Source organism: Aristolochia californica, unplaced genomic scaffold, assembly GCF_029961685.1.
Source record: "Aristolochia californica isolate CCGP_79_NKW_82.1479 unplaced genomic scaffold, dmAriCali1.0.hap1 SCAF_1, whole genome shotgun sequence".
Taxonomy (NCBI): Eukaryota; Viridiplantae; Streptophyta; class Magnoliopsida; order Piperales; family Aristolochiaceae; genus Aristolochia; species Aristolochia californica.
The window spans coordinates 46,731,428-46,875,606 of NW_027181770.1; the positions used below are offsets into that span (position 1 = coordinate 46,731,428).

The 144,179-nt window shown below is 38.4% G+C and overlaps 1 protein-coding gene across 3 annotated transcripts; it reads right to left on the bottom strand.

Annotated features, from left to right (window-relative positions):
• Window positions 1-29,858: 29,858 nt before the first annotated feature.
• Window positions 29,859-104,077, bottom strand: LOC137946570 (rab escort protein 1). 3 transcript variants are annotated; one of them, XM_068792919.1, is made up of 10 exons: window positions 102,912-104,077; window positions 72,741-72,863; window positions 72,154-72,253; window positions 55,140-55,178; window positions 54,623-54,659; window positions 54,401-54,544; window positions 54,168-54,240; window positions 31,684-31,867; window positions 31,435-31,518; window positions 29,859-30,338 (listed from the first exon to the last, which is right to left on the bottom strand). In XM_068792919.1, the coding sequence occupies exons 1-10, from the start codon at window positions 103,622-103,624 to the stop codon at window positions 30,249-30,251; spliced, it is 1,587 nt and encodes a 528-aa protein (XP_068649020.1). In that variant the 5' UTR covers window positions 103,625-104,077; the 3' UTR covers window positions 29,859-30,248. The 3 variants fall into 3 exon arrangements, with proteins under 3 accessions (XP_068649020.1, XP_068649011.1, XP_068649018.1); XM_068792910.1 differs by having other exon boundaries at window positions 54,401-54,659; XM_068792917.1 differs by lacking the exon at window positions 55,140-55,178 and having other exon boundaries at window positions 54,401-54,662.
• Between the last annotated feature and the right edge of the window lie 40,102 nt (window positions 104,078-144,179).

Below are 144,179 nucleotides of genomic sequence, written 5' to 3' on the forward strand. Positions count from 1 at the left end.
ACTCGGGTAATTACCGCATCACTCTTTCACTTGAGAATTTAATGATCATTTGTTATTCTATTTAAAAAGGTTTGGATCCATAGGTCATTTGCATCTTTAACATGTTTCAAGCATGTATATCCATATTCCAACATGTTAGGATCAATTAATTAGAAATCTCTTTCTTATAAAATTCCTTGCTTATTTGGGATGTAGTTGTGGAATTTACCAAACTTGGATAACAAAACTTTTATATTCATTTGTGTTGTGTGAATAAATTTTCTTTACCTAAATTTTGTATTGTTTTAAATTTTTTCTTCACATGTAAACTCTAAAATTTTCATTTTGCAGTGATCTTTTTGCCTTATCTTTTTTCTTATGAGATAAAGGGAAAGTGAAAACTCAATTTTTGTTTCAGAAAAAAGTATACATCTAAAATGGAATGTACAAATTTAGAGAGAAATAATTCCAAAAAGTCTTTGTAATTTTATTTTAGGGATTGTAAACTCTTTTTAGTTTGTTTTTATATATTAGGCTTTGCAATCGCCGAGAAAAGGTGGAGGGCGAGGAATTTTTTACTAAGTGTTGACACCCAATCCATATGTCATTTTTTTCAAAAATATAGCCCATTACGCATGATAATTCACTTTACAATCATCTTATTTTGTTAGGTTAGCTTTTTGTACATGGGCAAAATAATAGCTTCGTTGACTTGGGTCAAAATTCTACCGTACATTCACTTGAGAATTCAATGAGCATTTGTTATTCTCATTAAAAAGGTTTGGATCCATTGGTCATTTGCATCTTTAACATGTTTCAAGCATGCGTATCCATATTCAAAACACGTTAGGATCAATTAATTAGAACTCTATTTCTTAAAAAATACCCAACTATTAGGATTGAAGTAGTGGAATTTCCCAAACTTGGATAACAAAACTTTTGTGTTCATTTGTGGCATGTGAATAAATTTTCCTTACATATATTTTTTTTGTTTTAAATTTTTTTCCATGGATAAACTCTAAAATTTTCATTTTGTTGTGATCTATTTGCCGTTTCTTTTTGTTTACGAATTAAAGGGAAAGTTAAAACTCAAGTTTTGATTTAAGAAAAAAGTATACATCTAAAATGTAAATGCACAAATGTCGAGAGAGATCATTGCAAAAGGTCACTGTAATTTTCTTTTAGGGATTGTCAACTCTTGTTTGTTTATTTTTAAATATTAGGTTTTGCAATCGTCGGGAAAAGGGGGTGGGTGGCTGATTTTTAACTGAGTGTTGACTCCCAATCCATATGTAATTTCTTACAAAAATATAGCTCATTATGCATGATAATTCACTTTACAATCATCTATGATTGTTAGGTCAGCTTTTTGTACATCGGCAAAATAATGGATTCTTTGACGCGTGTAAATATCCCACCGAACGTTTAGTTGAGACTTTATTGAGCATTTTTTATTCTTTTTAAAAAGGTTTGGATCCATAGGTCATTTGCATCTTTAACATGTTTCTAGCATGCATATCCATATTCAAAACTTGTTAGGATCAATTAATTAGAAATCTGTTTCTTATAAAATTTCTAGCTTATTAGGGTTGAACTTGTTGAATTTCCCAAACTTGGATAAGAAAACTTTTGTGTTCATTTGTGGTGTGTGAATAAATTTTCATTACTTAAATTTTTTATTTTTTAAATTTTTTCTCCATACATGAACTCTACAATTTTTGTTTCGTTGTGATCTATTTGCCTTATCTTTTTGCTTGCGAGAAAAAGGGAAATTGAAAACTCAAGTTTTGATTTAAGAAAAAAGTATACATCTAAAATGTAAGTTCACAAATGTATAGAGTTTTAACTCCAAAAAGTCTCTATAATTTTCTTTTAGGGATTGTAAACGTTTTTTAATTTTTTTGAAATAAAAGGTTTGCCATCGTCGAGAAAATTGAGATGGCGGCGGATTTTTAACTGAGTGTTGACTCCCAATCCATAAGTCATTTCTTACAAAAATATAGCCCATTACACATGATAAAGAACTTTATAATCATCTATGATTGTCAGGTCAATTTTTTGTACATCGGAAAAATAGTAGCTTCTTTGAATCGGGTAAATATCCCACCACACGTTCACTTGAGAATTTAATGAGCATTTGTTGTTCTATTTAAAAAGGTGTAGATACATAGGTCATTTGAATCTTTTACATGTTTCAATCATGCATATCCATATTAAAAATATATTAGGATTAATTAATTAGAAATCTCATTCTTATAAAATTCCAAGCTTCTTAGGGTTGATTTAGTAGAATTTCCAAAACTTAGATAACAAAACTTTTGTGTTAATTGTGGTATGTCAATAAATTTTCTTTACTTACATTTTTTATTGTTTTAAAATTTTTCTCCAAACATAAACTCTAAAATTTTCATTTTGTTGTGATCTATTTGCGTTATCTTTTTGCTTACGAGATAATGGGTAAGGCAAAACTCAAGTTTTGATTTTAGAAAAAAGTATACATCTAAAATTAAAATGCACCAATGTAGAGAGAGATAATTCCAAAAATAATCCGTAATTTTCTTTAAGAAATCGTAAACTCTTTTTAGTTTTTTTTATATATTTGGTTTTGCAATCATAGAGAAAAGGGGGAGGACAGTAGATTTTTAATTGAGTGTTGACTCCCACTCCATAAGTCATTTCTAACAAAGATATAGCCTGTTACTCATAATAAATCACTTTACAATCATCTATGATTGTTAGGTCTGCTTTTTGTACAAGGGCAAAATAGTGGTTTGTTTGAGTTGGGTAAATAGCCCACCACATGTTCAGTTGAGAATTTAATGAGCATTTGTCATTATATTTAAAAAGGTATGGATCTATAGGTAATTTGCATCTTTAACATGTTTCAAGCATGCATATACATATTCAAAACATGATAGGTTCAATTAATTAGAAATCACTTTCTTATAAAATTCCTTGCTTTTTAGGGTTGAACTAGTGGAATTTCCAAAATTGTGATAAAAAAACTTTTGTGTTCATTTGTGGTGTGTGAATATTTTATTTTTACTTACATTTGTTATTGTTTTAAATTTTTATCCATACTTAAACTCCAAAATTTTCATTTTTTTTGTTCTATTTCCCTTATCTTTTTGCCTACGAGATAAAGGGAAAGTGAAAACTCAAGTTTTGATTTAATAAAAAAGTATATATCTAAAATGGAAATGCGCAAATTTAGAGAGAGATAATTTCAAAAAGTCTCTGTAATTTTCTTTTAGGGATTGTAAACACATTTTATATTTTTTTTTATATATTAAGTTTTGCAATCGTTGGGAGAAGGGGGAGGGCGGGTGATTTTTGATTGAGTGTTGACTCCCAATCCATAAGATATTTCTTACAAAAATATAACCTGTTACACATGATAAATCACTTTACAATCATCTATTATTGTTAGGTCAGCTTTTATTACATCGGCAAAATAGTGACTTCTTTGACTCTGGTAAATATCCCACCGCACATTCAGTTGAGAATTTAATGAGCATTTGCTATTCTATTTAAAAAAGTTTGGATCTATTGGTCATTAGCATGTTTAATATGTTTCAAGCATGCATATGCATATTCCAAACATGTTAGGATAAATTCATTAGAAATATCATTCTTATAAAATTCCAAGCATATTACAGTTGAACTAGTGGAATTTCCAAAATTTGGATAACAAAAATTTTGTGTTCTTTTGTGGTGTGTGAATAAATTTTCTTTACTTACATTTTTCATTATTTTAAATTTGTCTCCATACATAAACTCTAAAATTTTCATTTTGTTGTGATCTGTTTGCCTTATCTTTTTTCTTATGAGAAAAGGGAAAGTGAAACTAAAGTTTTGATTTAAGGAAAAAGTATACATCTAAAATGCAAATGCACAATTGTAGAGAGTTAATTCAAAAAAGTCTCTGTAATTTTCTTATAGGGATTGTAAACACTTTTTACTTTTTTTTATAAATTTGGTTTTGCAATCGTTGGAAAAAGGGGGAGGGCGGGTGATATTTAACTGAGTGTTGACTCCCAATTCATAAGTTATTTCATACAAAAATATAACCCGTTACACATGATAAATCACTTTACAATCATCTATGATTGTTAGGTCAGCTTTTTGTACATGGGCAAAAGAATGGCTAGTTTGACTCGGGTAAATATCCCACCGTGCATTCACTTTTGAATTTAATGAGCATTTGTTATTCTCTATAAAAAGGTTTGGATCCATACGTTATTTGCATCTTTCAGATTTTTCAAGCTTGCATATCCATATTCAAAACATGTTAGGATAAATTAATTAGAAATCACTTTCTTATAAAATTCAAAGCTTATTAGGGTTGAACTAGTGGAATTTCCCAAACTTGGATAACAAAACTTTTGTGTTAATTTGTGGTGTGTGAATAAATTTTATTTACTTAAATTTATTATTGTTTTAAATATTTTCTCCATATATAAACTCTAAAATTTTCATTTTGTTGTTGTGATCTATTTTCCTTGTCCTTTTGCTAACGAGATAAAAGGAAAGTGAAAACTCAAGTTTTAATTTAAGAAAAAATTATACATCTAAAATGCAAATTCACAAATGTAGAGAGATCATTCCAAAACGTCTCTGTAATTTTCTTCTAGGGATTGTAAAATCTTTTAAGCTTTTTTTTATATACTAGCTTTTACAATCATCGGGGAAAGAGGGAGGGCAGGGGATTTTTAACTGAGTGTTGACTCCCAATCCATAAGTTATTTCTTAAAAAAATATATCCCATTACACATGATAAATGACTTTACAATCATTTATGATTATTAGGTCAGTTTTTTGTACATGGGCAAAATAATGGCTTGTTTGACTTGGGTAAAAATCCCACCACGCGTTCACTTTAGAATTTAATGAGAATTTGGTATTCTCCACAGAAAGGTTTGGATCCATATGTCATTTGCATCATGATCATGTTTCTGGCATGCATATCCATATTCAAAACATGTTAGGATCAATTAATTAGAAATCTCTTTCTTACAAAATTCATAGCTTATTAGGGTTGAACTAGTGGAATTTCCCAAACTTGGATAAAAAAAACTTTTGTTTTTTGTGGTGTGTGAATAAATTTTTTTAGTTATATTTTTTATTGTTTTAAATTTTTTCTCCATACATAAACTCTAAAATTTTGATTTTTTTGTGATCTATTTGCCTTGTCCTTTTGCTTACGAGATAAAGTGAAAGTCAAAACTCAAGTTTTGATTTCAGAAAAAAGTATACATCTAAAATGCAAATGCATAAATGTAGAGAGATAATTCCAAAAAGTTTATGTAATTTTCTTCAATGAAATTTTTTTTTTGTTTTTTTTATATATTAGTTTTTACAATCATCGGGGAAAGTGGGAGGGCGGGGGATTTTTAACTGAGTGTTGACTCCCAATCCATACGTCATTCCTTAAACAAATATATCCCATTACACATGATAAATCGCTTCACAATCATTTATGATTGTTAGGTCAACTTTTTGTACATGGGTAAAATAATAGCTTGTTTGACTCAAGTAAATATCCCACCACGCGTTCACTTTAGAATTTAATGACAATTTGGTTTCTCCATAAAAAGGTTAGGATCCATACGTCATTTGCATCTTGAACATGTTTCAGGTATGCATATCCAAATTCAAAAAGAGTTAGGATCAATTAATTAGAAATCTCTTTCTTATAAAATTCAGAGCTTATTAGGGTTGAACTAGTGGAATTTTCCAAACTTAGATAATAAAACTTTTGGGTTTTCTATGGTGTGTGAATAATTTTTTTTTAGTAACATTTGTTATTGTTTTAAATTCTTTTTCTCTATACATAAACTCTAAAATTTTCATTTTTTTGTGATCTATTTCCCTTGTTATTTTGCTTACGTGATAAAGGGAAAGTGAAAACTCAAGTTTTGATTTAATAAAAACGTATACATCTAAAATGAAAATGTACAAATGTAGAGAGATAATTCCAAAAATTCCCTGTAATTTTCTTTTAGGGATTGTAAACTCTTTTTTGATTTTTTTCTATATTAGTTTTTGCAATCATTGGGGAAAGTGGGAGGGCGAGGGATTTTTAACTGAGTGTTGACTCCCAACCCATAATTAATTTCTTAAACAAATATATCCCATTACGCATGATAAATCACTTTACAATCGTTTATGATTGTTAGGTTAGCTTTTTGTACATGGACAAAATAATGGCTTGTTTGACTCAGGTAAATTTCCCACCGCGCGTTCACTTTTGAATTCTCCATAAAAAGGTTTGGATCCATACGTCATTTGCATCTTGAACATGTTTCAGGCATGCATATTCATATTCAAAACATGTTAGGATCAATTAATAAAAAATCTCTTTCTTACAAAATTCAGAGCTTATTAGGGTTGAACTAGTGGAATTTCCCAAACTTGGATAACAAAACTTTTGTGTTATTTGTCGTGAGTGAATAAATTTTCTTTAGTTACATTTGTTATTGTTTAAATTTTTTCTCCAGACATAAAATCTAAATTTTCATTTTGTTGTGATCTATTTGCCTTGTCCTTTTGCTTACGAGATAAAAGGAAAGTGAAAACTCAAGTTTTGATTTAAGAAAAAAGAATACATCTAAAATGCAAATGCACAAATTTAGAGAGATAATTCCAAAAATTCTCTGTAATTTTCTTTTAGGGATTATAAACTCTTTTTAATTTTTTATATATATTAGGTTTTGCTATCATCGGGAATAGGGGCAGGGCAGGGGATTTTTAACTGAGTGTTGATTCCCAATCCATAAGTCATTTCTTTAAAAAATATATCACGTTACGCTTGATAAATCACTTTACACTCATCTATGATTGTTAGGTCAACTTTTTGTACATGGGCAAATTAATTGCTTGTTTGACTCAGGTAAAAATTCCACCACACGTTCACTTTAGAATTTAATGAGCATTTGTTATTCTCCATCAAAAGGTTTGGATCCATAGGTCATTTGCATTTTTAACAATTTTCAAGCTTGCATATCCATATTCAAAACATGTAGGATCAATTAGTTAGAAATCTCTTTCTTATAAAATTCCAAGCTTGTTAGGGTTGGACTAGTGGAATTTCCCAAACTTACATAACAAAACTTTTCCATTTTTTGTGGTGTGTAATTAAATTTTCTTTACTTACATTTGTTATTGTTTTAGATTTTTTCTCCATACATAAACTCTAAAATTTACATTTTGTTGTGATCTATTTGCCTTGTCCTTTTGCTTACGAGATAAAGGGAAAGTGAAAACTCAAGTTTAAATTTACAAAAAAGGTATACATTTAAAATGGAAATGAAAAAAATGTAGAGAGATATAATTCCAAAAAGTTTCTATAATTTTCTTTCAAGGAATGTAAACTCGTTTTAGATTTGTTTATATATTTGATTTTGTATTCGTACAAAAAAGGGGGAGGGCGAGGGATTTTGAACTTAGTGTTGACTCCCAGTCCATAAGTCATTTCTTATAAAAATATAGCCCATTACGCATGATAAACCACTTTACAATCATTTATGATTATTAGGTCAGCTGGATGTACATGGGCAAAATAATGGCTTGATTTACTCGGGTAAATATCCCTCTGCATGTTAACTATAGAATTTAATGAGCATTTGTTATTCTTTTTAAAAAGTTTGGATCCAAAGGTCATTTGCATCTTTAACATGTTTCAAGCATGCATATTCATATTGAAAAGATGTTAGCATCAATTATTAGAAATATCTTTCTTCAAAAATTCCAAGTTTATTAGGGTTGAACTAGTGGAATTTCCCAAACATGGATAACAAAACTTTTGTGTTCATTTGTGGTGTGTAAATAAATTTTCTTTACTTAAATTTTTTAGTGTTTTAAATTTTTTTCCACACATAAACTCTAAAAATTTCATTTTTCTATTGTCTATTTGCCTTATCTTTTTACTTACAAGATAAAGGGAAAGTGAAAACTCAAGTTTGGATTTAAGAACAAAGTACACATCTAAAATGGAAATGCACAAATGTAGAGAGTGATAATTTGAAAAAGTCTTGTTAATTTTATTTTAGGGATTGTAAACTCTTTTTAGTTTTTTTTTATATATTAGGTTTTGCAATCGTCAGGAAAAGGGGGAGGGCTAGGGATTTTTAACTTAGTGTTGACTCCCAATCCATAAATAATTTCTCAAAAAAATATATCCCGTTACGCATGATAAATCACTTTACAATCATCTATGATTGTTAGGTCAGCTTTTTGTACATGGGCAAAATAATGGTTTGTTTGACTCGGGTAAATATCTCACCACGCGCTCACTTTAGAATTTAATGAGCATTTGTTATTCTCCATAAAAAGGTTTGGATCCATAGGTCAATTGCATATTTAACATGTTTCAAGCTTGCATATCCATATTGAAAACAATTTAGGATCAATTCATTAGAAATCTCTTTATTTAAAATTCCAAGCTTATTAGGTCCAAACTGGTGGAATTTCCCAAACTGGGATAAAAAAAACTTGTGTTAATTTGTGGTGGGTGAATTTTTTTTCTCCAAACACAAACTCCAAAATTATCATTTTTTTGTGATCTTTTTGCCTTTTCTTTTTTCTTACGAGATAAAGGGTAAGTGAAAACTCATGTTTTGTTTTAGAAAAAATTATACATCTTAAATGGAAATGTACAAATGTAGAGAGAGATAATTCAAAAATGTCTCTGTAATTTTCTTTTATGGATTGTAAACTCTTTTTAGTTTTTTTTATATATTAGGTTTTACAATTGTCAAGAAAAGGTGTAGGTTGAGGGATTTTTAACTGAGAGTTAACACCCAATCCATATGTCATTTATTTAAAAAATATAGCCCATTACGCATGATAAATCAGTTTACAATCAACTATGATTGTTAGGTTAGCTTTTTCTACATGGGAAAAAGAATGGCTTCGTTGACTCGGATCAATATCCCACCGTACGTTCACTTGAGAATTTAATGAGCATTTGTTGTTCTCTTTAAAAAGGTTTGGATCCATTGGTCAAGCATGCGTTTCCATATTCAAAACATGTTAGGATCAATTAATTAGAACTCTATTTCTTAAAAAATGCTCCACTATTAGTGTTGAACTAGTGGAATTTCCCAAAATTGGATAACAAAACTTTTGTGTTCATTTGTGGCGTGTGAATAAATTTTCTTTACAAACATTTTTTTTGTTTTAAAATTTTTTCCATAGATAAACTCTAAAATTTTCTTTTTATTGTGATCTATTTGCCTTTTCTTTTTGCTTACGAGTTAAAGGGAAAGTGAAAAGTCAAGTTTTGATTGAAGAAAAAAATATACAAATGTAAGTAAATAAAATTTATTCACTCACCACAATGTAAGTAAATAAAATTTTTTTGTCCAAGATTGTGAAATTCCACTAGTTCAACCCTAATGGCATGGAATTTGATAATAAAAAAAATTTCTACTTGATCCTAAATTATTTTAAATATGGATATGCATGCATGAAACATGTTAAAGATGCAAATGCCCTATGGATCCAAACCTTTTAAAGTGAACAACAAATGCACATTAAATTCTCAAGTGAAAGTGCGGTGGGATATTAACTCGAGTCAAACAAGCTATTATTTTGCCCATTTACAAAAAGCTGACCTAAAAATAACAAATAATTTGTAAAGTTATTTATCAGTCAATCTTGGGTAACGGGCTATGTTTTTGTAAGAAATGACTTATGGGCTATTTTGCCCACTAGTGGAATTTTTTCGCCCTTTTCTCGATCATTACAAAACCAAGTATATAATAAAATTAAAAGAGTTTGCTATCCCTAAAAGTTACATAAGACTTTTTGGAATTATCTCTCCCTACATTTGTGCATTTATTTTCAATTTTAGATATAGGCTTCTTTCTTAAATCAAAACTTGAGTTTTCACTCTCCGATTCTCTCATAAAAGAGAAGATAAAGGCAAAATAGATCACGACAAAATGAAATTTTTACAGTTTATGTATGGAAAAAATTAAAAACAATAAAAAATGTATGTAAAGAAAATTTATTCACACACCACAAATGAACAAAAACAGTTTTCTTGTCACACTAATGGCTTGGAATTTGATAAGAAAGAGATTTCTAACTGATCCTAACAAGTTTTAAATATGGATATGCGTGCTTAAAACTTGTAAAAGATGCAAATGAACTATGGATCGAAACCTTTTAATGTGAACAATAAATGATCATTAAATTCTCAAGTGAACGTGCGGTGGGATATTTACCCGAGTCAAAAGAGACATTATTTTGCCCATTTACAAAAAGCTGACCAAAAAATCACAGATGATTTGTAAAGTCATTTATCGGTCAATGGCTATGTTTTTGTAAGAAATGACTTATGGATTAGGAGTCAACACTCAGGTAAAAATCGCCCACCTCCCCCTTTTCCTGATCATTGCAAAACCTAATATATAAAAAAACAAAAAGAGTTTGCAGTCCCTAAATGTTACAGAGTCTTTTTGGAAATATCTCTCTTTACAATTGTGCATTTACATTCCATTTTATATGTACACTATTTTCTTAAATCAAAACTTTGATTTTTCACTCTCCGAATCTCTCGTAAACAAGAAGATAAAGGCAAAATAGATCACAACAAAATGAAATTTTTAGAGTCTATGTATGGAAAAAATTAAAAACAATAACAAATGTCAGTAAAAAAGGTTATTCACACACCACAAACAAACACAAAAGTTTTGTTGTCCAAGTTTGGGAAATTCCACTAGTTCTACCCTAATGGCTTGGAATTTGATAAGAAAGAGATTTCTAACGGATCCTAACATGTTTTAAATATGCATATGCATTCTTGAAACATGTTAAATTTGCAACTGCCTTATGGATCCAAACCTTTTACAGCGAACAACAAATTCTCATTAAATTCTCAAGTGAACGTGTGATGGGATATTTACCCGTGTCAAACAAGAAATTAATTTTCCCATTTACAAAAAATTGACCTAACAATCACAAATGATTTGTAAAGTGATATATCGGTCAATCATGCATAATGGGTTATGTTTTTGTACGAAATCACTTATGGATTGGGAGTCAACACTTAGTTAAAAATCCCCCGCCTCCCCCTTTTCCCGATCATTGCCAAACCAAATATATAAGAAAACTAAAAGAGTTTGTAGTCCCAAAAAGTTAAAGAGTCTTTTTGAATTATCTCTCTCTCTTTTTTCCATTTCCATTCCATTTTAGATGTACACTTTTTTCTTCAATCAAAACTGTTGAGTTTTCACTTTTCATTTTAGAGTTTATCTATGGAAAAAATTAAAAATAATAACAAATATAAGTAAAGAAAATTTATTCACACACCACAAACAAGCACAAAAGTTTTTTTGTCCAATATTTGGAAATTTCACTAGTTCAACCCTAATGGCTTGGAATTTGATAAGAAAGAGATTTCTAGCTGATCCTAACATGTTTTAAATATGGATGTGCATGCTTGAAACATGTTAAAGATACAAATGCCCTATGGATCCAATCCTTTTAAAGTGAACAACAAATGCTCATCAAATTCTCATGTGAACATGCGGTGGGATATTTACCCAAGTCAAACAAGCCATTATTTTGCCTATTTTCAAAAAGCAGACCTAACAACCACAGATGATTTGTAAAGTGATTTATCGGTCAATCATGTGTAACGGGCTATGTTTTTCTTAGTAATGACTTTTGGATTGGGAGTCAACACTCAGTTAAAAATCCCCCGCCTCCCCCTTTTCCCGATCAATTCAAAACCTAATATATAAATTACTATAAGAGTTTGCAGTCCCTAAAACTTACAGAGACTTTTTTGAATTATCTCTCTCTACATATTTGCATTTCCATTCCATTTTAGATGTAGAATTTTTTCATAAATAAAAACATTGAGTTTTGCACTCTCCGATTCTCTCTTAAACAAGAAGATAAAGGCAAAATTGATCACAACAAAATGAAAGTTTTAGAATTTATGTATGGAAAGAATTAAAAACAATAAAAAATGTAAGTAAAGAAAATTTATTCACACACCACAAACAAACACAAAAGTTTTGTTGTCCAAGTTTGAGAAATTCCACTAGTTCAACACTAATGGCTTGGAATTTGATAAGAAAGAGATTTCTAACTAATCCTAACATGTTTTAAATAAGGATATGCATGCTTGAAACATGAGAAAGATGCAAATGCCCTATGGATCCAAACCTGTTAAAGCGAACAACAAATGCTCATTATATTCTCAAGTGAACATGCGATGGGATATTTACCCGAGTCACACAAGACATCATTTTGCCCATTTACAAAAAGTTGACCTAACAATCACAGATTATTTGTAAAGTGATTTATCAATCAATCATGCCTAACAAGCTATGTTTTCTCAAGAAATGACTTATGCATTGGGAGTCAACACACAGTAAAAAATCTCCCGCCTCCCCCTTTTCCCGATCATTGCAAAACCTAATATATAAAAATACTAAAAGAGTTAGCAGCTACTAAATGTTACAGAGTCTTTTTGTAATTATCCCTCTCTACATATGTGCGTTTCCATTCCATTTTTTAGGTACGTTTTTTTCTTAAATCAAAACTTTGAGTTTTCACCCTCCAATTCTCTCGTAAACAAGAAGATAAAGGCAAAATAGATCACAAAAAAATTAAAATTTTAGAGTTTATGTATGGAAGAAATAAAAAACCATAACAAATGTAAGTAATGAAAATTAATTCACACAACACAAACGAACACAGTTTTTTTGTCCAAGTTTGGGAAATTCCACTAGTTCAACACCCTAATGACTTGGAATTTGAAAAGAAAGAGATTTCTAGCAGATCCTAACATGTTTTAAATATGGATATGCATTCTTGAAACATGTTAAAGATGCAAATGCCCTATGGATCCAAACCTTTTAAAACGAACAAAAAGCGTTCATTAAATTCTCAAGTAAACGTACGGTGGGATATTTAGCCGAGTCAAACAAGGCATTATTTTGACCATTTACAAAAAGATGACCTAACAATCGCAGATGATTTGTAAAGTTATTTATTGGGCAATCATGCATAACGGGCTATGATTTTGTAAGAAATAACTTATGGATTGGGAGTCAACACTCAGTTAAAAATCTCCCGCTTCCCCCTTTTTCCGACCATTGCAAAACCTAATATATAAAAACTAAAAGAGTTTGCAATCCCTAAAAGTTACAGAGACCTTTTGGAATTATCTCTCTCTACATTTGTGCATTTCCATTCCATTTTGGCTCTACACTTTTTTCTTAAATCAAAACTTTGAGTTTTCACTCTCCGTCTCTCTCGTAAACAGAGGTAAAGACAAAACAGATCACAACAAAATGAAAATTTTAGAGTTTATGTATGGAAAAAATTAAAAACAAGAACAAAAGTAAGTAAGGAAATTTTTTTCCCACACCACAAACTAACACAAAAGTTTTATTGGCCAGGTTAGGGAAATTCCTCTAGTTCAACCCTAATGGCTTGGAATTTGGAAAGAAAAAGATTTCTAACTGATCCTAACATGTTTTAAATATGGATCTGCATGCCTGAATCAGTTTAAATTAGCAAATATCCTATGGATTCAAACCTTTTAAAGTGAACAACAATTGCTCATTAAATTCTCAAGTGAACGTGTGATGGGCTATTTACCCGAGTCAAACAAAACATTACTTTTCCCATTTACAAAAGTTGACCTAACAATCACAAATGATTCGTAAAGTGATTTATCGATCAATCATGCGTAACGGGCTATTTTTTTTTAAGAAATGACTTATGGATTGGGAGTCAACACTCAGTTAAAAATCCCCCGCCTCCCCCTTTTCATGATCATTGCAAAACCATATATATAAATAAACTAAAAGAATTTGCAGTCCCCAAAAGTTAAAGAGTCTTTCTGGACATATCGCTCACCGTATTTGTCCATTTCCATTCTATTTTAGATATACACTTTTTTTCAAGTCAAAACTTTGCGTTTTCATTCTCTGATTTTCTCGTAAACAAGAAGATAAAGGCAAAATAGATCACAACAAAACGAAAATTTTAGAGTTTATGAATGGAAAAAATTAAAGTGAATAAAAAATGTTAGTAAAGAAAATTTATTCACACAACACAAACGAACACAAAAGTTTTTTTGTCGAAGTTTGGGAAATTCCACTAGTTCAACCCTAATGGCTTGGAATTTGCTTAGAAACAGATTTCTAGCTGATCCTAACATGTTTTAAATATGGATATTCATGCTTGAAAAATGTTAAAGAAGCAAATTCCCTATGGATCCAAACCTTTTAAAGCCAACAACAAATGCTAATTAAATTCTCAAGTGATCTAGCGGTGGGATATTTACCCGAGTCAAACATGTCATTATTTTGCCCATTTTACAAAAAGTTTACCTTACAATCACAGATGATTTGTAAAGTGATTTATCGGTCAATGCGTAACGGATAAATTTTTTGTAAGAAATGACTTATGGATTGGGAGTCAACACTCTATTAAATATCCCCAACCTCCCCCTTTTCCTGATCATTGCAAAACCTAATATATAAAGAAACTAAAAGAGTTTGCAGTCCCTAAAAGTTACAGAGACTTTTGTGAATTATCTCTGTCTACATTCGTGCATTTCCATTCCATTTTAGATGTAGATTTTTTTCTTAAATCAAAACTTTGAGTTTTCACTCTCCGAATATCTCGTAAACAAGAATATAAAGGCAAAATAGATCACAACAAAATGAAAAATTTAGAGTCTATGTAAAGAATAAATTAAAAAAAATAACAAATGTAAGTAAAGAAAACTTATTCACACACCACCAACGAACACAAGTTTTGTTGTCCAAGTTTGGGAAATTCAACTAGTTCAACCCTAATGGCTAGGAATTTGATAAGAAAGAGATTTCTAACTGATCCTAACATGTTTTAAATATGGATATCCATGCTTGAAACATGTTAAAAATGCAAATGCCCTATGGATCCAAACCTTTAAAGCGAACATCAAATGCTCATTAAATTCTCAAATGAACGAGCGATGGGATATTTACCCGAGTCAAACAAGACATTACTTTTCCCGTTTACAAAAAGATGACCTAACAATCACAGAAGATTTGTGAAGTGATTTATCGGTCAATCATGGGTAACGGGCTATGTTTTGTTAAGAAATGACTTATGGATTGGGCGTCAACACTCAGTTAAAAATCCCCCGCCTCCCCCTTTTCCCGGTCATTGCAAAACCTAATATTTAAAAAAAATAAAAGAGCTTGTAGTCCCTAAAAGTTAAAAAGACTTTTTGGAATTATCTCTCTCTACATTTGTCCATTTCCATTCCATTTTAGATGTACACTTTTTTCATAAATCAAAACATTGAGTTTTCACACTCCAATTCTCTCGTAAACAAGAAGATAAAGGCAAAATAGATCACAACAAAATGAAAATTTTATATTTTATGTATGGAATAAATTAAAAACAACAAAAAATGTAAGTAAAGAAAAAATTTTCACTCTCCACAAACAAAAAAAAATGTTTTTTTGTCCAAGTTTGTGAAATTCCACTAGTTCAACCGTAATGGCTTGGAATTTGATAAAAAAGAGATTTTTGGCTGATCCTAACATGTTTTACATATGGATCTGCATACTTGAAACATTTTAAAGATACAAAAGCCCTATGGATCCAAATCTTTTAAAGTGAACGACAAATTTTCATTAAATTCTCAAGTGAACGTGTGGTGGGATATTTACCCGAGTCAAACAAGCCATTATTTTATCCATTTACAAAAGTTGACCTAACAATCACAGATGATTTGTAAAGTGATTTATTCAGTCAACCATGCGTAACAGGCTATGTTTGTGTAAGAAATGACTTATGGATTGGGAGTCAACACTTAGGTAAAAATCCCCTGCCTCCCCCTTTTACCGACCATTGCAAAACCTAATAAATAAAAAAACTAAAAGAGTTTGCAGTCCCTAAAAGTTACAGAGACTTTTTCGAATTCTCTCTCTCTACATTTGTGCATTTCCATTCTATTTTAGATGTAGACTTTTTTCTTAAATCAAAACTTTGAGTTTTCACAATCCGATTCTCTCGTTAACAAGAAGATAAAGGCTAAATAGATCACATCAAAAATGAAAGTTTCAGCGTTTTTTTATGGAAAAAAAAATAAAAACAATATCAAATGTAAGTAAAGAAAATTTATTCACACCCCACAAACGAACACAAAAGTTTTGTTGTCCAAGTTTGGGAAATTCCACTAGTTCAACACTAATGGCTTGGAATTTGAAAACAAAGAGATTTCTAGCTGATCCTAACATATTTTAAATATGGATATGCATGTCTGAAACATGTTAAAGATACAAATTCCTTATGGATCCAAACCTTTTAAATCGAACAAATAATGTTCATTAAATTCTCAAGTGAACGTCTGGCAGGATATTTACTCGAGTCAAACAAGTCATTATTTTTTCCATTTAAAAAATGGTGACCTAACAATCACTGATGATTTGTAAAGTGATTTCTCGATCAATCATGGGTAACGGGCTATTTTTTTTAAGAAAAAACTTATGGATTGGGAGTCAACACTCAGTTAAAAATCCCTCGCCTCCCCTTTTTCCCATTTATTGCAAAACCTAATATATAAAAAAACCAAAAGAATTTGCAGTCTCTAAATATTTGAGATTATTTTTGGAATTATATCTCACTAAATTTGTGCATTTACATTCCATTTTATTTGTACACTTTTTTCTTAAATCAAAACTTTGAGTTTTCCCTTTCTGATTATCTCCTAAAAAAGAAGCTAAAGGCAAAATATATCACAACAAAATGAAAATTTTAGAGTTTATGTATAGAAAAAATATAAACAATAAAAATGTAAGTAAATAAAATTTATTCACACAACACAAACAAACACAAAAGTTTTTTTGTCGAACTTTGGGAAAGTCCACATGTTCAACCCTAATGGCTTGGAATTTGATAAGAAAGAGATTTCTAGCTGATCCTAACATGTTTTAAATATGGAAATGCATGCTTGAAACAAGTTGAAGATGCAAATTCTCTATGGATCCTAACCTTTTAAAGCGAATAACAAATGCTCATTAAATTCTAAAGTGAACGTACGGTGGGATATTTACCCGAGTCCAACAAGCCATTATTTTGCCCATAAACAAAAAGCTTACCTAAAATTCACAGATGATTTGTAAAGTTATTTATCGGTCAATCATGCATAATGGGCTATGTTTTTGAAAGAAATGACTTATGGATTTAGAGTCAACAGTCGGTTAAAAATTCCCTATCTCTCTCTTTCCCAATCATTGCAAAACCTAATATATAAAAAAACTAAAAGAGTTTGCAGTCCCCAAAAGTTACCGAGACTTTTTGGAATTATCTCTCTCTGCATTTGTGTATTTCCATTCCCTTTTAGTAGTACATTTTTTTCTTAAATCAAAACTTTTAGTTTTCACTCTCCGATTCTCTCGTAAACATGTAGATGAAAGGAAAATAGATCACAACAAAATAAAAATTTTAGAGTCTATGTATGGAAAAAACTAAAAACAATAACAAATGTAAGTAAAGAAAATTTATTCACACACCACAACCGAACACAAAAGTTTTTTTGTCCAAGTTTGGGAAATTCCAATAGTACAACCGTAATGGCTTGGAATTTGATAAGAAAGAGATTTCTAAATGATCCTAACAAGTTTTAAATATGGATATGCATGCTTGAAATATATTAAATTTTCAAATGTCCTATGGATCAAAACCTTTTAAAGCGAACAAAAAATGCATATTAAATTCTCAAGTGAACGTGCGATGAGATATTTACCGTGTCAAACAAGGCATTATTTTTCCCATTTACAAAAAGTTAACCTAACAATCACAGATGAATTCTAAAGTGATTTATCAGTGAATCATGCGTAACGGGCTATGGTTTTTGTAAGAAATGACTTATAGATTGTGAGTCAACACTCAGTTAACAATCCCCCACCTCCCCCTTTTTCCATTTCTTGCAAAACCTAATATATAATTGCAGTCCCTAAAAGTCAAAGAGTCTTTTTGGAATTATCTCTCTCTACATTTATCCATTTCCATTCCATTTTAGATGAACACTTTTTTATTAAATCAAAAGTTTGAGTTTTCACACTCCGATTCTCTCGTAAACAAGAAGATAAAGGCAAAATAGATCACAACAAAAAAAAAATTTAGATTTTATATGTGTAAAAAATATAAAAAATAACAAATTTAAGAAAAGAAAATTTATTCACACACCACCCACCAACACAAAAAAAAAATTTCCAAGTTTTGGAAATTCCACTAGTTCAACCCTTATGGCTTGGAATTTGATAAGAAAGAGATTTCTAGTTGAACGTAACATGTTTTCAATATGGATATGCATGCCTCAAACATGTTAAAGATGCAAATTCCTTATGGATCGAAACCTTTTAAAGCGAACAACAAATGCTCATTAAATTCTCAAGTGAACATGCGGTGGGATATTTACCCGAGTCAAACAAGCCATTATTTTGCCCATTTACAAAAAGCTGACCTCACAATCACAGATGATTTTTAAAGTGATTTATCGATCAATCATGCATAACGGGCTATGTTTTTTTAAGAAATGACTTATAGATTGGGAGTCAACACTCAGTTAAAAATCCCCCTTTTCCCCCTTTTCCCGATCATTGCAAAACCTAATATATAAAAAAACTAAATGAGTTTGCACTCCCTAAAAGTTACAAAGACTTTTTGGAATTATCTCTCTCTACCTTTGTGGTTTTCCATTCCATTTTAGATATACATTTTTTTCTTAAATCAAAACTTTGAGTTTTCACTCTTCGATTCTCTCGAAAACAAGAAGATAAAGGCAAACTAGCTCACAACAAAATGAAAGTTTAAGAGTTTATGTATGGAAAAAATTAAAAATAATAAAAAATTAAAGTAAATTAAATTTATTCACACACCACAAAGAACACCAAAGTTTTGTTATCCCAATTTGGGAAATTCCACTAGTTTAACACTAATGGCTTGGAATTTGATACGGAAGAGAATTCTAACTGATCCTAACATGTTTTAAATATGGATATGCATGCTTGAAACATGTTAAAGAAGAAAATTCCCTATGGATCCAAACCTTTTAACGTGAACAACAAATGCTCATTAAATTCTCAAGTGAACGTGCAGTGGGATACTTACCAGAGTCAAACAAGACATTATTTTGCCCATTTACAAAATGCTGACCTAACAATCACAAATGATTTGTAAAGTGATTGATCAGTCAATCATGTGTAACGGGCTATGTTTTTTTAAGAAATGACTTATGGATTGGGAGTCAACACTCAGTTAAAATTCCCCGCCTCCGCCTTTACCCGATCATTGCAAACCTAATATATAAAAAACTAAAAGAGTTTGTAGTCCCTAAATCATATAGAGTCTTTTCGGAATTATCTCTCTATATATTTGTGCATTTACATTCCATTTTAGATTTACACTTTTTTCTTCAATTAAAATTTTGAGTTTTCACTCTCCGATTCTCTCGTAAGCAAGAAGATAAAGGCAAAATATATCACGAACAAATGAAATTTTTAGAGTCTATGTATGGAAAAAATTAAAAACAATAAAAATATAAGTAAATAAAATTTATTCACACACCACAACCGAACACAAAAGTTTTGTTGTCCAAGTTTGGGAAATTCCACTAGTTCAACACTAATGGCTTGGAATATGATAAGAAAAGAAGATTTCTAACTGATCCTACCATGTTTTAAATATGGATATGCATGCCTGAAACATATTAAATTTTCAAATGTCCTATGGATCAAAACCGTTTTAAGCGATCAACAAATACTCATTATATTCTCAATTGAACGTGCGATGGGATATTTACCGTGTCAAACAAGACATTATTTTTCCAATTTAAAAAAAGTTGACCTAATAATCACTAATAACTTGTTAAGTGATTTATTAGTCAATCATGCATAACGGGCTATGTTTTTGTAAGAAATGACTTATGGATTGGGAGTCAACACTCAGTTAAAAATACTTCGCCTCCCCATTTTCCTGATCATTGCAAAAAAAAATATATAAAAAAACTAAAAGAGTTTGTAGTCACTAAATGTTATAGTCTTTTTGGAATTATCCCTTTATACATTTGGGTATTTCTATTCCATTTTTTATGTACACTTTTTTCTTAAATCAAAACTTTGAGTTTTCACTCTTCGATGCTCTCGTAAACAAGAAGATAAAAGCAAAATAGATCACAACAAAATGAATTTTTTAGAGTTTATATAAGGTAAAAATTAAAAAAATAACAAATATATGTAAATAAAATTTATTCACACACCACAAACTAACATAAAAAGTTTTATTGACCAAGTCTGGGAAATTCATCTAGTTCAACACTAATGGCTTGGAATTTGATAAGAAAGAGATTTCTAACTGATCCTAACAAGTTTTAAATATGGATATGCATGCTTGAAACATGTTAAAGATGCAAATGACCTATGGATCCAAGCCTTTTTAATGTGAACAACAAATGCTCATTAAATTCTCAAGTGAATGTAAGGTGGGATATTTTCCCCAGTCAAACAAGACATTGTTTTGCCCATTTACAAAAAGCTTACCTAACAAACCAAATGATTTTTAAAGTGATTTATCGGTCAGCCATGTGTAACGGGCTATGTTTTTTTAAGAAATGACTTATGGATTAGGAGTCAACACTCAGTTAAAAATCCCCCGCCTCCCCTTTTTTCCCAATCATTGCAAAACCATATATATTAAAAACAAAAAGAGTTTGCTGTCCCTAAATGTTGTAGAGTCTTTTCGGAATTATATCTCTCTACATTTGGGCATTTACATTCCATTTTAGATGTACACTTTTTTCTTAAATCAAAACTTTGAGTTTTCACTCTTTGAATCTCTCGTAAACAAGAAGATAAAGGCAAAATAGATCACAACAAAATGAAAATTTTAGAGTCTATGTATGGAAAAAATTGAAAACAATAACAAATTTAAGTAAAGAAAATTTATTCACACACCACAAACAAACACAAAAGTTTTCTTGTCCAAGTTTGGGAAATTCCACTAGTTCAACCCTAATGGCTTGGAATTTGATAAGAAAGAGATTTCTAACAGATCCTAACATGTTTTAAATATGGATAAGCATTCTTGAAACATGTTAAATTTTAAACTATCCTATAGATCCAAACCTTTCAAAACGAACAACAAAATTTCATTAAATTCTCAAGTGAACGTGCGATTTACCCGAGTCAAACAAGAAATTTTTTCTCCCATTTACAAAAAGCTGACCTAAAAATCACATATGATTTCTAAAGTGATTTATCGGTCAAACATGCATAACGAGCTATGTTTCAGTAAGAAATGACATATAGATTGGGAGTCAAAAATCAATTAAAAATCCCTCGCCTTCCCCTTTTCCCGATCTTTGCAAAACCTAATAAATAAATAAACTAAAAGAGTTTGCAGTCCCTAAAAATTACAAAGACTTTTTGGAATTATCTCTCTATATTTTTGCATTTCCATTCCATTTTAGATGTAGACATTTTTTTAAATCAAAACTTTCAATTTTCACTCTCCGATTCTCTCGTAAACAGGAAGATAAAGGCAAAATTGATCACAACAAAAAGAAAGTTTTAGAATTTATGTATGAAAAAATTAAATACAATAACAAATTCAAGTAAAGAAATTTAATTACACACCACAAACAAACACAAAATTTTTGTTGTCCAAGTTTGAGAAATTCCACAAGTTCAACCCTAAAGGCTTGGAATTTGATAAGAAAGAGATTTCTAACTGATCCTAACATGTTTTAAATATGGATATGCATGGTTGAAACATGTTAAAGATGCAAATGCACTAGGGAACCAAACCTTTTAAAGTGAACAACAAATGGTCATTAAATTCTCAAGTGAACATGCGGTGGGATGTTTACCCGAGTCAAACAAGACATTATTTTTCCCATTTACAAAAAGCTAACCTAACAATCATAGATTTTTTGTAAAGTGATTTATCAGTCAATCATGCCTAACAGGCTATGTTTTTGTAAGAAATGACTTATGGATTGGGAGTTGACACTCAGTTAAAAATCCCCCGTCTCCCCCTTTTCCCGATCATTGCAAAACCTAATATATAAAAAAAACTAAAAGAGTTTGCAGTCACTAAATGTTACAGAGACTTTTTGTAAATATCCCTCACTACATTTTTGCATTTCCATTCCATTTTTTTATGTATGTTTTTTTCTTAAATCAAAACTTTGAGTTTTCACTCTCTAATCTCTCGTAAACAAGAAGGTAAAGGTAAAATCGATCACAAAAAAATGAAATTTTAAGAGTTTATCTATGGAATAAATAAAAAACAATAACAAATGTAAGTAATGAAAATTTATTCACACAACACAAACGAACACAAAAGTTTTTTTGTCCAAGTTAGGGAAATTCTACTAGTTCAACCCTGATGGCTTGGAATTTGATAAGAAAGAGATTTCTAGCTTATCCTAACATGTTTAAAATATGGATATGCATGCTTGAAACATGTTAAAGATGCAAATGCCCTATGGATCCAAACCTTTTAAAGCGAACAAAAAACGCTCATTAAATTCTCAAGTAAACATATTTACCCGACTCAAACAAGACATTATTTAGCCAATTTACAAAAAGCTTACCTAACAGTCACAGATGATTTTTAAAGTGATTTATCGGTCAATCATGTGTAACAGGCAATGGTTTTGTAAGAAATGACTTCTGGATTGGAAGTCAACACACAGTTAAAAATCCTCCGCCTCCCCCTTTTTCCTCATAATTGCAAAACGAAATATATTAATAAACTAAAAGAGTTTGCTGTCCCAAAAAGTTAAAGAGTATTTTTGGAATTATCTCTCTCCACATTTTTCCATTTCTATTCCATTTTAGATGTACACAATTTTCTTAAATCAAAACTTTGATTTTAGATGTACACAGTTTTCTTAAATCAAAACTTTGAGTTTTCACTCTCCGATTCTCTCATAAACAAGAAAATAAAGGCAAAATAGATCACAACAAAATGAAAATTTTAGAGTTTATGTATGGAAAAAATTTAAAAAAATTAAAAATTTAATTAAAGAAAATTTATTCACACAACACAAACGAACACAAAAGTTTTTTTGTCCAACTTTGGGAAATTCCACTTGTTCAACTGTAATATCTTGGAATTTGATAAGAAAGAGGTTTCTAGCTGATCTTAACATGTTTTAAATATGGATATGCATGCCTGAAACATGTTAAAGATGCAAATTCTTAATGGATCCAAACCTTTTAAAGCGAACAACAAATGCTCGTTAAATTCTCAAGTGAATGTGCAGTGGGATACTTACCCTAGTCAAACAAGCCATTATTTTGTCCATTTACAAAAAGCTGACCAAACAATCATAGATGATTTGTAAAGTGATTTATCGGTCAATCAGGCGTAACGGGCTATGTTTTTGTAACAAATGACTTATGGTTTGGGAGTCAACACTCAGTTAAAAATCCTTTGCCTCCCCCTTTTCCCCATCATTGCAAAACCTAATATATAAAAATACTAAAACAGTTTGCAGTCCCTAAGAGTTACAGAGACTTTTTGGAATTATTTCTCTCTACATTTGTGCATTTCCATTCCATTTTAGTTGTACACTCTTTGATTCCATCGTAAACAAGAAGATAAAGGCACAATTGATCCCAACAAAATGAAAATTTTAGAGTTTATGTATGGAAAAAATTAAAAACAATAACACATGTAAGTAATGAAAATTTATTCACACACCACAAACGAACACAAAAGTTTTGTTGTCAGAGTTTGGGAAATTCCACTAGTTCAACACTAATGGCTAGGAATTTGATAACAAAGAGATTTCTAACTGATCCTAACATGTTTTAAATATGGATATGCATGCTTGAAACATGTTAAAGATGCAAATGCCCTATGCATCCAAACCTTTTAAAGCGAACAACAAATGTTCATTAGATTCTCAAGTAGACGTGCGGTGGGATATTTAGCCGAGTCAGAAAAGACATTATTTTGCCCATTTAGAAAATGCTGACCAAACAATCACATATGATTTGTAAAGTGATTTATCGGTCAATCATGTGTAACGGGCTATGGATTGCGAGTCAACACTCAGTTAAAAATCCCTCGTCTCCCACTTTTCCCGATCATTGCAAACCAAATATATAAAAAAACTAAAAGAGTGTGCAGTCCCTAAATGTTACAAAGACCTTTTGGAATTATCTCACTCTACATTTGTGCATTTACATTCCTTTTTAGATGTACATTTTTTTCTTAAATCAAAACATTGTGTTTTCACTCTCCGATTCTGTCGTAAACAAGAAGATAAAGGCAAAATAGATCACAACAAAATTAAAATTTTAGAGTTTATGTATGGAAAAAATTAAAAACAATAACAAATGTAAGTAAAGAAAATTTATTTACACACCACAAACGAACACAAAAGTTTTTTTGTCCAAGTTTGAGAAATTCCACTAGTTTTAATTCCACTAGCGAAATTCCACTAGAAAGGGATTTCTAGTTGATCCTAACATGTTTTAAATATTGATATGCATGCTTGAAACAAGTAAGAGATGAAAATTCCCTATGGATCCAAATCTTTTAAAACGAACAACAAATGCTCATTAAATTCTCAAGTGAACATGCGATGGGATTTTACCCGAGTCAAACAAGACATTAATTTGCCCATTTACAAAAAGCTAACCTAACAATCGCAGATGATTTGTAAAGTGATTTATCAGTCAATCATGCATAACGGGCTATGTTTTGGTAAGAAATGACTTATGGATTGGGAGAAAACACTCAGTTAAAAATCCCCCGCCACCCCCTTTTCCCGATCATTGTAAAACAAAATATATAAAAAAACTAAAAGAAATTGCAGTCACTAAATGTTACAAAGTATTTTTTGAATTATCTCTTCCTACATTTGTGCATTTCCATTCCATTTTAGATGTGCACTTTTTTCTTAAATCAAAACCTTGAATTTTCCCTCTCCGATTCTAACAAGAACATAAAGGCAAAATAGATCACAAAAAAATGAATGTTTTAGAGTTTATGTAAGGAAAAAATTAAAAACAATAACAAATTTAAGTAAGAAAAATATAGAAAATTTCTTCACTTACCACGAACGAACACAAAAGTTTTGTTGTCCAAGTTTGAGAAATTCCACTAGTTCAACCCTAATGGCTTGGAATTTGATTAGAAAGAGATTTCTAACTGATCCTAACATGTTTTAAATATGGATATGTATGCTTGAAACATGTTAAAGATACATATGGGTCCAAACCTTTTAAAGCGAACAACAAATGCTTATTAAATTCTCAAGTGAACGTGCGGTGGGCTATTTACCCGAGTCAGACAAGACATTATTTTGCCCATTCACAAAAACCTGACCTAACAATCACAGATGATTTTTAAAGTGATTTATCGATCAATCATGCGTAACGGGCTATATTTTTATAAGAAATGACTTATGGATTTGGAGTCAACAGTCAGTTAAAAATCCCCCGCCTCCCCCTTTTCTCGATCATTGCAAAACCTAAAATATAAAAAAACTAAAAGAGTTTGCAGTCCCTAAAAGTTACAGAGTCTTTTCTGAATTATCTCTCTCTACATTTGTGCATTTCCATTCCATTTTAGATGTACACTTTTTTCTTAAATCAAAACTTTGATTTTTTACTCTCCCATTGTCTCTTAAACAAGAAGATAAAGACAAAATAGATCACAACAAAATGAAAATTTTAGAGTTTATGTATGGAAAAAATTAAAAACATTAACAAATGTAAGTAAAGAAAATTTATTCACACACCACAAACAAACACAAAAGGTTTTTTGTCCAAGTTTGGGAAATACCACTAGTTCAACCCTAATGGCTTGGAATTTGATAAGAAAGAGATTTCTAGCGGATCCTAACATGTTTTAAATATGGATATGCATGCTTGAAACATGTTAAAGATGCAAATACCCTATGGATCCAAACCCTTTAAAGCGAACAACAAATGCTCATTAAATTCTCAAGTGAACGTGCGGTGGGATATTTACCCGAGTCAAACAAGCCATTATTTTGCCCACTTACAAAAAGTTGACCAAACAATATCGGTCAATCATGCATAACGTGCTATGTTTTTGTAAGAAATGACTTATGGATTGGGAGTCAATACTCAGTTGAAATTCCCTCGCATCCCACTTTTCCCGATCATTGCAGAACCTAATATATAAAAGAACTAAAAGAGTTTGTAGTCCCTAAAAGTTACAGAGTCTTTTTGGAATTATCTCTCTCTACAATTGTGGATTTCCATTCCATTTTAGATGTACATTTTTTTCTTAAATCAAAACTTTAAGTTTTCACTCTCCGATTTTCTCGTAAACACGAAGATAAAGGGAAAATACATCACAACAAAATAAAAATGTTAGAGTTTATGTATGGAAAAAATTCAAAATATTAAAAAATTTAAGTAAAGAAAATTTATTCACACACCACAAACGAACACAAAAGGTTTTTTTTCCAAGTTTGGGAAATTCCACTAGTTCAACCCTAATGGCTTGGAATTTGATAAGAAAGAGATTTCTAGTTGATCCTAACATGTTTTAAATATGGATACGCATGCTTGAAACATGTTAAAGATGCAAATGCCCTATGGATCCAAACCTTTTAAATCAAACAAAAAATGCTCATTAAATTCTCAAGTGAACGTGCGGTGGGATATTTACCCGAGTCAAATAAGCCATTATTTTTCCCATTTACAAAAAGCTGACCTAAAAATCATAGATGATTTGTAAAGTGATTTATTGGTCAATCATGTGTAACGGATGTTTTTGTAATAAATGACTTATGGATTGGGAGTCAACACTCAGTTTAAAATCCCCCACCTCCCCCCTTTTCCCGATCATTGCAAAACCTAATATATAAAAAAACTAAAAGAGTTTGTAGTCCCTAAAAGTTACGGAGTCTTTTTGGAATTATCTCTCTCAATATTTGTGCATTTCCATTCCATTTTAGATGTACATTTTTTTCTTAAATCAAAACTTTGAGTTTTTACTCTCTGATTCTCTCGTAAACAAGAAGATAAAGGCAAAATAGATCACAACAAAATGAAAATTATAGAGTTTATGTATAGAAAAAATTAAAAACAATAAAAAATGTAAGTAAAGAAATTTTATTCACACACGACGAACGAACACAAAAGCTTTTTGTCCAAGTTCGGGAGATTTCACTAGTTCAACCCTGATGGCTTGGAATTTGATAAGAAATAGATTTCTAGTTGATCCTAACATGTTTTTAATATGGATATGCCTGCATGGAACAAGTTAAAGATGTAAATGACCTATGGATCCAAACCTTTTAAAGTAAACAACAAATGCTCATTAAATTCTCAAGAGAAAATGCGATGGGATATTTACCCAAAGTCAAACAAGCCATTATTTTTTCCGTTTACAAAAAACTGACCTAAAATTCATAGATGGTTTGGAAAATAATTTATCGGTCAATCATGCGTAACGGGCTATGTTTTTGTAAGAAATGACTTATGGATTGGGAGTCAACTCTCAGTTAAAAATCCCCTGCCTCCCCCTTTTCCAAATCATTGCAAAACCTAATATATAAAAAAACTAAAAGAGTTTGCAGTCCATAAAAGTTACCAAGACTTTTTGGAATTATCTCTCTCTACATTTGTGTATTTCTATTTCATTTTAGATGTAGATTTTTTTCTTAAATCAAAACTTTGAGTTTTCACTCTCTGATTCTCTCGTAAACAAGAAGATAAAGGCAAAATAGATCACAAAAAAATAAAAGTTTTAGAGTTTTCATTTACTCCTTGATATTGGCCTCTGGCTGTCTCAAAGGGTCAAGGATCATTTCTCAAAAAGCTAGAAGACAGCAATAAATCTGCAGTATATTGATTCAACTTACATGATCCGTGTAATTCCTAGTAATGCATCAGACTACATCTACTATACTCTTCTTGCACATAGAGCCATAACCGGATTTCTTGGCCAGGTGGTGATTGGCATGGATGTCGTTGCATCTGAGTTCTCTGACCATAAGGATAAGTCATATGATTTGAATTTCAAAGAGGGAAAACATGTCTTCTACTGCTATATATTGATGGGGTCAATGAGATTTCACCATATTGATTCTTCTACTATAAGGCATCTTTGTGTGAGAGACATGTAAGACCTTTTCATATCTGCTCTACAACAATGCTGAAGTGAAAGGAAGCAGCCCTTACTCATTTGATCATACCTTGGCAAAGCAAGACTATTTCCCTACCTCAAGTGAATTGAGATAAGTTGTTGTAGCTAAGGGAAGAGGCTAGTAAGTCTTGTCTAAGGTTGTTTGAAGCTATAAGTTAGTGAAGGCAAGTGCCACTAAAATCACTTTGTTGCCTATGTGTCTAGTGAGTTGTTATTGTAAATCTTAGGCGTGGGTCTAGGCTAATTGCCTTGTGTACTGTTGTAAATCCTAGGTGTGGGTCTAGGCTAGATAACCTAGTGTCTTGTTGTAAATCCTAGGTGTGGGTCTAGGCTAGATAACCTAGTGTCTTGTTGTAAATCCTAGGTGTGGGTCTAGGGTAGATAGCCTAGTGTGTTGCTATAAATCCCAAGTGTAGATCTGTGCTGGATAGCCTAATGTACTACTTTGTTGGGTCTAGTCTAGGAGCCTAGTTTGCTATTGTGGACTAAGGATGTGTTATTGGAACTTGATTGTTATAGTCAAGTAAGTGGCATAAATCCCTGTGAGTGCAACATTATAATTTGCCTTAAAAGTCATTTATTGTAGATGGTGTAGGACAACCTATACATAATAGAACTCCAAAATGCAAAATCACTTTGGGAGTGTACTAATAATTCATAGAAGGATTGTGAACCACTTAAATCTTATATGTGATTTTCTTCTTATTGTGTCCCCATGTACTTTATTCTTATGTGCAAATACATTAATTGTGAAATCACTTATGCATATTATCTAAATTGAATTAACGAATACACACATAGGATAAAGTTTAATAAGGAGTCGAATTAAGCAATTAAAGTTAACAAACCCATCCCCACCCCCTCCCTCCCTCCCTCCCTCCCTCCCTCTAGTTTTTTTCCTTATAAGACCTAACATAATCTTAAGAATATAATGATCGAAATAATGAGAACTTCATGGTTTATTAAGGCAACTAAAGAAATCTTTTTATCTTTTAATGTCTTCTTGCTCAAGCTCAACCACAAACTCTAACTAGTCTTTCTTCTTTTTCCTTCAAGAAATTCTCATTCTTATTGTCAAACACTGCCTTCCCTCTCTTTAGGAGATTATATGATATTGTAGTAGTTTAGGAATATAAGGAGAATAAGCTCATAAAGGTAGCTTAATTATTAGGTACAATCAGGGTTAATCTTAGTGAAGTAATGATTTATTTAATGAGAAATTTGTGATTGAATGAGAAGCCAAGAAAAAATAGGGCTTTTCTTGGTTGCCAACTGAACCATGAATTCTTATTAAATAGGTCATTATATCCTTAAGAATAATCCTAATTGGAACCTAATAACTAACCATATTTGCTGACATAATCTCTTGTAGTATCCCACTTATACTTAACTTTCTAAGCTTCCCCTAGAAAATCATAACACTATCACAAATGCCCTTAAGATGACTTCTACCTTACCTCTAACTATATATGAGAATATCTTCGACAAAAATTATAACTGTTTTACAATGTAGACGAATGAGTTACATAAAGTAGTTCAACAAACCTATTGAAGACTGCCTAAAGCATCAATTAAATTCTGTCAATTTGAAAGCTATTGAGTGGCTCCCTCATCTGAAGCCAGTACTCATACATCTACATTAAAGAAAATCAAAATATTACGGTGATATATTAAGCTTTTAATATAACACAATTTAAGTTAACTCGCAGAAATATATAGGCGTTTAAGGTAACAAACTTGAAACCGGCCAGTAATTACAGGATCTTAAACAAAAGGGTGCTATTACTTGCTGACAACATATAAAATGGAACGGAAGGCAAGTTCTCTCCTTTAATAACCAAATACAAGAGACTTTTCAGGTAAGATGATCTGAAAACTGAGATCCATAAGTAACAGACATCTTTTGTTGACCTAATGTTTTTTTCTTGGCACTGTCTTTCATGATTTTTTCTCCTTCTCAATTCAGATGTATTCAATCCTCTCAATCCTAACCACAAGCACAATTCTTTGTTCCAGCCCATGGAATTACTGGAACCTTGATGAATGCAAGGCCAAACATCAGAGGGCAACCTTCTTGGAGCTTTTGGTAGAAATCATTCAGGTCTTTCTACAGGTTCATCATCTGTGGCATCTGCTGCAGTCTCAGGGAAAAGTTCTTCCTGGAGAAACATTTTCTTAAATAACTGCATGGAATACAGGTTACTAATCAGTATGTACACCCCAAAACAGTTCCACTTCAGAACTCGTAATACTTTTTAGAAGGAGAAATCACTAAGGCCTCAACAAGCAAGAAAAGAAAATGAAATATTAGAAATATGTTTTGGCTCAGGATTTTAGATAAGAATAGATAAAAGTTACAACGGGGACATTAATTTGGTTTGCGTTCAAGGCATTATAAAAGACTACTTGAAAGGTACTAATGAGATTTTCTTGAATTGCAAAGCTCAATGCCATGCTATAAGAGGTACATCATGGGGAAGAAAGGGATGCAGAGAAGATGAATAAGCATTAACTAGTAGGTAGTTGTTAAAACCACAATTACTTCTTGCTACAAACAAATTTCACAGGAAAGTTACATATCCTCTAACATACCATTTCCCCAGATAGACAGTAACAACATATTTAGTTGGAGTACAGCACAGCATAGATTAAAAGACTAATATGATCCGAGTTTATGCAAAGACTAATATGAGTGGTCAGTCTTGACCACTTTACACAAAGACACCAGATACATGAACAGATAGATATATATTGGTAAATTACAGAAATTAGAACAGAATTAGAAGTATTTTTAAATTATTACAAAATTATACAACCTAAAACTCATGGCGTATCATAATACCATATCATGCATTTGATTTCTTGATTATAATATATGAAAATTTTGTAAAATTTCTGTTGTAGGTTTTAGAGTATGCAAACTACTAACACAGTTAAATGACAAATTGACAGACAAAAAATTGATTCTCTCGTAATGGAATGACTGGGCCAATATTCCTGTACAGTGACTCGTTTTACAAACCAAGTTTTACGAGAGTACTGCATTCTCTGACTGAATCAAGCTGACTTTAGTGGGTCAACGTGCCTAAACAGATTTAGGATTTTGAATGCAGTAATTGAATGGGCCACTGAATAATAGACTTATCAGGATCACCAAATAATTAAACCATAAAAGATTCCAAAAAATAAGTTTTTTTCTGAATCAAGAAATTTTAAAAAAATAAAATAAATAATCACTCTTCCAATGTGATGATTTCAGAAGCTAGTGAAAATATACACCTTCGTCGTTGATTTCAGAAGCTCCCTGTAATGAAGAGTCCCATCGGGCATGAAACACGAATTGACATCATCTAACTCAACACCCTGCAATAGTCAAATGATTCCCATAGAAGTCTATCACACAAGCAAGTAGAGTTTACTATGTAACAATATTGCTTGAGATAAAAATAACTCAGCAAGCTATCTATTGGCTCATTCAAAGAGTAATATATCATCATTCTCATACATGCAATAAGGACAATCACAAACCTCAGCTAGCTCTTGGATGTACATGGCACTCCATAATAAAGTAGGTTTTGTTTCATGTGACTCTGGCAGACTACTTTCAGAGTTCTCACAAACAATAGGCCCGAATAGAGCTTTCATTGCTGCCCTTAGAGATTTTTTCCCTAGAATGCCACTGTCACACAGGGTTGCAAAGTACAGAACACACCTGAAAAGAAAGGAAGCAAAGTGCAATATCATTGAGTTATGATTAAATAAAAAACAGCTACCAAAGTGGCATGTTATAGATTCTGAATTCTTCATCCACATAGCAATATAGAAGAAAAGAAGAAAATTCTCAACAAAAAAAAATCAATAGATACTTTTGAGTAAGAAAAAGTCTCACATTGAAAAATGAGAAGAAATGTTAATGGGTTATAAGGTTGAATAATAGGCCTTCTAGTGGCTAACCATTTTGGGATGGAACCGGGCTCCACCCAAAAAACTCAACATGGTATCGAAAAGGTATAAGGCATAAGGTCGTGCACAAATCATCCTATAAATCACTTTGTGTCCTATCACAAATTGTCCCCAAGCTTTAGAGCCTTTGTTTCTAACTTGTCAAAAAACAGAAATTTCCTAGTATAAACAGGAAGCTCTTGTTGTTCCCGAGTGGAAAGAAGCTTTTCTTGAAGGGATGAAGGCATTAGAAAAGAATCAAAATTGGGAATTTGGTATATCTTCCCAAAGGAAAAAGTCCAGTTGATTGTAAGTGGGTGATCACAGTGAAATATAAGGATCGTGGGTCAATAGAAAGGTCAAAAGTAAGACTGGTAGCAAAGGGATATACTCAGATGTATGGAATATTCAAGAGACTTTCGCTCCTCTTGTGAATATGACTTGTAGCTATTATGGACTGGCCATTATAACAACTGGATGAAAAAAATGTTTTCCTCAATGGTGAATTGGAAGAGGAAGGGTATATGCATCTACCTCCACGATTTGAAGGCTATGAAGGGTAGGAGACCAAGAGGAAAGTTCCCTCTTTGATAATGCTAACGAGTTGCTATGAAGGGTAGGAGACCCCAACAGCTATGCTGAACTCACTACAGAAAGATCTTCTCTTTTTTTTTTATCACGGCAAAGAGGGTTTGTGGCCCTCTTGATTGCTGCTCGTGATAGGAGTGTCAAGCTTCTATCTTTATTAACTTTGAGCACAAGTATGTAAGAATATTACCTCCTTGCTGCTGCGATCACCTCCCAAGTTGCACCAGGACTGCTCGTGAGATGAGGATGAACATCCGCACTTTTCTGCTCGGTAAGGAGGGTTTGATGCCTCTCTAGCTGTTGCTGACGAGAAGGAGGAAGAACCCTCTCTTTGGGTTTGGAAAAGGGACAGAAAGTCTCCCTCCCATGCTCGGTATGGATCAATGGAGGATGGATGAAGAGTGATGATCAATGGAGGATGAATATGCAGGTTTTTGAGGAAAACCTATACCTCGAGAACCTCAAGGGAGATCTCTAATCCTAGAACTCGTAAAGGTGAGTCCCAAGCCTGTTTAACCTAATTTTCAATGCTTGCCTTTTCTCTATTTCATTACCCCTTAAATAGGGTTGACGTCATAAGTGTTTTAGGGCTAAAAGAATAACAATATTGCCCTTACGACCATACTCCTTACAAAATTCGAAATAATCCTACTTAAAGCAATATAATTATAACTAATGGACTTAATGAGTTATTGCCTCCTTCGTTGTGTGACGCGGTGTGCTATTGAGTCCACAACATCTGCCTCCCCCTGGAGAAAGAGTTTGTCCTCAAGCTCAAAAGCTGGGTAGACCTGTTTGAAGATGTCCACGCGCTCCCATGTCGCTGCCTCCGGTTCAGTATCCTTCCACTGAACGAGAATCTCCCATTGGTCATTGATCAACCGTGCTCTTAACACCGTGGCTGGTGTAAGACCAACGTCTCCATTGTCAACCGGTGGAAGGAATGGAGTAGATGTAGGCAAAGACCTTGTTTGTGGTTTTAAGAGGGAGACATGAAACACATCATGAAGCTTGGCCATGGCTGGCAGTTGGAGTTGATAGGCGACTGGCCCCACGTGCTGAAGAACGAGAAAAGGCCCAAAAAACTTGGGTGAGAGCTTATGTCGTGGTGGTCCCACAAGGGATTGCTGGCGGTATGGTTGGAGCCGTAACCACACATAATCCCCTACCTCGTAGGAGACCTCATGGTGGCCTTTGTCGTAGACATCTTTCATGCGAGCTTGAGCTCTTCGTAGGCGTTCTGTAATATTCTGTAACATCAGATCGTGGGTCCATGAGTGCTTGATCAATAGCGTCCACGTGGGTGGACCCTGGAGTATACGAGAGAAGGCGAGGGGGATCCCGGCCATATAGAACCCTGAAAGGAGTGGATTGCAATGCTGAGTGGAACGAAGTGTTGTAACAGTACTCGGCCCACGGTAGCCATTGAACCCATTGTCTCAGACGATCGCCCACCAAGCACCGTAGATATATTTCGATCGTACGGTTAACCACCTTGGTCTGACCATCTGTCTGCAGATGATATGCTGAGGAGAATTTCAATTTAGTACCACTCAAATGAAAGAGTTCCCGCCAAAAGGTGCTCATGAAGACCGCATCTCGATCACTGACAATCGATTCTGGAATACCATGTAAGCGGACAATCTGCTCCAGGAAAGTTTGTGCGACCCGTGTAGCTGTATAAGGATGAGCCAGTAGAATAAAATGTCCGTACTTGGAGAACCGATCTACCACCATAAAAGAGTACTGATTTTTGGGAGGACTGTGGAAGACCTTCAACAAAATCCATTGAAATATCGGCCCAAACCTGTGTAGGAAGGGTGAGAGACTGTAGAAGACCGGCTGGACTCAAGTGCTCGGCTTTGTTGCGTTGGCAAACTTGACAGGCTGCTACATAAGTCGCAATGGAGGTCTTCTGTTGGGTTCTCTAGCCATGGATCGAGTCACCTGACGTTCTCCTCTTGATTCCATTGTTGAAGAAGATGAAGGAACTGTTGAGTGTCTCTTTCAACGTCCTATAGCTACTGGTGAGTTCAGAGAGAAGGACGAACAGAGAGGTGTGCGTTGCCGGAAAGTTTGGTGAGGGAAAAGATTGTGAGCGTGAAGAGAGCTTGAGCTTCAAAGGAGTTCTACCTTAGGCCTCGATTTAGGAGAGAACCTGATCCAATTAATCTACTGAAAATGCTTGTTCTTCATTCCATTTCACGCCCCTTATAAAACCAAGGCGTGCCTTAGACAGCTAACGTCAAAAGACATGAGTTTTCAGCAAAATTACATCCACATGCCACTCAATGTGAAATCCGAAAAATTACACCAATCACCCTCTATGTCTATTAGCTACTCTTGATGCTATGGAGTCCATAACATCACCCCCCTCTTGGAGAAAGAGCTTGTCCGCAAGCTCAAAGGTGGGGTAAAGGGTCTGAAACTGCTGGAGGGGTTCCCATGAGGCTGGAAACAATGCTGCGTTAGACCACTGGACGAGCAGTTCCCATGAGTCTTGGGTGTGGCGAGCATGCAAGACCTGAGCCGGGCAAGGAAGAGTATGCCCTTCATGGAGTGGAGGCAAGGGCGTATGCAGCAAGGGAGAGTCACAGCGAAAGGGCCTCAAGAGAGAAACATGGAAGACGTTATGGATATTGGCGTCTGGTGGGAGCTGGAGGCGATACGCAACATTGCCAACGCGAGCCAAGACATGGAAAGGCCCATAATACTTGTGAGAAAGTTTGTGGCGGCGAGCTGCTGTAAGTGACCGTTGTCGGTAAGGCTGGAGGCGCAACCAAACGGAATCGCCCGGAGCAAAAGAAAGGTCTCTGTGACGCTTGTCATAGTGGAGCTTCATAGTGGCCTGAGCTTTTTGCAAATTCGCCTTGACCTGTGCCAGCAAAGTATCCCGTTCATCCAAGGCCTGGTTGATCAGGGGTAGGGGAGACAACCCAGGTTCATAAGAGATGAGGCGAGGAGGTTCACGGCCATATACCACTCTGAAGGGGGTAGTGCCCAGCGTTGTATGGTACGACATGTTGTAACAATACTCTGCCCATGCTAACCAGTGTACCCAACATTTGGGGTGATCCCCAACGAAGCACCGCAGATAGACCTCAAGAGTGTGGTTCACGACTTCAGTCTGCCCATCGGATTGAGGGTGGTAGGCGGAGGAGAAGGCCAGTTTGGTACCCTGTAATGTGAAGAGAGTTTTCCAGAAGGTACTCGTGAAGATAGCGTCGCGGTCACTGGTGATGGACTCGGGCAGGCCATGGAGGCGAACAATGTTATCCATGAAAAGCTGGGTGACCTGAGCTGCTATATACAGATGTGCCAAGGGCAGGAAGTGGTTGTATTTAGAGAAGCGGTCCACCACAACCAGAATAACCGCTTTGCCGGAAGACGTGGGAAGGCCTTCGATAAAATCCATGGAGAGATCTGCCCATACCTGGGACGGCAGGTGGAGAGGTAGCAGCAGGCCAGCCGGGTGGAGGGACTCGGCTTTGTTCCATTGGCAAACTTGGCAGGCAGCAACATAATCAGCAACCATCCGTTTCATGCCCCGCCAATAGAAGTCCCGGCTAAGACGAAAGTAAGTTTTCTACTGGCCCTCGTGAGTACTATCATGGAGGGAAGAGACAATGCTGGTGATGAGAGGGGACGTGTGCTGCAGAAAAATACGGTTCTTGTAGAAGATGAGGCGGTCCTTAACAGTCCACTTGCTGCCCACAGTGCCCTACTCAATTTTCTGTAACAACTCGATAAGCTCAGGATGTTGTTGGGTCTCACCTCGAATGGAGTCAAGCAAGAGAACCCGCGGCCGGCTGATAGCATGCAGCTGAGGTTCCAACAAGTCACGGCGGGACAGCGCATCTGCGCCTCTATTGAGGTGGCTGGGAGTGTACTCCACCTTGAAATCAAACCCCATGAGTTTAGTGAGCCAATGTTGCTGGGGGGACATCGTGAGGCATTGCTCCAGCAGGTACTTTAAGCTGCAATGGTCTGTCCGAATCACAAAGTTCCGATCCCACAAGTAGGGCCTCCAATGTTGAATGGCCTTGGCCAAGCCGATGAGTTCCTGTTCATAGGTGGCTAACTTGTGGTGGTGTGGGGCCGAGTGGCGGCTGAAATACGCTATGGGATGGCCATGCTGCTGTAGGACGGCACCTATGCCCCCACCGGAAGCATCACATTCAATAATGAAGGGTTCCGCAAAATTTGGAAGTTGGAGAACCGGGACCGAAGCTAAGGACTATTGGAGCTTGTGGAACAATGAACCAGCAACCTCTGTCCTGGTGAAGGCATTCCGCTTGAGTAAGCAGGTCAGCGGAGCGGCGATCTGGCCATAATCACAAATAAACTTTCGGTAATACCCCGACAAGCCGAGAAATCCCCGCAAGGCCATGACCGACTGCGGAGTAGGCCATTCCAGCATGGACTGGATTTTGGTGCTGTCCACTTTCACCCTGGATGCGGAGATCACCTGACACAAGTAAGCGACCTCAGAAGTGCCCATCTCACATTTGGATTTGTTGAGGAACAAATGGTGTGAGCGCAGTAAATGGAACACCTGATGCAAGTGCTGATGTTGGTCTTCCCAATGCTGACTATAGATAAAGATATCATCAAAAAACACAAGAAGGAAGGGACGAAATACCTCATTCATCAACGCTTGGAAGGTAGACAGTGCATTGGAAAGACCAAAGAGCATCACCAAGAACTCAAAGTGACCAAGGTGTGTCCGGAAAGCCGTTTTCTCCACATCATCAGGGTGGACCCGGATTTGATGATCCCCGGATTTCAAGTCCAGCTTCCTAAAAATTGCGGCGCCATGAAGTTCGTCCAGCAATTCATCCACCACGGGAATGGGAAATTTATCTTTGACTGTGTGAGCGTTTAGCTCCCTGTAGTCCATACAGAACCTCCAAGACTTGTCCGGTTTCTTTACCAACAGCACGGGTGATGAGAAGGGCGGACGGCTGGGCTGAATGAGTCCTTGAGTTAGCATGAGCTGACACTGCCGTTCGATCTCGTCTTTCTGCAAATGATGATAGCGGTAGGGGCGCAAGACCACTGGTTCAGTGCCCAACTTCAACCGGAACCACTGGTTCAGTGCCCAACTTCAACCGGATAAGATGATCACAGGACCGTATCGGCAGAAGAACAGTAGGTGGCTGGAATAAATCAGCGAATCCTCAATGAGCTGGGTGAGGTGCTGGCCATCAGAGTCCAGCACGTGAAGAGTTTGCAAAGTGCGCTGGAAGGGGGCATGGGTGCCCTGGAGTGTGAGCTGCTGTGGACCCTGGGTGAAAGTCATAGTAAGGGACTGAAAGTCCCACAAGATCGGCCCCAACTGCTGCAGCCACTTAATGCCGAGCATACGATCAAAACCAGCAAGCGGAATCACCAGAAAATCTGCCGTGAAGGTGTGGCCGTCAACCACAAATGGCACAGCGGAGCAGACCCCCACACTGGTAATTTTTGCTCCATTAGCTACTGCAACGGACAAACCCGAGTTATGCTGAATTGGCAACCCCAATTGCTGGGCTACTGGCTGGCTATGGAAGTTGTGTGTGCTGCCTGAGTCAACCAGTGCCAGCAGCATACGAGCCTGGATGCCAGCATATAGCTGCATCGTATTAGGGCAGTGTAACCCCGTCATGGCATGGAGGGAGATGGCTGGTTCTTCTTCTTCGGGCCCGGTCTCATCCTCGAAGGAAGGGTTGTCTTCGGGATCCTCGACCTCTAACCAAAACAGTCTCTTGCATAAGTGGCCTTGGACGTACTTCTCGTCGCAATTAAACAGAGGCCCTGTGCCCGCCGCTGATTCATTTCAGATTTAGAGAGGCGTTTAAAATATTGAGGCTGAGGAGTGGACTTGGAAGTCGCCGCTGGATGGGATGTGGGAGGTGCTGAGCGCAGGGGAGGGGGCTGAGCGCAGGCTGTACCAGTGGACATTCGGTTCGGCCAAGGTGGCGGCGCAGCAAGGAGTCCTTCAGAATTCTGTGTTTAGTATCCAGTGTCCGGGCCAAATTCATTGCATGGGCGAGGGAGGGTGGGGCAAGCAATTTCACTTCAAGGCGTAGAGCCTCCACCAACCCAGCAGTAAACAAAGGAACGTGCTGGCGGTGGCTCACAAAGGCACCGGCGCGGGCAAGTCGTTCCTGAAACTGTTTCTGATATGCCTCAACGGATCTGGTTTGTTTCAGATTAACCAAATCCCCAAGAGGGTTGCTGCGGGCAGGGGGACCAAACCGCAGCATGCATTCAGACTCAAACATGCCCCAATCATACACTTGATGGTCCGAATCGAACTGGGTATACCACAGCAGCGCTTCATCGAGCATGTGGAAGGCGGCTAAAGAGACCCGCTCCTCTGGCTGAATTCGTTGGTGCCAAAAGAAGTGGTCACAGCAATGCAACCACATTAAGGGGTCAGTGGAACCATCATAAGAGGGAAACTGTAATTTTGTATACCTTGGCACACTGGAAGTGCCGGTGCTGTGAGAGGCCCCTGGATTGAAATGATGAGGACGCAGGGGAGGCACTGGTGGGGGGGACGAAGCAGAGTGGTCTGCTGGGCGTGGGAAACTATGTGGAGGAGGAGCTTCTCGGGGGCCCTGAGCTTGGAGAAGCTGGAGCACAGACTCCTGAAGTTGGTTCATCTGGGTCTGGAAAGCATCCTGTGTAGCTTGGATTGTGTCAACAGCAGCACGCAGGTCAGATGGAGAGGAAGAATCGTCCGAGGTGATTCTGTCTGATACCACGATGTTGGGTTCTCTAGTCATGGATCGAGTCACCCAACGTTCTCCTCTTGATTCCAGTGTTGAAGAAGATGAAGGAAGTGTTGAGTGTCTCTTTGAACGTCCTATAGCTGCTGGTGAGTTCAGAGAGAAGGACGAACAGAGAGGTGTGCGTTGCTGGCGAGTTTGGTGAGGGAAAAGATTGTGAGCGTGAAGAGAGCTTGAGCTTCAAAGGAGCTCTACCTTAGGCCTCGATTTAGGAGAGAACCTGATCCAATTAATCTACTGAAAATGCTTGCTCTTCATTCCATTTCACGCCCCTTATAAAACCAGGGCGTGCCTTAGACAGCTAACGTCAAAAGACATGAGTTTTCAGCAAAATTACATCCACATGCCACCCAATGCGAAATCCAAAAAATTACACCAATCACCCCCTATGTCTATCAACTACTCTTGATGTTATGGAGTCCATAACATCTTCATGGCATGCCCATAAAAGTCTGCCTGAATTCTGTGCAACATCTTTTGGATACCCTCATGTGTGCTGTCATGGTAGGCAGAGAGAATAGCTGGAATCAACTCGGAATTTGGGGGTAGAAAAAGCCGTTGTTTGTAATAAATAAGTGAATCCTAGATGGACCACTTCGATTCCATTGTCCCCGCTGAAATTTTCCGGTGTAGCTCTTGGAGATCAGGAAGAGTGGCATGTGTTTCCCTCAACAAGTCAAGGATGAGGAATCTCAGCAGACTGAGCGAATAGACAAACTGCTGATTTTCAAAACACCGCGACAAGGCATCTGCCGCCTTGTTCAATCTCCCTGCACGGTATTCCACTGAAAAGTCAAAACCCAACAACTTACTGATCCAGTGCTGCTGTGGCGACGTCGTCAGACGTTGTTCCAGTTAGAATTTAAGGTTATAGTGGTTAGTGCGGATGAGAAATGCCCGACGCCATAAATAAGGCCGCCAGTGTTGAACCGCCTTGGCCAACCCAAATAATTCTCATTCATATGCTGCCAGTTTGTGATGACGGACTGCCAACTGTCTGCTAAAATACGCAATAGGATGTGAATGTTGTTGTAAGACGGCCCCAATGCCCCCACTAGAAGCGTCGCACTCGACCACAAATAATTCATCAAAATTAGGAAGTTGTAATATTGGGGTGGAGGCGAGAGTAGATTTGAGGGCCTCAAACGACTATGTGGCCTCTTCATTCCAGAGAAAAGAATTCTTCTTGAGGAGACTGGTCAAGGGTGCTGCCAAGGGCCCATAATTCTGAATAAATTTGCGGTAGTATCCTGCAAGACCCAAAAAACCCCGAAAAGCTGAGCAAGACTGTGGCTGTGGCCAATCATGAATAACCCGAATCTTCTCGGGATCAACCGTGACCCCCTCATGGGAGATAATGTGACCAAGATAAGCCACATGTGAAGCCGCAAAAGAACTATTTTAAATAGAGCTGATGTGCTCGTAACAATTCAAAAACAATTCTTAAATGCTCTAAATGCTCCTCTCCGGACTTGCTATATATGAGAATATCATAAAAAAACACAAGAACAAATTTCCGAAGATAGGGGCTAAATACATCAGAGCTTGAAAAGTGGAGGGTGCATTCGATAACCCAAACGGCATGACGACGAACTCAAAGTGGCCATGATGTGTGCGGAACGCTGTCTTCTCAATATCAGAGGGGTGCATCCTGACCCGATGATATCCAGACCGTAAGTCCAGTTTAGTAAATAGCCACAATATTATAGACTCCATAGCATCTAGAGTAATAAGCAGATGCAGGATTTAATTTATGCAATTCCTTTTATGTGTTAGGATGGGTTATTTGTAATTTTCTTATAACTTGTGCCCCTCGGTTTGGGCCTGCTTGTTTGCGTCCCTAATCCTTTTTATGGAGGAGAACGGGCTGGAATGAAAATTAAGCATTGAATCAAAGTAGTGTAGACGTTCGGATTCTCCCTCTCTGAGGTCCAAGGTTGAGCCTCCTTCGAGGCTCGTCCATCCCAAGCAATTGGGCGTTCGAAGCATAGGAAAGTCCTCTCTTCGTCAATGGCAAACCTAGAGGAAAGAGGAGAACGAAGCGTGACGGGATCCATGGCAAGGGCAGAACCTAACGTCGTGGTATCAGACAGGACCACCCTTGGCGATTCCTCTCCCCCTAAAGATGCGCGTCATCTTGCTGAAGAAAATCAAAATCGAATTGATGGCCTTCAATCTGTTGTTTCCGTCATCAATGATACTCTTCAACAATTGCTCCGGCGAGTAGATGAAGGTTTTGCTCGGGTTGCTACACCGCCTGGCAGTTCTTCACTCCCTGCCGAGAACCACCCTCCCCACCCGCCCCCACCTCCACCACATCTGCGCCAACCACATCCAACGGCCATGGGAACTCAGGCACCAGGCCACAACACGGTGCCCAGGTAGACCAAGTTAGATTTCCCTACCTATGACGGGTCTACGGATCCTTTGATATGGTTACACCGTTGTGACCAGTTCTTTTATAATCAAAGAATGCATGATGATGATCGGGTTCCCTTAGTTGCCTTCCATATGCTTGATGAAGCACTCCTATGGTATCATCAGTTTAATTCGGAGCATCATATTCATGATTGGGATCTATTTAAAGATTATTGCATGTTGAGGTTTGGGCCTCCTGCACGTAGCAACCCTTTGGGGGATCTGGTCAATTTAAAACAGACTAGGACCATTGAGCTGTATCAGAAGCAATTTCAAGAACGCCTGGCACACGCCAGTCGGTTGTGCCACCTACACAATATGTTAATTTATTCACTGCCGGATTAGTGGAGGCCTTGCGCCTGAAAGTAGAACTGCATGACCCTCAAGACCTGGCTCATGCTATGAACCTTGCCCGGACTATAGATACAAAACAATGTATCCTCAAGGAGTCTCTGGTCCGACGACCACCTTGGCAAAGCAGGGCACCCACTAGTGCCCCCTCATCATATGCAGCATCTCCACGCCAAGGGCAAATCCCAACACCACGTGCTGAAAATTCTACTTCCACTCCACCAGCACAATATATCGGTCGCCTCTCTAGACCAGAGATGGAACAGAGGCGAGCCAAGGGCCTTTGTTACAATTGTGATGAGCAATACGTCCAGGGCCACCAATGCAAACGTTTATTATGGTTGGAGGTACTGGATGAGTCAGAGGAAGAGACACAATTGGCAGACAGTGTAGAACCACAGCCGGAAGAACCAGCCATTTCCCTCCATGCTATGTCAGGCATGCACAGCTCCAACACTATGCAGGTCCATGCCGGATTACAGCATCTCCAGTTACTGGCATTAGTGGATTCGGGGAGTACCCACAATTTCATTAGCAAGCCAGCAGCTCAACAACTTGGGTTGGGGATTCAAACTAATACCGGCATTTCAGTATCCGTTGCCAATGGGGAAAAAATTGCAAGTGCGGAATTTCTCCCTCCACTGCATTTTGTATTGAAGGTCACTCATTTGTAGCAGATTTCCTAATCATTCCACTAGCTGGTTTTGACTTAGTATTGGGCATTAAATGGCTCCAGACGTTGGGGCCAATATTATGGGATTTCAAGGCACTCACTATGACGTTTACTGCCCACTAGCATCCCATCACTCTTCATGGCACTCATGCTCCCACGCCATGCACTCTTCAGGAAATCCAAGTCTTGGACGCAGATCAATGTAAGTTAAATTCCTTACTTACAGAATTTGGTGACTTATTTTAGGCGCCTACTACCCCTCCACCTCTCAGAAATTGTGATCACCGTATCCGATTGAAATTGAGCACTAAACCTGTGGTGGTACGACCTTACCGTTACCCCACTTACAAAAAGATGAAATCGGGCGCCAATGCCAGCCTATGCTCGCCCAAGGAATTATCCAGCCCAGCAGGTCTTCTTTTTCTTCACCTGTGTTACTCGTCAAGAAACATGACAAATCCTGGCGCTTTTGTGTTGACTACAGAGAGCTCAATGCTCATACCATCAAAGATAAATTTCCAATTCCAGTGGTGGACGAACTTTTAGATGAATTGCATAGGGCCAACTTATTTACAAAGCTGGATTTGAAATCAGGGTATCACCAGATTCGTGTGCACTCTTCCGACATGGAGAAGACGGAGTTCCGCACGCACCATGGGCATTTCGAGTTTTTAGTCATGTCATTTGGACTATCCAACGCGCCCTCCACTTTCCAGGCCCTCATGAATGAGGTATTTCGTTTTATCTTACGGAAGTTTGTTCTTGTGTTATTTGATGATATTCTGGTTTATAGTAAGCACTGGGACGAACACCTTCAACATCTGCACCATGTGTTCACTATCCTACTTTCCCATCATTTGGTTCTCAACCAGTCCAAATGTTCAATGGGTACGTCAAATGTAGCATATTTGGGCCATGTAATCTCAGCATCTGGAGTGAAGGCAGACCGAAGCAAAATCCAGGCAGTAGTTGACTGGCCTACTCCCACATCCGTCACGGCGTTAAGGGGGTTCTTGGGCCTAGCAGGTTACTATAGAAAATTTATTCATGCCTATGGACAAAACGCAGCTCCCCTCAACAATCTCCTTAAGCGCAATGCATTCACATGGTCTGATACAGCAGCGTCCTCTTTTGAGAACTTGAAGACCTCATTATCATCCACCCCGGTACTCCAACTTCCCAACTTTGATGAATTGTTTGTGATTGAATGTGATACATCAGGCGGCGGTATTGGCGCGGTCTTACAGCAGCAGGGCCATCCCATAGCTTATTTCAGTAGATAGCTCGGCCAACATCACCACAAATTAGTTGCTTATGAAAGGGAACTGATTGGCTTAGCTAAAGCCATTCAGCACTGGCGACCCTATCTATGGGGGAGTTCCTTGATCATATGGACAGATCACTGCAGTTTGAAGTACTTACTCGAGCAACGTATCACCACCTCCCCCCAACAGCATTGGTTGAGCAAATTGATGGGGTTTGATTTTATGGTTGAGTATAAACCTGGCCACCTCAACGTGGGCTCGAATGCCTTGTCCCGCAGGGACCTGTCTGACACTCAGCTGAACGCAATCAGTCGGCCCAAATTTCTTTTGCTGGATTTCATTCGGGATGAAACTCAGCAGCATCCCGAGCTCCTGGAATTATATCACAATATTGAGCAGAAAACAATGGATAGCAACTGGACCATTCAGGACAGACTTATATTGTTCAAGAATCGGATTTATCTCCATCCGACCTCAGTCCTCATACACAACATATTATCTACGTTTCATGACAGCACTCATGAGGGCCGGCAGAAAACGTATTTTCGTATCAGTCGTGACTTTTACTGACGGGGCATGAAAAGTAGTGTGGGGGACTATGTGACAGCTTGCCAGATTTGTCAGCAGAACAAAGCGGAGTCCTTAAGTCCAACTGGGCTGCTGCAACCACTTCAGTTACCTTCACAGGTATGGGCAGATATATTCATGGACTTTATTGTTGGCCTTCCCACAACATTTGGCAAATCAATTATCTTTGTGGTTGTGGACCGATTCTCTAAATATGGGCATTTCTTACCATTGGCGCATCCAGGAGCTCATCCACTACCGGAATCAGAAACTTATCCTTCACTGTTTGAGCGTTCAACTGTTATGGACTCCATAGCATCACGAGTTATCCATAGGCATAGGAATTAAATTATGCCAATTTACTTTTAATGTAATTTCATTTGGTTTAGTTTGGTTTAGTTTGGTTTGGTTTGGTTTAGATGTAAGGTGGCGTGAACCAATTGACCCATGGGTCTATTTTGTATTTCCGTCCTCAACCCTATTTATGGGGACGTCAAGGTTAATAAAAGGCAAGTATTGAGAAATTAGAATTAAACAGGTCAGATTCTCCCTTAGAGGTCTAGGTCGGATTCTCCCTCTGAGGTCCAGGTCGAGCTTCCTTCAAAGCTCAATCATTCCATTCCTATTTCCATCATTCCACATTCAAGGAACAAGAATCCTCTTCCGGCGTCAAGAACCAATATGGAGAGAAGAGAGGAAAGAAAGGTGACTTGATTCTTGGCTCAGGAAGAACCTAACATCTTGGTATCAGACAGGTCCACCCTTGGGGATTCCTCTTCCCCTGAGGATTTGAGGCAATTAGTTGAAGATAATCGCCAGATGACAGACCTTCAAGCTCAATCCCTGGAAGAGGTGCGTCAGACAACATCTGACCTGCGTGAGGCCATAAAATCCATGGATGCCGCCATCCAAGCTCTCCTCCGGCGACAAGATGACAGTGGTACATGAGCACAACCGCCGGCAGCCTACTCTCCACCGGCCGACCACCATCAATACCACCCATCACCTCCTCCACTACCACCATGTGTCATCACAATCCCTATCTGGGGCCTACCACTCAGGGACCAAATATGGTTCCCAGGTATTTAAAACTAGACTTTCCTACATATGATGGGTCTAAGGACCCCTTGATTTGGTTAACCAAGTGTGATCAATTCTTTTATCATCAAAAAACACCTGCGGATGAGAAAGTTTATTTTGCCGCCTACCACATGCTCGATGAAGCACTCTAATGGTACCACCAATTCCGAAATGACCAATTGGTTCAGGATTGGGCAACCTTTAGACAATCATGCATGATGAGGTTTGGTCCTCCAGCTAGTAGCAATCCATTGGGCGAATTAATCAATTATAAGCAGATTGGATCACTAGAGGTGTATCAACAGACCTTCCAGGAACGGTTGGCCCGCGCTAATGAGTTTGTCCGTCACACCCAGTATGTTCATATTTTTACTGTTGGTTTGACAGAAGCTCTGCGGCTGGAAGTTGAATTACATGGTCCTACAGATTTGGACCACGCTATGAATTTAGCCAGGTCAATTGAGCATAAGCAGCGTGTTCTAAAGAATTCATTGGTCAAAAAACCAGCTTGGCCAGGAAGGCACAATGCCACTGCGCCACCCCCTTATTATGGACCTCCACGTTTTGGAGCCAGTGTAGCACCACGCCCAGACAGCTCTAACTCGACTCCACCAGCTCCTTACTTCAAAAAACTAAACAGACAAGAAATGGATCAGAGAAAGGCCAAGGGCCTTTGTTTTAACTGTGATGAACAGTATGTACAAGGTCACCTATGCAAAAGATTATTCAGTATATGTCTGTGGGAGGATTGTGAAGACATACTACCAGAGGAGGAGATTGTGGAGACAGACCAAGAGGGTCCAGAGATTTCCCTTCATGCCATGACTGGTCTTTGCAATTCTAGTACCATGCAGGTTAAAGCCCAGTTACATCATCTACAGTTACTTGCTTTAGTTGACTCTGGCAGTACACATAATTTCATCAGTCAGCCAGTGGCAGAACAACTTGGGTTAGTAGTCTAGCAACAGACTGGCCTTTCGGTATCAGTAGCCAATGGGGCTAAAATTACGAGTGTGGGCATCTCTCCAGCCACACACTTTGATATTGAGGGACAAGCATTTATTGCAGATTTCCTAGTGATTCCACTGTCCGAATTTGATTTGGTATTGGGAATTAAATGGCTACAACTGTTGGGGTCAATATTATGGGATTTTCAAGCTCTGACCATGACCTTTACAGAGGACCACCGTCAGATTACATTGCATGACACCCAAGCACCAGTGCCTTGCACCCTTCAGGTTGTTCAGGTCCAGAGCACGAACAACTGTAAGTTATATCAATTACTTACAGACTTTGAAGATATCTTTTAGGAACCTACTGCTCTACTGCCAATTAGGCACTGTGATCACCGTATCCGTTTGAAAACGGGCACTGAACCTGTAGTGGTGCGTTCTTATCGTTACCCCCACTTACAGAAGGATGAGATTGAAAGGCAGTGCCAAAAGATGCTAGCCCAGGGGATTATTCAGCCCAGCAGGTCTCCTTTTTCCTCACCGGTATTACTGGTCCGCAAGCATGATAAGTCGTGGAGGTTTTGTGTGGATTACAGGCAACTCAATGCCCATACCATTAAAGACAAATTTCCCATCCCAGTGGTAGACGAGTTGCTAGATGAGTTACATGGTGCTACTATTTTTACCAAGCTCGATTTGAAATCTGGCTATCATCAAATCCGAGTTCATCCATCAGATGTGGAGAAAACAGCGTTCCGCACGCACCACGGGCATTTCGAGTTCCTCGTAATGCCATTTGGTCTCTCAAATGCGTCTTCCACATTCCAGGCCCTCATGAATGAGGTATTTTCCTCTCTCTTGAGGAAATACGTTTTGGTATTTTTCGATGATATTTTGGTATATAACAACAATTGGGAAGAGCATCTTCAGCACCTTCACCAGGTATTTACTCTTATCCGCTCACATCATTTGGTTTTAAATCAGTCCAAATGTTCTATGGGAAGCATACTTGGGCCACGTTATTTCAGCAATTGGGGTGAAGGTCAACCAGAGTAAGATACAGACCGTCACAGATTGGCCTCCTCCCACATCCGTTACAGCATTAAGGGGCATTTTGGGCCTAGCTGGGTATTATAGGAAATTTATTCGCAGCTATGGCCAGATTGCAGCACCGCTCAACAACTTACTCAAGAAAATGCCTTTACCTGGTTCGAGACAGCAGCTCATTCCTTTCAGCAATTGAAAAAGGCATTATCATCCGCCCCAATTTTGCAGCTACCGGACTTTGATGAGTCATTTGCGGTGGAATGTGATGCCTCAGGGGGCGGTATTGGAGCAGTGTTACACCAACAGGGACACCCGATTGCTTATTTTAGCCACCAACTTGGCCAGCACCACCACAAGTTAGCAGCTTATGAAAGGGAACTGATCGGATTAGCGAAAGCCATACAGCATTGGCGGCCTTATCTCTAGGGGTGCCCATTTCTGATTCGCACCGATCATTGCAGCCTCAAGTATCTGCTTGAGCAGCGCCTCACTACCTCACCGCAGCAGCATTGGTTAAGTAAACTTTTGGGGTTTGACATTACTGTGGAGTATAAACCTGGGAGTTTGAATGTGGGGGCTGATGCTTTGTCTCGCCGGGACATTCCAGAGCCGCAATTACATGCCATAAGTCAGCCCAGAGCTCTCTTATTGGATTCTATACGGGAAGAGACACAACACTACCCGGAAATTATTGCTTTATATCAAGAGATCCAGCAGGGAACAGCGGCAAACCATTGGACGGTTCAAGATATTCTGGTCCTCTTCAAAAACCGGATCTTTCTACACCACTCGACACCACTGATTCACAACATTTTAGCCTCCTTCCATGACAGTACATATGAGGGCCGACAAAAAACATATTTCCAGATAAGTCGGAAATTTTATTGGAGGGGTATGAAGCGCAGTATAGCCGATCATGTGGCGACTTGTCAGATTTGTCAACGGAATAAAGCTGAATCATTAAGTCCAGCTGGGATGCTCCAACCACTTCAACTGCCGTCACAAGTCTGGTCAGATATTTCCATAGACTTCATAGATGGCCTTCCCTCACCGTCCGGCAAATCCGTTATCTTTGTAGTGGTTGATCATTTCTCAAAGTATGGCCATTTTATACCTCTGGCGCATCCTTACACTGCAGCTCACGTAGCTCAGCTCTTTATGGATAATATTGTCCGCTTACATGGGATGCCTAATTCCATTCCAGGTGACAGGGATGCCATCTTTACCAGTACATTCTGGAAAGAACTATTCAAGCTGCAGGGCACAACGTTAGCATTCTCTTCAGCCTACCATCCGCAAACTGATGGTCAGACAGAGGTAGTCAACCGGATAATTAAGATGTATCTTCATTGCTACGTGGGGGACTCACCTAAACGGTGGGTTAAGTGGCTCGCCTGGGCTGAATTCTGTTACAACACCTCCTACCACAACGCACTCGGAACAACCCCATTCAAAGTAGTATATGGTAGAGACCCGCCCAACCTTTTATCATATGAACCGGGTACCTCCAAGGTCGCCACTTTGGACCAAGCATTAGCAGAAAGAGACACCTTGCTCACTGAGGTGCGCACTCATCTCCAGGAGGCCCAGCATACTATGAAGTTGTATTATGACAAGAAGCACCGGGAAGTCTTCTTTTCTCCAAGAGATTATGTATGGTTGTGTCTCCAACACTACATGCAGTTGTCACTGACAGCCTCCAAACGCCACAAGCTCTCTCTGAAGTATTATGGTCCCTTTCAGGTAATGGATCGCATTCGTACAGTTGCCTACCGCTTGCAACTTTCGCCAGAGGCCAAGATTCACAATGTGTTTCACGTCTCCCAACTGAAGGCCTTCCAATGTGACTCTCCCTTGCTGCACACACCTCTGCCCCCACTACATGAGGGACGTCTCCTTTCTACTCCAGCACAGGTATTACAGGCTCGCCACATTCAGGGTGATTGGGAGATCATAGCGCAATGGGCTGATGCTGATCCCAGTGACACGACATGGGAGCCATTAGCTGCGTTCCGCACCCTCTACCCCTACTTCGAGCTTGAGGACAAACTCTTTCTCCAGGAGGGGGGTGATGTTATGGACTCCATAGCATCACGAGCTATCCACAGGCATAGTAATTAAATTATGCCAATTTACTTTTAATGTAATTTCATTTGGTTTGGTTTGGTTTGGTTTGGTTTAGATGTAAGGTGGCGTGAACCAATTGACCCATGGGTCTATTTTGTATTTCCGTCCTCAACCCTATTTATGGGGACGTCAAGGTGAATAAAAGGCAAGTATTGAGAAATTAGAATTAAACAGGTCAGATTCTCCCTCAGAGGTCTAGGTCGGATTCTCCCTCTGAGGTCCAGGTCGAGCTTCCTTCAAAGCTCAATCATTCCATTCCTATTTCCATCATTCCACGTTCAAGGAACAAAAATCCTCTTCCAGCGTCAAGAACCAATATGGAGGTAAGACAGGAAAGAAGGGTAACTCGATCCATGGCTCGGGAAGAACCTAACATCAACTCCCGGTAATCAACACAAAACCTCCATGTCCCATCATGTTTCTTCACAAGTAAGACGGGTGAAGAGAACAGGGATCAATTGGGACGAATAAGGCCCTGTTGTAACATCTCCTGGCATTGTCTCTCGATCTCATTCTTCTGAAGGTGTGGGTATCGATACGGATGCACTACCACCACCTCAGAACCTGGTTTTAAACAGATCATATGGTCACAGTGCCTCAAGGGAGGCAATCCCGACGGCTCATGGAAGAGGTCGGAGAACTCTACCAGACCATCAATAGTGTTGTCAGGCGGTTCATGTGTGAGGATGGTGTGGATGCAGTGGGCCCTATCCACCTGACAGCCCTACAAGAGCACTTGACTACCGGCCAAAACAAAGCTCATAGTTAAAGCCAAAAAGTCCCACAGAATGGGCCCCAATGTTTGCAACCATTTAATGCCTAACACCATATCAAAGTCAGCCAAGGGAATGACAAGAAATTCAGCATTAAATAAAGTAGAGCCAATGGAAAAAGTTACCACCTTACTGATCCCATAGCTAGGGACTTTCTCCCCATTGGCCACTGACACGGTGGCTGTCGAATGAGGGAGGATTTGTAACTGAAGGTGTTGCGCGGCTGTTAAACTCAAAAAATAGTGTGTACTGCCCGAATCCACTAGTCCCACCAATTTCTAGTCGAGGGCTTGAGCTTTGACTTGCATCGTTTTGGCAAATTTCTACCCAGTAATAGCGTGCAAGGAAATCTCTGGTGGTTCCAACTCAATAATATCATCCGTCTCCTCTGGATCATCTGATTCCTCCACCTCAAGCCAAAACAACTTTTTACATTGGTGCCCCACCCAGTACTGTTCATCACAGTTGTAGCATAGATTCTTGGACCTCCGTTTGGCCATCTCTGCACTTGTTAATTTTTTTATAAATTGCGGTGGGGAATTACTAGGGCGTGTATCGGCTACAGGAGCCGTATTCGGATTGTGTCTGGAGGAAGATAATGCAGGGGTTGTCACCGGAGACGAATTATGGTGGCGCCCTTGTCAAGTGGAGGATGTGTTCCTTTCACCTGGCCAACCCAACCTACGTTGTTGCAACCGTTGTCGTTGTTCCATTGCCCGAGCCAAATCCTGAGGGAAAAGGAGTCCAACCTCTAACCTCAGAGATTCATTGAGACCCGCTGTGAATAATGAGACCTGTTGGTCGACCCATACCAACCCACCAACACGAGCCAACTTTTCTTGAAACTGTTTTTGATACTGTTCAACCGAGCTAGTTTGTCTCAATAGGACTAAATCACCCAAGGGGTTGCTGTGGGCGGGAGGGCCAAATCTGATTGTGCATAAATTTTTAAATTCACCCCAATCCAGCACCGGTCTCTCTTTTTCCACCTGGTGAACCCATAACTGGGCTTCATCTAACATATGGAAAGAGGCTAGTTGCACCTTATCCCATTCAGCAGTCCCTTGATTTAAAAAAAAATTCTCACATCTATGCAACCAAATTAAGGGATCCACTGAACCATTATAAGTAGGAAAGTCTAACTTTGTGTACCTTGGTATTGTGCCTCTATTCTATGGTCCTTGGACAGCAATGCGCCCAAGCCACTGCTCCCCTCTCCTGTTATACGGTTGAGTCACCTCCCTCGTCTTTGGGCTCTGCTGCATTTCTGCCCTCATCTCAACTAACATTCTAAGGACTTGCCTCATCTCGTCTCTAACTTGCTTCATCTCTACTTCCAAACCACAAACTTTTCCCAGCAATGGTTGTGCTGCCTCCATGCTATCCTCTATCTTTTGCATCCTGGTTTGAAGTTCTTCATTGCTGAATGTATCCCCCATGTTACCTTGTTTTGATACCAAATGTTAAACAGCTAGCCAATACTACCCAAAAGACCGGCCTGTTAGGAGCGGAAGGCATAGGTACTTAACCCAGGACCACAACAATACACCCACCGTCACGAGCCGACGACCACGGCAGCCTAACACTGGCGATGTGGACATAATCCTTTGCATCCGGGCAGCGCGATATCCCGCGCCTGTTGGGAGTCGAACTCGTGACGTAGCGCCCGCTTTGATACCACGTTGTTACGGTCCCAGGTCATGGATCGAGTAACACGGTGTGGGATTTGAGACTCCAGCACTTAGGATTGAAGTACTGCCCTCGTCAAGGGTTATAGGTGAACTTTTCTCTTGAGCAGTGCTCGGCCAAGAGGAAAGTTCCCTCTTTGATAATGCTAACGAGTTGCTGTGAAGGGTAGGAGACCCCAACAACTATGCTGAACTCACTAGAGAAAGATCTTCTCTTTTCTTGATCACGGCAAAGAGGGTTTGGGGCCCTCTTGATTGCTGGTCATGATAGGAGTCTTATCTTAATTAACTTTGAGCACAAGTATGTAAGAATATTACCTCCTTCTTGCTGCTGTGATCACCTCCCAAGTTGCACCAGGACTGCTCGTGAGATGATGAAAATCCTCACTTTTCTGCTAGGTAAGGAGGGTCTGATGCCTCTCTAGCTGTTGTTGACGAGGAGGAGGAAGAACCCTCTCTTTGGGCTCGGAAAAGGGACAAAAAGTCTCCCTCCCTTGCTCGGTATGGATCAATGGAGGATGGATGAAGAGTGATGATCAATGGAGGATGAATATGCAGGTTTTTGAGGAAAACCTATACATCGAGATCCTCAAGGGAGATCTCTAACCCTAGAACTCGTCAAGGTGAGTCCCAAGCCAGTTTAACCTAATTCTCAATGCTTGTCGTTTCTCTATTTCATTACCCCTTAAATAGGGTTGACGTCATAAGTGTTTTAGGACTAAAAGAATAACAATATTGCCCCTACGACCATACTCCTTACAAAATTCGAAATAATCCTACTTAAAGCAATATAATTATAACTAATGGACTCAGTGAGTTATTGCCTCCTTCGTTGTGTGACTCGGTGTGCTATTGAGTCCACAACATCTATGTGCCCATTAGAGGTTTGCGCCTATCTTTTAGGCCCGTTATGTATAAGTCTAGACGTGAGGGGAACTGATGAGTGGGAAAAAGTTTCATATTAAAAAAATGAAAAGAAAAGTGCGAAGTTGGGTCCAAGGCCTATCCCAAAATGACTAGTCACCTTCGGAAGTACCTTTCGCAACTAATAAGCTTAACATATTTGTTCTCACTAATCCACGTGGGACTATTCCTTAACACTATCCCTCACGTGTAGGCCATCTAGGCTCTTACATGTGGATAATTTGGGTGGCGGCCCACATATGAGTACCTGCTCTAATACCATGTGAAATTGGGTCCAAGGCCCATCCCAAAATGACTAGCCACTTAGGAAACCTCTTCTGCCAACTAATAAATTGAAGATCTTTGATCTCATTAATCCATGTGGGATTATTCCTTAACACTCTCCCTCATATGTAGGGCCTCTGGGCTCTTACATGTGGATAATTTGTGTAGAGGCCCATATACGAGAACTTACTCTAATACCATGTGAAGTTGGGTATAAGGCCTATTCCAAAATGACTAGTCACCTAAGGAAGTACCTTTCGCAACTAATAAACTTAACATATTTTTTATCACTAATCCACATGGGACTATTCCTTAACAAAAAGTTAATAGGTTATAAGGTTGAGCAATAAGCCTCCTATGTGGCTAGTCATTGTGGGATGGAACCAGACTCAACTCAAAAATTACAATAGGTACCAACCAAAAGAGAATCATTGTCATAGACTCTTAACTCAAATGCTTTTAAATAGTTGTCTTATCTTTTAGAATGGTTAGAACTTTTTTTAACCATGAATGATTAGATATATTATATGGTGAAGTTAAGAAATGAAGACTTTGAAAGAGACTAGAAACGCTTACAAGCCTGGAGGACAAATCAGCATGTTACTTAGTTGGATTGCACGAACAGATGTCAGCTGCTTAGCATGCAACGCTGCAAGTAAAGTTCCAGCCAGTCTATATGAACACATGGTACTATCCAATCATGTGCAGATGAAGGAAATACAGAAACTACAAAATTTTAATGTAATATGGTCTTTGTTTTGCAGTGACTTCTGAAAATTTTACTGAAAAAATGAAGGGGAAAATCTTACATCTTGGGGGAAAAACAATGAGAAGGTTTGGAAAATCTGCCATTACAGAAACGCTGGTTATACAAACCCCTCTAGCAACTTTTGTAACTTTTTTCTTACTGGCCTCGCCTGAATTTGAACCATCAAACTCTTCATACTTTAAATCTGACATAGAAGATGAAACAAATGAAGGAATGGCAATAGATGGATCCATTAGTAGTTGATGGCTGAATATATCCTGACCAGATGCCAATCTAACTCCTTTATAATGGCTTCTCTCCTGCTTTTATTCCAAGAGATCATGATGAATGTGTTATATATGAAATCACTCTTTCATAAAGTCACTTAAACCAAGCCTTGAGACCACAAAAACTTAGCATATTCATAGCATAATTGAATTCCTGGAAAATTATTACTAAACTTGACATATGAAAAGGCCTTTGGCTGGTCATCAAAACAGCTAAATCAAAAGCAAACTGAATATTGCATGTAGTTAAAAGCATTCCTTTTATCAAAAAAGCATTCATAATAAAAAACTTTTGAAGACGACATTAAAAATAAAAAAATGACATAGCTTATAACAGATTCATGGAAGACCACAAAAGCAAAAAAAAAAAAAAAAAAAAAAAAAAAAAAAGAATCATCTTATAAATAACACAGCATAAACTACAAGAAAAGAGCAAATAGAAGAGCTAGGGCACAAAAATAAATAAATCCTATGAGAACAGAGGACAACAAAAGCAAAAGGGTAATTTAATACCTTACTAACTAGCATCTCTGTCACTGGCATTCGTAGGACCTATGCATTAGCCATAAAATCATAATAAGGAAATTTGTAAAGGTGGAGGAAAAGTTTAAAAATTAAATGAATACATCTCAAGAATAAAAAATTAATTGGAACAATATGTGAACATTCTGGCTGTTGAACCGGTCAAGTCATTCCTTCAAAAAAAACAAAAACTGGTCAAGTCATGGCAATACTGTAATTTGGATTGTTTGTCTTTCTGATAGGGGTATTTTAGTCACATAATTCATAGTAAGAGGAAATATAAGCCCTAGTGAAAGAACGGAGTACTACTGAAGATAATAGAGATACAGAGTGAGGAAGAGAAGAAAGGGAGAAGGGAGGAGAAAGACTGTCTAAAATAACTCTCATTGGGGTCATGCTTGACCACCATCTTCTTTTATTCACTAAAAATAGAGTAATTACAAATATACCCTTCTTTAATTACATTTTACTTAAACCCTTATAACTCCTAATATACATACTCAAATTACACCAAATTTGGACTAGAAATAGATGTACACATGCTGAACAACATAATGCTTATTCTAGAGATTACAGCTGATGTATAATGACAAAACTACCATTCAACTGATTTTTAAATACTCCCCCTTAAGTTAGAGTATATATATCCATGAATCTCAGCTTGTCGTAGAAAGATTCAAACTCACATTTACCCAATGATCTGGCAAACACATCTGCCGGTGATGGATACTTGAATCAATTTTGTCGGCGACAGATGACCTAATATTGGATGCCACTGTAGAGGTGAAATTACAAAGTGTAGTGCATGTAGAGTATTATTTGGCAAGTAGCTCTCCAAATAATATAATTCGCCTCTCTCACGAGTGGAACCAATCGTCTTCTTCATCACAAGATCCTGAAAGACATAATAAGTAGGGTAAAATGTCAAGGAGCAATTCATAGACTTAGCTAATTGACTGACAGATAATAGATTCAACGAAAACTTAAGAACAAGGTTGATTGAGAACATAAAAAGGACGCTGAGTGATAGTACCAACTCCCTGAATTGAAAAACCAGACCTATCAGCTAGATTAACATGTTTTATATTCAAAAACTCTTTTAGATCAGAAAATAGAGATAACGTACCTGACATGTGTAGCGGCCCCTGAGTCAAGAACCCAGGATGACGAAGGACGCACATGGAGAGCAGACATACCAGAGCTGGCCAAAGAACAAAAGCATGAGCCATAGATCTTGAAGAGCAGACAACTGAAATCTGAGTCATACACTGAACAATCCGTTGTTGCGATTGAAGTAACTGTTGCATCTCATCTGAGGCTCCCGGATTAGTAAGACTTACCACATCAGATACATTCCTACTACCATCATGAATAGTAGAATTGGCCCATGTTGGCTTGCCAAATTTAGCCCAACACCTAAGTAATGGTTGGTTCACCCACAAAGGGTACACTACCTATTTGACTTGAGCATTTCTACCTCTACCTCTACCAATACTTGTACAACCTCTAGAAGAGACTACAGAACTAGAACAGAATCCAAAGTATTAAATGCAATCGCTTCCATCATATTAACACCTTTACCACCTTTGGGTACAATTGTTTTCTAAGCCCTCATAATTCTATTAAAGGTCGTGGATAATGTAGGTACTTCATCTGAGGCTAGTACCGGGGACTTAAACCCCATCAAATTCAGCACCCAAGCCATCAAGAAACTTGGCCACAAGTAGTTGATTTTGTTGTTTTCGTGATTCACGTTCATCTATAGTGAACGGATGATACACATTGATCTCTTGCCAAAAGCCCAAAAAGGCACTATAATACTCGGTAATTGTGTTATTTCCCATATTTAGGCCAAAGAACTATGTATAACTCATACACCCAAGATAGATTGCTCTCCTAGACATACAAATACTCTAAAGACATTCACATAGCCTTAGTGGTCTCATAGTTTATCACTTGGTTTCTCAATGTAGAGTCAATACTATTGACAATCCAAGGCATAACTTGGCTATCCTCTGCTTCCCAATCATCATTTGTAGGAATTGGGGGATCATCTCAAATAGACTTCGGCTTCTTCTTGGCCTTCAAATACATTCTAACTGATTTGGCCCAATTGAGATAGTTTCATCCTGTCAATCTCTCAAAAGTAATAATAATTGTATCATTCCCATCAAACTAAGTAACCTCTCTAGATGGGGTATATACTTCAGCTGAATCAGCCATACTATTAGTATAGGATCACAAATCAACACAATTTCACTTTCCAAGTAACTTCTCGTAGATCAATTATGTGGCCCCACCTCAAAAAATTAGGTTACGGCAACAATATGATCTGTGCACTTCAATCAAACTCAAATCAATACAAATTTCAATTTCAGAGAAAATAATATCAAACAACCTTCAATTAGGGCTAATGTTAGCCTAGATTAGGGTGACATAGGCAATGGGACAAGGGTAGATGGGGCACATCCCAAAAACAAACCAATAAACCCTTTTAGGGCAATTAAATCATAGAGAACTGATCAATAATCAGTAGAACAAGTAACCATAGGGTTATGGCAAAGAAAGAAAGAATAAAACTTGAGTTTTTACCAACCAATCACCGAAAGACTTGAAAGATCCTTCTTCTAGGAGATCGTCCTCTTCAAAAGATGGAGTTTAGTCGCAAAGAAACGCTTCCAAATGTAATCTACTACTCTAATACCATGAAAAAGTTAAAGTTTTGAGGAAGAGAAGAAGAGAGAATGGGAGGAAGCTCCTGAATGAGCTGTCTTGGGGGTCGTACACGACCCCCATCTCAATTTAATTAAGAGGGTTAGAATAATTACAAAAATAACCCTCACTTACACTAAATGACTTAGTCCCTTATATCTCCCATTCTACATATCCTACATACATGAAAGTTGAACCATAGGTATAATTAAATATACAGAACAAGATAACATAGAAAAATAAATTTTTTGATAAGGTGAAATGACCAAAAATGCCCCTGGACTGATTTTTCAACAGTCAAATCTGAATTTAGCAAAATCTTAGGAACTAAGCTCTTCAGCTAGACCTACTTTTGATGATTCTTGTGCTGTCATGCTTAGTGTTCCAGCCATGGGATCCTTATATCAGTCAAAACCTGTAGAAATTTCAGCCATGTTCTCCTAAGGACGGAGGAGTAACAATTATGGTCAAGGAAGAGGAAGAGGTAACAAGTCAGGTGGTGGTGAATCCCCTTAAAATTCTTCTAATACTAGTTAGAATTGAAAGTGTACTTTTTGTGGAATAAATAATCATGTGGTAGAAGAGTGTTAGAATCTGCATGGTAAACCAGAATTTTTCAAGGCTAATCAAGCCCTATCTCTACAACAAAAACCAGCAAAGAAGTCCCTTCAGATCTTTTAAAATGAAAGGTTTTGACAGAGGAGGACTATGACTTGTTGCAAAAGATCAGAACTTTAATGGCTGCCCCTCAATGTACTCCTACAGCTATGGCTGTCACTGCTGGTACGTACTCTCTCATTTCATGTTCCAGTTCCGAAGCCTCTGAACTTCTTATTGGTAAAACTAGAAATTTATCCTCATTGTCTCCTTGTGATATGAATCAATTTGTATCTATTGCAAATGGATCCTAAACCAAAGTTTAGGGTACCAGTACTTCTAATATATCCTCCTAATTATTATTTTCTAATGTTTTATTTGTCCTATATTTTCATTGAGTCTCATGTCTGTTAACCAAAAATTTAAATTATTTGTTAACCTTTTTCCCCTCACATTGTCTTTTAGGACATCAAGATGAAACAGGTGATTGGTGGCAACAACAAATCAAAAAGCAATTCAGTGGCATAATCGGTTTGGTCATCTGTCCTTGTCAAGTCTAAAAACACTAGTTCCTTCTTTTAACATTAGTTCCTTGTGAATTTTGTGAGCTTGGGAAGCATCAAAAGTTTGTTTTTCTACCCATGCAAGATAAAGTATCTTCAAGTTCTTTTTCTTTAGTTTACTCTGATGTTTGGGGACCGGTTAATGTGCCATTTTTTTCTCAATCCAAGTACTTTGTAATATTTGTGGATGATTACTCTAGAGTTACCTAATTATATTTAATGAAAAATAAATCGCAAGTGTTTACTATGTTTGATTCCTTTTGTTCTATGATTGAAATTCAATTTCATAAGAAAATTCAGGTCTTCGATCTAATAATGCTAGAGACTATTTTTCTTCTCATTTTCAATCCCTATGTCAAAATGGCATTATTCATCAATCATCCTGTGCTTATACACCACAACAAAATGGTGTCTCGAAAAGTAAAATGTAGGCACCTAGTGGAAGTTGCAAGGACAATTATGCTATCCATTATTGTTCCCCAATTTTATTGGCCACATGATGTTCTTACTGCATGCTTTCTTATTAACAGAATCCCCTCTAGTGTCTTGCAAGATCACACACCATTCTCTCAACTCTACTTCTTGTTGCAGAACCTTATTGCGTTGAAGTCCCCAATAATAGCCACAGAAGATGCCAACGTTAAGTGAGATTGATGAGTTCAATATGTTTTGTAACAAACTAGAGCTTCTTGACATATAAGCTCCAACTTGAGGAGTGTTAAAATATCTAGTAGGGGCATTTTGGTCATTTAAAATGTGATGTATTAATTTGAAGTTCGGTTAATCAGATTAATTATTTGTTAGATGTTTATGTTTCAAGTTACATGTAACATGTAACTAAGAAATCATGGTGGTTTAAGTGAGTAGGGGCAAGAATCTAATCTATACTCAAGTGCTTAAGTCATCGATTTTTAAAAATTGCAACTTAATGAGAAGTTGGAACGATGCGAGAGGAGAGAGCGGGTGAGCGGGGAGAGGAGAGAGTGGGCGAGCGGCGAGAGGAAAGAGTAAATCGATGTGACGCGAGAGGAGAAAACAAAGATGCGAGAGCGAGTGGCGATCGAGAGAGACGAAACGACGACAATGTGGTGATGCGAGAGGTCATTTCAAACGTGTTGGAAGGTAGGCCCAAACCTACATGACCAACGAAGGCCCACATATCTAAGAGTATTATAAGATGGGTCACACGACTAAGGAAGGCCCACAAGATGGGCCCAAGCACATGAGAAGTAGGACCCACCATGATTACCACAAGTTGGCATCCTTATCACATAAGTTGGAAGATCAGGAAGGACTCACAAAGGCATCTTTATCTTATGGTCACATCCTAGAAGAGTTCTAGTTTGAGTTATGCTTGTCTTTTATCTATATTGAGTTATTTAAGTAAGCTAGGACTTATATTTAAGTGTAAGAGTATTGAGGACACAATAAGTTGTTATGGTCCCTAGCCATGAATCTAGTAACTCGGCGTGGGAATTGTGAATCCAGCACTGTAATGGGGTTGTTGGTCTCCGTAAGGAGGAAGGGAGCTTCCTTTCCTCACCTGTTCTCGGTAAGATTGAAAAGGAGTTTCCTTTTCTTAACCTCCTCGGGTATGGGATGAAGTCCCTTGCTGTTCTCAGTCAGGAAGGGTTGAACCCATTTTGCTGCTCATGTCTAAGAGGGTAGGGACCCTCTAGGAAGGTTGCTGCTATTCACGTAACAGGGATTAGGACTTCCTAACCCTGCCTTACTCAGTTAGAGGCTAAAGCTAAACTCTTTTAGATGTGCTGCTCGGTTAGGGATTCAAGAACCTCCCTTTCTTGCTCGGATTGAAGGAGAACTATTTCCACTTGCTGCTGTGGACGTGGAAGAGGTTACAGCCTCAACTTGAACTCGGAAAACAGTAATTCAAACCCTTTCTCTTGGCTTGAATAATATCAATGCAAACCAGAATTCAAAGAGAAAGAATAAACCCAAATCAAGAGAGAACCATACATGCAGCTCGTCAAGGAGATCTCCCAACCCTAGAACTCATCAAGGAAAACTCCAAACCCTGTTTAACCTAATTCAATACTTGCCTCTTTTCTATTTCTCTACCCTCTAAATAGGGTTTGACGTCATTAAAGTTTTAGGGCTTAATTTGACAATTCTGCCCCTGCATCTTTGATCCTTACATAATTAATGAAAAAATATACTTAAAGCAATCTAAAATATGAAATTTAAAAGTAATAAACTCAGTGAGTCATTGCCGCCTCCTTTGGGTGACTCAGTGTACTATTGTGTCCTCAACATCTACCCCCCCATGGAGAAAGACCTGGTCCTCAAGCTCGTAAGATGGGTAGATCTGTTGGAAGTTGGCTAGCTGCTCCCATGTCGCAACTTCTTTTTCGATGTCCTTCCACTGTACAAGAATCTCCCACTAATCATTAATATGACGGGCCCGCAATACCATAGTTGGAGTAAGAATTAACCCGTCCATTGTCCACCGAAGGAAGAGACGGAATTGCCGAAGGAGGTGGACCCTTAAAGGGTTTAAGTAAGGAAACATAGAACACATCATGAAGTTTAGCCGTTGCGGGAAGTTGCAATTGATAGGCTACTGGCCCGATGCGCCAAATAATAGCGAAAGGCCCAAAGTATTTTGGGGAAAGTTTATGACGTTGTTGGCCCGCTAGTGAGTGTTGACGGTAAGGATGGAGTCATACCAGACATAGTCACCTTTCTTGTATTCGATATCCCGGTGTCCCTTGTTGTAGAAATCCTTCATATGAACTTGTGCTTTGAGGAGGCGATCCGAAATATTCTATAGCACCTGGTCCCATTCAATTAGTGCTCGATCAATGGAGTCCATGCGAGTGGAACCCAGAGTATACAATAGAAGCGGAAGAGGATCTCTACCATATAGAACGCTGAAGGGAGTAGCATGTAAAGCGGTGTAGGAGGAGGTGTTGTAACAATATTCCGCCCACGATAGCCATTGCACCCAGTTTTTAGGACGATCGCCCACTAAACATCGGAGATACATTTCCACCGTGCGGTTAACGACCTCTGTTTGTCCGTCTGTTTGAGGATGATATGATGATGAGAACTTCAACTTGGTGCCGCAAAGATGAAACAGTTCACGCCAAAAAGTGCTAGTAAAAATCGCATCACGATCACTGACAATCGATTCTAGAATACCATGTAAACAAACAATATGCTCGAGAAATATCTGTGCCACTCTGGATGCTATATATGAGTGAGCCATGGGGATAAAGTGAGCATACTTGGAGAATCGATCCATCACCACAAATAATATTCGACTTGTCGGAAGATAGTGGAAGACCTTCGACGAAGTCCATAGAAATATTGGCCCACACCTATGTAGGAAGTGCCAAAGGTTGTAGAAGACCCGCTGGATTTAAGTGTTCGGCCTTGTTACGTTGACACACCGGACAGGATGTTACATATGCTGCAATAGAGGTCTTCATGCCGTGCCAATAGAAATCTGCTCGAAAGCGATGTAATGCTTTCTGGATGCCTTCATAAGTGTTGTCATGGTATGCAGAGATGATGGCTGAAACCAAATCTGAAGTGTGTAGGATATATAATCGCGAGTGGTAATAAATAAGAGTCCTGAATGGCCCATCTCGAGCCCATGGCCACCTCTGTGATTTTCTTGTGCATATCAAGAAGAACCGGATTGCTGGCATTTTCCTCTTTGACCAAGTCTAAAAGAAGAAAACGAGGTTGGCTGATAGCATATAGAAGTGGCGGGGTCTCCAAACGTCGTGACAAGGCATCGGCCACCTTGTTTAATCTGTCTGCGCGGTATTCCACCGTAAAGTTGAATCCCATCAGATTACTTATCTAGTGTTGTTGAGGAGAAGTCGTGAGGCGCTGCTCATGCATATATTTGAGGCTGTAATGATCGGTCCGAATAAGAAATGCACGACCACATAAGTACGGCCGCCAATGTTGTACAACTTTGGCCAACACGATTAACTCCCGTTCATATGCTGGGAATTTGTGATGTCGTACTGCCAGCTGCCTACTGAAATATGCAATAGGGTAAAAGTGTTGTTGTAGAATGGCCCCAATGCCCCCACCTGATGCGTCACACTCGACCTCAAATAACTCTTCAAAATTGGGAAGTTGCAGAACTGGTGCTAATGCTAGAGCTAATTTGAGATCTGAAAAGGACTGGGTGGCCTGCTTATTCCAAATAAAGGAATTTTTCTTGAGGATATTTGTCAATGGTGTTGCAATCGGTCCATAGTTCTTGATAAATTTTCTGTAATAACCTACCAATCCCAAAAACCCTCTCAAAGCAGAGGCATTCATAGGTTGCGGCCAATCGACAATAGCCTGAATTTTCTCGGAATCCACTGTGACCCCATCATGTGAAATAATATGGCGGAGATAGGCCACGTGTGATGTCGCAAATGAGCATTTCGATTTCTTTATATATAATTGATGGGCACGTAACAGTTCAAATACCAATCGTAAATGCTCTAAATGCTGATGTCCAGACTGGCTCGTTCATTAATGTCTGGAATGTGGATGGGGTGTTGGACAATCCAAATGGCATGACCACAATTTCAAAGTGGCCGTGATGAGTGCGAAAAGCCGTTTTCTCAATGTCATCTGGATGCATGCGAACCTGATGATATCCGAAGCGCAAGTCCAATTTGGTGAATATATAAGACCCGTGTAATTCATCTAAAAGCTCCTCCACCACCGGAATAGGGAACTTATCTTTCACAGTTTGGGCATTCAAATCCAGATAATTGACACAGAATCACCATGTACCATCATGTTTTTTAACGAAGAGGACTGGTGATGAGAATGGTGAACGACTGTTGCGAATAAGGCCTTGTTGTAACATTGCTTGGCATCGCCTTTCAATTTCATCTTTTTGGAGATGTGGGAACCGATAAGGTCGAAAGATCACCACTTCTAATCCCTGTTTTAAACATATCCGATGGTCATAGTGCCTCAAGGGAGGCAGCCCAGAGGGCTCTTGGAACAAGTCCGAGAATTCATCCAGGAGATGTTCTATATTGCTGTCCGGATTGTCCTTTGAGTGAATCGTATGAATATGATGTGGCTTGTCCACGTGACTGCCCATGCCAAGTTACTAGATCCATGGCTAGGGACCATAACATAGAGTTTGGGTGTAATTGGGACAAAGGTAATTTTATTGTAATTGAACTCTACTACCTTCCTCTATTATAAATAGAGATTCATGTATTCTGAATATAATAAGTTAATGAAGTCAATTAAGTATTTATCTTTTCCATAAATTCAATATGGCATCAGAGCAGGTTATGTGAGTTGACTTGGTCAACCCACAAAGATATTGAGATCTTTTTCTCTAAACCCTAAACCCTACACCCAAAGTCTAGGTTCGTAGTTATTTTTCTTAGTCCCTACACCCGTAGTTTGCTTTGCGTTTTTCACCTCTATATTGAGATTTTCATATTGCAAATTATATATTTATGGAAAGGTAATTGAGTCTACTTTCCAAGGAAAAATGTTTTTTTTTCTATCGGAATTATCTAAAAAGAGAAATCAATATTTGAATGAGAGAAGGTCAGATTGCAAAACAGGTTCAAGCAACAGCAAAAATCTTCAAATTCCGAGGTATTTTATGCTATCAAGAACGAGAATTTATATGGAGATATATATATCAAAAGATAGATTTGTAAGTCTATTCTTTTACCTATTCAACCAATTTTTTATCTGAGTTATCTACAAAGATAAATCGATATTTTAAGCAGCAAAGGTCAGATTGCAAAAGAGATTCGAGCAACAGTAAAAAGCTTCAACTTGCGAGGTATTTTATGCTATCAAGAAAGAGACTTTATATGAAGAATTATATTTCAAAAGGAAGATATGTAAGTCTATTTTCTTTCCTCTTCAACCAATTCTCGGTATGATTTTTTTATAAGGAGATATTGATCTTGGAAGAATCAATGGTCATGCTGGAAAAAAAGGAGAAACAGTACTTACTTCGGCCAGATGACAAAGACCGAAATCTATTAGATTATTTATCTGCTGATAATTATATTTTATGAAGATAAGTACTTGGATGAAAGGTATTTATGTCTAGTTTCAGAAGGGGAAAAATTCATGTCAATCTGATCTATATTTAAAGATATATTCGCATTGGAAGAATCAAAGGTCATGCAAGTATTCTGTTGTATTGAAAAATCCGAATTTAAGTCGATTGTTTTGTGTCACTGTATGATTTGCTATATCAGGAAAATATCATTTATCCCTAGTTTAAGGGCTTATTACTACATCTATGATATTTGGTTCAACCTGGGATCACTGCCATTACCTCCCAGCTTGAAAGGGAGAAGTACAAGAAAGAGGTATTTTATTCCATATGTTGTGGATAAGTTTATGTGACCAAAATATTCAAGAAAGGGGGAGCACAAAAGATGAAGCTAATGCATCTAAGAAAAAATATTTAAATCGAATGATGATTATTTCATAGGTCCTTCTACAAGGTTTATTATTTTGGTCTGTGTTATATGTGTTGGAAGATGGTCATGTTACATTACAGCTACTGCTATTATGTCTCTTTGGATGAGACATTATTATTGAAGAAGAGGTGGCCTTAGTACTTTTCTCATACCATCTTTTATTTGACTCTCAAAAATATCACGGTTGGGACACCATGAGAGTCGGTGCCCGGATTGGGACACCAAGATAAATTTAACTCTCAAAAATATCACGGTTGGGATACCATGATAGTCGGTGTCCGGATTGGGACACCATTATAAATAAACCAGCTGCCCCCCCCCCCCATAATGGCTTTTATTACTCCTACCACTTGAGAGTCGTTGTCCTGTGGAGGGACACGGTGATGGACACTTCAGAGCAATGCCGATAGACACACTACCGACAGAAGACGGAGTGTGCCCTACATCCTGCATTAGGACTGGAGTATGGAGCAATGTCTTATCGGCTAGGAGTGATTTTTACTCTCACTTATATTATGCTAGCAGGACCTCATGGAAGGACGCAATAGCGTGAGGGGGAGTGTTGGAAGATAAAGGCATATTGAAAGATGTACCATTTTATACAAAAAGATTTTATACATCATTTGCAGCAAGTTGGGAGTTCATTTTGCTCTCTCACCCCCAGCTTGAGGGGAAGTGTTGGAAGATAGGCCCAAGCCCACACGACCAATGAAGGCCCACATATCTAAGAGTATTATAAGATGGGTTACACAACCAAGGAAGGACCACAAGATGGGCCCAAGCACATAAGAAGTAGGACCCACCATGATTACCACAAGTTGGCATCCTTATCACATAAGTTGGAAGATCAAGAAGGACTCACAAAGGCATCTTTATCTTATGGTCACGTCCTAGAAGAGTTCTAGTTTGAGTTATGTTTGTCTTTTATCTATATTGAGTTATTTAATTATGCTAGAACTTATCTTTAAGTGTTAGAGTTTGGGTGTAATTGGGACAAAAGTAATTTTATTGTAATTGGACTCTACTGCCTTCCTCTATTATAAATAGAGATTCATGTATTCTGATTATAATAAGTTAATGAAGTCAATGAAGTATTTATCTTTTCCATAAATTCAACAGAACAAGCGACAACGCAGCATTGCAATCGTAAAGCCCGAGCGTGATTTCGATGAAGGTGAAACGAGTTTCGGGGAGAAAAATCGAGAAATCACAAAAGATGGAGAAGAAAAGAGGTTATACCAGAGCGTCGATCGTGGAAAAGGGATTTTCGACGAACGTCATCATGCCTTTCGACGGAAAAAGCATGAATCTAAAAAACGAAACAGGCGTGGAGATCAGGATGATCCAGATGGCGACCCCCTTTACACTCGGGGAAGGGACAAAGAAGAAAGGGGGCTTTCTTACCTTCTCGATAATCGACCTCCATCGACGCTCTATCCCATCGGCGATGATGGAAATAAGGAGGATGAGGTTGAGGAAGGCAATCAAGACGATCTCTCTGATGGTTGAACGGTGATACAACGAAATAAGAAAGTTATAAGAAATCCCCCTTTGACGGTCACCTTCTCTTTCGGTGACTTGGAAATCTCTCTGTGGCAACTCCGGGGAAAGAGTGGTTTTTCGACCCGAATCACAATACGAAATGGATCGAAACACTCCTTCATTTCAATCCCAATGGCGGCAGAAGTAGATTTCCTCCACTACTTCGATTCCATCACCAACAATGGTCCTTCCCCCTCTCGGCAAAGTGAGTTCCAATCCTACTCCATGACCTACTCCTTGTCGGTTTTCAACTACCATGGAGCCAGAGAATATAAAATCACCCAAAGTAGAGGAAGTTTGATCATGGCGTGGATCTACATACTGGAAAAATTAGGCCTCTCCTTCAATTGGAAAGTTCCCCGACACTCTCTATCCACCATATTTCAGAAAAATCAATCAACTGCGCTAGAATCGACATCGCAAAAGTATTTGTTGTCCCATCAACGCCATGGATGGAAGATTTTTTCCTAAAGCTAGTGATCGGAGAATCATTCCACTAGATTAAGGTGGTGATTAGAGAATTGTCCACGATGGACTCGCTAGAACTCCACCCCACTAAGGTAGGCCACTCTGCTCCCCCTCCCTGACTCGACCGAGTCAATCACACTAACCCCCAAACCCAGACTCACCCAAACCAGCCTGGAATCCAAACCCAGACTCACCCAAACCAGCCTGGAATCTGCTGAATTTGAATCTGAATTCAAATCCAAATCCGAATTCAAATTCAAATCCAAAAATTTTTTCAAATTCGACCCCAAATTCAAATTTCAAACCTCCCACAAATAGCTTTCCAGCTTTTTCTGACACCTCGAAAAGCCAAATTGGCCTTCCCAATGCCACTACCATTTCAAACAGTCCAATCATCCCCCTCCCCACCTCTCTCTCCTTCCACACACCACCCCCAATCTCAAAAATCCAAAACTTCTCTCTTGAAATAACCCCTTCCCTCCTGCATCCTCAAACACAACAAATCCACTCCTTCCCCACGCTGCCTCATCAGCCAATTCATCTAACCTTCACCTCGAAACACCAACCTTTTCTTTTCAAAATACAACCCTCCCCCCTCAAACCTCGACTGCAGCGCTGGCAGCCAACTCCATCAATACACTCTCCCTTCCACCACACGCCAACCCAAACTTCCACCTCGAAACAGCCACCCTTTCTTTTCGAAATACAAACCTTCCCCCTCATATCTCGACTGCAGCGCTGACAGTTAAGCCCATCAATACCTCCACCACAGCAAATGCCATTCCCCCAACAAACCTCAAAAATCACTCACCCCTCCTCCCCCCCTCCCCTCCTAACACACCACCGATCTCCAGGGATATGTCTCGATATCTCCACCTGCAATACCCTAGCCCCGAGCATCTCAAACCCAAAAGTAGACCTTGAGACCCCCACCAACCAGAAAAATTCCGACCTTTCTCCACCACCAGATAACCATCAAACAACTTTCTTCACCACTGCCTTCCAAGACCCCCTTTTTAGTTACCATGAGGATAACAATTCCAATGGTTTCAGCCCACAGTTTACTTCGAACCCTGGCGAAACCAAACCCCCTCCAGATTTTGCTACGGTCACACCAACCCTTCAAAACACCATAGAAAATTCTGCGCCCAGTCTCATCCCCAAGATGCAGAAGCCACCTGAAATGCCTTCCCCACTCACAACTCAGGATCCAGAGACCACATCAGAACCTGAGCCCAATCCCAGCACCATACTCAACCTGGACCATCCAACCCCTCCAGTTTTGGCTACCTATCATAGAAGGAAAAAGAGTGGCCCCGCCCGTTGCCAATCAGAGACTGCTTTGGCCAGCAGAACATCCCCCCCTGACCATTTCAAACCTCCCCTTCCTCCAACTGAGAGGACGGCAGCAGAGCTACAATCTGAACGAAGTCGGTATGACGAGGAAACTTGGCAAAACATGATGAATCTGGCTTGTCTCTTGGGAGTGGTTTTCCATGGACAGACTTCAGAATGGAAAGACTATGTGGGAGTTCAACAAATCAGTTCTAAATGATCTTGATCACTTGGAATGTCCGGGGAGTAGGGTCTTCAAGGAAGTGAGTAATAATTTGTCACCTCCGAACACAATTCAAGCCTTCTATTGTGGTGCTCCAAGAAACAAAATGTCAAAGTCCAAGCGACAGCCTCGCCCGTGACCTCTGGAGCTGCCCCTCGTTGCAATGGTCGGCCGTAAATTCGATAGGCCATTCTGGTGGAATCATGGTACTATGGGATAGCTCCCTATTCGATGCAATCAACATCAATCACAGAACTTACTCGGTGGGGATTCATTTCTGTGATCGCTGCTATGCTTCTCAATGGTGCCTCGCTGGAGTTTACGGTCCCAACCGTTACTGTGAGAGGAGGAATTTCTAAGAGGAGCTCTCTGATCTCCAACCCCAGTGATCTCTACCGTGGATTTTTGCGGGAGATTTCAATGCAATTCGTTTTTGTGACGAAAAGCAACCTCCAGCTACTACATCTCATCTTCTATGAGGGTTTTGGTTGACTTCATCAGTAGTGGAGAATTGGAAGAGATCCCTCTCTCAGGAAAGACCTTCACTTGGTCTAATGGGCAGCAGCAACCCATCCTCTCGAAGTTGGATCGTTTTCTTGCCGACTCAAATTGGCTCCATCTTTATGATGATGACATTTCCGGAAGAGTCTTCAATCGGGTTGGATCCGATCATTGGCCCATCCTATTATCCACCTCGTGTGGAAGATGGGGTCCTCCTCCCCTCCATTCAGATTCAAAAACTTTTGGCTCACGGATGTTGATTTTGATGTGTTGTTGAAAAATTGGTGGTCAAACTTACTGGATTAGGGTCGTCCAGAATGGTCTCTTCCAATAAAGCTCGAACTCCTTAAAAAGATTCTAAGGAATGGTCCTTCCGGCGTCATCAAACTACTAGGGAAAAGAAATCCTCTCTTCTCGACCGCATCGCTGAGTTGCATTCTTCGGAAGAGCAAAGGTATCTAACTCAATCTGAATTTTCCACTCACCTTTTGCTTCAAATGGAGTTGCAAACACTCCTAATTCAGGAAAGAATCAGCTAGAAGCAAAGAGCCCGCTTTAAATGGCTAACTGATGGAGATGCCAATACAAAAATTTTCCACTCCCTCGCATCGACGAGGAAGAGATCCAATCGAATTAACTCCTTATGCATCAATAATGAGGTAATGTCGGATAAGATCCATATTACTAATAAGCTGCTAAGTTTTTTCACAGATTTATACACTGATGATTATGTTAACCAGCCCAAAGTCCAGCAACTTCATTTTGGGCATCTCCCCCACTCTGCCTCATCTATTCTCGAAGCTCTATTCTCTCAGAAGGAAATTGAAAAGGCAGTCCTGGGCATGGCTTGTGACCGGGCCTCAGGCCCAGATGGATTCAACGGTGAATTCTACCACTGTGCTTGGCCGATTATCAAGGAAGATATTTATAAGATGGTTGAAGGTTTTACAAGACTGGCATCTCCTTCCGCAACACGGGGGCCTCATTTATCTCATTGATCCCCAAGAAGAGAAATGTTGAGACACCTAGTGACTTTCGTTCTAACAATCTGATCTCAAGTACTTACAAGATTATTGCTAGACTACTTGCAAACATGCTCAAAACAGTTCTCCCTCTTGTTATCAGCCATGGTCAGAGTGCTTTCTTGAAGGGTAGAAACATTTTGGACTCCACTATGGCGGCGCATGAGTTAATCCCTGACGGAACGGGAGACTCCACGAGTGATCACTCCATGAATCAGCCACAAAGCAAGAGAGGTCGCTTGCCACCCTATGCAGCCCCAGGAAGTCCTCCGAGAGGGATCGGGGGCCACACCATTCGTCCGACTAGAAGAGAAGGGTCCTTCTGTTGCCCGTGTGAAACAAGGTAGCATCTTTGAATACTGGAAGGAGCTTGAAAACTATTTCCATATCGGGGATAGGAGGCGAGCGGCGCCACCCTCTCTCCACTAGGCACCCGAAAACTGAAAGTAGAATTTCACCATATTCCTCCATAAATAGTTATGCTTGTTGTTGAAATTCCAAATCCATTTTTATCTTTATCTTATGGTCACATCATAGAAAAGTTCTAGTTTGAGTTATGTTTGTCTTCTATTTATATTGAGTTATTTAATTATGCTAAAGTTTATCCTTAAGTGTTAGAGTGTGTGTGTAATTGGGACAAAGGTAGTTTTATTGTAATTGGACTCTACTACCTTCCTCTATAATAAATAGAGGTTCATGTACTCTGATTATGATAAGTTAATGAAGTCAATGAAGTATTTCTCTTTTCCATAAATTCAACAATTTCATTTTTGGTGGATAACTGCCTTGGTAGTTAATTACATTTTTTATGAGATTCATGGCATCACTAGTCCTTATCAAATTTCATGGTAGCATGCCGAAGGAGTGCCAACTCTGTGGCAAACAATCTTGTTCATGTTAGAGTTACTCAATTGGATTTGGTTGTGGGCAATTCATTTCCTTTAATTGATCCCACTTGATGTATTTTTTTTTTTTTTAGCTAGTTCTTCTAGCTCTTTGTATATTCTTCTCTTCTTTTTAATGCATTTCTCACTATTTTGAAAAAAAAAAAGTAAATGAGGGATGAACTAGTCCCAACAGAACAGACGTCTTGCTCTAATACCAAGCCCATCTCAATATGACACACCAAAGTAAAGAGAACATTTACTCATAAATAACAATAACACGTTTCTTGATATTTATCAATGTGAGACTATTCCTACTAAAAAATGCCAACTTCCAAGTTCACTTTTTTTTCCGTTTTCTTTATTTTCTCCTAAATTCCCAACTTTAATCCACATTTACATATGTGAAGAGGAAACACATCCATACCAGATTCAAGATTCACTCTGTATAATAACAAAGTTGACTTAAGACCAAGCCTTTAGAGGAGGAAAAGGGGTTGAAGTCCAGGCATAGGGGCAGCTTCAAATTAGTTATAGACCACCGTGACTAGCCTCAATTGATGACAAATAATTTCAACTGGAGCAAGCATCAATACTTTTTTTTTTTTTTTGAATATACAGCATCAACACTTATAATGAATAACGAATTGCAAAAAATAAATAACTATGAAAGAAAATGTCCCAACCTAGGATGTGGACTTACATAAAGACAGCCTTTAACAGCAGCACAACGACAGAAAGCTTGTGGCAGTTCCCCCTGGCCATAAATAGGATAAATGAATGCCCCTAATGCGTTAGGAAACCTGAGAGATGCACCAGCTTTTAAGGGCCATTACAAGCAATGGGATTTCAATCATCCATATAATTAAGCGACTTGAAAAATAGCCCATATGATTAATCCACTCTTATTTTCTCCTAAATACTGAACTTTAATCCACTTTTACAATTATCAGAGAGGGATTCAGCAATCTACGTAAGATCTTTCCTCCTTATGAAAGATCAGATCAAGTTCAAAAAAATAAATAAATAAAAATAAAAGATCAGAGTTTATCAAAGCCTCGCACATTAAGAAACAAACAGTCAGTAAAAGAGTTTAAAAACACAAACTAAAGTATTATATGTTTGCAAAAACATAGAATTGTTGCATATTCTATGATGGATAAAAATCTAAACAAGAACATTTTGGAGAATAGAGAGAAGAAGAAAAGTTGAAATAAAATAAATTGAAAATACACATGTTTAAGAAAGTAATGATACATGCCTCAACAAGTGAACGATTAGAAAGCTAACCTGCCAACAGAGGCATGATATAGAGCTAAACCTTCAATTCCATCTTTTGTTCTCAGAAGCTTCTTGCAGTCCTCAGGGCTCTCTTGATCATAATCTGCCATAGCTATTGCATACAGAATTATCCTAAAGACATGGAATGCCACTTATTAGTAAGTGTAATTAATGAAATTGATTAGCATTAACACAATAAAACATAATCAGAGAAAAAGACATGTGAGTAGAATGAGATTTATGCACTTAAATTTCACATGGACCAATGAAATTACACTGACAACTGAACCAAGCAGCTATCACAATTTCCTAATTGCCCATTTGAAAAAGAACAAAGAAAACCATTGTTGTTCTTTCTTTTTTTAATAAAATGAGAAGAATGATTGATTTAAGAAGGCTCCTGAGGAGGCAAAGTACAACCACACAAAGAGAAAACAGCAAGCAAAAACTAAACACAAGGAAGACAATAACTCAAAGAGGGAGAGAGGGACCAAAAGCAAGATGTTGCCCAGTAAAACCTTCCCGAGCCAATGCATCTGCAATGCCATTGGTACCCCTAGGAGTATGAAACCAAGATACATTCAGATTTTTTACAAAGATCCTCAATCTCAAGAAAATACATGAAAAAAGGCAGCCAAGGGACACTTGCACTCACTAGCCCATCTAATACCTCCAGCTGAATCCACTTCCACAACGAGGGAGAGTGAACCCAGATGTATGGCTGAAGACCATAGAGGGGCCTTCAACTCTGCACCATGGCATCACACCAAAAAAGAAAGAAAGAAAATCTTTGCTGCCCATAATTTATGTCAAAGGATCAATTAAAGGGGAAAAAAAGATAGCCCAATACTGCTCGAAACAGCACCAGACTCATGGGGACCCTCCCCCTTTAGATTTGAAGCAGTATGGTTATTAAAAAAGGCATCAAAGACAAACTAAAAGCAAGGTGGCAGGAAACAAGCTCCTCAGTTACAGCATATTACCAATTCAGTCAAAAGCTTAAGGCTCTAAAGTTGAAGATAAAAGCATGGTGTGTAGCTCTAAACTTTGATGGTAGCTCCTTTGGGAACCTGGGTTTGGCTGGGTTTGGTGGGGTGATTTTTTATCCAGGAGGCATTGTCATCCTCTCTTACTCTGGCCCTCTCGGAATTGCTGACTCTACCACTACTGAGCTCTCTGGTCTCCTTCATGACTTGTGAATTTTTCAGACCCGCTTCAGTGGTCCCCTTGTCGTGGAGGGAGTCAACCCTTGAAAACATAGAGTGCAGCTTTCTAAAAGAAACCTAAGAAAATATCATCACACGAGAAGGTCTAATGAAAACAAGGGCTAGATACAAGTGGGTGAAGGAGGGAGAAGGAAACACAAAGTTTTTTCCATGCCATTGCATCAGCACACAGGAGAAGGAATAGAATTACAGAACTGCAAGTTCGTGGTATGACCCTACGAAAGCAAGAGAATATAGTTGGTGATTTTGTTCACTTCTTCGCACAATAATACACAGATGAAGGAACTCGGAGGCCTTTCCCTAGCTCTGCAACTGAAAACCATTGCAAGTATGACTTGTCAGAAGTTATAATGCCCCTTCATGATGGAGGAAATTGAAACAGCTATAAAAACCATGCCGGGTGACAAAGCACCAGGCCCAGATGGTTTTACAGCAGAATTTTACAGAGTAGGCTGGGACTTCTTAAAGGACGGCATCTTGAAGATGTTTGAGGAATGCCATGAGAAAGGGATAACAGCAAAAAGCTTGGGGTCTTCATTCCTTGCCTTGATGTCAAAGGAGGGTGCATGCCACTGATCAGAATTCAGGCCCATTAACCTTATTTCTAGCCACCATAAATCTTGAGAGTCCCAGCAGACGGATTAAAAGGGTCTACCAGAGGTCATAAGCAGTAAACCAATCTCCCTTCTTGAGGGAAAGGCAGATAATAAGACTCAGCCTTTATGGTTCATGGAGTGATTCATCACTGCAAGAAGAAGAAGCTGGAAGGGGCAGTGCTAAAATTAGACTTTGAAAAAGCCTTTGATAAAGTGAATTGGCAGTTCTTAGACTCCCTACTTGCAAAAATGGGTTTCCCGGAAAGATGGAGAGGATGGATCGCATCCTGCACATCATCAACCAGCTTCTCTATACCGGTAAATGGTACTCCCAAGGGCTACTTCACCAGTTCTCATGGGTAATGGCAAGGAGATCCATTGTCTCCCAGCTATTCAATGTGGTTAGTGAAGCCTTATGCTCCCTTATCTCTGTTAGATAAGACAAAGGCTGGATCTCAGAACTGGGGCTCAACAACATGCAGCTAAAGTAGGGGCCGGCATTGGGTCAGGTTTCACGGGGAACACGATCCAACCCAACCTGAAAAACCAGGTTCTGGTTTTAAAGTTCACCCCGCAAGTTAGAGATGGGGCAGGGAAAAAAAACACGTCAGGTTTCAGGTTGGGGGTGGTTTCCCTAAACCTGACCGACAGAGATGGGGTGGAAACATGAAAATGGGATAGGGGTGGGGCAGTGATACTAGGATGGGGAAAATACGGATTGGGAACGGGTCAGGTTTAAGGGGACGGGGCTGGGCCGGGACAGGGAGAGGATGAGTCAGGATTACAGGAAAGGGGTTGGGGGGTGGGGAGAGGGTTGGGATCAGGGTTTGGATTTTGGGTTTCAAGTGTTTTCAGGTTTTTATCAGGGTCAGATATTCAAAAACTCAACTCCGACCTGACCCATGCCCACCCCTAAGCTAAAAGTGCCACTCCTCCAGTTTGCAGATGACACAGTAGACTATGTGGAAGGCAGTATGAACAAATATTAATTATAAGAGCTCTACTAGATCTGTATGAAATTGCATCTGCGCAGAGCATTAACTAGCAAAAATCAGGCCTGTTGAGCCTCAATCAGAGTGAATCTATGGAAAAGCTAATGGCTCAGATGCTGGGCTGTAGTACACTAAAGTTCCCAACAACATGTCTGGGCTCCCACTACTTCATGGGAGATTGAGAAAACACTTGTGGCAACTGGTGGTAGAAAAATGTCAAATGAGGCTTGACTCATGGAAAGGCCAATTGCTATAGAATGTAGCGCATACCACGCTTCTAAAATCCACTTCAGCAGAAATCCTAAATTATTACCTAGCTCTCCATGCACATCCAGTAAGTGTTGCTGGCAAATTGGAAGGTTTGCAGCTTAATTTCCTATGGTGCGATAATTCAAATCAGTTTAAATACCCCCTTGACAAATGGAGCCAAGTTTATATCAAAAGAGGAAAGTGGACTAGGCATCAGATAAATATAATGCATGAACTCAGTGCTGCTTGCTAAGTGGCTATGGAGATAAGCAACTGAAAAAAGGATCATTATGGCATAGGGTAATTGATGCAAAGAATGGAAATGAGGCCCATGGATGGCCTCAAAACATCCCTCCAAACAGTCTCCAGTGTATGAAAATCAATTTTGCAGCAGAAATCGTAAATAGAAGAGCATCTCAGATTCCATGTCAAAGAGGGAACACTACTCCACTTTTGGTCCATTTGCTGGGCTGGAAACAAACCTCTCTGGCCTTCCAAAGGCTATTCAACCTGGCGAGATCTCAGCAGATATCAGTCTCTGACTCCAAAGTTGCTGAGCCGATCAGGGGCTGGCATCTTAACCTCAGAAGGAACCTAAATGACCTGGAAGCAGCAGAATCAATTAGCCTTCTAAAGTTGCTTGACTCCCACTTTCAGACCAGGGGGTAGATGAAATTATATGGGCACCATGTGCAACAGGTCAGTTCAAAGTAGCCTACTTTTATAAATGCTGCCAGAGTTCCTTCCCCGTTAGCAGTCCCATGGGTGTTTCACTGCTGCCAGAGTTCCTTCCCCGTTAGCAGTCCCATGGGTGCTTCACTAGCATGGAAACTTGTTGCGCCTCGAAGAGTACTACAATTCCTATGGGCAGCTGCCTATGAAATGATACTTACATGTGATGAAATTGGGCAGCTGCACAATTGGGAGTGTGATTGAAAAGGCAGCCCATAGTATTCTTCTATGGGCCAACAATTTGCATGGTGACCCTCCATTTCCCTCGTTAAAATACAAGTTCAGGGGTATTTTGGTCATTTTCTATATTTCCCATATTAGATTTTTCTCTTATAGTATGGCTATTAGATAGTTGTTGGAAGATATGATGTAATTAGGGTGTCACTAATGTAATTAGTTTAAGTTTCTTGCCTCTTCTTCTCTCCTATTTGGGGGTGAATATACTGTCTTTGGTGGCCTTTTTTTTTATCAAGATGTATATATATTAACAAGAGAAAATTTACAAAAGGAGAGGGAGCAGATCCCTAACAATAAGAGATTGCAGGGACGGTCCCTGCTTGGCAAGCACATCTGCAGCCGAATTTGCAAATCTCGAAATGTGAGACCAAATACAAGAGAGTAGTGAGGTAATATCTAAATCTCCCAAAAGATGTCCCAATGGCGCCACGGTGGAGGGGAAGCACACTCGCACCATCCAATGACCACCTTCGAGTCCCCTTCAACGTGAATGGGACCACTTCACTCTTATTAGGGTAAAGAGTATACTTGTAATATTTGTATTTCTAGAATCTATAAATAAAGTTTATGAGGGAGTGTAAAATCAACTACCCTAATTTTGTTTTTTGAATGAAGATGTATAAATCAACTACCCTAATTATTCCTCCTTTTTCTCAACGTGCTCTCTCTCCCTCTCCTTGGTCGTCTCTTTTCTTTTTTGTTTTACTTCTCCTTCTTTCTTCTATCCGTTGCATAACAATGTGATCTATGGAATCCTGAAAAATCAACATGGTATCAGAGCAGTGATTTTCAGGATTCTAGTTATTTTTCCCTACTCGGATTATGCTTCAAGAAGGCATTGTTATTTTGAAGAAAGTTGGCGGAGTCTTATTTTGAGAATCATCGTTTCTCTGTTTTGTTTACAATCTTATTCTGAGAATCGTCTTCTCCATTTTGTTTATTGTTGCTTGGTGGATGATCAATCTATCAATTTGTTTTGTCTTTGTTGTCATGGCGTTTTGGTTTATGGATCTTGGTTTCCAATAAACTTATCGTCGTGGATAAAAAAAAACATTTTCTGCTGCATCATGGTAGTTTTTCTGCTGCGTGTTTTCTTCACCGGTTTGTGAATGCACGTGATTCAAATAATATTGTATCTTATCTCTTGGTTATCTCTAGTATCTATGGCTGATCAACGTTCCTATTTTTCAGGAAGTTACAGCAATCCTTATCAAGTCCTTCTCGGTTCAGTACAGTAATTGTTCTTATCAAATCAGAAATTTGAACCCATCTTGTCTATTGTCTTCTATAGTCTTCTGTTTTCTGGTACTAGTTTTTTTCTTGGGTATAATCGTTAATGCTGCTGTTGTTAACATTTGTATGCTTATCATCGGCGGTATCTTACTTGGTGTAGGCATTGGATTTTGAAATCACTTTGTTCCTCTTTATCTTCCTGGATACATCAGCAGAGTAAAGGAGATGAGTTTGCAGCAGCCATCTATTGGTTTATGATCATCAGAGAGGCCTATAGCTCTTCCAGCCTTTGAAATTATTGCCCTTGAGCCTTTGAGATTATCTTCTTTCTGCTGGCGTTGCTGCCCTCTGCTGCTTACAGCAGTGATAATCTTCTTGCTGCTGGTGTTGCTCCAATCTGCTGCTTACAGCAGTGATCATCTTCTAGTTGATGGCGCCCATTATCTTTTCTTGTTGGAGAGGTATTTGCAAACGTTGATTACCAGCAGCAGACTTTATACAGAATGAGATATCTGTTTGGAGACGATGACGATGAAGTTTGAAATCAAGACGTTTGTTGCTGGTGGGGGGATATAAAGCCCGTCAAATTTGGACTATCTATATCAGACAGTCAACAAGTGTTTTGTGAATGTTGTTTGCATAACAGAAATTGAAAATTACTGAATTAGATTCCCAGCGAAGAATCCCGGTTTCATGTTGTTGCTTATTTCAGCAAATCACTGGTTCAACAATTATCATCTGGAGTCGCCTGCTCGGTTTCAGAACTCGTTTAGTTCTGGAGTTATAACTCAACTTATTATTCGGTTCAACTTATTATTATTTTTTTAAATGATGCTGAATTTTATTAAGAGAGACTCAAACGAGTAGATTAGGCTGAAGCCTTCCCAAACAATAAGAGATTGTTGGGAGATTCTGAATCGTTATGCACGTAATAACATTATTAAGTTATTTAGAGTCTAATTAATTGTTTTTCTTTAATTTACATAATTTTATTTCAGTTAAACAATTAATAGGCCACGGGGGCATTTTTGTAATATTTTATTTTGAACCTTATAAGGGTGAACCCTATTTAAGGGGTAAAAGTAATGAGAAAAAAGGCAAGCATTGATTTAGGTTAAACAAGGGTTTTGAGTTCTCCTCAACGAGCTCAGGGGTATGCGTTCTCCTCAAAGAACCTAGGGTTTTCAAGCTTCCCTTCGGCTTGATTTTCTTCTCTTCTCTCTTCCTCCCTACGAATCGTTGTGTTAGATCCCGGATCGTAACAATTGGTATCAAAGCCGGAACACAATGATGGATTTTTCAACCCGAGAGAAAATACTTGCCATACTCCAGGATTTGCGCACAATAGCAGGTAAGATGTATCAAGATGTGTGCACCCTAGTATGTGAGATGCAACAGGAGATGCATCAATCTTCCATTAAAATGTCGGAGGAATGGGTCGTAGTCGAGAAGTATGTTGCCCAAACCGCAGAAAGAAATGTCGAGGAGCAAAAGTCACGAGCAAACGCTGTCTCGGATGGGAAGAAAGGCCACCAGCCAAAAAATTTCAACATCTCCGAGCAGGGAAGTCCAGCAACGGGCCAGAAAAATACAATATCCCTAGCGTGGAAATCAGACGGCGGGGACTCAGAAATTCCGAAATCGGAAAGTCTTGATTTGGGTTCGGCATCAACAACCCCCTTCTCCTGGGAAGCAAAACGTCCCCCAGAATAGGAGACAAAAAAATCCGAGAGACCTCTGTCTCAGGAAATCTCCAAACGGCAAAGCCCCAAAGGGTTGTTGTTCACCACCGGAAAAAGAGGAGGCTCCGTCGGACAAAATTCGGATGGGCTTTGGCTTCAGAACAACACTTCTCACTATCAATCTCACTCGGTCTTGGCAGCACAGCGGGAACCCGACTTCAACAAAATTTGGGGTAAGCTTCTGAGACTAATTTCTCGAAGTTTCGTCTTCTCTTTTCTCAAATCACTCGATGTATTACAAAATACCTCTTTAATGGCGTTAGGATTGTTCCATGAAGTAGAGAAACAGAGCCAATTTTACAGAATTCCGATTTTTGGATGTGAAATGCAAGAAGGGAATTTTTTGGGGATTCCGAGAATGGTAAAAAAAAATTCTATGGGCGATGTTTTATTTTTCTGTTGATGAGAACACCACCAATGCGTCTGTTCATTGTCAATTTCAAAACATTGTGCCAAATTTTTTGGGTCCCATGTATGCTGCTCGATTACTGTTTGTAAAAATTCTTCAACCAAGTGAGAGTTCTGGAAATGAGATGGTAGCCAAGGTGGGAAAACCTGGTGAGACTGTTAGATTGAATAGTCTGACGAATTGTCTACTTGCTGCTGCTATTGCAGTGAAGAAAGGGCTGACGGCAGGGGCTCAAGTAGATAGATTGGTTGGAGCTAATCCAGAGGAGATAAGGGAAATGGAAGAGGCCATGCAGCTGCTAGATGAAATATCTGAAATAAAGATGGAGTACTGGAATACTATGCTAAGGAGTTAGATGTTTCTGGGAATGGTAGAGAAAGGGCTGTGGGGGATGATTTTTATTACTGTTGATGAGACAAAAATTAAATTCTGGGCGGAGCCTGAACAGAGTATAAGTGCTGCAATTTTGGGTGGGCATATTGATTTTGCGTCTGATCCATGGCCATCAATTTCCAGGGGTGCAAAAGAACTAGAAAACAAAAAAATGCTTAGAGCAGCTCCTAGAGTGCGACTTGCTGCAATCGCAGTTCTAATTCATACATGGGTCCATAGCTCAGTGGGAGAGCACAGACTGACCAAACGTGTTTACAACCATCTGAAGGACGGTGCTGAGGAACGTTTGGACTTATCAAGATGGACAGATTATGCTTACGCTCATGGGTTCTTCAACAAAAAAATTTGTGCTGCTGCTGTGGCACTGCAGAAACCAGTGCTGACAACAGTGGCACTGCTGAAAACAGTGTTGATAGTTCTGAGAGTAGAAGCAGCAGTGACTTATGAATCACAATTATCTGTTGCTGTGGACACAACAGATACTCTTCTGCAGGATGTAGCTAATTTTGCCCGCAAAGGGACAGCAACAAATGTAATTACTGTTCTTACTGCATGTGCCATTCGTGGAGCTCTTGAGACTGAGATGATGCTGAAATTTAAAATTGCTGCTGCTATTGCAGTGAAGAAAGGTGCAAAACATCAGAAAATGCAAACTGACAGTCTGGATTTGGATGCAGCAGGTGTCCTTCTTAATTTTGGAAAGTCTTGACTTTATTTCATCGGTAGCAAATCAGAGTGCAGCCAATGGAACATTAGATGCTGCTGACCAGGATAATGGGGCAATGTAGATGGATGAAATGCCTACGATAGAGGTGAAGTACTGGAATTATATAATCCGAGGTTATGTTAACAAGTGGACTGTTATACTTCCTGGAAAGTTACATGGAATACAACCAGGCCATTGGCTGCCACTGTATAGGGAGATGGAGAAGTTGGGTTGGACAGGAGAGGCCAACCAAATATTTACTAACATGAACCGCAAACTCCTACAAGGACGTAGGGACTGGACAGAGCTAGAAGAGACAACCCATTTCAGTCCTACATTCTGTGACACAATGGGTTCTGAGGTTGACAGCCAGAACAAGGGAATTATACCTGGAACAGAGAAAGTGGCACAGAGGAGTCGGAGTATTACCGAGACACATCTTGGGATGAACTTGGCTGCAGCTGCTGTAATGCCTTCATTCCCCTCCACTGACAATTCAACGAATGATACTACAAACTTGGGTACTCCAGTTGCTGAACAAGCACTGTTTCCAAATACTGAAAACGATGCCTGCTGGGTGACTGTTCTCAGTCGAGCAAGTCAGCCCCAGCATATGCCAACTGAAGAGGCTAATGGGTTCTTCCACCAAATGATGTATGTTGTGCCAGTGCAGAAAACAGTGCTGCCAGACAGCCAAGAAAACAGAGCTGTTGTGACAGTGCAGCACCCAGTGCTGAAAACAGTGGCAGTGCAGCATGAAACAGACGATGCTGCTGATTTTCCAGCCCATGTTGACATGTGGGTTTGCAGGATGCAAACATTCTATGTTGGTTTTCCAGAAACGGTGCCAATCAGAACTGTGAAACCGCAAGGTTCTTCTAGCCTTCAGGCTGTTACCACTGTACAAGTTGGCTTCGATGACATAGGACTTGGAGCTGGATTAGATTCGATGACCGCAAATCCTGTGGCGAAGGTGGATATAACACTTTGCTCTGAATGCTTTCATGATGGGAAGTTTGTAGCAGGTCCTGCAAGCATAGATTTCATTAGGGTGGATAGCATGAGGGATTACAGTGAGCTTGAGGGGGACAGCTGGACTGATCAGGAAACGCTATTGCTTCTTGAAGCATTGGAGATTTATAATGTCAACTGGAATGAAATTGCAGATCTTGTTGGCACAAAAACAAAAGCACAATGCATTCTGCACTTCATTCGTCTGCCCATGGAAGATGGTTTATTGGAAAACATTGCACTTCCTGTTTCATCTAATGCCTCAAGTGATTCCAAAAATCCATTGTCAAATGGTAACTGCGATATTCAAGGGACTTGTTCAAAAGTCCTTGATCATGAAAACAAAATCCCGTTTGAAAGCTCTGGGAATCCAGCCATGGCTTTGGTAGCATTTTTGGCATCTGCTGTGGGACCCCGAGTTGCTTCTGCCTGTGCACATGCCTCGTTAACCTCACTGTCGAAAGATGACAGCAGTCAACATAAAGAAGATTTTGGCCATGAGGCGGCCGTTAGGGTATATCACACAAAGGCTGTTATAGTCGAAGCAGAAGTTGCCAGTTTGACGCAGGTGATAGTTCCACTTGTTGTTTGGTTGCTTATCCATATTGGGGTGTGCTACAGTCAGTGATGCTGGCAGTGTCAGCAAAAAAAAAAAAAAATTGCTTCTCGGGTGGAATGCTCCAGTTTTGACATCCAGGGGGCTGACACAGATACAACAGATGCTACTTGGGAACAAGTGGAGAAGTTGGCAAGGGCAAGCAGACCCTACCTTCGAGCTTAAGGACAAGCTCTTTCTCCCAGGGGAGTATAATGTTATGCACACTATAACATTATTATGTTATTTAGAGTCTAATTAATTGTTTTTCTTTAATTTACTTTATTTTATTTCAGTTAAAGAATTAATAGGCCACAGGGGCCTTTTTGTAATATTTTATTTTGAACCTTGTAAGGGTGAACCCTATTTAAGGGGTAAGAGTAATGAGAAAAAGAACAAGCATTGATTTAGGTTAAACAAGGGTTTTGAGTTCTCCTCAATGACCTCAGGGGTGTGCGTTCTCCTCAAAGAACCTAAGGTTTTCAAGCTTCCCTTCGGTTTGATTTTCTTCTCTTCTCTCTTTCTCCCTACGAATCGTTGTGTTAGATCCGGGATCGTAACACGGATTTTGCCAATTTATTAGCCAAAGAAATGGTTGATCTAGGAACGAGGTTCCAATTACACTGAATGGATGACACAATATCAACAATACAATCAATGATAGGCCAGTGGCACCAAGGGAGGGCTATCTTTCGAACACCAGCTGATGACAGTCTTTGAGTCTCCTTCAATATACAACTTGCCATGGAGACGCTCTTTGAAGATTTGGAGGTCGAATAGAAGAGCACGGTTCAACTTATTATTGTTAGTCTATTACTTGGATCGACCTTATTACTTGGGACACCACTTCCTGATGGACTCGCTGCGAATTATTTCATGTGCCTTATTATTCTTAAGGACTTCCATTATTTACCAGTTATCCGTTGCTATACAACTACACATTTGGTACATGTTATTTGGGCATTGGCCCATTTCCGCAACTGCTATTGTGTCTCTTTGATTGAGATATTATTTCTGAAGAAGAACTCCTCGGTTGCTTGCCTTGGGTTCATTATTTGTTGACTATTGTCGGCATTGGTTTGTCTAATGCAGAATTTGAATTTCTTAGAAAAATAGATCACATGGTAGCCTTAGCATAGTATCTTTCTCATTACCCATTACCCATTACCCATTGGTAATTTGGCAGCCTTTTTCTTACCGTCTTTTATTTGACTCTCACTTACCCCTATTGGCCAACTCTAGTGGAGCATTGCTTTGGTTCGTCCCTTTTATTTATATAGGTGTTTTAAGAAAATCAACATTGTTATGCAACGAATAGAAGAAAGAAGGAGAAGTAAAACGAAAAAAGAAAAGAGACGACCAAGGAGAGGGAGAGGGAGCACATTGAGAAAAAAGAGGAATAATTAGGGTATTTGATTTCACACCCTCCCTCATAAGCTTTATTTATAGATTTCAGAAATACAAATATTACAAGTATACCTTCACCCTAATAAGAGCAAAGAAGAGACAAGAAACTTAAACTAATTACACTAGTGCGACCCTAATTACATCATATCTTCCAACAATAGTGAATGTCTTATTTTATCTCTAGTTAAATTTCCATTCAATTTAGACATTTATTTTAGGAGATAAGTAATTTTGATTATTGAGGCGCATTTTTGTCCTTTTGTAAATTTTCACTTAAACCCTGATTATAAAGAAGCAGGAAGGGCCTTTTTGGCTTGGTTTCCAAGGTAGCAAAGCTGCCCCTCTTCCAGACTTTTTTTCCTCTTCTATTTTCTCCCCAAATCACATATTTTTCATGGTATCAAAGCAATAACGCAAGTCTTGGGCAAGTTTTTTTCAATTTTGTGATCTTCTCTCTATTTTCAGCAATCTCCTTGAAGGGTTTTTCCAGATTTCGGGACTGGTAGGATTTTTTCTTTTTTTTTGCCTATCTTAACCTATTGGCTAAGGATGACTGCTTCTATTTGATTGATTGTTGGGATTTACAAGTGTTTGATGATCCCAATTTGAGGAAATTTCTCAAATCTATCTGCGTTAACAACCCAATGCTTGCGTCATCGTCCATATAGCCTACATCATCCTGGTTTCTTGCAATTAGTTCATTCTTTCATCGATTTATGGTCTCAATTGCTGGAATTAATCACTATTGGTTCTAAATTGAATGAATTTGGTGCTAAATTGCCTAATTGAATTCAGTGTGGGGCCCACTTGACTACACAAGCTTCGAAATTTGGGAAAAGTGTTTCCCTTTGGTTAATTGACGCTCTAGTGTACTAAATTGTGGTGTTTGGTTATATTTAATGACTGATTCCAGCACACGAGTTGCTGTCCAGAGGACTACTGAGAGCTCAAATGTGAAATTTTCTCAGTCCAGAGGACTACGATCCGGTTGAATGGATCGAATTATGTAAACTGGTCTAGATCACTTTTGATGTATTTGAGGGCTAGAAAATAGTAAAATATGAAAATGATGATCCCCCGGTACCTGTTACTGAAGATTGGGTGGCAAGAGATAATTTAGTAATGACCTGGTTGGTTAATAGTATTGAATCCAGATTTAGTGATCAGATTTTGAGTTGCAGTACTGCTAAGGCAATGTGGACTACATTGGCTTCCATTTTATCTCAAAAAAGTAATTTGTCAAGGATCTATGAGTTATATGTGAAGTTCTTTAATATGAAGAGTAAAGATAGATCAATGACAGATTATTTCACTGAGATGAGGGGAGACTACAGGAGATAAGTACATTTCATCCTTTTACTACAAATATTGAAGACATTCATAAGAAAGAAAATCATATTCAAGTAGGCCAGTTTTTGGATGGTTTGGGACATGAGTATGATGTGATTAGAGCCTAGTTGTCGGTCAATGAGGATGTGACCACCCTTGAACAAGCCTTTAACAGAGTTCTTCGAGCTGAAGATGCAGTTGTAAATAAGAATGAGTTAGGTGGAACTCTCTCATAAGCAATTGCTTTTAACCTTCAACCTTCTACTGGTAAGCCTGATGGTCAGTTTCATGGTGGTAATAATAGAGGCAAAGGCCACTCTTACGCAACCTGTGGTCGTAGCCGAAATGATTGGGGGGATCGAAAATGTGTTTATTGTGGTAGGACTAATCATATTTCTGAGAAATGCTGGAAATTTTTGGTAAACCTACCAGGGCCAACTCTATAATCACAGATCAAGATGCCTCCTCACACACTGGATCCTATGAGGAAATTCAACATTTATTATAGTGACTGGGTCAACTAACTGCTTCATCTACTACTTCTCATTCTACCGAGACTCCTTATCTGTATGAATGCACAGAATATGTCTCATTCCCCCTCTTGTATCATTGATTCAGGAACCTCTACACACATGTCATGTATGCCCTCCCTATTTCGGTCAATTAGTCCATCTCGTTGATATCATCGAGTTACTTTAGCTGATGGATCCACCTCTCCCATTCAAGGGGAGGGTACAGTTCACACTACTCCACAAATATCGTTAGATTCTGTTTTATTTGTACCAAAGTTTCCAGTTAATCTCTTGTCTGTGAGTCATATAACTTGTTAAGTTGGGTCCAAGGCCCGTCCCAAAATGACTAACCAACTTATGAAACCTCTTTCCCAGCTAATAAACTCAAGATCTTTGTACTCACTAATCCATGTGGAACTATTCCTTTACACTCCCCTTCATGTGTAGGCCCTCTTTTGTGGCTCTACAAGTGGATAATTTTAGATTTAGGCCCTCTTTTGTAGCTCTACAAGTGGATGATTTTAGGTTTAGGCCCTCTTTTGTGACTCTACAAGTTTATAATTTTAGGTGTAGGCCCTCTTTTGTGGTTCTACAAGTAGATAATTTTAGGAGTAGGCCCTCTTTTGTGGCTCTACAAATGGATAATTTTAGGTGTAGGCCCTCTTTTGTGACTCTACAAGTAAATAATTTAGGTGTAGGCCCACATATGAGTACCTGCTCTAATACCATGTAAAGTTGGGTCCAAGGGTCATCCCAAAATGACTAGCCAACTTAGGAAACCTCTTTCCCAACAAATAAAGTCAAAATATTTGTACTCACTAATCCATGTGGGACTATTACTTGACATAACTAAATCCTTAAACTGTTAAATAACCTTTTATCCTACTTCTTGTGCTTTCCAGAACTTGCAGACGAAGAGTACGATTGGTTCAAGACATGAGAAGGAAGGGCTCTACATGCTGGATGATGTATCCGTTTCTCGAGTTGTAGCTCTCACTATTGCAAATTCTTCTTACTTGTGGCATCTACGCTTGGGACATCTCTCACCAGCCAAGTTGCGTCAGTCTTTTCCTTCTCTGCTAGCCAATATTTCCTTTGATTGTGAGTCCTGTCAGCCAGGAAAGCATCGTTGCTCCAGTTTCCCAATTAGTTCTAGTCAAAGCACCAAGTTGTTTGAATTAGTCCACTCTGATGTATGGGGTCCATGTCAAGTTCCTAACCCATTTGGTTTTAAGTATTTTGTGTTGTTCATTGACGATTTCAATAGAGTCACTTGAGTAAATCTCCTACGGGAGAAATCTGACGTATTTGATGTATTCCTAAATTTTTTCAATGAAATAAAAAATCAATTTGGTTTTTGTGTTCATGTACTTCGTATTGACAATGGTTTGGAATATCTTAATATATTAACCATAAATTTTCAGTATTTTGTGTTTCTCATGGTATTACCCATTAAACATCTTGCCCTTATATACCACAACAAAATGGGGTGGTTGAACGTAAAAATAGACATCTCCTTGAGGTTTTTTATTTTTTATTTTTTTTAAAAAAGATGTATATATTAACAAAGAAAATTACAAAGGAGGTAGAAGCAAATTTCTAACAACAAGAGATTGAAAGGTTGCTCCCGTCCTGGCAAGCACATTTGCTGCGGAATTTGCATATCTTAAAATGTGAGACCAAAACAAAAAAATTAAGAAGCAATTTCAAGAATATCCTTAAAAGAGTCACAATGGCACCACAAGGGAGAGGATGCATTCTCGCACCAACCAATTACCACCTTTGAGTCTCCTTCAATGTGAAGAGGGCAGGGCCACTACAATTGTCTCTGAAAACGTGAAGCCCATTGAGGCCTTGGAGCTCAGTCAACGTTGAGTCAGCAATGCCTAACGGGCCAGCATACGAGAAGCGCTGGTTCCCAGACAGGTCCAAGATAACCCCCCCAAAGCCATCCCGGGATTACCAAGAGAGGAATCGTCAAAATTCAACTTTAGGAAACCGTGCTTTGGGGGTCCATTCTTGCATAACTAGGGCCCTGGATGCAAACCTCATTTTTGCCATTGTGCTCCAGTTGTCTCGGATAGAGGAACCCACATAGGAAGAGAAAGGCTTCTTTGTAAGAAGCCATGATGAGATTTGACCCAAAACACGCTCGACTACTCTCTCCGCGGAATCACATTTAGCATCAAATCACCTACAATTGCGCTCATTCCAAAGCCCCCACGGGATGAAGCCAGTGCAAGCAGAGACCATAAGCTTTCCAAGCCCAGGAAAGGGGGTACCAATGAGCGACTTACTGAAAGAGATCAGATCTACTAACATACAGAATTGAAGTCCCGTCTTACTGAGGATTGAAGTCCACACATTCCACGAGAAGGAGCATTGAAGCAAGGTGTGGTCGGCTGTCTCAACCTCAAGTTGCAGAAGGGGTAGAGAGGGTCAATAGCAGGGTGGCCTCTTCTTCTGAGCACATCGGTTGTGAGTATTTTTCCTTGTAAGGCGCTACATATGAAAAAATTTATCTTTAGTGGAGCACAAAGACGCCATGCAAAGAAAATCTCATGATCACTTTGACTTAAATGTCAGCCATTGATAAGTTTGTAAGCAGAGGATACTGTGAAGATTCCACTTTTATCTAGCCACCAAATCAGCTTGTCGACTTCTGAAAACCTCAGTCTTAAAGAGTGTAGAGAATCCATCAACCTGCAAGCCACCAATGCCTCATTATTAGAAAGACCCTGTCTGGGGTGCAGACTCAATCCATCCCCCTCAAAAGCTTCAGCAACAAATATCTCCCTTCGTAAAGATAAGAGAAAAAGATTCATAAATGAAGACTGAATGGGTTCCTATCCTATCCACCAATCCTCCTAGAATTTTAAGGATCTGCCGTTTTCAACATAAAATCTGCTAGCAGAGGAGAATGCAGGAATAAGTGAATATATCTATCTCCAAATTAGAGATAGACCCCTCTGATTACCTCCCGAAGTTCACCACGCAGAAGGACAACCAAGCTTGATTTTTACCATTTCCTTCCAAATATTAGAAGATATAGTGTTGAACTTCCAAATCCATTTTAAGAGCAGAGCTTGATTCATTTCTTTTGATTTCCGAATCCCCAAACATCCCATATGTTCTGGCAGGTAAACCTCCTCCCATTTGATCAAATGATATTTAAAGGTATCACTTGACCCTCTCGAAAGAAATCTTCTTTTTAATTTATCCATGTCATTGCATATGGAGGCAGGACAAGGCATAAATGACCAAGCATAATTCGGTATGCCTGCAATACAAGACTTTAGGAGGATGAGACTTCCTTCTTTGCTAAGAAACGGCCCTTCCAAGATGCCAGACGAGTCTCAATCTTTTCCACCACAAGGTTCCAAAGACTTTGGTTATGCGACCATTGAAGAGGGGAAGGCCAATATCTTGTGTTCTAACTATTATCTGTTGATGGCTGGACGAGGGGTCGATCAAGGAGTAACTTCCTCCCACCAAACATCTGGGGAACAAAGTAACTCCCACCCAACGACCATTCCCTCTGATCCAGCACCTCTAGTAGGACAGTGCCCAAGATGGCGCGAAGATCGAACCAGTCAGGGGAAGCAGCACCGGCAGCAGCAACAACGAAAAGGTAAACAACCGGAAGAAGAAGACAAGAAGGAAAAAGAAAGTATTGACTCTGAAGATAGTTCGGGCGAGAGATGGCAAACTGTAATCTCAAGATCCTCACGCCGAAGGATCCTAGTGGAGGATCCGGCCAGATACGAGTTCCGGAATGGAAAAGCAAAGCTAACTTTTCGAAAGAGGAAGGAGAAGAGTGGGGAGGCCATCCAGATTCATGCACAAGAGGGGGGGGGGGGGAAATCATACATCTCCCTCCCGATCTCCATAGTCAGCTATTTCCTAGACATCTTCAGGAAAGTCCAATTAGGGAACACGGGAAGAAAATACAACAGATCACTCCTCACCGGCGATCTGGAATTTCAAGTACACATCCAGTATCATGGAGGACTTCTTGAATGCGTCATCCACCAAAGACGTGGCCAAATGATAATGGGTATGATTTTTCTTCCACAGCTCTCCACTTCTGGAATGGGATGGAAACACTTAGATCAAAGACTCCGGCAGCTAGCCACATCCCCAAAAATCCACTCACAACCCAGCGCTTCACACCAGCCAATTATGTCGCCTCCACCTGATCCTCCACTGGAGAAGACTCAGGTCTTCAAAACCAATTGTCCAACACCACCACCAATATCACTCCCTCAAGCTTCACCCCAAAAAAACCAGTTCTCTATATCCCTGCCAGCCCACATCGAATCTGAGGGCAAGCGCAAAATGTCCCTGGCAGTGCCCATTGAAGATCCGGAAAAAAATTTCACCAGCAAACAAGTCCAAGAATGGCTGCAAAAACGAAATATCATATCCATAGCCATCATCAAAGCTCATGAGAGGAGCTGGCTAATCAACTGTCATTCGGAGGAGGACCGCATACATTCACTGAAGACAAAGACTAATTCAATGATCCTTCACATGACCAATTAGAGCCCAGAACTCACAACCCCCATCTTGGGGTAATGGGTGATCATCAAAGGTCTTCCGGTGGAAATCCGATGCCGGCATACTCTGGAATGCCTCACAAAAGATTTCGGAGAACTTATGTGGGCCGAAAGCCAGCCAACGCAGCTTCACAAAGAAAAAATTTTCATCCGGCCAAAATCACCGGTAAGTGGTTTACAGTTTTTTCATCTCTTGCGGAAAAACCATGATCTGGGTCTCCATGGAATTTGGAGATCTGGAAGTCCTTCCGGCAGCCAACTCGGAAAAAACCTCACGAAGCATAACCCAGGCTGAGCCGACCCAACTGTTGCTGACTCGGAAACATCACTCGGAGCTCAATCGGACATGGGTTCCAAAAAGAAAAAATCCGACCACACAAAATCAAACCCCATATCCCGAAATAGTCCAATCACTACCAGTTCACAGTAGCCCTTTTAATGCCCCCGCCGAAAAAGTTTCAATCCACATAAATGCCTCCGCCGAAAAAATCCCATCTCTGAAATCTCCCTTGCCCACAGTGCCACTCCGCAGTTTTCCCAAAGCATCTGCAGTACACCTGTCCCCAAACCCAAAATCTGACAAGATCTCTCAACCCGATCTACCGGCACATCCTTCACCTGACAAGCAGATTATAACTCCATCGCTATCACACTTTGCCTCACCTCGACACAAAAACCAAAAAAAAGAAACACTTTCCCTCACACACCTTTCTCTCCATTTCCCTAAAACCATCACCACCCTCTCAAATCAATGGTATTTCCAATGCCCCTCAGATCTGGCAACCTCGAGCCCCGCACCGTACTTTTTTACATACAAAACACACATTTTCAACCATCAAATCCACTGCCGTTGACCACACCAATTCCCAAAACCCCTCAGTCCACATCACGCCGCCGTCCTATCTTTTCATTTCTACATTACCCCCTTCCCCTCCACCGCTTAAAGCCCTCGTTTCCCGAAGCAGTACCACTCGCCTGTCATACGCCAACCCCTCAGTCCACATCACGCCGCCCTCCCGTCCTTTCATATTTAAATCCCCCCCCCCCCTCCCTTCCGCCGCCTAAAGCCCTCGTTTCCCGAAGCCATACCCCCTCGCCTGTCATACACAAACTCTCCCCCTTCCCGCGGCTTCTCTACCTCGATAAACCCCCATTTCTCCCCACTTTCACCCACATTCTTGGCTCCTTCCCGAGGCTTACCTCTTGCGACCCCCCCTCCCTCAAACCTTCCACATCAACTCACCCAACATTCCGCTCCTCTCGCCGTCCCATCAGACCCTCCCCCTCTGACACAAACCTCCCTATATACGCCCCCCCACCTCGAGCCCCGCTAAGCCCATCCCTCCTCTCCAATGAATCCACCTGGGATTTCGACCCCCCTTTTTACTCCCCTCCCCCTTTTATATTCACTCTCCCACTATCCTCTACCCCACCCCCTTCGTATTATCCTCCCCCACTCGGACACCATGGAAACCTCAACCCACAAAACAATCACCCCTCCCCTTCACACCAATACTGGAAAACAAAATGCCAACACCCCTTACCGGTATACCTATTCCAGGAAAAAAAAAATAAAGGGAAAAATAAAGCCAAAAACAGCACCCCCGCACCTTCCGAAAAAAACACTGAAAAAGAAATTACCCCCCCCCCCCCCCCCCCCCTCCTATCCTTCCATTGGAATTTCCCCCTGATTGGTACGATCTCCCCCCTGCATTCCTCTCTGGAATCCCCCCAATTTGGTCCGACCTCCCCCCAACTATAACATCTTAATCTACCCCAACCATGACCTTCACTCCCAATAAGCGGGATGAGCTCCTTCTGTTTCTGCTGGAACAGGAACAAGACTTTCCATGGGAGGAATTTTCAGATATGACAGAGTTCGCCAACATCTTCTGTGCGGGCTACCTTGAAGCTGGCGATGTGGCGCGGAATATCAACACCCACCGTTCTCCATGATCGTTCTATCATGGAATGTTAGAGGACTCGGCTCTCTGGCCAAGCGAGCCCTCATCAGAGCGGTGCTTTTTATTGTCATCTGGGATCCAACTGCTTTTGATGCTATTTCCATCTTTCTAGGACAATACTCAATCGGTCTCCAGCTCCTGGATCACAACCTCGGTACTTCTTGGGCGCTAGCCGGCATCTATGGGCCAACTCGTTACCGTGACCGAGCATCTTTCTGGGAGGAAATCTTTCAGCTTGTCCAATTATGGGACCTCCCTAGCCTCCTTGGAGGAGACTTCAATGCGACTCTAATTTGCTCTGACAAAAGTCCTCCTGCCTCCCGAACCTCATCAACCATGAGAGTTTTTTCTGATTTTATCAATAGTCTTGCTTTATCCGAGGCTCCTCCCTCGGGGAAAAAATTCACCTGGACAAATCGTCAGAATCCCCCTATTTTGTCTAAATTGGACAGCTTTTTGTCAATATAGAATGGAACTCCCCTTCCCCAATGCCTTTGGCCAAGTCCTAAACAAAATAGGATCTAATCATTGGCCGATCCAACTCAACACTTGGCCAGTTACGTGGGAAAGATCTCCCTTTCGGTTTGATAACGCTTGGTTATTAACCGAGGCTTTCATCCCTTCTTTGAAAATGTGGTGGCTTGAGTTGGAAAATCATCCGAACCCGGGCTGGGCCCTCCCTCAGAAACTCAAAGCCCTCAAGACAAAGATCAGACTGTGGGATAAAAATCACTGAGTTTCTGCTGCTTTCCAGAAAGTTTCGATTCGCCGCCGCATTTCTGAGCTGGATCTACTAGAGGAACAGACGTTAATCTCTCTGACTGATTTACTGGTTAGAAACAAATTAAATTCTGAATATCTTACGTTTATTCATTCTGAATCTGTCCGTTGGAAACAACGTTCAAGATTTCGTTGGATGGCTAAGGGTGATGGGAATACAAAGTTTTTCCATTCCATCGCCTCGGCCAGGAGGAGGACTAACCGTATCACTGCTTTCTGTAACGGAGACCACGTGGTTACGGATAGTGCCTCCATATCTAACCTTTTGGTGAAGTACTTCGCAAAGCTATATTCAGAAGTTTGTTTCAGAAGACCAAAACTCCATCAGCTCGACTTCGAGCGCATTTCAGTTGAAGACGCTGCTGATCTTGAAAAACCATTTTCCTCAGAAGAAATTGAACGGGTTGTCTTTGACCTTCCTAAAGATAAAGCCCCCGGACTAGATGGCTTTAATGGTGAGTTTTATCACTGTTTTTGGGACCTATTAAAAAATGATGTTGGTGCCCTCGTTCACAATTTTCACCAAGTGGGAATTACTCACTCTGGAATCGGCGCATCTTTTATTGCACTTATTCCTAAAAAAACTAATTCGGAGTTACCCAAAGATTTTCACCCTATTAGCCTCACTTCCAGTTCATATAAAATTATTGGGCGTTTATTGGCTAATCGGCTGAAAGCAGTCCTTTACAAGGTAATTAATCCTTGTCAAAGTGTTTTTATCCGAGACAGAAACATCCTGGACTCTTCTTTAACAGCTCGTGAACTCCTTGATTCTTTCAAAAAATCTTCCCTTCCAAGGTTTGTTCTGAGAATTGATTTTGAGAAAGCTTTTGATCGGGTTGATTGGAAACTGGTGGACTATCTTTTTTACCGTATGGGTTTTGGCACTAGATGGAAATTCTGGATGAGGAGCTGTATTTCCTCTCCTTCTTATTCTGTCTTGGTAAATGGGAAACCTCGAGCTTATTTCAAAGCTTCTAGGGAGATAAGACAAGGCGACCCCCTATCTCCATTTATTTTTACTCTCGTTGAAGAATACCTTACCTCTATGATCCGGTTTGCAAAACGTTCGGGTTGGCTAAGTCCTGTTTTTTCTGATCCAAACCAAGACGTTCCCATTTTACAGTATGTTGATGACTCTTTTTTGGAGAAGGGTCCATGAGACAAATCAAACGCATGAAAGCAATTTTGAACCTCTTTGAATAGACCTCTGGTCAAAAGATAAGCTGGGGAAAAACATCAATTTTTGGATTTAATATTGAAGCCTTTATTCTCAACTCAATGGCGAACTATCTGGGTTGTAAGGTAGAGTCCGTTCTGAGCACATATCTGGGCTTACCTTTGACTCCTCTCCTGCCTACAAAAACTCCTGGTTTCTGGTTGTTGAGCGGCTTGAAAAGCATTTGGCTTCTTGGAAAGGGAAATTTTTATCCACAGCTAGTAAGTTGGTTCTTATCAAATCTTGCCTTCATGGTATCCCATCTTATTTTTTATCTTTGTACCATTGTCCAACATCTATTCGGGATAGAATTGAATTTTTGAAAAGAAGATTCCTATGGGACGGGCCAAATGGGGAAAAAAAGTTTAATCTTGTAAAATGGGTAGATGTTTGTAAACCACTTGTAATGGGGGGTCTCGGGATTCGGGACATTGCTACCACAAACAAGGCTCTGCTCTTAAAGTGGATTTGGAAGTTCAACATGCAACCCAATCTGCTGTGGCGCCGAATGGTTACAATAAAATCCGGAACAAACAATGGCTGGTGGACGGACGGGGGAAGATTTTACAAGTTATCCCCTATTTGGAAGAAAATTGCCAAACTCTTACCTACCTTCAAATCTGTCGTCAAATGGTACATTGGGAGCGGTACAGATACTCTATTCTGGACGGATTGGTGGATAGGGTCAAGTTGTTTAAAGGAAAGTCATCAACGTTATATCAATTGTCAAGATCTCGTAGCACAATGGTTTCTGACCATCGGCAGTCTTCGGGTGGCTGGAATCTTCATCTCAGGCGAGCGTTGAATGACTCTGAAGCTGTTGAAGCCACTTGCCTGGTCAACTTGCTCTCTGATGTGACTTTAAAAAGCTCTACCGATACACTCATCCGGACGCCGAAAAAACAAGGTATGTTCTCTACAGCTTCTGTGTACCATCATATGATTTCGTATCCGCCTCCCCACGCAGAACATCCTGTTGCATTTGCATGGTTGCTCTCGATTCCTCCTCAAGTTAAGTTCTTCATCTAGACGGTATGTCGTAAGAAAATCTTAATTTTTTACGCTTTGCAAAGACGTGGCACTAATATTCCTAATCCAGAATGCCCATTTTGCAACACATCCCCTGAAACAGCAGATCACACGCTTCTGCATTGCGAATATGCTCATAAGATTTGGACCGAATTAATGGACAAAATCGGTTTATTATATTGCCCATCGCAAGATTTACATAACACTATCTTAACTTTGGTTAGCTCACATCTTCCAAAGTTGGGGAAAATTTTGATATCTTGCTGTGTTGGGCACATCGCGTGGTATTTATGGAAAGAAAGAAACAATCGTAAATTCAATCAAAAAGCTCTCCCTCGGAATATTCTTTGTGAGCAGATCATCAGTCAAGTTAGCTCTTGGGTTCTCCTTCGCCAAGAATTCTGTAACTTAAAAGCGACAAACATGCGTGAAAATTGGCAAAATGTTGCGGGTATGTCTTTTCCATCGAAGGCCCCTGTAATGGTTGAATGGTCCAAACCTCCTCCTGGACATTTTAAACTAAATTTTGATGGAAGTGCTCTTGGGTGTTTGGGGCCAGCTGGGTTTGGCGGAGTAATTCACGATGATCAAGCGAATCTTTTCTTCACATACGCAGGTTCAATTGGAGTATCTGACTCTACTTGCGCAGAATTGCATGGGCTGTTCAACGGACTGAAACTTATCAAGCAAAAAAAGGAGGGTGCTCTCTTGGTTGAAGGGGATTCTCAAGTCATTATTAACTGGTGCTCGAAGCCATCAAAACCTCCTTGGCATCATTGGGAGCTTTTTGATGAAATTTTTAAGTTAATTTCTATTTTACAATGCACTTGGAAACATGTTCCAAGATCTGCTAATCACTTGACCGATGCTCAAGCGAAAAAAGGCGTTACCCTCCAACATCTTGTTGTAGAGGAAATGTCTTTTTAGCTTCAAGGTATGTAATTTTTTTCTTCAGTAATACATTCACACTTATTCTCAAAAAAAGAGGGGAAGGCCAAGGTAAGTGGACGGGATGCTAGGGGATGCAACGGGATGCTAGATGTTTTGCATCCAAAGAGATTTGCCATCTCAAATAGTAGCTCAGGACTTGCATAGAAACCCATGAGGGAAGTTTTCCCCTAGTTAACTTTCTGCCCAGAGGCTAGTTCAAATAGTCCCAAGACAGCTTTGATCCTTCTGGAGCCATCCATGTTACCGATCCCAAAAATGATGGTATCATCCGCATGTTGTAGAATGGAGATATTGAAAGCCTGTTGGTGGCTAGTAGGAGGGAGCCATCCAAGATTCACAGCCGAGTAAAACATTCAGGAGAGAAATTCCGCTATAATATTGAAGAGAAGCGGAGAGAGCAGGTCTCCCTGCCTGAATCCCCTAGTCCCTTTGAAATACCCGCAAACCAAGCCATTGAGGATGAGACAACAGGAAGTTGAACCTATGCAACTCTTGATCCAAAATCTCCATTTCGCACCGAAACCCATTTTCCCCATTAGATCATCAAGGAGTACCCAATTTACTCGATCGAAAGCCTTTTCTAGGTCAAGTTTGAGGGTAATTCTTGGATCTTAGCTACAACTGAAATGATTGATAAGCTCATGAGTTGTCATAGTAGAGCATAGGATTTCTCTCCCATTCAGGAAGGCGCCTTGCCCACGGTGGATGACGATCGGGAGCAAGGCCTTTAGTCGATGTGCCAGAATTCTTGCAATGATTTTATATGCACTTGTTACTAGATTGATAGGCCAGAAGTCTTTTGGTTTCTCAACGCTAGACTTCTTCGGGACCAAGGTAATGAAAGACACGTCGATGCTGCGAAAAGTGATACCATTCATGAAAAAACCATGTATCATAACAAAGATGTCCTTCTTGAGCCTTGGCCAGAACCTCTGCAGAAAATCTCCATTAAAACCATCTAGGCCCAGAGCCCTATCACATTCCATACCATGTATTGCCTGCTCAATTTCTCCAGCTGAGAAAGGGGACTTTAATAGGGAAGCGGTTGCATGGGAGAGCCGGGAGAAGCTTATGTGTTGAACTTTTGGCCTATTTGTACATTCCTCCGAATATAGATCTGTGAAAAACTGAATCAACACATTAGTAATTGAGGTCCGACACGTCGTTACCTCATTATCAATACATAATGAGGTAATTCGATTGGATCTCCTTCTTGGCAATGCAACGGCATGAAAAAACTTTGTGTTGGCATCACCTTCCTTCAGCCATTTAAATCTGATTCTTTGCTTCCATCGAATTTTCTCTTGATGTAGAATAGTATTAAGTTCAGAATTCAGAGAGTTTCGGGAAGTGAACTCAGTAGAAGATAAATACATTTGTTCCACCACCAAGTCTAGATCCGTAATCCAAGAGAGGAGAGATGCCTTTTCGGCACCCAAAGAGGCACGATGACTTGTGGCCCATTCCTTAATTTTTCCTTTTAAAAATCGCAACTTGAGAGGAAAGACCCACTCCCTCCTACCATAGCTTGGACCTTCACCCCACCATTCATTTATAAGGGAGTCAAAAAAATTCTCAGAGAGCCATGAGTTTTCAAATCGAAAAGGGGTAGGCCCCCATTTTTCAAAGGAGGTGGAGAGCATGATAGGCCAGTGGTCAGAACCCACCTTGTTGAACACTCTTCCAGTGACATTTCCAAAAGCTGCAACCAGTCAGGGCAAGCCAAAAAGTTGTCCAGTTTTGAAAGAATCGGTTGTTGCTGGCCGTTTGACCAGGTAAAGTTCTTCCCAGAGAGAGATATCTCGTCAAGACTGCAACCACCAATGAAATCCAAGAACCCCCGCATTGATGCAGATATGAAATTTACATGGACACTATTATTGCATATGAATGTTCCTAAATCTTTTTGGGGAGATGCGGTTTTAGCTTCGTGCAACTTGGTTAATCGTATGCCCTCATCTGTTTTGAGTGGTCAAGTTCCTCTTCAGGTTTTAAAGCCCAATTATAAATTGTTTCGTTTGGCTCTTTGTATTTTTGGATGTACTTGTTTTGTTCATATGTTTGGAACTTCGGTTGATAAGTTGTCACCTTGATCTGTCAAATATGTTTTCTAGGATATTCTCATCAACAAAAAGGGTACAAATGTTATGATCCTCGGAAGACATATGTGTCAACCGATGTGACCTTCTTTGAACATACTCCATATTTTTCATCATCTACTGAGTTTCCTGTATCACCTGAATCTCCTTCAGACAATCCTATTCCTGTTGCAATTTTGGATGTACCAGCGTCATCAAGTTCTTTATTGTCTATTCACGTTTACAGTCGTCGCTCTCGTACTCCTGTAGTGCCTCCAGCACTTACCTCTACAAAGTTCTCTTCTCATGATCCACCAATGTCGTCATTGTCTGCAGATTCTGTTGTCTCTAATTTGGACCTGCCTATTAGTCTACGAAAAGGTAAACGATCTTGTACTTTTCATCCGATATCCAAATATGTCTCTTTATTTTTTGTCCTCATCCTTCAAGTCCTTTGCTATGTCATTGTATACTTCTCATATACCATTCAATGCAGGAAGCCTCGTGCTCTCCAAAATGAAAACAAGCTATGGATGATGAAATGGGTGTTTTGGTGTCTCGGGGAACATGGCGTTGTTAAGTTGTGGAGCCTAATTAACGCCTTACGCTGAGTTGGTCACGGATCGACCTTCGCGGTAAGGTCGTCGTGGGGGTTGGAAGGGGGGCTTTCCACCCCCCTTCCCTGGGATACGAGGGTGGAGCCCTCGTCCGATCCACGACATATTGACTATTGTTTCATTAAGGGTAGTTTGGGAATTTTACTCTTGTATCACGATTGCCCCTAATTTTCTCTTTATAATTGAAGGGCGCCGCTATTAGGGTTTTATTATCTTAATCCGAGGAGCATCTCGAGTTGCAGCTCGAAAGGTTAGAGAGAAACACCTGTAAGTGTACGATTTCTCTTGTAAACTATTTCATCTTCATAGTGGATTACTGCAACGACGGAAGACAGGACATAGTCTCACCTTGAGGTGAACCTGTATAAATCTTGTTGTGGTTTTCCGTGCTTGTTTTTCCCTTCTTCCGCATTTATAATTATTGCTCTCATTAGTTTGGAATTAGGGCGTCTAATTCCTAACAAGCGTCTATGTGATCCACCTGTAGGAGCAACTATTGTGGGGTGTCGTTGGGTTTATACTATCAAATATAATGTTGATGGCTCTATTGAACGGTGCAAAGCTCAGCCAGTAGCAAAAGGGTATACGCAAACTTTGGAGTTGATGTCTTTGAGACATTCTCTCTTGTGGCCCGACTTACTTCGGTACGTATCTTAATATTTGTTGATGTTAAGAAGGGTTGGCCTCTCTTTCAACTCGATGTGAAGAATACCTTTCTACATGGTGATCTACATGAGGAAGTGTATATGGAGCAACATCTTGGGTATGTTGCTCAGGGGGAAACAGGACAGGTGTGTAAACTGCAGAAGACTATTTATGGACTTAAACAGAGTCCACGGGCCTGGTTTGAAAAGTTTAGTGATGTGGTACTCCAGTTTGGGTTCTTTAGGAGCCATTGTGATCATTCTATGTTCCTACTTAAAAGGAAAATTGGTATGGTGATTTTGGTTGTCTATGTAGATGACAATGTGTTATCTGATGATGATTTTTATGGTATTACAGAAGTTAAACAATATCTGCCCACACATTTTTAGACAAAGGATTTGGGCTCTCTCAAGTACTTTCTTGACTTTGAAGTCGCTCATAGTAAGCGAGGTATTATTCTTTCTCAGAGAAAATATATATTGAATATGTTACAGGAGTATGGTTTATTAGGTACTAAACCTATAGACACCCCCATGGAAGTTAATCGTAATCCACATGACACCCACAGTCCTACAGTCAAGGATAAAACTCAGTACTGATGGTTAGTAGGTAAACTGATCTATACTACAGTTAATAGGCTGGATATCTCCTTTGTTGTGGGAATTGTGAGCCAGTTCATGGAAAATCCTCAATTTAGAAGTTGCTCAGAGGATTTTGAAGTACTTGAAGGGTGCACCAGAAAAAGGTCTTCTGTATACTCAGAATGGGCAAGTTGATGTACTTGGGTATTCTGATGTCAATTTATTCTGGTGTAAGATGGATAGACGTTCTACATCAGGCTACTATTGTTTTGTTGGAGGCAACCTGGTAAGCTAGAAAAGTAAGAAACAAACAGTTGTGGTTAGGTCTAATGTAGAGGCCAAGTATCGAGCAATAGCTCATATAGTTAGTGAGCTTAAGTGGATTAAGTATTTGCTTCTTGAGTTTGGTTTTACAAAACCCTATGGTTATGAATTGTGATAACCAGGCTGCCATTTTTATTGCCAGCAACCCTGTATTCCATGAGAGAACGAAACATATAGAGGTTGACTACAACTTCATTAGAGATATAGTTATGCAGGGAAAGGGGGTAACTCCTAATGTAAAGTCTTTAGACCAATTGGGAGATATATTTACCAAGCCTTTGGGGAGACGTGAACATGTATCCTTTATTGACGAGCTGGAATTGTTTGATATCTACTCTCCAGCTTGAGGGAGAGTGTAAAAATACAAATTCAGGGGTATTTTGATCATTTCCTATACTTTTCATATAACATTTTTCTCTTATATTATGGCTATTAGATAGAGAATGTCTTATTTTATCTCTAGTTAAATTTTCATTCATTAGGAGATATGTAATTTTGAGTATTGAAGGGCATTTTTGTCCTTTTTGAAATTTTTTACTTAAACCCTGATTATAAAGAAGCAAGGAGGGCCTTTATGGCTCGGTTTCCAAGGCAGCAAAGCTGACCCTCTTCCAGAACTCTTTTTCCTCTTCTATTTCTCCACAAATCACATATTTTCACCCCTCATTAGTCATAAGAAAATTCTGGAGTAAGGCGATGTAGTTCATCACTCACAAACCTGCGACGATGGTCGAATGGCAACCTCCACCCCCAGATTTGATCAAATTAAACTCGATGGCTCCCCTTTCGGTAACCCAGACCTGCTGGTTTGGGTGGAATTTTCAGAAACAGCACCCTTTCTAGTCTTCTCCAGACCAGGTGGAATATGCAGCTCAAATAAAGCAGAATCAAGGGCCCTATTAGAGGCCTCAGGCGATTTAAGCAAAGTTTGAATGGGCCTCTTTTTTGTGGGGGACGACTCAGCCCTAGTCATTGGCTGGGGCAACAAAAATTCACCGGCCCTTCGGCACTTCAAGCAGGTTATTGACGAAATTGCAGACCTCTCTTTGGAGTGGTGTATTACCTGGGTCAAAGTGCCCAAATCAGCAAACTCTGTTGCTGATCGCCATGCCAAAGCCACCCTAGCCTCAAGGCCTTCTGTCCCTTTCTAGCTTGGCCTTTGGCTGGATTGTACCTTATGTTGTACTCTATGTGCTCTAAATTTTTTCAGCTTTATCAATAAAAGCACTTCGCTAATTTGAAAAAAAATGGAAAGAAATTGGGATCGTCTTTCATATGTTTGTGCATAGAGGTCTTCACAGCAAATTGCATCAAGCTGATGCTCATTACCAGGAAAAAACTTCCAAGCTCACCACATGAATTATTGAGGTTTTGATATCATACATTTAGAGACAAACTAATTTAGATGGATAATTCACCAAATTCCTCCAGTTATAAAATTATGGTCCAGAGGTCAAGAATAATTGAGTATTCTTATTTCTGGCAGAATCAACAGTATATGACTCCACTAATGAATGCCAAAGACATAAAGAAAACAGAAAACAATTAGTCAGACTACCAAAAACTAGCATATTATGCCCAAGTTGACAAGAATTGGACGCATACTACACCATGGCTAAGTCCAAATTGCTCCCACCATGGGATTGATTCTCACGTTAACATCAGAATTAACAATAAATTCATAAGGATGCTTTCCACTACAAGTGAAAGCCCTTCAGGACAAAAGAGGCTGTGTGCTGCAAGATGTACGTTAATCTCCCTGCAACTCTATCGAACTTCATTATTTGCTTGATATTAACATATAATGTCCAAAAGAATATTATAAAAAATCTAATCTTATTTTTTACTAATATGCAAAGAAAGCAATAAGGTTAAATACCATCTGCAAAATAATAAGTGAAGCAGAAAAACCGTCGGTAGTGTAAACTAAATTAGTGGCAAATAGTCATTAAAGATTTTGCAAGTTACCACAAAATACATGCATTCACTGGAACAGATAATTGATGCAAAAAATATAAAAAAAATATCTTGCAAACAGAAAGAGTAAGGTGAAGTGGTATGTACGATTTTATCTTTGCTGGCAGTCGTTGCTTCCTCAAAAATTTGTAGAATGGGCTCTCCAAATCGTCCTCAGAAATCCTCCTCCCTTCCTGGCCATCACCCTCACTGGATGAAAAATGTTCATGAACTAGCTTGAAAAACCTCATCAGCTGGCTCTTCTCTGTTAATCCAAGATTTCGATCTTTAAAAATTGCTTCTCTAGAATCTGGTACGGGAGACAACCTCCCATCTATATATATAAAATTCCCATCGATGCTCTTAAACTCAATGTGATGGCTGGCTCCAGATTTAAGCATCAGATCAACCATAGGATCTGCACAAAGCAACACCCTTGGCCCGGAGAGGTCAAGGGAAAAGCTCCTCGAAGGTTCTAGAGCCTCAGGAGCAAAAGTACAGATCTCAATTTCTGAATAGAGACGACGAGATTTTATGCTAAAAGAGGAATAATCATCAGATGGGGAGGAGGTGGCAATTACAGTGGGATGCTCGGGCAACTGCGAAGGAATATTCTGCTGAGTTTCGAGAAATTGGATGAAAGGGTGCAAAGAGAGCGAAGAGAAGTGAGATCCGTAGAATCCATTAGGATCAAGGTGGAGGACAGATTTTCCAATAGCAGAGGCGCCAGCAGCAAGAATAGACTCTGGGAGGCCGGTTCCAACAACAACTAGGTCATAGAAGGAGGGTTCAATCAGCGGTTGACAAATGGGTTCTTCCATTCTACCGCTTTTCCCAAAAAAAATTACGGGTATGAGCAATAATGCTTATTCACCTAATGTTTTTGTCTCCTATAGTTGTCGAACGATGGCTCTAAGTTTTCATAAATACAGTTTGCAGATGAAGGAATAGTTCTGTTAGTTCTTCACCAGCAGACTTTAGTAGCTTCAGTTGTTGCACAATCGACCAACTCTCAAAGCAACAGCAGACTCCAACTAAATTGTGATGGCTTTGACGGCAGCCCGCAGCTTTATACTCTTATAGCTGTGTACTCAAAGATCTTTTTATTTTCTGCAATCACTCGGTCCAATATCAAGGTAGTCTAACACTACCAAACCTGTTAAAGAGAAAATGCCTTTCCAAATTAAGCTGTCGCACCACGCGAATAAGCAAGGACGGCGGGGGCGTTCAAATGGCTGACGGCGATGCCGATCTTCGGCGTGGAAGATGGTCGAGCGTGAGGGATCGCGAATAGTCTTAGGTCCTGTTCTTCGCCTCTTTTTTACCACATTTATCTAGATCACTTAAAATTTTATAAAAAATATTTTTTATCCTTTTCTGTAAACAAAAGACAAAAACTCCCACAAGAAAGAAAATAGTATAGTGAAATTTATCTATCCTGTTGCGGATTATTCCAACTACTAAAATTATTTAGCTTCTAAGACTTTTGATCACATCTTTCTAATCCATAATACTTAAATCTATTTCCTAAGTTTGGGCACAAAATTTTACTCCTGGTATCTTCATCCTAGGGACATGTATATTTGCTTTTTGTATAGAAGAAAAGAGAAGTCTAATTTTTCCCCCTTTTTCACCTTTATGTATAGACGGATAGAGGGGTTGTCAATAGAGGTGGTATCGAATCAAGTTAATCTTGATATAAATATTTTGAACTCGAGTTCGAGCCAAGCCTAGCCTCGAGCCTAAAATTGTAATCAAGATCGAACTCGAGCCTAACAATTTTAACTTAGTTCAAGCTTGAGCTCGAGCTGAGTTTCAGGTTCAACCTACATTGAATACCCTACATAAAATACATGTCAAATAAATTATATATAAAATTATGCATATATTTAAAAAAAAAGAATCATATGCGAGGTTCCGGATCGAATCTCGATAATGGATTAGATCGCACCAATATTAATATTTTTTACCCCAAATATTGTCTACCTTTTTTTATAATTTCTGAATCTGGCCATAAATTTACTATGGCCTCCTTAGTGGCCTTGATTGAAAATTTATATTCAAGGCAAAACTAGAAATATTTATCCTAGGATACATATTTTCAAAAAAATCTTTAAATAAAATCCTATTAGTGACTTGCTGGAAAATTATAAATAAAAATTTTAAATATTTCATAGGAAAGTTAAAGGACCTCTTATTGCCTCTTATAGGGAAATAAATAAAAATTAATAATCAATCTAATAGATTACTATACTTATTGATAAAAAATTTAATCGAATAAAATGTCAAACACAAAATGCAATAAAAATTTCTTCATGCTAAAAGTAATACAACATCAAATACTTATTCAAAAATTATCTATATTGTTTTCTAGCCCATCTTGGAAGGAAAATCTTACATAGAAAATTATATAATTTTTAATAAGAATTTCCAATTAGAAAAATATTTCCAAAAAACATGAGGCACTAATAGTCTTTGGAAACATATTTCTACTAAAAATTTATTTTCAATATTTCTTGAAAAAACCACTAATATGGCTTCATTTTTAATAAATTTTTATTACCATTACTACAAATTATTTTGTATGTCATGAAATTTATCATTGTGATGGGTCAATTAAATTGAATGGGTATTCTGGATGAGTCTTATTTACTTTACAGTCCATATTAATAATTGAGTCTCAATTAATAGCATCAAGTTCATCTCCTTTACATACTCCTCCCTACTTTTGTCTGGTTTCGACCTTTCGGCCCTCATAAAGACTTGAAATACGCTCTAAATTATGAACAAGAGAAATTTTCAAACTGAGAACAAGATTTAAGTACAATGATTTAAGTACATGGCTCAATTGTACAAGAAAATATAAACAAGACATTTCTCATATATAAAAATATCTTTTTATAAAAAAATTTATATTTATTTTCCTCATTTTTCACTTTAATTATAATTTTAATTCTTTTAAAAATTTTAAATATATATTTTAATTTTTTCCTTTGTTCTTCTCCTCTTCTTGCTATTTTTTCCTTTTTCTTTTGTCCTTCGACGCTTATTTATTTTTCTTTCCCTTTTTCCCTCTCCTCCATTTTTTTTATTTTCCTTTTTTATTATTCTCCCATTTTTCCTTTTTTCCCTTATTTTTTCTTAATATTTTTTATAAAATAGTTTAAATTTATTTTCCTTTTTTTTCTATTTAATTATAAATTTAATTCATTTTAAAATTTAAAATTTTTTATTTTTTTATTTTTTCCTTCAAACTTCTTCTCTTCCTACTTTTTGTTTCCTTTTCCTTTTGTCTTTCAACTCATATTTATTTTTCTTTTCCTTTTTCCCTCCCCTCCTTTTTTTTCATTTTCCTTTTTTCTTTATTCTCCCATTTTTTCCTTTTTTTCTTCCCTTATTTTTTCTTTATATTTTTATAAAATAGTTTATATTTATTTCCTCATTTGAAATTTAATTATAAATTTAATTCATTTAATTTTTTAATATATGTTTAAATTTTTAATTTTTTCCTTCACTCTTCTCCTCTTCTTGCTATTTGTTTCCTTTTTCCTTTTGTCCTTCAACTCTTATTTATTTTTATTTTCCTTTTTCCCTCTCCTCCTTTTTTTTCATTTTCCTTTTTTTCCTTATTCTCCCATTTTTCCTTTTTTTCTTCCCTTATATTTTCTTTATCCCATTCTTTTTCCTTTTTTTCCCTTCTTCACTAGAGGCTTATTAGTCCCACATAGGTAAAGAGAAGGAAATCGCATGAGAGGAGGGCTTATAAAAATCTAAATAGAAAATGGCAAAACGTACTCACTTGGATGGGGTGAATCAGTGATGAGTTTTACTCTACGAGTTGAAACTCGAAGACATCCTGTCCCGCTCCTGCCTCCTAGGCCTCGTTAAGTTAATAAGCCGACTCGCAAGCTTTTGAACAGAACCATGGTTCAGTCGAGTTCGGCTCGATAACTAAAACGAGCCTAATCTGAAAAATCAAGTCGAATCAAGCCAGAACCAAGCAAAGCTTGAGCTACTCATGAACCGGCTCAGTTCAATGCCACCCCAAGTTGTCACAGATCCTCCATGGAGATTTCGGTCCCTAACACAAAATCCTTTGGGAGAGAAGGTCATATAATGTCAACAAGGAAACTGCCCAAACTAGCAAATCCTTTTTTTTATAATATATTTGTTTGAGCAATCAAGGACTACCCAAATGGTCCATACAAAAGGGGAAGCAAGCAAATCATGCCAGAAAATCCTACTATTTGAACGAACTTGCGGCACCATTCGACCAAGCAAGAGAGCTCAATATAACAAGGTAAACCCATTAGATCTTTCTCCTCCTGATTTTTAGTGTCAAAGATCTTTGTAGCCACTAATGTAGTTGAGCAACAACTTGCTTATGGGAGAGAACAACAGAGTGGTGTTGCTCCTGCCTGGTGACACCAATTCAATGAAGAACATATTCAGAAATAATACCCAGAGGAAGAAAATCTGGAGCTTGCTGGAAATTCCTTATCTTAGGGAGGAATGAGCCTTCCCACGCCATAGGATATGCGGTCATCGCATCTAATCCTGCTCCTACTCCTATATCATCGTAGCCAGCTTGTATAGTTGTAGCAGCAGTGGTAACAACCTTAAGGCGAGAAGAACAATATTGTTTCGTAGTTTTGATGGGCACCGTTTCTAGAAAACAAGCATAGAATGCTCGCATCCTACAAACCCGCATGCCAACATGGGCTGGAAAACCAGTAGCATTATTGCAGCAAGTCGCTCTCTAGGGGCTGCTCTCAGCATATTTTTGTTTTCTAGGTCTATTGCACCACTTGGAATTTGATGGCCATGGATCAGACGCAAAATTAATATGCCAACGCAAAACTGCAGCACTTATACTTTGTCCAAACTCCATTTTAATTTTTTTCCCCTCAACTATCATAAAATTCATTCCCCACAGCTTTACATTCAAATTATAGCCAAGAGAACCTTCATCATTGAGAGTCTCCCTATCTGCCAACAATTTCTCAAAATCAATTGTATTAAAACCTTCTTTACCAAAGACAACCCCTCCGCCACATAAGATTTCATTTGAGACTAAATCAATGGCAGGTAATTCATTAAATACACCACTAGCATCATCGATGTTCCCACCTTGCACAAATACATTCAAGTCTTCTCTCATTTGTTCAAAGTTAGAATATGCCAAGTGGTACTCATCTGCATTTTTTTTCAATTTGTATTTTCTGCTGTGGTGCCACGTTCTGCACTGTCACAACATAAGCAAATTTAAAAACTGGAAGTGTCTCTCCTCTCTAACCCAAGTTTGCAACAGCAGTAGAAATTTGAAATTTCATCAGTCGGATCATTCTAACAGTCTCAACATTATGTCTCCCATTGGCTACCCTCTTGTTTCCAGAATCCACACCTGGTTAAGGAATTTTTACAAACACTGGCTAAGCAGCATACATGGGACCAACAAAATTAAGCACAACGATTTCAAATTGACAATGAATAGCCACACTGCTGCTGTTCTCATCAACAAAAAAATAAAACATCACCCATAAAATGTTTTCTACCATTCCTAGAATCCCCAAAAAATTCCCATCTTGCATTTCACTCTAAAAAATCGGAATTCCGTAAATTTGGCTATGTTTCTCTGCTTCACGGAGTAGTCCCAACGCCATTGGAGAGGTATTTTGTAAAACATCAGAGTGATTTGAGAAAAGAGAAGACGAAACTTGGAGAAATTCGTCTCTGAGGCTTACCCCAAATTTTGTTGAAGAAGGGTTCCCACAGTGCTGCCAAGATCGTGAGTGAGATTGATAGTGTGAAGTGTCATCCTAAAGCCGAAGCCCACCAGAATTTTCTTTGATGGAGCCGACGGAGCCTCCACTGTTTTTTGATGGAATATTAGCCCTTTGGGGCTTTGCCACTTAGAAATTTTCAGAGATAGTGGTCTCTCGGATTTTTTTTGCCTCCTGTTCCTGGGAGACGTTTTACTTCCCATGAGAAGGGGGTTGATGACAAACCCATATTAGGACTTTCCCATGAGAGTTGTGCTGAATATCCCTCCGATTTCGAAATTTATCTGTCCCCATCATCTGATTTCCAGATTCGGGATATTGAATTTCTGAGTCCTCGCCGTCTGATTTTCATACTCGAGATATTTTCTCTTGGGTTGAAGAATCCATCATTGTGTTCCTGCTCTGATACCAGTTGTTACGGTCTTGGATCTGACACAGTGATTTGTAGGGAGGAAGAGAGAAGAGAAGAAAATCAAGTCGAAGGAAAGCTTGAAAACCCTAGGTTCTTTGAGGAGAACGCACTCCCCTGAGTTTGTTGAGGAGAACTCGAAACTCTTGTTTAACCTAAATCAATCCTTGCTTTTTCTCATTACTCTTACCCCATAAATAGGGTTCGCCCTTACAAAGTTCAAGATAAAATATTACAAAAATGCCAATGTGGCCTATTAATTCTTTAACTGAAAATAAATAAAGTAAATTAAAGAAAAACAATTAATTAGACTCTAAATAAATTAATAATGTTATTGTGTGCATAACACAAGGGTAGTGAGAAAGGATCATCATCAGGTAATAATCGAGAGCAGGGAGATTTTTTTCCAAGAACGGAAGAAGGTAACGGGTTTATAAGAAAACATGCGGTAAGGACTTCATGTGGCCAATAAAAGGATGAAAATTTCATGGCATATAGTAATTCGCGAGCTACCTCAAGAATATGACGGTTCTTCCATTCGGCTACACCATTTTGTTGAGGGGTGTAGGCATATGAATTAACGAAAAAGGAGAGATACTTTTAATTTTTGGACGAGGTGAGTATGTAGACCTCTGATGTTTACTCATTTGACATGATTCACAATGAAGGTCGGACCTCGCTTTTGGGTGGACGGATGTCCCAACCGGTTGTGTCATAACCTCGTTTCAATGTCACAACTCAATGCAGTATTAATTTGTGGCACATCCAGGTAGTAGAGCCCCCCTGTTCACAGCCTCCTCCAATCACCCACTTCGTTGTAAGATCCTGAAACACACATGAAGTGGGTGAGAAAGTGATAGAGCAATTAAAATATTTGGTGATCTTACTAACCGATAAAAGATTCAAAGGGAAAGTGGGAACGAAAATGATAACAATGAGCAGAAGTGGTGGTGTAACAGAAGTGGATTGTGAACCGTCAATAATGGTAACAAATATATGTGAAATATATGGAGAAATTGAGTATAGTAAGTGTCTATTACCTATAAGATGCTCGAAGACTCTTGAGTCAATTATCTAGGATGAAGAGGTGGCAGAAAGCATACTTGAAGCGGTGGTGGCAACGGTCGGTGAAGAAGTACTTGGGGAGGACCCCATTATGGTCTTCATTTTCTTGAATAGTTCATAGTCTTCATCATTAAATGTATGTTTTGCAGTTTTTGTGGTATACTGCTCCAATTTTGTATCACTTACTAAGACTTGGTTAGCCTTATTCTCATTAGCCTTATAACATCTTTCTTGAGAGTGGCCCAATCTACCACATATAGAGCATTCCATCAGGTGAAAGCATGGGTCTCTAGTGCGGCCATATCCCTTATAATGCATGCATTTTTTCCCATCTATTTTGTTAAAACCAATCCATCCACCTCTTCATCTTCCTCCTCTATAAAATCTGCCTTGGCCTCGGCCTTGGTCAGATGGTGTTCCTGTATGTCCAAAGTACATAGCGGATGGTATTTTAGTAGTAGAGGGGGACGCGTTTGGAATACGGAGAAGTGTAACACATACATCATCAAAAATGAAAATCGTGGAAGAGCTAAGAAGGTGAGTCTTAGCAACTTCAAGATGTTGTTTAATGTTAGCAAGGCATATGACAATTATCAAAGCCTCTTTCTATTTATCTTGGACAGAGATACCTAGAGAGGTTGGCCGGACAAGCTTCCATTCTTGAAGAAAGCCTCGAAAGTTGGCCAAATATTCATATATATTGTTTCCTTGTTTGGTGGTAAGTATCTGTTGTAAAACATCGTATGGCCTTTGTACGTTGTCGGAGCTTGAATACATCTTGGCGCATGTCTCCCAATTTTGTTAAGCCGTCTCTAGGTGAATGACATTATTGGAGACATGTTATTCTATATTATTGATCAGCCAACTAATAACCAATGTATCCTCCTTTAACCATTTGGTATAGAATATATCATCTTCATCAATATGTGGTCCACGGTTGGTGAGATGACCAACTAGGTCCTTTGCGATAAGAAACCGACGAACCGATGTGGATCAGTTCAAAAAATTTGATCGTAAGGGTATAGTGGTGATTCTAAGTATGTCACTCTTGTGACTCATATTCACTTCAACCATAGTAGGCAAATCTATTTGTAAAGTATTTCTCTAATCAAGTAATCAAAATATGACTAAGTGGAAGGCTTTAACCGACTCGGTTAATGGAGATGCTTAGCATAAAATCTAAGTAATTAATTTTAATGGACAACAACTCATAAAAGGCTCACCATCATCCCTCTTTATCCAGGAATTGTGTTCCAATAGAGTTATAAAAAAATCAATATGCACTGATCTCGGTCAAAGTATTGTGTCAACTGAAAAAAAACTTCTTTGATAATTTCTTCTAATCAAAGATAATCTGAGATGCATATATTTTCATAATCTCATAAAATGAAAACATGCATAATGACCTCTCTAAACCACCTCTCAATACCAAAAACCAGTAGCATGAAATCAATAATAACTTAAATATATACTTACCTCATGAGCTTCAATCTTGCTTCATAAGGAGTCTTCTATGAACAACTTTTAATCATACCTTCAAAGAGCATATGGGGATCCTAAATTGGTAGCTCTGATACCATGTTGAATTTAGGACCCCATGAATAATAGCTCAAGCAAGGGGAAAGAGCAAGAAAAGGAGAAAAACAAGAAAGACTCAGTGGTTGAGAGAGAAGAAGGAAAAATAAAACAAGTTTGGAGAGAGAGAGCTTCACACAAGAGAAGAGAAACTAAGAGGCTTATTTGATTTATTTTTGAGTTACAATTACCTTAATTTATAGTTAAGGAGGTGATATAGTCCATGTACAAGTAATCTTGGGACTCCTAATTACATTCCAACTAGAACTCTCTAAGATAAGCATATCATGATATGATTCCATTATCTATTTAAGAGACTAATTTAACTCAACTTCTAACTCTTCTTTAAAACACATGAATCAAGACAGAAAACCAGCTCGTGGTATTATCTTTGTGGGCCCCACACAATCTTCCTGTTCATGTTGATAGAGATATCAGCTTGTGGTATCTTTATGGGTCCCACTTGATCTTCAAATCCTCTATTTAATTCCTGCTCATGTTCCTTATGTCCTAGCTCGAGCCAATTTGTATGAGGACCCTTCTTGACATCTCTTGACCTCATGATGTGTCCCACCAGCTCATGTAGCCATGGTGGGTCCCACATTGTAACACCTTCCAACTCGAGATGAGAGAGAAAGGTTCAAAGTACCAAATCAACCAACCAACTAAATGCCTTGAAGAAAGCAAAAGATAATTTTAAAAAGACAGCAAGATGGACTAGGTCCATCTGAACGACAAGAGAGAGGAAATCTTTTGGAAGCTTTTCGTTTGGTGATCCATTTGAATAACAAGTTAAAATAAAGCCAAGTGCCCAAAAGAGAAGATAGATACATCGAATGAAAATTGTCCAACCGGTCCACAATTGTCTAAATGACGCGTTCTAAAGAATTTGAAGAATGAGATTGAAGGCTTTGATTGTCCAAGATAGGTCTTCAATTTTTGTAAATATTATGCATTTTATTGTGATTTTCAATTGAGATTTTGTCAAGATTTGAAAAGGAAAAAACATACTTTTTGAAATCAACAATTCAACTTTTTAATATTGAGAACTCAGGTATTCAAGTCAATTTTGCCCAAGATTTCTCTCTCTTGACTGTTAAGTTGTGGAGCCTAATTAATGACCTACGATGAGTCGGTACGCATATCGACCCTAGTGGAAAATTTGTCATCCGCCCCCCCTCTCGGGTGTGTGGGGGCGAAGCCCCTGCCCGATCCATGATATATTAACTATTGTTTCATTAAGGGCAGTTTGGAAATTTTACTCTTGTATCATGGTTGCCCTAATTTTCTGTTTATAATTGCGGGGAACCACTCTTAGGGTTTTATCATCACCAAGAAGGAGTTGTAGCCCAAGAGAGGTTAGAGAAAACACATGTAAGATTTCTCTTATAAACTATTTCATCTTTATAGTTGATTATTGGAGTGGTGGTAGATAGGACTTAGTCTCACCTTGACGTGAACCTATATAAATCTTGTCGTTCTTCGTGCTTGTTTTTTCTTATTCTGTGATTACTATTATTGCTCTCTAATTCCTAATAAGTGGTGCCAGAGTTTTGATTCGTGATTGAGACCAGTAGTTGGTGGTGGAGGATCAACAAGTTCGATGGTATGGATTTTGCGTTCTAGAGGATGCAGATCGAAGATTATCTGTACAGTAAAAAATTGTACGTACTACTTCTAGATATGAAACCTGAAAGTATAAAAGATGATGAATGTAATCTTCTCGATATATAAGTGTTGGGAGTACTTCGGTTAACATTGTCGAAGAACATTGCTCACAACGTGGCATCAGAGAAAACCACAGCGGGGAAGATGAAGATTCTAACTGACATGTATTAGAAGCCTTCTGCAAATAATAAGGTACATCTCATAAAAAAACTCTTCAATTTAAAGATGACAGAAAATACATTAGTGGTATCACATTTGAATGAATTTAGCACAATTGTCAATCAATTGACATCCGTTCAAATTAAATTTGATGATGAGGTTCATGCTTTAATTCTTTTGGCATCTTTGCCAAATTGTTGGGTGCCTATGAGGTTTGTGGTCAACAACTAATGATGTTCAGGATATCATTCTTGTAAAGGTAGTTTGTAGAAAGGACTGCGGAGAATTATCGACATCTAATTCTGGCCTAAGTATCAATATTAGGCCCAGGAACTTCGAGAGGAATTTCAGTAAGGGCAATGGTAGAGGGAAGTCAATGAATGGTAGAAACAAGTCCAAATTTAGAAGGAATGTGGAATGGTAGAATTGTGGCAAGTTGGGTTACAAAAAGAAAAACTGCAAAGCACCAAAGAAGGATAAAAATAAAACTGATACTGCAAATGCGATAACAAAAGAGGTACAAGATGCTTTACTTTTGTCGGTTGATAGCCCTATTGACTCTTGGGTCTTAAATTCAGGAGTTTCTTTTCACACCACTGTACATCGTGAGATCATGGAGAATTATATTGCTAGAGGTCATGAGAAGGTGTATCTTGCTGATGGAGAACCTTATGATATTGTCGATTTTGGTAATGTCAATTTGCGGATGTCAAACGAGGCAGTGTGGAAAATTCACAAGGTGAAACATGTACCAAAATTGATGCGTAATTTGATCTCAGTAGAGCAGCTTGATGATGAAGGTCATAATGTGTCTTTTAATGGAGTTGCTTGGAAATTCACTAAGGGAGCCATGGTTGTTGCATGAGAAGTTAAAGCTGAAACTCTTTACATCACTTCAAGTTTTAGAGACACTGTTGTAGTTGTTGATGTTGTTACTGATTCTTATTTGTGGTATTATAGAATCAGTCACATGAGTGAGAAGGGAATGAAAGTGCTTCGGTCCAAAAGGGAATCTACCTGGGTTGAAACCTAAAACCAACAGTTTGTGTGAAGGTTATATTTTTGGCAAGAACAAAAATGTTAGTTTTTCAAAGGAAGGAAAATTGCAAAAGACAACAAAATTGGAGTTGGTTCACATAGATGTGTGGGGGCCTTCAGCTGTTACCTACCTTGGTGATTCAAATTACTATGTGACATTTATTGATGATGCAATCAGAAAGGTATGGATTTATTTCCTGAAAAATAATTTTGATGTCTTTGATACCTTCAAGAGATGGAGAGCAACGGATGATAATGAGACAAATTTCAAGTCAGATAATGAGGGAAAAAACATAGATGATGATTTCAATTGGTACTGTGCTAATAATGGAATCAAGATGAAGAAGACCATTCCTGGAAAGCCTCAATAGAATGGTGTGGCAGAGAGGATGAATAAAACTTTGGAAGATGTTCGGGTCTGAGTCTATAAGATTGCCAAAGATTGCAAGCGAGATTGCCAAAGATGTTATGGTCTGAGGCTATAAGAACCATTGCTTATTTGATTAACAAAGGTCCCTCAACACCATTGGATTGCAAAATACCAGAAGTGATATGGAGCGGCTAAGAGGTAAACCTTTCTTTCTAGAAAGTTTTTGGTTTTTTTTATTAAATTCTTTTGATTCTTCTATTAGAAGTAAACTTGATGCTAAATCTAAGATATATTTCTTTATTGGCTTTGCTGGTACCGAGTTTGGGTATCGCTTCTCGGATGACCTGTTTCAAGGTGGACCCACCATCATCCCATGAGTTGGTTGGATCCACCATGATAATGTGAGGTGGCATGATGAATCTTACATGACTCTCACAACAAGAAGTCTTACAGAGCCAAAATTATTATGGGAGCAGGTCTCACAGAAGAGTTTCAGTTTAAAGGTGTTTTAATTATGTTAGACTTCTATTAATGTTGAGTTATTTAAATATGCTAGGACTTATCTTTAAGCATTAGAGTTTGGGTGTAATTGGCACAAGGGTAGTGGAATTGTAATTGGACTCTACCACTTTCCTCTATTATAAGTAGGGGTTCACGTACTTTGATTACATAAGGTCAGTGAAACTTTCCACTTCTCAACTCATGAAGAATGTCTTTCTAGCCTAAACTCTTTTTCTCTCTTTTCTCTTCTCTCCTCTCTACCCGAGTTCTCTCTCTCTTTGCTCCTTATCTTCACCCTCTCTCATCTTGCTCGAGGTTTCAATCATGGGGTCATAAATTCAACATGTTATCAGAGTAGATGGGAAAGAATGTACTCATCGTAAGAAATTTGGCCACACTGTAGATCAATGCTATTACAAGGATTACAAGGCATTCAGTTATTGTGGATAATATGGTCATTATAAATAAATATGCTATAAAGCCAATGGACAGTCAGGATTGACAAAAGGCTAATCAAGCCTTTGTAAGTCATACAAAAGAAGAAGAACCCACAAAATCAGCAGCAAAGAAATTTTTTACTGATGAAGAGTATGAGCTATTTCAGAAAACGAAGACTATGTTGGGTTCTTCTCCTAGTTCATCAGCAAAAACTGCTCCCACTACTGCTTCTGGTATGCTATCTGTCTCATCTTCATCCTGGATAATTGACTCAGGAGCCTCCGAGCATCTTAATGGTAACAAAAATTTCTTACATTCTCTATCTCCATGTCTTTTAGACAAGTTTGTTACCTTAGCTGATGATGCTCAAACCAAAGTCCAAGGAAAAGGATCCACTTATTGTCACACCATCACTTCCGCTCACTGATATTTTACTCGTTCCTACTTTCCCTTTGAATCTATTATTTGTTAGTCAGTTGACAAAATACTTTAATTTGTCTATTACCTTCTCTCCTTCTTCAAGTGTATTTCAGGATTTTATAACGAAGAAGGTGATTGGTGGAGGCCATGAACAAGGGGGACTTTACTACCTAGACATGCCAAAAATGAATATGGTTTCCACCACTGAACTTCAGACAAGGCAATGGAACAATCGGTTAGGACATCCATCTACACAGTCTCTTCATTATATGTTTCCTACTCATAAAGTAAGGTCAGAATTTCATTGTGAGGTTTGTCAAATTAGTAAACACCAAAGGAGTACATACTCTCCTCGTCCAGAAGTCAAAAGTCTTACTCCATTTTCTTTAATTCGTACTAATGTTTGGGGGCCCATGAGTGTCTCAAACATTTTTCAAGCAAAATATTTTATTACATTTATTGATGATTTCACTCGCACAACTTGGTTGTTTGTATTTAAGGAGCATTCTGAAATACCATTGATTTTTAACTCATTTCATGCTATGGTGCTCACACAATTTGGTCAAAAAATAAAAATACCCCGGTTTGATAATGCCAAATAATTCATTTTCAAAGACCTATACTCCTTTTGTAAAAAAAAATGGCATTATCCATCAAACATCACGTGTCTACACTCCTCAACAAAATGGTGTAGCCGAATCGAAAAATTGTCATACTCTTGAGGTAGTTCGAGGTTTATTATATGCCATGAAAGTTCCCTACTTTTATTGGCCTCATGCAATCCTTGCGACTTGCTTTCTTATTAATTGTCTACCATCTTCCGTTCTTGGTAATAAATCGCCTTACTCTAGATTGTTACAAAATGATGATCCATTTTCACTACCTTTGAGAGTCTTCGGATGTCAATGCTTTGTTCATAATTCATTTCCTAGACACAAGATCTTCTTGGGATACTCTCACACACAAAGGGGTTATGTTTGTTATAGTGCTACTCTTCAAAGATTATTTGCGTCCAGGGATGTAACATTTTTTGAAGACTCCTCATTTTATTTTGACAGTGCTCCTCCTGGTCTGTCCTCAATACTAGGTTCCCCTTGACCAGGGTTGCCCCATGATACAGATATTATTCAACCCCAGAGTGAGTGGCCGACACCACACCTACTGAGTTAACTTATCCCAATGGGGTATGTCCTTCATCCCTAGTTTTTTTTTGGCCCTCAATATGATACTCGTCCTATTGTTGCACGGAAAGAACCTTGATCATGTACTATACTTTCTACATCTCATCCCATTTAAAATTTTGTGTCTCATCATTGCCTCTCACCTCTATGTTGTCATTTTATTTCTTATGTTTCCTTCATATCTGTTCCATAGTCCTATCCGGAGGCTCTACAACATCCAGGGTGGAAGGTAGCAATGGATGAAGAAATGAAGGCACTTAATGAAAATCAAACATGGTCACTAGTTCCTCTTCACCTAGATAAAAAATTTGTTGATTGCAGTGGGTATAACTTTCAAACATAATCCGGATGGGTCAATAGCACGACTGAAGGCTTGACTAGTTGCTAAAGGTTATACTCGATGTTATGGTATTGATTATGAAGAAACCTTCTCACTAGTGGCAAAAATGAACTCGGTACATATATTATTATCTCTGGCGGTCTATTCATCATGGCCGATATATCAACTTGATGTGAAAAATAAATTTCTGAATGGGGATATTTAATAATAAATTTATATGCAACAACCACCCGGGTATATGGTTGAGGGAGAGTCAGTATGTCGACTAAAAAAATCCTTGTATGGTCTCAAGTAGTCCCCTCGGGCATGGTTTGCAAAATTTAGTTAAGCCCTCATACTGACCGAATTTTATAGTTGCTCTGGAAATCACTCAGTATTTATTGAAAACACACCGAGAGGTAAGGTAATTCAGGAAGTATATGTTGGTGATATCATTTTAACTGATTGTGATTCCGAGGGCTTTTAGAAAACTAAGGAAAAAATATGTGCTGAATTGAAGACAAAGGATCTTGGACTACACAAATAGTTTTTGGGTATCAAAGTATTACAATCCAGAAATGAGATTGTGCCATTTCAAAGGAAGTATGCCCTTGATCTACTAGAGGAGACAAGAATGATGGGATGCAAACTAGCAGAAACTCCTGTGGACTCAAATACAAAATTTTGTGGAGGCACTGGAGAAGATGTAGATATTGGGAAATATCAATGACTAGTGGGAAGACTTATTTACCTGTGTGTAACAAGGTTGAATATATCATATGCAGTAAATGTGGTGAATAAATACATGCACAAGCCAGAACTTACTCATTGGCAAGAACTTGAAAGGATAATACGATATCTAAAAGGAGATCTAAGAAGTGGGTTTCTCTATAAAAACCATGGTCACTTCAACATCGAAGGATCCTCAGATGCAAACTGGGCCAGATCCCCGAATGACAGAAAATCTACTTCAGGATTTTGCATGATAGTTGGAGGCAATTTGGTTACATGGTAAAGCAAGAAGCAAAATGTAATAGCACAATCTAGTGCAGAAGCAGAATACAGAGCCATGACACACACTATTAGTAAAATCCTATGGATAAGATCTCTTCCCATTGAATATGGATTCTACAAAGACGCTCTGATGGCTCTATATTGTGATAATCAAACAACAATACACGTTACATCAAATCCAGTCTTCCATGAAAGAACAAAGCTTATTGAAGTGGACTGCCATTTTATATAAGAAAAGTTTCAAGCATGTTTTTTTTATCTCTAAGGCATATATCAACACAAAGTCAAGTTGCAAATTTTCTCACCAAGCTGGTCACTCACGATATTATGCCTACCATCTATAGCAAGCTCGACATCTACGATATTTTTGCACCCCCAACTTGTGGGGGAGTGTTACAATGTGGGACCCACCATGGTGCATGAGTTGATGGGACCCACCATGAGGACATGGGATGCCAAGAAGAGTCCTTACCCAAGCTAGCACGAGTGAAGAAGATAAGAAGCACAATCTAAAATGAGTTAGAAGACTTGAAGATCAAGTGGGACCCACAAAGATACCATGAGCTGGCAATCTTATCAATATGGGTTGGAAGATCATGTGGGACCCATAAGGATAAGGCCAGGAGCTGGCCTCCTCCCTTATGTCCATGTTAATGAAGAAGAGTTCTACTTCAACTTTTATTAGACCTCTAGTAAACTGTGTTATCTTTTCATGATAGACTTATCTTAGAGACTTAGAGTTGGAATGTAATTAGGAGGTTAAAAGGTTAATTTTATAAGGACTCTATCACTTCCTCTACTATAAATAGAGGTGTTTTAATTCAGAATTAATCAAGTTACACAATTCATTCTTGAGTAATTCTCTCTCTCTCTTAGTTTGGTCACATCTCTCTTTTCCTCTTCTCTTCTCACTACCCGAGAGTTCTTCATCCCTTTTCTACTTTTTGTTTCTCCCTTCTCTTGCTCAGAATATTCAAAAAAGGGATCCTAAATTCAACATTAAGAATTCAAGACAAAAATATTGGTCTACTTAAATACTTTTTGGGTATTGAAGTACTACTGTCAAAACATGGGATTATACTATCTGAAAGGAAGCATGTCCTTGATCTACGGACGGAGATATGAATGATAGGGTGTAGACAAGCAAAAAACCCTATGGATTCTAATACAAATTATCTGCAGGCAATAGAGAAGATGTGGATATAAAAAAAAAATCAAAGGCCAAATGTATCAAATGCTGTAAGTGTGATGAATCAATACATGCACAAACCCCAACTTAATCATTGACAATCACTAGAAAGAATATTGCGATATTTGAAAGAACCCCTGGGAAGAGGGCTACTTTATAAGAACCTTAGTCACTTCAACATAGAAGGGTTCTTAGATGCAGATTGGGCAGGATCCCCGGATGACAGAAAATCAACTTTGGGATATTATACAATGGTTAGAGGAACTTGGTTACATGGAGAAGCAAGAAAGAATATGTAGTTTTAAGGTCTAGTGCAAAAGCATAATACAAGGCCATGTCACACATAGTTAGTGAGCTTCTATGGATTAGATCCATTCTCTCTAAACTGAGATTTTATAAAGAAGCCTCTATGAATCTACATTGCGATTTTCATGGGACAATACATATCACCTCAAATCCTGTCTTTAGTGTGAGAAAAAAGAAACTGAGGTAGATTGCCATTTCAAATGGGAGGAATTCCAAACTGGCATATTAATTCCAAACTAGTTGAGTTGCTATCACATAGAATTTATTCTTCGGATTGGTGTATCTATTTATTGTGCTTGAATTGTGAAGTCCACCAATTTTGAGGTCTTTTCTATTGGGCTAAAGTGTAAGAAAGTAACCTTTGAAAAGTTGGTCAAGATTTGTGTAAAGACTATCTTTCTCAATTTGATTGAGAGAAGTTAGTGTGGCTGGGGATAAATTGCTATAAAATTCTTTTGTGGATCTAAGTTATTGCCTTGTAATTAGTTGTTGTATTTCTTATGATAAAGGTTGAGAAGTCGCGCTATTGTTTGTGTGAGGCATAAGTCTGTGTGTAGCCAGGTGGTATTCTATTAGATTTTAGGGTTCTACACTTGAGTGAGGTAGAAGTAGAGGAGAGAAGGGAAAAAAGAAGGAGAAAAAGAGAAGAAAATAAGTAGCAGTAGAACAGAGCAACGAGTGGCAAGAGAAAATTGAGATTAGGGCAACTTGAGAGAAAGAACTCCCCCTGTTGATTTTTGGAACAAGCATCTCATCATGTTTATTTGTAACGGGTTTAAATATTACCTTATACATCTATGTATGAGAAGGAGCTGAAAGAATAAATACATTAAAAGTTGTACTATGTTATGAACCCAATAGTGGGCCAAGTCAGCGGAGACACCACGACTGAGTCAATTACTCTGACTGAGTCAGTTATGTAGTCATTTAGTTTATTTTCAAGTTAAATACCATGGAGGGGTAAAAAATTTATTTTCTCTTGAACCTTGTGGACATGAACCCTATTTAAGGGATGATATGGAATGAAATGGACTAGTCTAATTTCACCAAAAACATAGTATTGACGTTCTCCTCAGCAAACCCTAGGATTGGTGTTCTCCTCAATGAACCTAGGGTTTCAAGCTCCCCTTCGAGCTTGATTTGCTTCTCCTCCTCCTTCTCCCCTGCGAATCACCTTGTGGGATCTAGGACCATAACATACTATTACATTTGAAAGTTCCGCCTTGTTCAACATTCCCCTTCAAACAAGTTCAAAACATTGTATATTATGAGGTTGGAGTATATAAAGGCAAGAGGATAGGTACTATTGCCTAGGCTAATATATCTGTTAGTTGGTATTTTTTAATGTATAGAGAAAATAGCAACTTGTAACTTATCTTAAACAAAGTGCCAATCAATCTCATTGTATTTGGTGGCATTCATGAAATAAAAAATTAATTGCAATATCAATGGTTGTTTGGTCGTCACAATAAAGTTGTATGAACCTATTTGTAGGAAAACCGGTTTTAAACAACAGAGATTTAAGCCACAATAATTCACTTACTGCATGAGCTATGATATGGTACTCGATTCAACACTTGACCTTGCCACTACACTTAATTTGTTGCTCCTCCAGCTAACCAAATTCCCACATGACATTGTGCAATAGCAAGAGGTAGGTTTCTTGCCATTAAGTGAACCAACTCAATAAACATGCACAAAAAATTTCATATTAATATGTCCATTAAATTTATAAAGTAGTCTTATTTAGATTCTAGACTTTCATACTTGATTGAGGTAGTAATGGAGTAGAGAAGGAAAAAAGAAGGAAGGAAGAAGAAGAAGAGAAGAAGGTTAGAAATAGATGTAAAAGAGAACAATGAGTGGTAAGACATAAGTGTTGATTTTCAAGATTCCAAGGATTTAGCTCAAGGAAAAAAAAACGACCCATTGGTAGAAAACTTGAGGAAGAAGAGGTTATGTACTTGATGTCCTAACCCTTCATTTGAAGCTCTATTTATAGATTTTTTGAATTCATTGAAAAGAGAAATACTTAATTGACTTCATTAACTTTTTATAATCAGAGTACATGAACCTCTGTTTATAATACAGGAACGTAGTAGAGTCCAATTACAATAAAACTTCATTTGTCCCAATTACTCCCAAACTCTAACTCTTAAGGATAAGCCTTAGCATAATTAAATAACGCAATATAAATAGAAGACAAACATAACTCAAACTAGAACTCTTCTATAACGTGACCATAAGATAAGGATGCTAGCTCATGGTTATCTTTGTGAGTCCTAGTTGATCTTCCAACTTGTGTGATAAGGATGTCAGCTCATGGTAATCATGGTGTGTCCTATTTATTATGTAGTTTAGCCCATCTTTTGTTCTTTCCTTAGTCGTGTGGGCTATCTTATAATACTCTTAGATATGTGGGTCTTCCTTGGTTGTGTGGGCTGGAGCCCATCTTCCAATACTCCCCCACAAGCTGGAGTGAGAGAACATCACGAACTCTCAGTTTGTTGCAAATGATGTTTAGAATCTTTTTGTACAAAATGACAGTCCTCCCATCTTCCAACACTCCCTTCATGCTGGTGCTCTCTTCCATGACGCCTAGCTGGCCAATTCAGGGTGGTATAGCATAGGTGTAATAATAAGTTCCTCCGTCATGGTTTCCCAATCGTGATATTTTTTAACAGGGTATCCTCTGTCATGGTTTTCCAATCGTGGTATTTTTTTTATAGGGCCCATCATGGTTTCCCATGGTTTCCCAGCCATGATATTTTTTGACTGGGTATTAAGTTCCACTATCATGGTTTCCCAACTGTGATATTTTTTGACAGGGTATCCACCGTCATGGTTTCCCAACTGTGATATTTATTTTTTTAGGGTCCGTCTTGGTTTCTCAACTGTGATATTTTTTTATGGGGTCAAAAAAGTGTTGATATGAGAAAGGATACCAATGCCACCTCTTCTTCAATAATATTGTCCCCAAAGAAGCATAATAATTGCAACTAGATATAACACGACCGTGTTCCAACACATATAACACGAACCAAAATAATAAACCTTGTAGAAGGACCCATGAAATAATCATAATCCAACTTAAATATTTTTTCTTAGATGCAAAAGCATCATCATATGTTCTCCCAATTTCTTGAATATTTTGGTCACTTAAACCTATCCATAACATATGGAATTAAATACCTCTGTCTTGTACTTTTTCTACTTCTCCCTCTCAAGCTTGGATGTAGTGGCAGTGATCCCAGCTTGAACCAAAGATCATAGATGTAAAAATAAGCCAAAATAATATAGATGTATAAATAAGCCATCAAACCAGGGAGAAGTGAGATATTTTCGTGATATATCATCTCAAAAAGTGACACAAAATAATCAGCTTAAATTCGAATATTTCAATGTAATAGTATACCAACATGTCCTTTGATTCTTCCAATGTGAATATATCTTTAAATATAGATCAAATTGAGATGAAATTTTATCCTTATTAAACTAGAATTAAATAAATTTCTTTCAAGTTGAAGATATCTTCATAAAATATAATTATCAAATGATAAATAATCTGATAGATTTCAGTCTCTATCATCTAGCCAAACTAAGTAGTGCTGCTCCTTTTTTTTAGCATGACCATTGACTATTCCATGATAATTATCTTCTTATAAACAACTCGGTAGAGAATTGGTTGAATAGGTAAGAAAACAGATTTACAAATATTTATTTTGATGTATAATTCTCCATATAAAGTCTCATTCTTTATAGCATAAAATACCTCAAAAGTTAAATCTTTCTACTACTACTCGAACCTTCTTTTCAATTTGACCTTCCCTGCTTCAAATATAAATTTCTCTTTGTTGATATATCAAATTGAAAATTGATAGAATGTGTAAGAGAATAGACTTAAGGATACTTTTGATATATATATCTCCATTTAAAGTCTCATTCTTGATAGCATAAAATACCTCAGAAGTTATATATATATATATATATATATATCTCCATTTAAAGTCTCATTCTTGATAGCATAAAATACCTCAGAAGTTGAATCTTTTTGGTGCTACTCAAACCTCTTTTGCAATCTGACCTTCACTCATTAATATCGATTTATCTTTGTAGATAACTCCGATTAGAAAAAAAATCATTTTTCCTTTGAAAGTAGACTCAATTATATTTTCGTCAATATATAATTTGCAATATGAAAATCTCATTGTAGAGGTGAAAAATGCAAAACAATCTATGGATGTGGGACTGAAAAAAAATAACTACGAACCTCGACTTAGGGTTTAGGGTTTAGAGAAAAGGATATCATTATCTCTGTGGGTTGACCAAGTCAACTCAAATACCTACTCTGATACCATGTTGAATTTATGGAAAACTGTAATACTTCGTTGACTTCGTTAACTTATTGTAACCAGAGTACATGAACCTCTATTTATAATAAAGAAAGGTTGTAGAGTCCAATTACAATAAAACTACCTTTGTCACAATTATACCCAAACTCTAACATTTAGGGATACGCCTTAGCATAATTAAATAACTCAATATAAATAGAAAATAAATATGACTCAAACTGGAACTCCTTTATGATGTGACTATAAAATAAAGGTGTCAACTCCTGGTTATCTTTGTAAGTCCTTCTTGATCTTTCATCAAGCTATTTGCTATCTTTGTGAGTCCTTCTTGATCTTCCAACATATATGATAAGGATGCTAGCTCATGGTAATCATGGTGGGTCCAACTTCTTATGTACTTGGGCCCATCTTGTGGGTCTTCCTTGGTCATGTGGGTAGGGCCCATCTTCCAACAAGATTAATGAAACTACTGTATTAAAATAATACCCCTGAACTTAGGGTTTGGGGTTTAGGGTTTTAACCGTGGAACGTTAATATAATTACATCAATGCAATCTCTATGAGATGACTCTTTATTTACCATCCTGCCTTCATTGTATGTAGGTTTATGGGCCTTATCCTTGATCTGTGGGCCTTGAGCCCGTCTTCTATATATCTTGGATGCATGGGTCTTCCTTGGGTTTATGGGTTAGGCCCATCTTCTAATACACTTGGATATGTGGGCATTCCATGGTCGTGTGGGCTTGGGCCCCATCTTCCAACACTCCCCCTCAAGCAGGGGGTGAGAGAACAATATGAACTGCTAGCTTGATGCCAATGTTGTATAGAATCTTTTTGTATAAAATGACATGTCTTCCAATATGCCTTCATCTTTCAACACTTTCCCTCACGCTGCAGCTGAAATGGGCTTGGGCACCACGAGATCAGGACTCCATGTAATAATTTAATGCAAGTATCTGTACCAAATAATATGCTGACTAAGGAATAATCTGTCAAAACTTCAAAATAATAATTCAGCCATAGAAAAAATCCCGAGTTGTGATGAAATATGTATAAACTTGAATATGTATACCAAGACAAAAAAATGAGTGGACCATGTCTGAGTCGACTCACTAGGTCGACCCGAACCGAGTTGACTCTGTGCAAGTTGACTCAGTTGAAACAAAACCTTGGGTCGCAAGTCCGCTAGCTTGATTTGGGCGAGTCTGGTCTAAGTTTCTAAGTTTCAGCAGGCGTAAGTCAGTTTCCTAAGTTAGGTAACATCATTAAGGCAACAATGCCTTTTTCTTCCCCGTTTCCCTAATCTAAGCACAAACTTTTTGACAGCAACATAATATATTTCCCCGAGAATCAGTAGCAGAACTTTTCGAACAGGGATGACAGCCAACCCGACAATGGAACCAGCAGAATCTTCCCAGAATATACCAGCAGACAGAGATGAGAGCCAACAGATTATAGGAATATCAATCTGAGGAGCCAAATACTTCCAAAAATAAGAATAACATAGCAGCGGCCAGGCCAGATTTTAATAAGTTTCCTAAGTTAGGAAACGCGTAAGTTTTCAACAGAAACTTCTTCTTCCCTAACGAGCGATGGTTTCCCTAATTTGTCGTCCAGAAATGGCAACTAAGTTGGTGTTCGGGAAGCTCGACAACGATACAGCCAAAGGAGACTTATTGAATAAAAATCAATCCAATTGATTAATCGGCAACAACAGTGGAGAAAAGATCTCACGACACTGAAAATATGGATCTACCAAAATTAGCAACATAGCAGAGTTGTCGTTCTTTGAAGCTGGCAATGAACTCGTTATGGAAAGGCCATCGAAGAACAACGGGTTTAACACAAGAAATCCGAACAAAGTCAATATGATCCAGAAAATAACTTCCAGTAATAACAATGCCAATCGAAGATTAACTCAGAGAGATATCCTCGGAGGCACGGTCTCGATGATAGTGGATCAATTCGTAAAGACAACCAACAGCTCGTCTTTCGACAAAAAAACATCTAGCAAAGATACGAGGCAGAAATCAATGGAAGGATAATGCCGATTCTCGTGGACTTTTCCTTCTCTCAATGAGATTGACATTATCCCTGGAACGAGATTGACTCCCGTAGGATGATAGTGGAGACAGCAGAGCCAGGCGAGAAAGTGATCTCTGAGTCTCCAGAAAATGCAACGGAGCAGTTATTCATGAGCGAGATATCAAAGATCGGTGGCAGATGGTTTTTAGAAGCATGATGGCATTGATCAGAAGCGAGTGATTAATTTCGTAAATGAGACTGCAATATCTTCCTTCCGCTGCATCTCTCAGGGCACCATTGTTGATGAAATAGAAGTAGAGAAAAAAAATAACAATAATATGATGGGTAAAAAAAACTAATAACAATATGAGCAAAAAAAAAAAAACTAGTTTCTTTAAATATGAAGACCATAGATGGGAGTCCTAAAAATCAATGCTCTGATACCTTGTTGTTTTTTAGGACTCTATGGATTTAACTCATGGAGAAAAAGAGAGAGAGACCCATTGGGAGAAGAAGAAGAGGTTTTGGACTTGATGTCTTAATCCTTTCCCTGAAACACTATTTATAGTTTAATGAAACTACTGTATTACAACAATTCCCCTAAACTTAGGGTTTAGGGTTTTAACCCTGGAACTTTAATCTAATTGCATCATTGTTATCTCTATGAGATGATTCTTTATTTACCATCTTACCATCATTGTATTTATCCTGTGGGCCTTCTCCCTTATCTTTAGGGCTTGAGTCTGTCTTCTATATCTCTTGGATGTATGAGTCTTCTTTGGTCTTATGGGCTTGGGCCCATCTTCCAATACACTTATGCGGGTCTTCCTTGGTCCTGTGGGCTTGGGCCCTATTTTCTAACAAGAATAGAGATTAGGGAAACTTGAGAGGAACTCCTTTTTTAGTATGGGGACGAGCACCTCTTCAGGTTTATTTATAATAACTTTAAAAAACTATAAAAAAAAACCTTTTACATCCATGTTATGAAATGAGTTGGAAGGATAAATAAATTTATAATTCATGTCATTATATAAGAATTTTCCATCTTTTTTAACACTCCCCCTCAAGTTGGTGCAAAAACAACTTATATTCCAAGCTTGGAGTATGTAGAGGCAAGAGGACCAACTGGTAGTGCCTAGGTGAATATATATACCAATGTTTTTTATGGAATATAATGCATAGATAAAATACCAACTTGTAACTTCTCTTAAAAAAAGCTGCAATCTATCTAATTGTGCTTAGTTCATTTAGGAAAAACAAGGTTAGTGTCACACCCCAATATTTTTAACATACAAGATATCGAGCTTGACGAAACCTCTTTTGATTGGTGTAATTTGTTTTTGTTTAACCCCACATCTTTGCAACATTTTGACTCTTGCCATAATTTCATATTCTTAAAATAACTCTCCTAAGTTACAAAAAATATGCATACCATGTATGACCAATTATTAGACATCTTTCATATAAAGCTACATATACGCATTTCTAGGTATTTTGAGGTACCCAATCTCCAAACGGTAAATTAACAACATATAATTGTCTCAAGAAACTTAATCTCTTACACCTACCCAATCTCCTATTCATGACTCCTTATCTGTTTTTCCGGGTGTGTGAAGCAACCTACCCAATTCCCTTCTCTAAAAATATTCACATAAGTAAATGAGCTTTTGTCCAATACGTTTTACTACAGGTTATATGAAATATTCGAAATCAAATAGGAAGTTTCAAAACTTTATTTATCTGATGACACATATTCAAACCTAACTTATACACACTTCTATAAAAATTACCACTTAATCCAGCTACAAAATCCTACATACCTCAACCATCAGCCAATTCTCTAGATACAATCATGCAAGTGTCAGTCTATTTGTTCAATTTAGGATCCCATGATTACAACCTTGAGTAAAGTACGATAGGGAGAGGGAGAAGAAAAGAAGAAGAGAAGAGAAGAGAGAAAGCGAGGGAGAGAGCTTGGACGAATTAAGAGAAGGGAAGAGAGCTTCGATGATCTACTCCAAGCCAATGGTCTCTATTTATTGTTTTGGAGAGGATGCCACCATGTCCATAATGCCCTTATGGCTATAAGCTTTACATAAGAAAAGACATAAGTGGACATGTCCATCCTCGACTAGTTACATCCTTGTACCATCTTTATAAGAAGTCTTCATATTAACCATGATGCCACCTCTCTTGGATGTGTAGTCCTTCCTTGGTCTTGTGGATTTGGACCCATCTTCAATCACTCCCCCTCAGGCAGGGGGTGTGCGAACATCATAAATGCTCAGCTTGACTCACATTGGATGTTGGACACACTCCTATCCTCTATAGGTACTGGGTCTATAGGCATTTCTCAAAAGTGTAGTAATAAGTTCCTCCATCACGGTGTCCCAACCCAAGGCACCAACTCTCAACTAATAAGAGTAAAACTGACAAATAAGGGGGTAAAAAAAGATAATCACCAGAAGATAATTTTATGGGGCTTCCATTTGCTTTCTTTTTTATCAAAATAACTAATGATGACAACAATCATCAATTGAGAAGTCCTGCTTTAATAATAATGTCTCAATCTGAGAGACACAATAGTAGCAACTAAAATGGGTTAGGGCCCAAATAATATGTACCAAATAATGATATTTTTAAAAATGACCCATAAAATAATATGATGTCTTCAAATGTTGAGAGGGTGGTACCCAAATAAATTTGGGTACCCAAGGTCACTTGATCTTCGAGCAAGAAGTTCTTTCTTCAAACCAAGAAAAATACAAAATGAAATCACCTTCATATCTTGTGGAACATGAATTGTGCAATTCAAACACTAAATATGATGTTCTTATCATTTCAGAGATTTTTTATATGGGACTTGGTTTTGAGGATTGATTCAATAATAATTTCATCATTTAACCCATGTACCATTCCTTGACTAATTTATGTAGACTTGGAGTTTCTATGAAAATCGAAATCCGATGTAAACTAGCACATTAGTAACCATTGATTGAAGGAATAATAGATAATCATTAGCCAATGACATGCGAAAGAAAGATTATGTTAGTTTCCATCCCTATTCAAATTTAGTTGACATATGTTGGATATTGTATAAGGTTGTGCATATTGTAATAATGTGAATAGTTTTGATCCTTTCTTCTTATTGAATTAAATGGTTATGGATCAAGTGATTGACTAATGTCAATCTGGATATTATGAACTCACGTGTTGAAATCCATATCAATTATAATCACTACGAGAGATTGATATGAATCCACCTATGCCTAGCTAGAACAACTAGCCTTAAGGTGACATGGCCTGCTCACTAAGATATAGAAGATAAATTCTTTAAATTGAGTAGCTTTCCCTTCCCATGTGTAGATGCAATCCCTACCATCTCATAACTTCAAATGAGAATTCAAGAATGGGAAAGGATTATGTCTCTTATCCTTTGGAGTGTCTAGAGTGAATAACAAGAAACTCTTGGATAATAGATCCATCTTCCTTATGATATTAGTGGTTGGATTTGTTCCTCAATTTCAAGCATCCACTTTTATCAATCGGACAGATAATAGTTTGGCAATTCCAATAATCTATCCAATAAAGGTAGCCCTGGGCACCTATCTATGAGTCATATAAGCAACCCAAGAATCTTTAATTTTTTACATTGGTATGAATCAACATAGTAATCCCATCTAAAAAATCTTATAATCCATACTGCAAGAAAGTTACTATATTCTCACAACTTAGCCTAAAAATAAATTTAATTTGTTTAGAGTGTGCAAGGACATATGAAATAATGCCAACTTATCCCTATCCAAGGGTTTAGTGTAAATGTCAATTAATTGAGAACATGGATATTAGGTGTCTCTAACCACAAACACCAAAGCAACAATTAAAATCCTTCTAGTTTGAAAAAATTGAACAAAATTTATGATTTATGGAGACTAATCAATCCAAGTTGGTTATGAGGATTAAAAACTTGAATTAAACATACGTCATTAATCAAGCTTGAAACTGGTTTTTTTGAAATTAAGCTAACTTACGAAATTAAATATTCTACGTTAACTAAATTTTGTATAGCACCTGATTTCAACTCATGTGAGGACTAAGAGATTAGAGGAATCCGAAACCTTGAGCATAGATTGGTGAATCTATTACTCTTAGTGCTAATTGTATGAAAGTTTGACTTAGTAGACATTAGAAAATTAGATCCTTATCTATAAATTCAAACTTAGAGGAAACTTATAACCACAACAAAGTGAATTTAATCAACGATATAAAAAATTGAAAAATTAGTTTGTTTGTTCAAATGAGTTTAGTTGACAATCACTGATTTGTTACTCTTCCAAGACATGATGTTTGGATATACTTCGGTCAACTATTAATTAAGTAGCTCCCTAGAATTATAATCGTTAAATATTGAGGGAAAGGTTAGCTTCTTAGATAAATGTAACCAACCAAAAGTATGTGCCTCTATAAAAACTAATCAAGCCTAATAGAAATGGATTAGGTTCCAATTAGAAGACAATTAAAATCTTTAGGTCCTACTACCACTTGAGTTTGTATACCCCCAAAATGGGTTAATTGAGAAATCTTAGATGTGTGGCTACTTTGGATGCGTTTTGCCTAGTTTATGAAGGTAAATTGAAAATATCATAAGCCAAGAACATGAAAAGATTATTGAAACTCTTGGTAAAGGCAAATTATGCTTACATTGCTATTAGCATTACTTGGACAATAAGAGCTAAGGAAATTGGTGAGTTAAAAAGAACAAAACTTGTTTAAAAACATATTAGTCATTCTTACAAAGGTAGCCATAGTTATGGAATTAGTGTGCTTGTTTTTTTTTATCTATATCAAGGTCTTGAGAATATCATCTCATGGCTACAAAACAATTTTCACAAGAGAATTTGATTCTTTGCATGATTTTATTTCTTATTCTGATACATGTATTGAAACTTGACTGTAAGTAATTCTTGTCTTATTGGCCAAAATGGTTTTAAAGAGTACTTTGAATTGCTTAATTCAATTCGAGTTTGCCTAATTAAGCTAAATAGAAATTTTAACATCCACTCTTCCAAGAGTCGTGAAGATCTAAATAGAAATTAGTATAGATGTATGAAAATGATCTTCACAAAGCATATAGGTCTACAAATAGGTGATAAACCTTATAAATTTAGAGCAAGATAAATATGTAAATCATGTTGTTGTGCTTAGAGTAGTGAGACTTGCTTTTGTGTCTCGACCAATCTCATTCTTTGAATATGAAGTCATTTTAGTTAATCCTTTTCTACTCAAAGATGCATTTAGGAATCCAAACCATGGTGCGTGAGCTGGTGGGACCCACCATGAGGACGTGGGAAACCAAGAAGAGTCCTCACCCAAGAAAGCACTAGTTAAGGAATTAAGAAGCAAAAGCTGAATTGAGTTGCAAGACTTGAAGATCAAATGAAAATATCTCACGAGGTGTCAACCTTAACAAGATAAACTGGAAGATCATGAAGGACCCACAAGGATAAGGCCTCGAGCTGACCTTCTCCCTGATATTTATGTGAATGAAGAAAGAGTCCTAGTTCAACTCATATTAGTCTTCTAGTAGATTGGTTTGGATTGACTTATCTTAGAGAGTTAGAGTTGGATTGTAATTAGGATTGAAAAGCTAATTGTATAAGGACAATACCTCCTCCTCTACTATAAATAGAGGAGTTGTAATTCGGAATTCATCAAGTTACACATCTCATTCTCGAGTTACTTTTTTTCTCTCTCTCTTTGCTTGGCACAACTTCTCTTTGCTCTTTTATTTTTTCTTCTCTCTACCCAAGAGCTCTTCTTCCATTTTCTTCTTTTTCTTTCTTCTTTCTCTTTCTCAGAATTAAGGAAAAGGGACTCAAAATTCAACATGGTCTCAGAGCATTATATTTAGGACCCCTCGTCAAAGGAATGCTCTAGAGAAGTGAGGATCGACACCACTCGAAGAAGGCTCTTTGATGAAGGAAGAACTCAAGCCGAGAGATAAGTTTTCAAAATTAATTTTTTTCTTTTCATGTTACTGGTTTCAAAATTTAGAAGATGATTCAAGGATGAATATGCGAATGCTTTCATCTTATTATATTATGGATATGCCTGCCTCTCTATCTAGAAGGAGTTATGAAAACAATTTTGTCGGTTTGGAAATTCTATTTACCAAGACCAGTCCATGATTATTGGAATTTTTTTTTGTGGAATAAGAGTTCCCTGATATAAAAGATTGTTATTGAGTCTCTTATGAGTGGTATTAGAGAAAAAATCAGAGTAGTAATTTAGCATCAATGCTAAAATTGACCATACATCGAGTTGATTGAAGAAGAACTACTTGGTGTTATTATTAGAATTTTTTTTTGAAGAAGCGCCTATCATGGCTGAAAAAAATATGAATATCAAAGGTGATATACTGAGAATATGCACCATACCCTTACTTGGGGTATCAAATTTTATGATTTGGTCCATATCAGTTTGGAGCTTCCTTATAACAAAAGACATACATGGCCACCTCACCACTCGAGGACCACCTATTGATGAAGATGATATTTTGTATATGAAATGGCTGAAAAATGATACTTTGGTAATTAGTTGGCTAATCAATAGCATGGAAGAACATGTCTCCAATAATGTTATTCGTCTTGACACTGCTAAAAAAATTTGGGGGACATGTGCTAAACTGACTAACGCTTGGATACTCTACATAGACCCTATGATATTCCCCAAAGAATGTTGAATACTAAACAAGGAGAAAATATCCATGAGTATTTGGCACGCTTTAGAGGCTTTCTTCAAGAGTGGACGTTAGCTCAGCCTTCAACCACTGATATTTCTATCCAAGACAAACAGAAGGAAGCCTTAATTACTGCTAATTGTCTTACAAATGTTAAACCTTATCTTGAGATTGCCAAGAGTCAGCTTTTGAGTGGTTCTGTTGTCCCAAAGTTTGATGATGTGTGCAAAACACTACTTCATATTCCAGACATTTCTTCCTCCACTACTTACATATCTTCCGCTATGTATTCCAATAATAGAGGATTGTCATTTGACCGTGGTCGAGGCCGAGGTAGAGATTATTGAGGAGGAGAAGGAAGAGGTGGAAGGACTGGTGCTGACAGAACAGACAGGAAAGAATGTACTCATTTTAAAAAAATTGGCCACACTATAGATCAGTGCCATTACATGGCATGCACTTACTGTGGACAATATGGCCGTTATAAAGAAATATGCTATAAAGACAATGGACAGTTAGAATTGACAAGGGCTAGTCAAGCCTTTATAAGTGATAGAAAAGAAGAACATCCCACAAAATCAGCAGCACAGAAAAATATTACTGATGAAGAGTATGAGCTATTTAAAAAAATGAAGACAATACTAGGTTCTTCTCCTAGTTCCTCCACAACTACTGCTGCCACTACCGCTTCATGTATGCTATCTGCCTCATCTTCATCTTGGATAATTGACTTAGGAGCCTCTGAGCATCTTACAGGTAAAAAAAATTTATTATATTCTCTATCTATGAGTCTTTCACACAAGTTTGTTACCATAGCTGATGGTTCTCAAACAAAAGTCCAAAGGAAAGGTTCCACTTCTGTCACCCCATCACTTTCTCTGACTGATATTTTTTTCATTCCTACTTTCCCTTTGAATCCATTATCTGTTAGTCAATTGACAAAATATTTTAATTGCCCAGTTATCTTCTAACCCACTTCATGTGTCTTTCAGGATCTTATAACAAAGCAGGTGATTTGTGGAGGCCATGAACAAAGGGGGGTTTACTACTTGGACATGCCAAAAATAAATAAGGTTTGTAATACTAAAAATGAGACACTGTTATGGCACAATTGGTTGGGACATCCATCTGCACAGTCTCTTCATTATATGTTTCCATCTATTAAAGTAAGCTCAAAATTTCATTCTGAGGTTTGTCAATTGAGTAAACATCAAAGGAGTACATACTCTCCAAGTCCAGAAGTCAAAAGTGTCACTGCATTTTCTTTAATTCATACTGATGTTTGGGGGCCCTTGAGTGTTTCCAATAAATCTCAAGAAAAATATTTTATTACATTTATTGATGATTTCACTCGCACAACTTGGTTGTTTATATTTAAGGAGCGCACTGAGATACGATTCATTTTTAAGTCATTTCATGTTATGGTACTCACACAATTGGGTCAGAAAATAAAAATTCTCCGGTGTGATAAATCCAAATAATATGTTTCCAAAGACCATGACTTCTTTTGTCAAGAAAATGACATTATCCATCAAACATAATGCGCCTACACTCCTCAACATAACGGTGTGAAAAAATTGTTATATTCTTGAGGTAGCTCGAGGTTTATTATACTCCATGAAATTTCCAAACTTTTAATGGGATCATGCCTTCCTTACGACTTGCTTTCTTATAAATCATCTACCATCTACCGTTCTAGGTAATAAATCTCCTTACTCTAGATTATTATCGAATCTCCCAAAGGGTTACTGTAAGCCGGAGGACCAAAACAGAGAGAGCACAGTCGCTTAAATTCATCCCAATCTACCACCTCTCTATCAACCTCAACTAGCTGGTACCAAAGTTGTGCTTCCCCTAGTAAGTGGAAAACAGCTACGTTGACTCGGTCATAGGTTGGGACTCGCTGGTGGCTAAAATGTTTTTCGCATCGATACAACCATATCAAAGGATCTTCTAACCCATTATAAGTAGGGAATTCCATTTTAGTATACCTCAAAACAGTGGCTCCCCCCTGGTAGAAGTGTCCCCCAGAATGAAGGGTCCTTGCTGTCCCGAGAAACTTGTGTGCCTTGGAATTTTATCACCCCCTCTGTTATACGAATGGTCCCCTCCTCTCTGATTTGGAATGAGAGGTACAGTGCCTTCCCCCTGGTTGAGGTGTCCCCTCAGAATGAAGGGTCCTTGCTGACCCGCGAAACTCGTGTGTCTAGTAAACTCATCTCCCCCTCTGATATGCGAATGGTCTCCTGGAATTGGGTTCTTGCCAGTGCTCAAACCAGTCTCCATGCTATCCATCCTTCCTTTCAAGGTTTCCAAACTGAGAATGAACTTCTCCTCCAATGCAGTAAATTTCTTTCCAGTAGTTAGACCATTCTCCATGTTATCCATCCTTCCCTTCAAGGTATCCATATCGATATCAATTTTTGAGAACCTCTCTAGGACAGTATCAAATTTTCTTTCAAGCAATTCAAAGTATTCATTGGTGCTTCTTTCTGCCGGGTTACTCTGCTCTGATACCAAGTTGTTACGGTCCCTAGCCATGGATCTAGTAACTCGGTGAGTTGAATATGAATCCAGCACTGTTTGGGGGTTTCTTATCACGTTTTTGTGAAAAGAACTCTCTTATACTTCTCCGTTCACATTAGGATTGAAAAGGATTTTCCTTTTTTCAATTATAGATGTGACCAGCAAGTTAAATGACTTTTTAAGCACTTAGATATGAAACCCTCTTTCATGATTCACGTCAAGAGGGTTTTACTTGCTGTAATGACTCAAGAATAACCCCTTTCCCTTTACTGAATTCATTCTCCTTGAAAAGGAGTTTCCTTTTCTTAATTATGAATGAACCCAGCTAGTCAACGAAGCTCCTTGAGGCCCCAACGTGGAACCCCCTTTCTTATGGCTCACGTCAAGGTAGGGTTTCCAATTTTATGCAGCACTGGTTCCTTACGTAAAAGAGAAACATAAATCTAATCTTAATTCTTGGAATAAGATTAGCAAATACCTCTTGACGTCAACACCAATCCAGCAACCAGAATTCGTCCTCCTTCCTAGTTAGCTCACGCCAACCCTTCTCCCTTTCTGGAATTTTCGTGAAAGAGATGACCTTCTCTTGCAGGTCGAAAGAGAAAGGTAATTCCTCTTCCTTTTCCTTCCAAGATCTCCTCAAAGACTCCCCAATGGATGCAGCAAACCCCCAAGAGAGTTCACACCAAGAACCCTAGAATAGAGAGCCTAGAAGGAACCTAAATTACCCTAGTTTATGCTAATTCCAAACTTGCTCTATTTCTCCATCCTTACCCCTTAAATAGGGTAATTAACATCAACATAGGTTAGGGTTATTAAAAGCCAATTCTACCCCTACCTTTAAGTCTTATTACAAATCAATAAAATTCGAAATTAAAAGCAACATAAATAATAAAAGTAAAGTAGATGACTCAGTGTTATTGACTCCATAACATACTACCCAAAAGACCGGCCTGTTAGGAGCGAAAGGCATAAGTACTTAACCCAGGACTATAACATCACACCCCACCTTCGCGAGCCATCGTCCACAACGGCTTAACACTTAGCGACGAGGGCCGGGTCAAGATCCAATAATCCTTTACGGCCACTGCATTCGGGGTTCACAATTATCCGTGCCGGGGAACTCCCCTCGGGGATTTGAACTCGCGACGTGGGAGCCCACTATGATACTAAATGTTAAGCACCTTGCCAATACTAGCCAAAAGACCGGCCTGTTAAGACCGGAAGGCATAGGTACTTAACCCATGACCAAACATTTTGCCTTACTTTATTTTTTTATTTTTTATGTATGACAAAAAGGGAATAAAAGTGTAACGTAGATTAAGGGGGAGTTAGTATACATAAATAGGAGTACATTAAAACAATTACCCATGCATGCATAAATCAAGGTAGAGTTAATCACAATACATGTAAAAATCTAGGGGAAGCCCATATTTAGGAAGTTAAGTCCTGGTACTGAAAGGCTAGATCATTTTGGACTTCATTTCATATAATTGATAAATTTTGAAACATGCATAGACATAGGATCTTTTGGCATTAAGAAAACATTTCCAAAATTATCAAGATATGCATTTAATGTGTATAAGCTTCAAGCTAGGGATTTTGAGATCATAAAGAAAGGCAAAAATCCTAAAATCATGTTGGTCTCCATTATTTTGATGATAACAAGTTAGGTATCTTGAAAGTATGCTATGAACTGGTTATTAGTGTATTCTAGACACATGTCTTCTTGCAAAAATATTATGAAATCTATGAAAAAACCACATCACAAAAGAATGATCAATCTAGTTACCAAGTCAAGACCTAAAGCAAAAACACATTCAAAATTATTGTTGAGAAGAAGAACTTACACGAAAATCTCAAGAACTCTAGCACTGTAAATGGATAATCAACCAAACTTTGATTCTACGACACAATTATGTTATGGAGATTTATAACATCAAATATTTCCAAAACTATGTTTTAACTAAATACATATAAATGTTATACAATTAGTAAATCCCTTAGAATAGGCTACATTATCTTAAATGTCAAAATAGTATAATGACTTATGGCATAACTTAAAAAGCTTGATTATTTATTTACTCAAGCATAATTGATCACACTTAATGCGACAAGGAGAATGCTATAAAGCATGATCAATCATCCCCTACTGCATGGTCGATCATATAGAACTCTACATACCCAATTCAATGAATCTTCAACCAAATTCGGTTAATCGATCAATATGTTTTCTAAAAGGTTGAAAACTCATTTATTGATTCTCTAGGTCAATCAATCGAATTGGGTTGATCGATCAATGGATTTTCATAAAGTTTAAAAACACATTGATTCATACCTTGATCAATAAATTGGCTTAGGGAACCAAAAAAAATATAGTCATTATACATAGTTGATCGATCATACCCTTTTGTTGATCAATGAATATTGGAAGATAGGGCCTAAACCCACACGACCATGGAAGGCCCATATATCAGAGTGTGTTAGAAGATGGGCCCAAACCCATAAGACCAAAGGAGGCCCATACATCCAAGAAATATAGAAGAAGGGCCCAAGGCCCACATGTCAAAGAGAAATCCCGTAGGCCCACATACAGTGATGGTAGGATGGTAAATAAAGAGTCATCTCATAGAGATGCCATTGATGTAATTAAGTTAAAATTCTAGGGTTAAAACCCTAAACCCTAAGTTTAGGGTTATTATTGTAATACAGTAGTTTCATTAATCTATAAATAGAGCTTAAGGGGGAGGTTTTGGACATCAAGTCCATAACCTCTTCTTCCTTTAGTTTTCACCCAATGGGTCTCTCTCCCTGTTTCTCCAAGAGCTAAATCCATGGAGTCCTGAAAATCAACATGGTATCAGAGTATTGATTTTCAAGACTCATAGTTATGGCTTATTTTTAGTATTCTAAATCTCTTTTTTTTTCTTCTTTCTCGTTATTTTTTCCTCCCAAATGTAACTTTTGATTTTTCAAGTAAAAGTTTTTCTTTGTTCTTCCGTTGCGTAGTCTTTTGTCATCTTTTTATTAGTTTTCTTGGTTCTATAATTGAAACTACTAATTTGAGCTTGGAAGTGTCTGATTTGAGCCTTAGTTTTCTTGGTTTTTATTTCTGCTTCCGCCGACGATGTCTCAGCTTTCAATAGCACTCCTCATTGGTGCAAAGGCTGGAGCACTGGAAAAGTTTATCCAGCAGACCCACCGTCAGCAAATCCATAGCCCCCTCCGTGGTTGGAGTCTCTTGCCTCTCTACCATCACTATTACGAGAATTATTCAGATTGTCGTCAGTTTAACCATTATCGTTGTTCTGTTGCTGTCATGATTTATCGTTCTACCAAGAAGCCCACTTTGTTTGGAAAGCGCGTTGTTGTTCAGCCCTGTTGGTGTCGTTGGAAACGACGATCCCATCCTCCACTGAGTTATTGAGTTGTTGTTCATTACAACTTCCGTTGAGGGGGAGAAAGAACAGAAATTCCTTCAGTTTCCACATCTATTTTTCTGCTGCTACTGGCATATTTGTTTCTTCTTCTGAAGATGTTAGAATCGACGAAAACAATGCTTGAAAAATAGACAGGCATTACACTACTGCAAAAAATTAAAATTATGGGTCCAAAATTACATCATCTGCTGGCATCGCTATTTCTCTTCCAATCTTGTGCCTGCGTTATATGTCCAGCGAGTCCAGAATCCGAAAAAAATATTTTGAACCAGCTGTTGTTTCCTTTTTTGAAAACTCATCTGGTTCATCTTCGTCTCTTGCTAGGTTGATGTTTTTGGACTGTTTCCTCCAAGAGTCCTTTGGCATAGGGGAAGAAAATGCCTGCAACATCTTCTACTCCGCTCTATTCGGTGGAGGAAGAAGGTACTGTAGAAAAATTAAATTTTTTTCTAAGTTAGGAAACTCTATTAATAAGTCGAGCCGCTCCTATTCTGCCTTGACTCGAACTCGCCTGGGTCAAGCCAGCGAGCCAGCAAACCAGCCAACCTGCTGACCCGAGGTTGCTGGTTTATGTTCTGTCGAGTCAATCTAGGCAACCTCGGCCTTGGTCAATCTGACTCGGGCCACTTTTTTTTGCCTCGGTATACATGTCCAGGACTTGATATATTGATCTACTATTTGATTCAGGATGACTCGGTAAATTTTCCTTTACTGGATTATTATTTTGAAGAATTGATAGATTATTCCTTCGTCTGCATATTATTTGGTATAAATATTAGCATTAGATTATTTAGTGGTTCAATTTTGCAAAGATTATTTTGGTTCGTGTTATGTGAGCCCAAGCCCATTCAGTTGTTGATATTGTGTCTCTTTGGATGAGACATTATTATTGATGAAAAAGTGGCGTTAAGACCTTTGTCATACCACAATTTATTTGACTCTCAAAAATATCATGGTTGGGACACCATGAGAGTTGGTGCCCGGATTGGGAAACCATCATTTATTTAACTCACAAAAATACCACGGTTGGGATAAAATGAGAGTCGGTGTCAGGATTGGGACACCATGATAAATAAGCCCACTTCCCCCCATAGAGTCGTTGTCCTGTGGAGGGACACAGTGGTGGAGGTGGACACTTCAAAGCAATGTCGATAGACACACTACCTACAGAAGGCTGAGTGTGTCCTAAATCCAGCATGAGTTAAAATCGGAGTATGGAGCAATGTCAGAGCTGCTAGGAGTGATCTAATCTCACTTATATTATGCTAGTTGGGCCACATGAATGAGAGCAACAGCGTGAGGGGGAGTGTTGGAAGATGAAGACATATTGAAAGATGTGCCATTTTATACAAAAAAATATTTTTTATATCATTTGCTGCTAGTGTGTCCTAAATCCAGCATGAGTTAAAACCGGAGTATGGAGCAATGTCAGAGCTGCTAGGAGTGATCTACTCTCACTTATATTATGCTAGTTGGGCCACATGAATGAGAGCAACAGCGTGAGGGGGAGTGTTGGAAGATGAAGGCATATTGAAAGATGTGCCATTTTATACAAAAAAATATTTTTTATATCATTTGCAGCTAGTCGGGAGTTCATGCTGTTCTCGCACCCCCATCGTGAGCGGGAGTGTTGGAAGATAGGGCCTAAGCCCACATGACCAAAGAAGATCGACATATCCAAGTGTGTTAGAAGATAGGCCCAAGCCCATAAGACCAAGGAAGTCCCATGCATCCAAGAGATATAGAAGAGTGGCCCAGGGCCCACATGTAAGGAGAAGGCCCATAGGCCAACATACAATGATGGTAGTATGGTAAATAAAGAGTCATCTCAAAGAGTTGGCATTGATGTATTTAAGTTAAAATTCCAGGGTTAAAACCATAAGTTCAGGCGTATTATTGTACTACAGTAGTTTCATTAATCTATAAATAGAGATTCAGGGGGAGGGTTAGGACATAAAATCCATAACCTTTTCTTCCTATAGTTTTCTCCCAATGCTTTTCTTCCTTTTTCACCATGAGCTAAATCCATGGAGTCATGAAAATCAACAGAACACTGTTTCTAACTTTTGAAGACAGTCAAAAAAGGGCTAAAGAAAACTTATAAATAGGGCCTCAAACTCGTTGAGAACTAAGAGTTGAACTTACATGGGAAAAACTTTGAAAGTTTGCTTTTGAGTTTAAAATTCTGACTATCCTTTTGAAGCGAAAAACTCCTTGTTTGCCTAAACCTTCCATGTTTTCTTCACTCTCTTTGCATTCAAAGTTTCATCATACTCCTATAAATTTTACTTCTTGTGCTTAAAGATTTGAAGGTTTGGCCTCTCTTCTATATCTACGAAGAAATTTGCCAGTTTAAGTGTATACTTTAGTATTTTATAGTTTCTTTTATAAAGGTTCTTTAGTATCTTAAAGCTAGAAGATTATGCTTCTACTCTCGGAATCTAGTTCATATTGATTCTCTTGGGATTACACTTGGCTTAAAGAGAACCTGAATCTCTTTCTATTTTCAATTAATAGTGAAAATTAGTGGATGTTAAATGGTTCTTGGGGGTGGTGACTACCATTAAGGGACTATAAAAAAATCATTGTCTCTTTATTCCATGTGTTTATTTTATCATTTGTTATACTTTATTTTAGGACTCTATTTTTAATTATTTAACTTAGAATCTCAATCCACCCCCCTCTTGAGAAGCCACCTAGGCCAACACATATTGCAAAATCAACAATAGAGGCTTTACTTGAATCACAAAGAACAATTCTGATGGCATGATCCTAGGTTTCAATGGCGAATAGCATACAAAACAAAAAGACGAAGTTGATGAAATAGATTGAAACTATATGGTATGTCAGTATTGCAGCAAAAAATATGAGACTGGTGCTGGTTTAGGTGGTTTCTCAAGAGGGGGGTTATTTGAAAAATTGTAATTAAAAATTGTATGCTTGTGAATAAAATTAAATTCAAGTATGGAAATCAACAAACACACATCGTAATAGGAGATAAAGAATTTTTGTTATCATGTTCCCCTGATGGTAGTCATAGCCCAAGAACTCTTGCTCAGGACAATTTCATTAAAAACTCTATTTTCTAAAAAAAATACATAAAAGAGATTACAACACTTTTTTAAGCCACGTTTATGCTCATATAAATGAGTATAAGTCTCTCGTATAGATAGATGACCTGCATTCTAGCTCTAGCAAGCTCTCCTATCTAGATGTGTTGACTCTAGATCAACCTTAAGTGAAAACAAAATACCAAAATATCAATGTGGAAGAGTAGGTACACAAGAATCTTACATGACTCTCACAACAAGAAGTTTCACAGAGCAAGAATTAATATGGTGGATTTTTATAGGAGTCTCACATAAGGAGGTCTCAAAAAAGAGTTTCAATTAAAGGTATTTTAGTTATGTTAGTCTTCTAATTATATTTAGTTATACAATTATTCTCAGACTTATCTTTTAGTGTTTACCTTTGGCTTTAACTGGGATGAGGGTAGTTTAATTGTATTATAAATAGAGGGTGATTGTACTCAAATTACATCAAGTTAGTGAAGTATTTCTCTTTTCCAAAAATTCAGCATGGTATCAGAGTGGGTTCTATGAGTTGACTTGGTCAATCCACAGTGATAATGTAATTGATTTTCTTATTTATCATCTCCGTTAGGAATTAATCCCTCTAATTCCAAACTAATGAGAACAATGATAATAATAGCATAAGAAAGAAAAAACAAGCATAAAAAAAAAACAACAAGATTTATACTGGTTCGCCTTAAGGTGAAACTATATCCTATCTTCTGTCGTTTAACTAATGCACTATGAAGATGAAATAGTTTACAAGAGAAATCGCACACACTTACATGTATTTTTCTCTAATCTCTCTTAGACACAACTAAAGGTCCTTCTCCGATAATAAACCCTAATAAGAATGCCCCTAAATATAAAGGAAAATTTATGGCAACCAAATTATAAGTGTGAAATACCCAATTTACCCTTAATGAAATAACAACCAATATAATGTGGATTTGGCAGGGGCTCTGCCCCCTCACCCCTGGGATGGGGCTCTCTACCCCCTTTCAACCGCCATGGTAACCTTACCGCGAAGGTCGACCCGTGTATCGACTCCGCATAAAGAGTTAATTCGGCTCCACCACTTAGCAATCTCTAGTTAGGTACGTATTCTTCCTTTTTATTTCTTTCCTATCCCTAAACCCATTATTTGCTTTGTGTTTGTACCTCCATACTGAAGGAAGAGAATTTCCAACTCAATAACAACTGAGTTATCTTTGAGTCTACTTTCCAACTCAATAACAACTGAGTTATCTTTGAGTCTACTTTCCAACTCAAATCGAATTTTTGAAATCCAAGTTCTCTACAAAGAGAAGTCAATATTTCAAACATCAAAGGTCACACATAAGGGAGGTTTGTGTAGCAAAAAAAAATCTATAATTTTTAGGCATTTTATGCCACACAAACTAGAGTTATATGAAGAATTATATTTCAAAAGAAAAAAAAATTCTTTTTTCTAACCAATAAAATCAATTTTTATATGAGTTTTTTACATGGAGATATCGATATTGGAAGAGTCAATGATCATGCTAGCCAAAGAAGAAAGAGTCCTCAATTCAGCTAGATTGCAAAATCCAAAATCCAAAATCCAATCAAATTCTTTATCTCAAAAGAAAAATATTTAATGAATAAAAGATAAACTTAAATTAAAGATATCAATGTGTAGTTTCAAAAGGAGTAACTTTCATGTCATTATGATTTGTATGTAAAGAGACATTCTTATTGGAGACGGCAAGGGTCATGCAACATAATGAAGCAAGTCAACAATCATAAAAGATTCTTGAATCATGCTTTT

Coding starts and splice junctions, on each gene's coding strand:
- LOC137946570 (XM_068792910.1), bottom strand. CDS start 103,624: ATGGAAGAACCCATTTGTCAACCGCTGATTGAACCCTCCTTCTATGAC. Junction 54,241..54,400: donor CATTGTTTTTCCCCCAAGAT/GTAAGATTTTCC, acceptor CTTTACTTGCAG/CGTTGCATGCTAAGCAGCTG. Junction 31,868..54,167: donor CTGATTTGTCCTCCAGGCTT/GTAAGCGTTTCT, acceptor CTTTCTTTTCAG/GTGTGTTCTGTACTTTGCAA.